At 40.7% G+C, this 144,179-nt stretch overlaps 1 protein-coding gene across 1 annotated transcript; it reads right to left on the bottom strand.

The window, feature by feature from the left end:
* Nucleotides 1–36,552: 36,552 nt before the first annotated feature.
* On the bottom strand, nt 36,553–77,042 carry Grpr (gastrin releasing peptide receptor). The gene is made up of 3 exons (XM_052718914.1): nt 76,226–77,042; nt 45,572–45,923; nt 36,553–43,707 (listed from the first exon to the last, which is right to left on the bottom strand). Exons 1-3 carry the CDS (start codon nt 76,639–76,641, stop codon nt 43,321–43,323), a joined length of 1,155 nt encoding a protein of 384 aa, XP_052574874.1. The 5' UTR covers nt 76,642–77,042; the 3' UTR covers nt 36,553–43,320.
* Nucleotides 77,043–144,179: the final 67,137 nt, after the last annotated feature.

Genomic DNA, 144,179 nt, shown 5'->3' with positions numbered 1-144,179 from the left:
CTATTTAGTTTTTGTCTGGATGACCTGTCCATTGGTGAGAATGGGATATTGAAGTCTCCTATTATTGGTGTGTGATGATCATTATGTGATTTAAACTGTAGATTTAAGCTGTTTCTTTTATGAACTTGGTTGTCCTTGTGTTTGGTACATAGATGTTAATTGCAGTGTCCTTTTGGTGAACCTTTCCTTCGATGAGTAGGTAGTATCCTTTCCTATTTCTTCTATTTAGTTTTGGTTTGAAGTCTAATTTGTCAGATATTAAAATGGATACACTGGCTTGCTTCTTCAGTTTCTTGGAATATCTTTTTTTTTTCCTATTCTTTTCCCTTGAGGTGATGTCTATCCTTGATGTTAAGGTGTGTTTCTTGGATGTAGCAGAAGGATGCCTTCTGTTTTTTTGTCCATTCTGTTAGTTGCTGTTTTTTTTTTCTTTCTTTTTAGGAATTGAAAGCCTTGATGTTATTGATTAGCAATGTTTGTTGATTCCTGTTATTTTGGAGTTATGGTGTGTGTGTCCCTTTTGATTTGCTGATTTGTTATTTATTTCTTGGGTGTGGTTAACCTCTTCAGATTGAAATTTTCCTTATAAAATTTCCTGTAGAGCTAGATTTGTAGATAGATATTACTTAAATTTGGTGTTATTGTGGAATATAATTCATTTTGTTTTGTTTTCTCAATCTATTCTGATTGAAAGTTTTGCTTTCAAAAGTAGGTTGGGCTGACATTTGTGGTCTCTTACAGTTTGTAGAACATCTGTCCAGGCCTTTCTGGCTTTTAGAGTCTCACTTGCAACTTTTAATATTCTTTCTTTGTTCTGTATGCTTAGATTTTTTATTATTATGTGGTAAGGGGCCTTTGTATTCTGGTCCAGTCTATTTGGTGTTCTGTATGCTTCTTGTACCTTTATAGGCATATCCTTCTCTAGGTTAGCTAAATTTCCTTCTTTGGTTTTGTTGAAAATATTCTTTGTGTTTTTGACCTGGGTTTTGTCTCCTCCTCTCCTATTCCTACTATTCTTACATTTGGTCTTTTCATAGTGTTCCAGATTTCCTGGATGTTTTGTGCCAGGAGTTGTTGAGATTTAACATTTCTTTGATTTATCCACTTTTTTTCTGTCTTGTCTTCAGTGCATGAGATTCTCTCTTCTATCTCTTGCATTGTGTTGGTGAGATTTGCTTCTGAGGTCCCTGTTTGAGTTCCTAGAATTTTCATTTCAGATTTCTCTCAGTTTGAGTTTCCTTTATTGAGTTTATTTCCACTTTCAGCTCTTGAATTGTTTTATTCATTTCTTTCCACTGCTTGTTTGTATTTTCATAGCTTTCTTTCAGGGATTTATTAATTTCCTCTTTAAGTACCTCTATCATATTCATAAAAGCTATTTTAAGGTCCTTGTCTTGTGCTTCCGCTACATTTCATTTCTCAGGACCTACTATAGTAAGGTTGCTAGGCTCTAGTGGAGACGTATTGTACTGGCTGTTACTGTTTTTACACTGGTGTCTAGGCATCTTGGATTGGGAAGACTGTAATTCTAGGTGCTAATAGCTGGTCATGTCTTTGTTGGGTGGGTATTTTATTCTCTGGTTTCTGTTGCCCTCTCTGGTTCTTAGGAAGAGTGTGGTGGCTGTGTAGCCTGGTAGAGGATTCTTCTGGGATCCTCAGGTGTGGCCACTGGAGGTTCTCGGTAGAATGTGTTTCTAGGTATTGGAAGCTGTTACTTAGGAATGGAGATGAGCTAGGAAGGAGAGTGAGGGGGTCCACCCTCCGGTGAAAGGAGAAAGCAGGGTGTTCCACCAGGATCTACCTAGTCCCCTGGGAATGTGGCCAGAGAATGAGGAGAGGCCCAAACAGGTGGTCTGCTGCAGATCTGGGGATGAGACTAGGGGATTGAATTTGGAGAGGAGGGAGAGTGGAGATCTGAAGCTTGCTTACCTGCTTTGCTGGCACTTGCTTCTCTGACAGCCTAGAGAGTTCCTAGGGCATGTTGGCTAAAGCCGAGGGAGGGCTGGGGCAATGGGACAAACTGGGAGGAGGATTGGAGGAGATCTATGTGATCCAATGGAGATGGGGGCAGGGAGTGGGCACAGCAGGTGTTCTGCTTCAGAGCTGGGTTGAGACTGGGAGATTGGATTTGGAGGAAAGGAGAGGAAGGTAAAGATCTGCCTTAGCCTACCTGCTTCCTTGGCTGCTGTGTCCTGAAAATAATTTCAATTGCTCATATTGAATTTTAAAATATGTTTTTATAATTATAGCTATACTAAAAATGTTTTTTAAATCTATTTCTCCATACTCCTATAGACATAATATGGAATAAGTCATAATACTGTCATGTGTATGTGTGCATGCATATGATGTTTTGTTTGATCAAGTTAATATGTTTAACTTGATCAATTTATGAAAAATATTATCATGATATTAGACATATTGAAAATCACAGTATAGAAGGTGATGTGGGCATGAAATTCCATCCCTAGCTGAGGAGCTATTGATAGCTACTTGGAAAGGAAAAATTAGTTTTCTTTAAGGGTGTGGTCCCTGGTAGGTCTAATGTGTTCCAGTGGATGGCCAGTACTAATGGGACTTGATGGATTGTTTTTTTAAATGAGGACACAAAGTTGGTGGGCATGGAATGGGGCTATCTTGGAAGATATGGAAAAGGGGATATGACCAAAATACATATATGAAATTCTCAAAGAATTAAAAAGTATAAAAAATACATGTGCAGTATACTATTTCTTATCAAATATTATACCCATAAAAATGCTTATGAGGTATTTGTTAACTAACTAGTCAATTTAGTTTTTCTCCATGCTTACTGCATGTGAAAACAAACAGACAGTTGTAGCATAAATTTCTAGCTATCTACCAGTTAAAAGATAAAATGTATTTATTTATTTTCTTAATGTAGTTTTAAACATTAAAGTGCTTATTGTTTATTTTTACACAAACATGATTTATGAGTTACAATTGTTATGAACCCATTCTCATTCCATAATATATAATATGTTAATCACTAGTATATTTATTATAAATAATTTGGCCCTGTTTATTGTCCTATGATTATGTGTATACAGTTTATCATTGCTTCACAGCTTTCCTTGTAGCTGACAACAACTAATTTCATGTAACACTCATTTTCCAAACTCTTATTTACTTTAGGCTAATACTTTAAAACTTATTGCTGCACAGTACATCTGATATTATGTTGGTGGTCTTTTTCTTGATAAGTCCTTTTTCTTTTGTTAATAGGTAATATGTGCATACATATACAAAAGATTAGAGATGAAACTGTAGGGATGGAGACTCCCTCTGACGTAGGCCTTTCAAACATGATCTTCTTAGAGACAATTATCACCACATGGTATGTTCTGCAGTTTATTTCATGCTAGGTTTTTAAATATGTGTTATGTAGCCCACTCTTTCCAAAACACTGATAAATACAGGTCTGAGGCCTGTAGCCTAAAGTACATCCATCCCAGGTGATCTACACGGGCAAGAATATGATATAAATGCTGACAATATGGAGGGCTTTTAACTTTTAACTTTATTAAAAAATAAATACTTTTTACTTTATGTGAGGGGCCTGGAGTTGGTTCTCAGCCTCCACCTTTATGTAGGTTCTGGGAATTGAACTCAGATAGTAAGACTTGCATCACCTGGTAGCTAATGCCTCCTACCCTTTTACCTCTTGAGTGATTTGCCAGCCCCATATGACAGTTTCTTAAAAAACAAACAAAAAAAGGAGAACTACCATATGATATAACATACCATTCCTGGACAGATACCCAAAGGATTCTTGAGTCCTACAGCACAGACAACTGCATATCTGTATTTATTACTGAACTATTCACAATAGCAGCAATGAAGAACCAGCATAGGTGTCCATCAACAGGTGAATAGATAGGGAAAATCTAGTAAAGGAACAGCAGCAAAGAAAACTGAAATCATGGAATCAGCAAGAAAGTGAATGAAACTGGAGCGCGCGCGCGCGCGCGCGCGCACACACACACACACACACACACACACACACACACACACACTCCATGATAAATAAATAAATGTAGAAGAATTAAAATGATTCTGTTCAGTAGGTGTAGTATCTTTTCTATGCTCTTTTCAAATGCTGTCTTTGTATCCTAGACACTCATGTGCACTTATATCTATTTCTCAAATTTGTCATGTGATCAATTGAACTCTATATTCATGCACTACTTTTAAACTCATAGTTTTGCAATATTTTAATATTTAATAATGCTACAACCTTCCATTTATAACATATCAAATTTATTGGATTGTCTTGTTGGTAAATTTTTCATGTAAACTTTAGATTCAGCTCATATATTTCCCCTCCAAATACATGGAATTTTGAGATTCTATAGGAATTTAATTTAGAGAGAACCAACATTTTTATGATACAGAGCTGTTATATCCAAAGATATAGTATATACTTTGTCCATCAAGACTTTAAAATTTTTCTTTATGCACATTTTTTAGGGTTGGAGAGATGGTTCAGTGGCTAAGAGTGCTTGCTGCTCTTTCAGAAGACTGGAGTTCAGTTCCCAGCACCCATATCAGATGGCTCACAACCTCCTGTGATTTCAACTCCAGGGGATCCAATGCCTTCTTCTGGCCTCAGAGGGCACCTGAAAACACGCCATATACACACACACAGAGACACGCACGCACGCATGCACACACACACACAATAAATAATAAAAATAAGGATAAACCTAAGAAAATTTTCACATTTCTTATTAAGTTTAGTTTTAGGATCTGTTTTCAGAAGTTGTAGATATCATAGGTAACAACTGGTGTTCATGTGTCAGAAAACTCTATTAAATACTTAAGCATGGCTATGATAAATTACTTGTCAGAAACAAAAGAAAAAATCATTCTGGCTCATGGTTTCAAAAGGCTCAGTCAACAATTACTTAGTACCATGTGCCTAGGAAGAGTATCATGGTAGTAGGAGCATGTGGCAGAGGGGAGCTGTTCACTTCATGATGGACCAGGAAGGAGAGAGCAAAACAGGAAATGGTCAGAAATAATATGCTCCATGGATTGTACTTTAGTAACATCCTTTCTCCAGCTAGGTCCCACCTTATAGAGTTTCCACAACCTCTTAAGAAAGGACCACCAGTTAGGAACCATGTATTCAAAACAAGAGCTTTTGGGGGATATTTTATATTCAACACACAACAAAAGTATTTTCTTTATATTGATATTAAGAACAAAAATGTACTAAAATTCTCTATCATTTACAGCAGTATTTGTGCGTTCCTAAACTAAATACTATGTTGGATTTTCTACTTAAAGGTCATTTTATCTATAAATAATGGTAACTTGAGCTTCACAATTTGTATACCTTTTGACTTGTTTCTCAAATTGCTTTGGCTCAAAAATTTTATGTTAAGTAATAACAAAAAATACAATAATAAAAACTACTCATGTCCTGTCTAATTTTAAGGGTGATACACTCATCATTTTATAGTGATGATTTGTTTGTTGTTATATTTTACTATGACAAGGAAATAAATGAACTGATTTTTATTTTGTTAACAATTCATTTAATTTTACTATTTTTTTTGAGACAGGGCCTTGTTAAGTAGCCCTAATTGTCTTGATATTTGGTATATAACCCAGGCTAGCTTTCAGCTCACAGCAATTCTTGAACCTTAGTCTCCTAAGTGCTGAGATGTGCACTACTACCAAAACCTAATGGTTTAATTAAATCTTTAATAGATGTTGAATTTTGGCAAAGGCTTTCTCAAAATCTGTGTAATATGTGATATGTCATTTTTTAAAAAAAATTGCTAACCTTCTAATCTTAACTTGCTTTTCCAAACATATTTTTTTTCAGTCTTTCTTTTATACAGTAGCATCAAACATCTCAGTATCTAAGGAACTGGCATCCAGTCCCTTCCCAGATCTAGCCACAGTTGTAGCTGTGAACTTAAATACCATGGCCATAGTCTGTTCCACAGTTCCCATCCTGTTAGAGAGTTCCTAAGGAGCACTCCCTATACCTTTTTAATCTTCATTTATCATCTGAAATTCTATATTCTGATACCCACAATCCCAATGCTGGTGCAAGCCTCTCATACTTTATTGCTCATAGTTTCTTTATAAACTTTTATTTTATTTTTAAATTATGTGTATATGTGTATATCTGTTATCTGTATATGAATATGTACATGTAAATGTAGATGCCCTCAGAATCCAGAAGAGGGAGGTTAGATCCCTTGATATTGCTCACAATTTTGATGGTGGGAATTTTCATGAGTACTGATTTGTTTTCCATTGGCAAGTAGGATGTTAATGGTAGCTCTGTACTGTGCTTCATGAAGGTCCCTTTCCTGAGTGGTTCCAGGCTAGGATTGGCCAAAAGAGAAAGTGATGTAAGATTTAGAAGGTAGGAGCAAAGAAGCAGCTATGTTGACACTCTGCTATATATAGCATTTCAAGTTGGTTGTGGTTGATTTACAGGCTTGCCATGTTGACACAGAGCAATACTTGGACATATGGCTCTTACAGATTCTGCCAAGTCTCTTCCTTAGGTTTCTCTGGGACTAACATGTGAGTGCCATGGCAATGCACTTCTCCTGAAAGTTACCCATGGCACTAATGTTGGAGGCAGTGAGAAATTCAGAGTTTGGCTTGTGTTTGTTTCTGCCCATACATAGCTCCATTCCAGCTGCTGGTCTGGCTGGTGACATTAGATGCAGAAACAAACAGCATTACATGGACCACTGACTCCCTTTATAGCACCATAAAGTCTACCCTCTGTGAGAAATCCGACACTCCACATCAAGCTTCTCTCACTGAATCCTGTATGATTCAGATATTCTTTTATACTTATTACTGACTTTAGAAAGTATATTGGTATAAAACTTTGGGGTACAGAAATCCTGAAATTTTATATATTTTCTACCACTAATTCAATCTTAAACCCTGACTAGATCACCTTGAGAATCTTTTGGTTTCTCAAATGCTAGAGAATTTTTTTTTGAAGAAAAGTGGTCTCCTGAAATTGTTGGTGATGTATATTGATTAAGTAGCTCTAATAATCTGATTTAAGTTAAATTAGTACATGGCTGTCCACAAAAACCCTTGATCAAACTCCCTCTTGAGGTAGTTTAAATTGTCCTGAATTGCTTTGATTTGTCTTAGCACTTAATATACAATTATCGATCCCCCCCCTTCTTGTGAGAAACAAATGAGACTAAAAAGTGAAACTTTTGGTCTAGTATTTAACGAAGTCACATTGTATGCATATTCCCAGAGACAGTACACACACACACACACACACACACACACACACACACACACACACACACCAATGAATGAAATATGTTCTGTTTAAATATTCCTGTTAAAGGCTTCTCACAGGAAGGGATCAACTGTGAGATCAATTGCATTCAAGCCAATCATGGTGACTCACATCTAGAGTCTTAGTTTCAAAATAGGAGGATTGCCATACTTCAAGGCTAACCTAGGCTACAGAGTCCCTATCTTAAAATCAACAACAACAAATAATAGAATTGCATTTGGTCTCCAATCAAGCCCAAATTTGCAATATTTGAGGGAGTAATCCTCTCATGGAAAACCTTTTTTCATGCTGCTTTGCTCCTACCTATCATTTCCTGGCATATGTCAACCTCAGCATTATAGATGCTTGGAGGCAGGTAATTCTTTGTTGAGGGGCACTGCTTTAGTGGCAGCCAAGATGCCTACCTTTTATATCTCAGTAACTTCCTTACCCCTAGAGTGATATTAAAAAGTTGTCTTCTTGGTCAGGCATATAACTAGTGGTAGAGCATTTACGAAGTGTGGTGGTTTGAATGCGATGCTCCCCATAGTCCCAGGCATTTGAACACTTGATCCCTAGTTGATGGTACAATTTGCGAGGTTTAGGAGGTTTGGCTTTGTTGGAAGAAGTATGTCACTGGAGGTGGGCTTTGAGAGTTTAAAGACTTGCACCATTTCAAATTTTCTCTTTCTTGCTTGTGTTTCAAGATGTAAGTGCTCAGCTTCCAGCTCTAACTACCATGTCTGCTTCTTCCCTACCATCATGGACTCTTATCCCTCGGAACTGTAAGCTCAAATCAACTCTTTCTTCTGTAAGGTGCCTTGGTCATGGTGCTTTTCACAGCAATGGAAAAGGAACTAATACATGAAGCACACTCAAGGTGCTGGGTTCAACCCCCCAGCATTTAAAAAGAAACAAACAAGTCCCTCTCTTTTTGTTTCAAATAATTAAGTCTGTTGACATGGCTACATATGCCCTGAAGGGTGAAGGCTGGACAAAACAACCCCTCGATAAGGACTGTTGTGCATTTCATTTTTGCAGTGAAAGAGCAATGAAGGATTTAGTTATACGTGGCACAGGCTTGAGAGGAGGACAAATATCACAAGCAGAATGCTTAAGTCATGATTGGCACGATCTGAATACTGCTCAATATTCTTTAGGGAAGAGAATAAGCAGACAGCAGAGGCTCTGTAGTATCGGACTAAGTCAGTCCTAGGATCTCCATTAACATCTAGCAAGATGGATCCTGATGGACTAGGCTTTCATCTTTTCTTCCTTTTGCTCCCCTGACAGTCTTTCTACAGTGTTAGCGAACGAACCCAGGGCCTTGAACATGCCAGGCAAGTGCTCTACCAACTAAACTATACCTGCAGGCCCCTCTTTTCTTAAGTACTAGAAACCAGGATTCTCTGTTTCCATTTCAGCTTCTCCAGGGAAGTTTGTTTGAGTCTGAGTGTTGCTAATTATATTCACCTCCTGTAGAATCCACAATTAAAATAGAAAAATAACCAGTTACAAAGTAATTAGATAAAATTACTGCCTTTGCTTTCTACTAATATGGCATGAGAGGTTTTTAACTTGACTCTGCTTCAGAAAACCATTTGAACTACTGGATTGAAAATTACCATATGAGCTAATATGGGTCAAGAAAGGAATGCATAGGTGATAGAATGAGGAATGAGTGGAAATGGAAATGCAGAACAGCAAGCCAGAACAACACAGCACTATTTGACACTGGCAGTTTGGGCCAGACAGGAACCTGAACTTCAGTCCTTGTTGTGTGATATGGATTACGAAGAAGAGTGAATGAGTCCTGCCTGAGGTCTATGTGTAACAACAGCCATGGCAGTGTACTAGTACAAAGCACTGTGTCGTCTCAGGGGATTGCAATGAAAACTGCTCTCAACCTTTCCATGGATATGATAGGGAATTGATGCTCACAGGAAGTTGTGTCTGCAGGCTGGATGTTTAGGGAGTTGGCAGCTCAAATTCACAGTTCTGGAGGATTCGACAAAACCTGATACCAGCAATCTATTGTTTTATACAAGTTTGACAAATGCTCACAGCTAACATAGCTGCAAAAGCTAATTTTCTCCACACTAGCAACAAATCCAAGGGTGTTAGCAAATGATAATTGAAAGTTTAAGGAATACAAACAATAGTAAATGAAACAAAAACACAAGAAGATAAAAGTCCAGGAGTGACAAATAGTAGAAAAAAATAGAACAAGAAGAAACAGACCTACAAAAATTTCATGTTAGTCATGATATAAAATAGCTAATTATTAAATATTTAAAGAAATAATGGATATTTTTCTGAGTTAAAAGTTTTATTCATTCAACATCTCACATTAAAAATATTTAAAAGTATATGTATATTTGTATAGTCATTTGCAAGATATTTAGTAGCATTAATTTACCACTAGCATTTCAACAAGTGAACATTGAATAAAAAGGAACTGTGTTATATAGCTTAAGAGTAGAACATGCAAAAATAGGAACTTACCTTGAAAATGACTTTAATAAAAAGCTAATTATCCTTATTTAAAATGCTAGGATACAACTAAAATCTCCCCATACATGGTAAAAAACCATATGGAAATTCAGCCAAGTAGTACAATTAAATGATGCACTTATAATGTTTCTCTTTTGTATTATAATGTATAATAATATAAACAATACACCAGAAAAAAATAGATTACTAAAAACTAGACGTCCCCTTGCTAAAGGCTTCACTTCCAAAAATTTACAAAAATCTGATGAAATTATAAAACTCATTATACTTAAAATTTTTAAAATATAAAAAAAATCCAGTTGAATACCATATGGTCCCAATTCTTAAATGCTCAAATGCAGTAACTTTAAAATAAGATAATAAAATAAAGCAAATGACCAAAAACCTCTTAAAACTAATCTCAAATTTACGTTAGTAGAAAGATTGGTTTCTGATTCTTTAGAAGCACCAGAAAGAAAGAGGATTACTCTTAACAGTAGAAAATGACATTTTTAAATGTCTGCAATTAAAAATAAAGAATTACACTGCAAAGATCTTTTCAAAGTGTGAGATAAGAATTGCACATAACTGGAGTGAGCTTGCCACAATTCATCACATTCAACTTTGAAATCATCTTTTAACAGAATATTCAAGTCTTCAAAACAAGCGGGGAAATGATCAAGTCTTTCCAACAGCACTCTGGTAAGATGCTAAGTTCATTCAATGTAAGGGAGCTGCTTCCAAAGACTTCCCTGCAAAGAGGTGAATGGAGGAGTGGAAGTCGCTCCCCTGCAGTTGGTCGGTTTTTTCTTTTCTCCTGAACTGCATGATTCTAATTGGGATACTCATTTACCCTTTTCTTCCTTTAATGCTTGGAGGTGACTTGGGTTGTGCTTTGTGCTGCTCCTACTCGGTAAACAGGTGTAATGAATTAACCTGTTTACTGAATAGGAGTAATAACAATTGGGCAAGTAGCTTTGAATAATAACTTTCCCTTTTGTACATGACCTGCTGAATTTCAGTAGAGTGTTTTGTAGTTCACTTGTTTTATCATGCGTGTAATGTATATTTGTTCTTCATTACTTTTGTATATCTTGTTTTTCCAATAGTGAACAGTTTTAGGTACACTTTTCGATGATGGGCTATCTCTTTATGCAATATATCAATTTTTCATATTGCAAAGAGTAGGTTTTTGTACTTTTTTACCGAGAGATCTTCATATATATTTTTTTGAGGCAGGGTTTCTCTGTGTAGTCCTAGCTGTCCTGGAACTCACTCTGTAGACCAGGCTGGCTTTCAACTCAGAGATCCACCTGCCTCTGCCTCCTGAGTGCTGGGATTAAAGTCGTGTGCCTCCACCACTAATATACTTCATTTTCAATATAAATATTTTGATAAATTTTATTTTCTTAAATTCTGCTTTGTGTACATTTCAGTGCTCTGCATATGTTTTTAAATTATGAATGTTGTGCACTGGCAATGCTATTTTAGAGTTTCCTGAGAATAAAAAGCATGGTGCTTAATCATTCTTCCCCAGCACTAGCTATTGATGTACCTATAATTTAAAAAATAGTCTATGCAAAGTCATAAATTAATGAAAAAATTCACATGGAAATGACAAGATAACAGTGTATTTCCTAAAAAATTAAATGAATAGGTATAGGGTAGAAATTTAAAATAACAAAAATTATCTACAGATTCTTATTACGCTTTTAAAATTATTCATAAAATACAGACTTTTTGGTGAATGTCTAGCCATTTTTAATCTTAATTCATTGATATTACATGTTTGATTCAGAGATGTTTGTTCTTTTAAATTCTTTGTAATAAAACAAAATCACCTGCCACAGGGCAAGTCTGTAATGTTAGTATGCATGACTAATGCAACAAATTGATATTCTTCTAATATTTACTTGTGATTGTGTGACAAGCATGTTTACAGATGATTTAGCTCCACTTCTTTCCAGGGCATAAACAATGATTACCTATTACACTGAACTTTGTGATTACATGCCCTTCAGCTTACACTGGATTGTAGTTGGGAGTTACTACATAACTCCAACATAATTAACATGTAATTAGTTCAAAGGTTTTAGGGTATCACTTCAACTTACCAAGCATGTAGTTCTTGTGCACCAACATGGCATCAGCCATGTATTTATAATGTAGTTACAGAATAATTGCATGGTTATTTTAGCAATGCGGAAATAAAATGTTTCTGCTTATTTTCTATGTACATCAACTAAAGGACTTCCCCACCTGGTCTCCTGGTTTGAGATATATCCATACACAGATCTCTGCAGAATACACAATAAAACTTGCAGCAGATGAATTTAGCATTTTATGAGCATGTTCTTAGGGAGACTTGATGATTCACCTCTTCTGTTTTGAAGAGTTGAATCTGTTAAAAAATGTTGTTTTTAACATAGAAACATAAGATTTTCTTAGTATCTAGATAGCCATTCTATGAATAGGAAAACATTTAAATATACTAACTCAGTGAGGTAGAAAAATATTTGAAAGAAATTAGCAATGATTCATAATTTTAAAAATTACTCCCAAAGTCTTAAAACACTGGGATGGAGAGGAACTACTTTGATATGGCTAGAACGTTAAACAAAACCTATGGTATTAAATTAATGCTACATAATTTGACAGTCATTCATTTTTGTATCTGTCAACCTAATATGGAAAGATTACAACAAACATAATGTGTAGGGCCAGCCTGAATATCTTCCCCGTGAGTTCAGTCACAAGGTGAGGGGCTCCCTTATCCCTTTCATTCAACATTGTTCTCATGTCCCGGATTGGACAAGGAAAAGAAACATAATTGTAAAGGAAGACAGAAAACATCATTACTCATAGGGCTTGTGATTAAATTTGTGTAAAAGCCTAAGCCAAGTATATATGAATGAAAAATAATAGGAATGTTTAGTATCGTGTGTGTGTTTTTAAAATACCTAATCAAGTAGTCCTTAAACTTTCTGCCTCTGTCCTTAATTGGTAATTGTTAAAAAGAAATGTAATATATATGCTTCTATATGTGTTATATATTGCTACGTATATATGTCATATATACTACATTGCTTTATATCAATTAACAAATGGGTAAGGCACAGAATTCCTGTATATAATCACATTAGAAATATGCACCTCAAACGCAATCTAATAAACCATGTGGAGTAAATTATAAAATTTTAATGAAAAGACTGAAACAGTAGAGAGGCTTGATAACATTTATGGATTGGACAACTCAGTAACTTTTGAGATTTATAATTTAATTTGTAGGAATGAAACTATGACAACTTTGGAAACTGACAAGCTGATTGGAAATTCTCTGTGGAAGCGTGTAAATGGCTAAGAAGGGAAAAGGGAACTTTTTACAAAAGCAGAGTGGAATGAAGAGCAAATTCTCCCAGATATGGGAGCTTATTTTAAGACTATAGTGATTAAAGGAACACAGCATGGGCTCAGAGATAAACACATAAACCAGTGGAACCACACAGAGCTGGGAAATGCACTCACATGCGGATTCTTAGCACAAAACTGGAGTCTCTGCAAATCACTGGGCAGAGCATAGATTTTTTTTTTAATATCAAGAAACATCTTTCTTTTAAATCAAACTTTAACTCCATTTACTCAAGCTAGAGATATCCAAAGATTTGGGTTAACTCTTCTTATCCAAATTATACAAAAGAAATCAATGTCTAATAACAATCACATTCATGAGACTCTATGACTTATATACCGATGCTTTTTGACTCAATTGCTATCTAAAATGTCCCATAAAAATTAAACAATATTTGTATTTTACTAATTTAAAAACAGTGGACAATACTACAGTGACTCCTTCCAGACTCTCATTTCCATCTCTAACCATTTAAGCATAAGTAAGATAGTTCACAGAGCACAAATAACTATGAATACTGGGGAAACATATAGCCAATCTAATTTTTAAAATATGTAAATCTTTTTATTTAAAAACATGTTTCTGTCATCTGTTACCTCCAATCCATTAGGCTAAACTATGTTCTTAGTGATTTTGTTTTACTTTTAGGTATGGTAATCCTATATATGTCATGTGTAAATGTTATGTCACGTACAGAAGGCATGAAAAAAAAGTCGGGTCTGGGTAATGATGGCTTATAGTTTTGATATGATCCAGGAGTTTCTTTCTTAATAGCCTTTACCAGCTGTCCCTCTCTCCTAAAGACAGCCTTCCTGCCACTACTCAGCCTTATCTACATAAGATGTTAGAATGGAGTTTTCTTAAGTAGAAGAGACCTTATAATATTTAATAAATAATGTATCCCTTATGTGCACAAAATGTTATGCTTGTTCAATGGGGAGGGGAGCTGAGAACAGAGACTTCTGATAAAAATCTGTGTCTAGAGGGGCTGATTGAAGAACTGCAGTGATATGGAGAGGTTGGAATACTGTTGGTCCAGGGCTAATTATCTGATTTGGGGCTAGCTTTAGCATCCTGAATAGCCATTCTTTTCCCAACTCTGTGAGGAAACTAACATCATGTGACTAATAGATAAAAGCTTTTTGGAGTCTATTGACTTAGCAGACCACTGGCTCCAACCAACCCAAAAGCTAAGACTGTCATCAAATACTATCTGAGGCCTATAAGAAAGCCTTCACCATCTGGCTATAACTACCTCTCTGATGTACCCATTAATATATTTTAAACTTGCCTTGATGTATGACTTTCTTCATTCTGTAAAACTACAAAACTTCATGAAACTGCTTCCATGTTGGAACATGGAATTTGGGGTAACCTAAATCTGTGTTTCTGGACCATGTTCATGCAAAATGGCTTCAGAATAAACTATCTTTTATTCCCTTTAAGATGAGAGTTGTGATTTTTGCACTGACAATGTTGAATGGAAATCAAGGGAGATAGATGCTCTCCCTTCCTCCCAAATTGCCTATAGACTCATGGGAATGGAATCAAAGAACTAATGGCCTCTATTGAACTAAGCTTTTTCTTTCCCGTTTGACCAACCTTAGTTTTCAATTTTTGTAAGTGTATTGACTGAATATACTTTCCCTAGCTTTTATAATGACCCTTGCTGTGGAATAATACTTCTGTACACTGTGAATATGTATTACTCACATTGGATAATAAAGAAGCTGATTGGCCTACGGCAAGGCAGGATAAAGCTAGGCAGGACAATCAGACTTGAAGATACTAGAATGAACAGGGGTGGAGTCAGGAGAGATGCCAGTCAGCCACTGAAAAAGCAGGGCATGTAGAAAATGTGGTAACAAACCATGAGTCATGTGGTGAAGTATAGATAAAAATATGGGTCAATTTAAGTGTAAGAGTTAGCTAGTAACAAGCCTGAGCTATCGGCTGAGCATTTACAATTAATATTAAGTTTCTGAGTGATTATTTGGGAAACAGCTGCTGGGACATTAAAACTCCACCTACAGACCCTTTAGTTGATTTAAAGAATATGTGATGAATTCATCTCTCATCAGAAGTGTGAAGACAAGTGTGGGGCGTTTACCCAACCACCCCCACAGTTCCCCAGAGTTTTCTTGAGTGCGAGCAGCAGGAAATATTAGATAGAAGGATTTATTGCGGAGAATCTTGCGGAGATAAACAGATAGAAAATAAAGGATAGCCTCCAGAGGGCCTGGAACCTATTCCAACGGGCCCTGACTGTCTCTGCCCCAGGGTTTTTATAGCGATGCCAGGGGGTGGAGCAAAAGACCTCCTCCCCCAGCACAGCCAAGTGCAGACCATCTCAGACACCTGCACTCAGGCCCGTGGTCCTAATCATCCTCTATGCGGACCTGCTGGGTAAAGCCATGAGGATCCCGAGAACGGGCTCCCACAGACAAGGGGGCTGGGAAGGTGGTTCACTCAGTAAAGCACTTGCTGCACAAGCCCAAGGATCTGAGTTTGGATCCTCAACACGAGCCTGAAAAGCTAAGCATGCATTTGCAATCCTAGTGCAAGGATGAGAAGATGGGAGGTACCTATGACTTACTGGGCAGCTAGTCTAGCCAGCTCTGTGATCTCCAGGTTCATGCAGATCCTATCTCAAAAATAAAATAAAATAAGGTAGAAAATGATTGAGGAAGATACCTGAAATCCATCTCAGGCCTCCACAGGTATGTGTACCTGTTCCTAGTACATGGAAGGATTGGGGGAAGAAATGAATAAGAGGAAGAGGAGGAGAGATGAAAAGACATGTGTGAATTCCCTAGCCCTTTACAGATGCCTTAAAGGATGCCACTCTAGTGTAAACATGAATATGATGTGAACACACTCTCACCAGCCTGAAAGGAACTTTTCCTGTCTGTGCTAGCGATATCTTCCTAAGACCCAGTATGTGAAGCAGTTACAGCAGGAAGTGACACATGAAGTTCTCTAAGGCCACTGAAGAGCATTGTGTGGCCTGGTGTTGCACTTGCCCCAGGAAACACCCTAGCAAACAGAAGAGGAAGAGGACAGGGGCCTTTGGTCCACTGTTGGAATGGTCTGAGCCACTCACAGCTCATCTCATGGTCAGTAGCATTTCTCATGAGCACAGAGCTTATTCTTCTGGCCATTATGAGGCATAATGACTGTGCCCAGGGACAGTAGGCTGGTGTGTGGCAAGAGGACACAGGACATGGGCATGTGGAGGTGAAGGATGGGAGAGTGTTGAATCCCTTTAAACCTGGACAATCCACTGCCTTTGGGTTATTAAAGCCCTTTGCAAGTGTCCTCATGGGCACTGTCCTCCTGTGCCCTGAGGACCTGTACAGGAAATTGGAGTATACTTTAGGGCTGTCAACCCTGCCTAGGTTTGTGGTGACAGAAAAGCTAGTGGTGAGGACCCTTCATCATACCTGACAGGGACTAGTGCCTTTCCCTTTTCTGTGCTCAGGTTGACATCTCAAACTTGCCCTCTATGCCCCTGGTATCCCCTAAAAGAGAAAGAAGAGACACCAGCCCACTATCCCCACTAGGAGGTACCCAGTTTTGATTTCCCAGTGAGGGATATAATCTGTTCTTGAACCATGGGAGGTTCTCTCCTGACATGGTCCCAGAGCCTCTGGGTGAGCCTTTCTCACCTCCCTGACCCAGTAAGGGATATTGTATCAATCTTCACGACCTGGGGTTCCCAGTGATGACAATAGGGATGTTGCCTGCTTCTGGAGAGGTACTCCTTAATTAGAACTTGTATTCCTCTCCTAGACTCTATGTAGGGCACATCTTGGAGCATGGATGGAAAAGGCAAATTATAATGCATAAAATATGACGGGTTAGAGGACAGGGATCATGCAGGCTTTTGAGTCAGCATTCGGGTCAAGGTCCTATTTTCAGCCTAGTCACTTACCATTAGTGTCTACTCACGTTAGCAAACTCTATGAGCATCAAGTTGTCTATTTATGAAGCAGATTAAGTAGGCTCTGTCTTCTAGGGATGATGGGTGTGTGGAATGTATGTCACAGCCCTCACACAATTCCTGGTGAATATGAAGACTGTTTAAAGTGGTGGATATTGCTATGGTTATCTTATCTTCAGGTAAAATTCTGCTCCACAGTGGTGTTTTCTTTTATCCCAGGAGATGTCGGAGAACATGCAATATCTAGGGCAAAGAAAACTGAGTAAACCCAATTCCGCTTAGTTCTTTAACTGATAATTCTCCATTATCAGTCATTCAGTGTGGGTGTGGTGACGGCTTGCTTCCTCAAGTGAATGTACCATGAATGTATTTTGCAAAGGACCAACAACTTTCCTCCATCTTAGCTGTCCTGCATTTTATCTACCTCTTTTTTTCTTTAAATAATCACCAAAAAATTTAGACCTTGCTTAGAGTTTACCATATATACAACATACATATTCTACATTGCCTTTTAATGGGGCAGTCAGGTTCTTCTAGACCAGGGCAAACAAAGACATCCAATGGTGAGTTGAGCACCCCGCTTATAGCAAGTTTTCCCTTCTCAGAACTCCCTAACAGAGTGTGTACATGATACTTTTAGTGTCCCTTATTCACCTGCACAGGGACAGAGAGTCCTTCTGATCCCTCTCCAAGTGGGAGTTCTCTTTGGTTTGCCACATTCCTAAGGAATATTAGGAACAGTTCTCTGATGCAGATGTAATTTCTTCATTCTCAGACCAATCATCCGAGAGTCTGGCCCCTGTACACCAGTCTCTTGTAGCTCCTGTTGCAAGATAGCTTAAATTTCTCTCCCAGGCCTGAGGATATGGCTTAGAGGCACAATTCTTACCTAGCAAGCATGAAATGCTGGCTTAAATCCCCAGTATGGATAAATAAATAAAAATGATAAAATAAAATCCCTTTCCACTGAGACTAGCAGTTTCTCCTTTTGCCCACTTCCTTGTCCCAGAGACTCAGCTGCTTTGATATGGAACCACTTCTCTCCCTGTATCTTCCTGCTACTATCTTTAGGTTTTACAAGGAAGATCACACGTTTCCCATGTGATAGGTACAACTGGCCTCCCAAACGGTATCGGGTGAGATTGGCTTTGCTGTGTCCAAATGTCCATAAAACTAGTGTGAATCTTTCGAGTGAGCAGATGCTTTGGGAAACAAAAGTCAGTGAACACAAGTTCTCATTGGTGACTTAATTTATCACATGTTCTCCAGTCAGTGCGGCAAACCCAGGCATGTAGCTTTGGGTTTTACTGAGAAATGAATGGGAATGAGAAAACCCAGGAAGTAACCACTTTCCATTTTTTTCCTTTCACATTTCATGATCCCAACCATTTCACAATGGGATTCTTTCACATTTTAAAAGTAAAGCCATAGTCTAAGGCTGTGTTTTTCTTGTACTGGATAACAATAAAAGAAGCAAGAACTTTGAATTTGTTAACAAAACAGTACATGTGGTAAGAGGAGATAACTCATCTATGTTACTCATAAACTTAGATTTGGAGTAGAAATAAACTCTTTTTGAAGGAAACACAATGGCAAACAGAAAATTGAAGAAGATATATGCCCAGATTACATTTTTTATTTTTATTTTTATTTTTATTTATTTATTTTTTTTTTTTGGTTTTTGGGACGGGGTTTCTCTGTGTAGCTTTGCACCTTTCCTGGAACTCACTCGGTAGCCCAGGCTGACCTCAAACTCATAGAGATCCGCCTGGCTCTGCCTCCTGAGTGCTGGGATTAAAGGTGTGCGTCACAACTGCCTGGCCCTATCCCTTGGTTACTTGTGAATGAGAAGAACACAGAAAAGTCATATATTGTGGTTTCTCTTACCCCACAATGCTTCCTACTATGGAGAAAATTAATGGCCTTTTTCAATCTCAAAGTGAATACCACATCGTTATGTTCCCTAAATCTGGGACAAAATGTCAAATGTGGCCCTGACATGGGTGGTAGTGCCATTCCTGGTTGCAACATTGGCTCAAACTAACCTTTCTGCATCTCATAGAGCCTCCTCATACTGGAATAGGAAGGCAGTGGGAACAGTACCACTGTTCTTTGCCAACATGCTCCAGGACTTACAGCTTGCTTTTTTTCACATAGGCCTTTGGGCCCAACATGAATATATACTGTGTAGATCAGTGGTTCTCAACCTGTGGGTTGTGACCCCTTCGACAAACTTCTGTCTTGAAAAATATTTACATTATGATTCATAACGGTAGCAAAATTACAATTATGAAGTAGCAACAATTTAATTTTATGGTTGGGGATCACTACAACATGTGATTCCTAATGTATCACAACATTAGGAAGGTTGAGAGCTACTGCTGTACAGGATTAGTGCTGGGCACTGTGTGGTACTTTTAGTACTCTAGGCACACAAAGTCTTCAGTGATGAGCTTCCCAGCATCCCCAAAGAGGAAGCGCTCTTCACCATTATATATTCCCATTATACTCAGGAATTCCTACATTTTTCCCTTGGTGACACTGTCACCATTCATTAAGATCAGACATAGGAGAGGCCATTCCTGGGAAAGTGCCAGTTTTCACTCAGAGTTCCATTATTGGGAAGGTACAGATTGGCAACAAGGCTGTAAGGAGTCACCCTCAGAGTTCAGTTCCTAAAGTTCAAGGCCAAAGACCAGATCTACACATTCAGTTCCTGTTCCAACGTGTTCAAGGCTATTCCCCACTTTCTCTTCTATCTTCTTCAGTGTATCTGGCTTTATGTTGAGGTCTCTGATCCATTTGGATTGAGTTTTGTGCAAGGTGATGGATCTATTGCATTCTTCTACATGCAGGGCCCCAGCTAATATGGGGTGGATGATCCCCACATTGTCCAAGGTCCTTACAGCTGCTCTTGGTCCAACCTGTTAAGCACCTGTACTTATTAGCTTTGACTTTTTCTGAACTTAAAGATGGGTCAATTCTAACAGACTGTGAGTATGCAAACTCACTTGACTCTAAATTCAAGTTGTACAAATGTTTCCTAATGTGTATCTCTTAAATCCTAAAGCAATTTTTGTTCCCCTTTCATAGGGTCACCTAAGACCATTGAAAAACACAGATATTTACATTACAGTTCACAACAGTAGCAAAAGCACAGTTATGAAACAGTAATGAAAATAATTTTATGGTTGGGGTCACCACAACATGAGGAACTGTATTAAAGGGTCACAGCATTAGAAAGGTTGAGAGCCACTGTGTTAAGGACCAAGCATTAGGAAGGTTGAGAGCCACTGTGTTAAGGACCAAGTTACAGGGGCACAGGTGGTGGATGGAGGAGGGCCAAAGGCCAGGTCTTTGAGGACAAGCACTGGTAGGTTATGTGTAGATGATCTGTTCACAATTGTGGTCCTTACCTGACTAGTCTGGAAGTTTTCAAGGCTGGACCAATCATGCTGTCCCTGTTTGAACACATGTGGGCAATCAATTCACATCCAAGGCCCTCAGCTGATAAGTCCTAGAAGTGTTATTGTCTACTGACTGACCCATGGCTAGACAAATCAGATCAAGGCCCTCATCTCTGGAAACCACAGACCTCCATGCCTGCAGAGAGACTCACATTCTGGTCAGGCAGTGTCGAGTTCTCCTAAGGGTCCCAGCAAAGGAGAGGAACCTGTGAAGCTCCTCATATATCAATCTTATCACCAAGATGTTTTCCTTTACTAAAGTAGCACCTTAGACTTCAATGAATCTCTAGAGGGGATGTTTGGAAAAGCCACATCTGGCTTTATCCCTGCCTGGCATTCCTGGGCAGACAGAAGTGGGAGAATTCTGATCAGATGGCATTTTGGAGAAGAGATACATTCACAGTCATTCAGATGCCCCCCAGGACTTCAAGTAAGACCCAAGTCTTCTTCAGTAGAACCAGGGTTGCTACATGTAGTTCAAGGTGTCCCCTTGGGGCTGGACATATGGCTCAGTGGTTCTTTCAGAGGCCCGGGTTCAGTTCCTAGAATCCACATGGTGGCTCACAACTGTCTGTAACTTCAGTTCCAGGGAATCCAGTATCCTCTTCTGGCCACCATGAGCACAAGGGATGCTCATGATGCACATACATACATTCAGGAAAAACACCTATACACATAAAATAAAATAAAATAAAATAAAATAAAATAAAATTTAATATTAAAGTGCCCCCTTTCTGATGGTGTCCATACAGAAGGATGTTCAATAGCTGTGCTGTGTATTTCCTGGCGCTAATACCAGGGCAGGACTTTATGGGGTCCTCTTGGTTATATAAAAAGGCCAAGTGTCTACTAGTCCTTGTTTGCAAGGATCAGTCTTCGAATTCTACTGATTGAAAGTCATGTTTCTCAGAGCAAAAACCTTACCTTCCTCTAACTTCTAAGGCAGAAATTGAGGTGCCAAAACTGTGTGGGGCTGCATGCTGCCAGCAGAAGTAGGATTCTGCTACCTTCCAATTCCAAGTCTAGAATGTCTCTCTTCTAGAGGTAACCAATATCAGTCTTCTCTGCCTCCATAGATAGGTAATTCAGGGTACACTACATCTGGCTACTCCTATCTGGTACTCTGTGTCTTGGTTGCTCCCTTCTTTGAGAATCTCATTCACAGCAGGACTTCATTTAAGACTTAGATTTCTTCCTTCAGTGAAACCAGGGATACTTTCTTTGACAGAGTCATTCCCTTTCTTAGGACCCCAGGCAGCCATAAGGGCATCCTGAGTTGTACTGCGTAGCAGGACTAAGAAAAAGGCACTGCAAGTGTATGGCCCTCTCTGCTGATGGTGGTGGTTCCTTCACATTGCTCAGGATACTGATCTTGACTTTAACTCCTGGGTCTCTACTATCTGCAGTACTAGGGCCAGCACTGCTGGGCCAAAGTCTTCCACTTCTCAACACCTTCCTGGAAAAAATGAGGGTCTCGGTAACCTGACAATTCTAGATATGCCTCTTAGGTTACGAAAGGGATAATTAGGAGCGGGATTGGGGAGTAACTTAGAAGTTTGTGGTGCTTTCTCTGTTCCTGTCTATGTGAGTGTTTTTCTTATTCTTTACTAACATTTCTCAACTCGGCATCTCACTAGTCCTGAGACTCTGCCTTCAGTAGACCCAAGACTATTCCAGATCCAGGTCCTGTCCTGGGATCACAGAGTTGGGGTCAGGATGAGCCAAATCCAGTCATATCCATTCTAGATCTCTGATGTAGCTGGAGAGTTTCTCTCCGGGTCCCACCAACACCCCCCCCCCCCAGTCCCGCAGCCCACTTATAAAATAAACACACAGACACTTACATTATTTAAACTGTTTGGCCTAATGGCTCAGGCTTCTAGCTGATTATTCTTATATCTTATATTAACCCATTTATATTAATCTATAAGTTGCCACGTGGCTCGTGACTTACTGCTATCTTAACATCTTCTCATGGCAGCGGCTGACAGCATCTCTCTGCCTCAGCCTTCCACTTCCTAGACCTCTCCTCTCTCTTTGTCCCGCCTATACTTCCTGTTTGGCTACTGGCCAATCAGCATTTTATTTATCAATCAACCATCCACAGAACTCTGACCTGTTCTGGCATGGTCCTTCTCTTATTCCTCCTCCAGTACCACCACCTCCATAACCATGAGAGCCTCACAGTCTATCCTTTGTTAACTTGAGTTGACCCTCCTCAGAACAAGCCTGTCATGGTCCTGAGTTCTCCAAAGGATGACTGTGGGGTTGCTCAGCCTCACAGATCTGTCTGTAACCATCAAGGCCTGAAGGAAGCCATAGTGGTATCTGTGCAACATTTTATGTTCTGGGATGGGACTCTCCACTCCTTCCACATTGGATTTCATATTTTGACTCCCATTATTTCCTTGACTAGAGGCTTCCTTCCTGGGAAATGCCACCTAAATAGTTCCCCTGCTACAAATCTGCAGAGAATAGTTCCTTGCTCAAGAAGTGATGGGAAATGAAAGAGATGTACCTCAAGGTAGAGGGCTTGGGCAGATGATATACTGTCAACAATAAAGCCAGCCCATCTATCTATTCCTTCTCCTTTTTTTTTTTAGCTAGATATAGTCTTGTATGTGACTTCCATTCTAATAACTTGACTTTCTATAGGAAAGTACCAGGGTCATATGATTTGTGTGCAGTGTGTGTGTGTGTGTGTGTGTGTGTGTGTGTGTGTGTGTAAGTCACAGGACAACTTCTGGGAGTGAATTTTCTCTTTTTACCGTGTAGGTTCTGACTCAGGTTGACAGTTTTGGCAGCAAATACCTTTCCCTAACAAGCTATCTCACCATACCTCCACTTTAGTTTTCAAGACAGGATCTCTCTCTGGACCTAGAGTTTGCCAAGTCAACTAGACTGGCTAGCTAACGAGTTCCAGGGATCCACTTGGCTCCATCATCTTGCCAAGTGCTGGAGTTAAGTTAGGCGTCACAGCAGCTGGTGTTTTGTGTGAGTGTGGGGTATCCTAATCAGTCCCTTATTCTTGCATGACAAGCACTTTACTAACTGAATCATCTCTCCAGTCCAAGATTCACATGCTTTTGTGAGTCCTTTTCTAGTGTCATCGCACGTGTCAATGATCCTCTACTCCTTACTTGTACCTTTCACTTGTTTTGTTATTGCTATGGCTACAGAATCCAAACCAGTAGTTTGTATATGAGGTCTTTCTTGTTATCACCTGACATATAAGTTGCAGAGCAAAGGAATGTAAATGAACACACACAAATGTCTTGAGCTAGGCTGAGTGGGACAATGTAGAAGTGCTTTTATTACAGATGAGCAATACTTGAGGACTATTATCAAGGAAGTCTGTTTTGTTTTGTCATGGGCTTTGTTTGGAATATTTGTCCATAACTAAGATGAATCTCTTTGACAAGTTTGATCACTCATGGTGATGTATATTAAAGAGTTCTCAGAACATTGATCTGTCTTGTGGTTATGGGCAAGAGAGCCCTGTTTTCTTTCCCTCCCATCTTGACTGGCTGTGTGTGTGTGTGTGTGTGTGTGTGTGTGTGTGTGTGTGTGTGTGTGTATGTGTGGTATGCATGCATGTATGTGGGGGTGTTGTATGTGTGTGTGTGTGTGTAGGTGATGTGTGTATGTGGAGGTGTGTGTGTGTGTGTGTGTGTGTGTGTGTGTGTGTGTGTGTGTGTGTATGTATGTGTGGTGTGGTGTATGTGCATGTTTTATAATGATGAGTTATTTAAGCCTTATTAGGTGCTGCCAGTCAGTGTGCTTACCTACAATCTGGTTTTGCAAATTGGACAGCTGCTTCTAACACACTAGCTTTTGTCCAGTCATTTGTATCTCATTAACCTTCTCAAGATACTCAGTAGCCCATAGCATGCTAGATGGGAATCCATGTAGAGCTGTAAAATTCACTCTGGCGTGGGAAGAGGTTTACTGGTGAGGAGTAGGTGCTTGTCAGTTTTATTGCAAATTATTAGGTAGATGCTAGTATTTGCATAAAATGCAGAACTAATGAACTTTGACTCTTTCTGCTTCACTCTGGATACTTGTGCTCTAGGCTAAGGTTGTGAGAAACAGACTAGAGTTCCAGAAAAAAATATGCTTATTATTTCAAACACTTTAATAGACACTAGGGATCAGGGTAGGGTAAAAAAAAAAGAGTAGGTTCATGACCCCCAAGTAGCTGTGTTAGCCTCATGCAGGGATCGGCAAACTAGAAGTTTCAGGTCACATCTTGACTTTGCAAATACTAGTTTATGAGACAAAGCCACACTCATTTATTTCCATTTTATCTAAGACTGCCTTCATTCTGCAATAGTACAGTTGAGTGGTCACCACAAAGGCTGTATGTCCTGTAATGCCTAACATATCAATTATCTGGCACTTTATGGAAAATGTCTTCTAATCCTTGATCTAGTGGGAAAGAGCAGCATTAATGCAAGTAAACATAATTCAAAGCAAGGTATGAAATGGTGGAGCTAACAGACATTATAAACCAAATGGACCTAACAGATATTTACAGAACATTTCACCCAAACTCAAAAGAATATACCTTCTTATCTGCACCTCATGGAACTTTCTCCAAAACTGACCACATACTCAGACACAAAACAAAACTCAACAGTTACAAGAAAATTGAACTAACATCCTGCATCCTATCTGAGAACCACAGATTAAAGCTGGATATCAACAACAACAGAAACAAGAGAAAGCTTACAAACTCATGGAAACTGAACAATTATCCACTGAATGAAAAATTGGTCAAGACAGAAATGAAAGATATTCTAGAATTGAATAAAAATGAATACACAATGTACCCAAATATATGGGACAAAATAAAGACAATTCTAAGAGACAAGTTCATAGCACTAAATGGCTACATAAAAAAAATAATGGAGAACTCACATACGAGCCATTTAACAGTACACTTGAAAACTCTAGGACAAAAAGAAGAAATCACACCCAAAGGGAGTAGATGGCAAGAAATAGTCAATAAAGTAGAAACAATAACAACAAAGACAAAAAAACAACAAAATCAATGAAAAAAGTTTGTTCTTCAAGAAAATCAACAACATAGACAAAACCTTGCTGTGGGATGTTCTGTATGGCAAATGTGTTGCTCTGATTGGTTGGTAAATGAAACACTGATTGGCCAGTAGTCAGGCAGGAGGAAGAATAGGCAGGACAAGGAGGAGAATAAAGCTGGGAAGTGGAAGGCTGAGTCAGAGACACTGCCAGCCGCCACAATGACAAACAGCATGTGAAGATGCTGGTAAGCCACGAGCCACGTGGCAAGGTATAGATTTATAGAAATGGATTAATTTAAGGTGTAAGAACAGTTAGCAAGAAGCCTGCCATGGCCATACAGTTTGTAACCAATATAAGTCTCTGTGTTTACTTGGTCGGGTCTGAGTGGCTGTGGGACTGGTGGGTGAGAGAGATTTGTCCTGACTGTAGGCCAGGCAGGAAAAGTCTAGCTACAAAACCTTATCCAAACTAAATAAAAGGCAGAGTGAGAATATCCAAATTAACAAAATCAGAAATAAAAAGTGGGACATAAAAAACTCAGAAAACCTGTACTTTCCTCAGTTACTGGATGAAGGCTCTGTGATGACAGTTAGGGTATTCACCAATCTGATTACCAGGGCAGGCCAGTTCAGGCACCCTCTCCACTATTGCTAGTAGTCTAATCTGGGGTCATCCTTGTGGATTCCTGGGAATTTCCCTAGCACCAGGTTTCTCCCCATCCCCATAATGTCTTCCTCTATCAAGTGCATGAGATGGCTAACTGGAGTCCATTACCTATGGTGGGATGCCCTGCTCAGCCTTAATGCAGGGGGGGAGGGTCTTGGTCCTGCCTCAACTGAATGTACCAGGCTTTGCTGACTCCCTATTGGGAGCCCCTACCCTTTTGGAGGAGGGGATGGATGGTGGTTGGAGGGGGGAGAAGGCTAGGGGAGCAGGAGGAGGGATGAGAGGAGGATCTGTGGTTGTTATGTAAAATGAATGAAAAATTTCTTAAATAAAAAAACCTGTACTTCATAAAATTTGAAAATCTGAAAGAAATGGATAATTTTCTAGATACATATCCCTAATCCCTATAGTGAAATATAAACAGTCATTGAAAGTCTCCTAACAACAACAACAACAAAAAGCCCAGGCCAGATGGTTTAACAGTAAAATTCTACAAGACTTTCAAAGAAGAGTTAATGCCAATACTCCTCACATTATTTCACAAAATAAAAAGAGAAGTAACATTGCTAAATTGGTTCTATGAGGCCACAGTCACCCTGATACCCAAACCACACACAGACTCAACAAAAAAAGAGAATTACAGACCAATTTCCCTCATGAACATTGATGCAAAAAAACTCAATAAAATACTTGCAAACTGAATCCAAGAACACAACAAAAAAAATCATCCACCATGATCAAGTAAGGCCTCATCCCAGAGATGCAGGGATGGTTTAACATACAAAAATCAGTAAATGTAATCCACCACATAAACAAACTGAAAGAAAAAAAAAAAACACATGATCATCTCATTAGATGCTGAGAAGGATTTTTAACAAATCCAACACGCTTCATGATAAAAACCCTGGAGAGATTAGGGATAGAAGGTACACACCTAAACATAATAAAGGCTGTTTACAGCAAGCCAACAGGAACACACCTAAACATGATAAAAGCATTATACAGCAAGCCAACAGCCAACATCAAATTAAATGAAGAGAAACTCAAAGCAATTCCACTAAAATCAAGAACAAGACAAGCTGTCCATTCTCCCCATACCTATTCAAAATAGTACTTGAAATTCTAGATAGAGCAATAAAAAAACTGAAGGAGATCAAGGGGGTACAAACTGGAAGGGAAGAAGAAAAATATCTTTATTTGCAGGTGATGTAATAGTATAGACAAGTGACCCCAAAAATTCTACCAGGGAACTCCTATAGCTGATAAACACTTCCAGTGAAGTAGCTGAATACAAGATCAACTCACACAGCCCTCCTCCATACAAATGACAAATGGATTGAGCAAGAAATCAGTAAAAACCCTCTTCACAATAGCCACAAATAATATAAAATATCTTGGGGGTAACTCTAACCAAACAAGTGAAAAACTTTTAGGATAAAACCTTCAAGTCTTTGAAGAAAGAAATTGAAGAAGATATCAGAAGATATAAAGAACTCCCATGACAATGGCTTGGTAAGATTAACATAGTAAAAAGGGCCATTCCACCAAAAGCAATCTACATGTTAAATGCAATTCCCATCAAAGTTCCAACACAATTCTTTTTTTCTTTCATTTTTCTTTATTAAGAAATTTTCTACTCACTCCACATACTATCCACAGATGCCCCCTCCTCCCTTCTCCCACCCCCAGCCCTCTTTCCCAAGCCACCCTGCCTCCCCACATCCCCCAAATAGAGGTCTCCCAAGGGGAGTCAGCAGAGCCCAGCACACTGAGCCTAGGCAGGTCCAAGCCCCTTCCCACTGCACTAAGGCTGTGCAAGGTGTCACACCACAGGCACCAGGTTCCAGAAGCCTGCCCATAGACCAGGGACAGATCCCAATCCCCCTGCCTGGGTGTTCCCCAAACAGTTCGAGCCAAACAACTGTCTTCTGTATCTAGAGGGTCTAGTCCAGTCCCATGGGGCTCCACAGCCACCAGTCCACAGTTCATGGGCTTCCACTAGTGTGGTCGGTCATCTCTGCCCGTCCTCCCATCATGATCTCAATATCCCTCGCCTGCAGTATCTCTCCTCTCTCTCATCAATTGGATTCCCGGAGCTCAGCCTGGTGCTTGGCTGTGGATCTCTGTATCTGCCTCCATCAGTCACTGGACAAAGGCTCTATGATGACAGCTAGGTTATTTGCTAGGCTGGTCACTAGAGTAGACCAGTCCAAGCACCCTCTGGACCACTGCCAGCAGACCAAGGTGGGGTCAACCTTGTGGATTCCTGAGAGCCTCCCCAGCACCCTGCCTCTTCCTATTCCCATGATGTCCTCATCTATCATGGTATCTTCCTCCCTGCCCTCCCACTCTGTCCTTGTTCCAGACCTTGACAGGACAATTCTCAACTTCATATGGAAAAATTCCAGGATCAGTAAGACAATCCTGAACAATAAAAGAACTGCTGGTGGATTCACCATTCTGGATTTCAAGTTACACTACAGAGTCACAGTATTTAAAAGCGCATGGTACTGGCATAAAAACAGACACACTGATCAATGGAATTGAATTGAGGACCCAGATATAAATCCACACATATATGGACACCTGATTTCTGATAAAAAAAAAGCCAGAAACACACATTGAAAAATAAGATAGCATCTTCAACAAGTGGTACTGGACAACCTGGATGTCTTTATGGAGAAGAAAGCAAATAGATCCATACTGTTCACCTTGCACAAAACTCAACTCTAAATGGATCAAAGACCTCAACATAAAACCAGATACACTAAGCCTGATAGAAGAGAAAGTGGGGGAATAGCTTTGAATTCATTGGCACAGAAGACAACTTTGAGAAAACAACACTGCTAATGCAGGCACTAAGATCAACAATTAATAAATGGGACCTCATGAAACTGAAAAGCTTCGGCATAGCAAAGGACACTATCATTTGGACAAAGTGGTACCCTATAGAATGGGAAAGGTTTTGTACCAACTACATATCTGATAGAGGACTAATATCCAAAATATATAAATAACTCAAGAAATCAGATACCAAAAACCCAATAATCTAATTAAAAATAGGGTACAGATCTAAGCAGAGAATTCTCAACAGAAAAATCTCAAATGTCAGAGACATACTTAAAGAATTGTTCAACATCCTTAGCTATCAAGGAAATGCAAATCAAAATGACTGTGAGATACCATCTTACAGAATGGCTAAGATAAAAAACACTAATGACAGCTTGTGTTGGAGAGGATGTAGAGCAAGGGGAACACTCCTCCATTGCTGGTGGGAGTGCAAACTTGTACAGCCACTTTGGAAATCAATATGGCAGTTTCTCAGAAATCTGGGAATCAATCTACCTCAAGACTCAGCTAAATCACTCCTAGGAAGCTCAATCATATCACAAGGACACTGACTCAACTATGTTAATAGCAGCTTTATTCATAATAGCCAGAACCTAGAAACAACCTAGATGTCCCTAAATTGAAGAATGGATAAAGAAAATATGTTACGTTTACACAATGGAATATTACTTAGCTGTTAAAAACAATGACATCAATGTAGGCAAATGGATGGAATTAGAAAGGATCATCCTGAGTAAGGTAACCCCAACCCAGAAAGATAAATATGATATGTACTCACTCATAAGTAGATATTAGCCAAAAAATAAATGATAAAACCAATGATGAATGATAAACCAAGCTACAATCCACAGACTCAGAGAGGTCATGTAAAGAAGAGTGGCCTGCAGGGGAGCACATGGATCTCCCTGGGAGGGGGAAATAGAATAGATTTTATAGGTGAACTGGGGGAGGGTTGGGACAGAAGCAATGGGGAGGAGATCAGTGGGGGAGATGGGGTGGAGGGAGAGAGTGTGGTGAGAGATGGCTGGAATTGAGGGGCATTTGGGATGTGTGTGTAAACTTAGTATCATGGGAACTTATTGGAATGTATGAAGATTATCCTAATGAGGACTCTTAATGGGGGATAGTGAGTCCGAACTTGCCATCTGTTGTCACCAGGGGAGGCTTCCAGTGGCAGGATTAGGTTGCATTCAATTGGGTTGTTGGCTAAGGGGTCCCACTGAAATTCCTCAACAACCCAGTCTGTTGCTAAGATAATGGGTTGCTCTCTGCAAACTGACAAGAGGACCCCATTTCTGAGGACAGCACCCACACAACTCATTGAACATGGACAAGCCAGGCTGGTGCCTACACAGAGCCCTCACCCCCACATTCTAGTCTCGTTGGTGTGGGAAGGTACTCTGTAGGCTACCAAATGAGAAACATGGACACCAACACAGCCAAAAAAACTCTGACCTACGATCTGTCTTGTCTGCAATGTATGCTAGGGCAATGGTGGCACAGAACTTGTGGGAGTAGCCAACAAATGTCTAATTTTTTTAAAGGCCTACTCCATAAGGGAAAATCCATGCCTGACATTGCTTGGGTGTCTAAGAATCAGAGACTAAAATGCCCAGAGACCTAGGGTAAAACCAAAGACTACTGGCCTAAAAAAATGTATCAATAAAATGACTCCTAATGATATTCTGCTATACTCATAGACCAATGCCTTATACAGTCATCATCAGAGAGGCTTCCTCTAGCAGCAGATGGGAACAGATGCAGAGACCCAGAGCCAGACATTACCAGAGAGAGAGGGTCTAAATGAGAGGCCTCCATTAAATCCCTCTTCTCAGAACTCAGGAAATCCTGTGGAAGAGGAGGAGGAAACATTGCAAGAGCCAGAGGGATGGAGGACACCAGGACACTGAAACAGCAAGCACAGGGCCCACATGGGTCTGTACCAGGTCCTCTGAGTATACATTATAGCTATTGGCTTAGTATTTTTATGGGACTTCTGACAGCGAGAACGACTGGGTCTCTGACTCTTGTGCCAGCTCTTGGGACTTCTGGGAGGACCTGGGAGGAGTAGAGGGAGGGGAAACATAATTAGAATATACTGTATGAGAAAATAATCTGTTTTCAGTAGAAGGGGAAAAATGAAGAAAAAAGAGAGGAGGGGGGACCATCATTGAGGCAAATCTGGAAAGTATTTCCTCAGAGTCAGCACACAGAAACTGCAGTCCACAGAGGACCAAGGATTTACCTTGTGCTGGCAGCCACACTTGGTAATGTGTAAGAGTCTCTCAGGTGATACAGGTTTAGAAGGTATTAAGGGGTCATGGAAAGCAGATGAGGCTTGGCATCATGAGAGGCCAGGTTGTGGTGAGAAGTTGAGGACTGGCACCAAGTGGCAGGGTTGGAGTCCCTGATGAGAGCCCAGGAGAGACTATTGGTGAAGGTATAGCTCAGCTGTAGCAGAGATCCACCATTTTAGAGACGCTAGTACCATTGCATGATTGCTGGGGACAACAGCAGCTGTGGGTGGAGCTGGCCTGAACCTAGAGATGAACTGTGTGTGCTGACAATGGCAATAGAGCTGGGAAATGATGGCCCTTGAAGCCCAGAAGATTGTGAGATGTCTGACATTGAGCTTTACACTGTTGGACTATAGTTCTGCTTTGATTTGATTCTAATGGTGCCCAGGTTCTTTGCTCTTAAAGTAAGAAATTATGTGACTTATTTTTTTTACTTCACTTTATAGGAGCTCACAATTGTGAGACTTTGGAATTTTAGAGAGACTGAAATTTTAGACAGACTTTGGATATTTAGAAAGACTTGGGAGTTTTACATAGACTGGAATTTTAGAGAAACTTTGAATATTTTAGAAAGACTTTGGAATTTTAGAGAAGCTTTGAACTTCAAAAGAGACTTTGGATATTTTAAAGAGACTGAATTTTAAAGTGTTTGGAGTTTTAAAGACTGTGAGACTTTGGAATGTTTTATAATGTTATATTAATATTTATATAACATCTTGGTAATAAACAAGAAAGGAAGGGTTATGGTTTAACAGTAAAGTATTGATGTGCCAAACTGACAAGAGGTCAGTTGTCTTGGTTGATTTTGTTTGTTTGTTGTTTTTTAAACTTGATACAAGCTATAATTATCCGGGAAAAGGAACTTCAGGTGAGAAAATGCCTCCATCCGATCACCTAAAGGTTCTTCTGCAAGGCATTTTCTCCTTTGGAAAAATGGCACAACAAAGGTTTGCCTGGAATCAGGAATGTGCTTGTGAACAGCAGTAGACCTTTAAACACTCTCCTCTAACAATAAAATTGGGGTGACACTGTCTAATCAGAAAGAAAGTACTTCCTTTGAGGTGGGTTTAATGGACAGGTAGCTCTTATTTCTATGAAAAAAAGTTAATCAATAAGCAGATACAAGAGTTTTATTTTTCAGATTTATTCTATTTTACTTGTGTGGACATTTTGCTTGCATGTATGTATGTGAACCATGCACACACTGGCCCACAGAGGTCGGAAGAGGATGTTGGAGCCCCTGGAACTGGAGTTACAGATGGTTGAGAACAGCTAAAAGGCGAACCATCTCCAACAGAGGTCACTATTGTTTTATACCATGATTGAGAGTGGGGATGAAAAGCCAGAAGTCTATCCATGGGAATCATATTCATGGAGAGAAAGCTCAATCAATCAGGAACTCCATCTGACAACCTCACCTTCCTCAGTTGGTTTCTGCAGGATGTTGCCAGTAACCAATTTGATAATGTTATCTTTATATGGTACTATTCCTTTACTTGGAAACCTCATCTGAGGGGACATTTTATTCTGCCTGGGACTCTTTTTATTGGGAACTCCTGCTGACTGTCTCAATGGGGCTTCTCCAATAAATTTCTACTGGATATTTCTATTCCCTAATTTGGCGATGTTACATTTTGTTTGCCCTCTCATTTGGCCTACTCCAGTTGTCTCTACTAGAAGTTTCATGCACCCATTTAATGCTGTTTTGCTCTCTGATGCTCAGTATTTAGTCTTTTGACTGTTACATACTTCATAACTTCACTCATCCCAAACTTAGAATATAGCTCTCCCAGACCATTCTCTGGGACCACAAAGAACAAAATTGCTTAGTGAGCTATTAAAAAGTCAATTTGGATACAGTAGGTCTAAAGTAGGGTGTGCAAATTTGCCTTTTAACTAGCTCTTAGGTAATGGTTCATGAACCATACACCAGCTGCCATTGTCCTGGGTGAACGCCCCAAAGTAGACTATGCTAGTAAAGGGAACACTGGTTGGAACTATTGCAGCCCATCTGAAGGCCTAGAGGATCTGTGAGGAGATAAAGTTGTTTGGAGCAAGGTGTTTGCCTTTCCTGACTTCAACTCCAGAAAAGGGTTGTACTTTCAGAAATTCATTTTTATAATAGTAAACACATTTCAGTCAATATGCAAAGGATAGGAGTTATGCTTCTGTGTTGTTTCCTTGAGAAATTATCTCATCTTTCTTTTATTAGAAACCATCACTCATCGGTGTTGAGTCTAATGAATAAGCTTGGCGTGTTACAGCATAGTCTGTATAGATTTGCCTTTCCCCTAGCAAAAGGGACCGATGAAACTCTGCCCACTTTATCTACATCATCTCCAAGCCCATTAGTTTTCATTTTTCCAAACTCTGAGGACTAAACGAAGCATAAATTCTGACACTTTTCTTTAACCTCCTCATTTTTAAAATTAGGGGCTATATATGGCATTCTCTGGGGTGTCTTCCAATGCTAATAATCCATGCTTCTGTGAGAGTATTAAAATCTCTATATTACAATCTGTGGATTAGTAAAGTTTTCTTTTCTGACATGGTAGGTAGAATACTTACAAAGAGTTCAGACTTTTGAATAGGAAATATCACTTGGGCTTTACATGAAACTCTGAGCGATTAAACTGAAACAAACTTACATTCAGTTTAGCGTTTTATTGCCTGGATATCCCAAAACTTTGTAGCTCGATTGTCTTCCCGTATAACCCATGAAACCCAGAGACTCAAGCATTACTTTAGGCACAATTATGATGTGGAAGTGTTGACACTTCTGTAAAGCATTTACAACTTAATTGTGGACTGTACACACTTCATATCAAGAAGGTGGAGTGCATGGCAGGGAACGTGGGAGATGAAAGAGCTTTCTTCCATTCAAAGGCCCATCAACTGGAAGCCTCTTGGCACGGTGACCAATGTGTCCTTCAAGAAATTTGCTGACTACATCCGATAGGCACCTCTAGTATTAGCTCTTCTCACCAAGGTACAGAGTTTGGGCGGGCCTTATTTACACCCACTATGACTCTGTCACTCCCTTGTTGTCAACTTCCTTGCATTAGCCTGTGTTCTGTTACCAAGAACATAGATTTATAAGGAAAAATCTTTTTTTCCAGCTCTGCAGGGTCCAGATCAATGTGCTAGGGCTGGTGATTGTCTTTTGTCTGCTTTGCTTACTCATTTAACACTTGTAGTCCTGGCTGGCCTGGAACTCACTAAGTAGCCAAGGCTGGTCTCAAACTTTCAGTGAGCTTCATGCCTCTGACTTCCAAGTGCTAATATTATAGGCATTCTTGTGCCACCAAAGCCAGGATGGCTTTCTTGATGGCATAGCAACTAATATGCTACCATTTCTGTAAATTGAGGATGGAATGTGCAAAAATATTTTATATTTATCTGTATATATGTGTAAACACTGCAGTAAACATAGAAAGAAACTAGTAACAGCACAGCAATGACTACCAACTGCAGGGTTTGGGGATGGATGCTGAGCATTAATGGGACAAGGGGCAGTAATAGTTAAATAACTTTGCACTGGATGCAATTTTTCATGCCTTTAGTTCTGAGACATGTTATTTTAGTTCTTTAGACCATGAGACAGAGGTTAGGGAGATCAGAGCAAACTGGTATCCTCTGACATGACAGGACCACTGCACCCACAAACTCATAGCAGCAGTGGTTGCCTGTACAAGACCCACACAAGACCAAGACAGTCAACATTCTAGCATGGAGAGAGAAGAGGTTTCAAAGCTCCCACCCTTAACTGAAAAACTCTGGCCGCTTGGTGGTTTCTGGGGGAAGGAAAGTTGATTTTCTTTAAGGATGTAGTTCCTGATAGACCAACCATGCTCTACCAGATGGTTCAGGAGTATATGGACAGCACAAATTCAGAGTCATGGAGTTATTTAAATGAAGAAGAAGGAGGAGGAAGAGGAGGAGGAGGAGGAGGGGGAGGAGGGAAGAGGAGGAGGAAGAGGAAGAGGAAGAAGACAACATGAAGTTGTGGGTGCATAGGAAGGTGGGAGTAGGTCTAGGAAGAGTTAGGGGAGGAGTAAGGGATAAATAAGATCAAAATACATTATGTGAAATTCTGAAAGAATTAATAAAGTATATTCATACAGATATAGACACATAAAATCTAAGGAAGTCAAGGAAGAAGGCTCTGTTGATCAAGACTCAGATTCATCCACCATAGTGAAATGTAAAAGTAAGTAGGAAAAACTTCCTGGTTTTCTACTCTTTGTATGTTGTGTTAGTAGTGATTAAGACAGAATGTCAGATGGAGGGAAAAATCTGTTTATTTGTGCAAAGATAGTTTGCATTCCATTTACATGGACATTTAGATGAAAATTCTTTCACATAACAAGTATTTTCATAACACATCAATCTCCCTGTGTGTATTTTATGTTTTATGAATCTATGATCACAAAGCCTTTCCCTACTTTCTCATAATGCATAAAATAGTTTATTTATATATGAAAAACCTAACATTCAAAAGTATGTTAAAAACATCCATATGCTTACTTTTTATTGATTCTTTGGGAATTTCATGTCATTCACCTTGACCTGAATCCTGGAATAGTGAGCTAAAATAAATCCTTTCACCTCAAAATAAATAAATAAATTAAAAAAATAAAAAAGTAAAATACATTTTAAAATGTTAAGTGTATAAGTAAAAAATGTAATAAAACTCTAGTTATAGAGAATTATCTGGAGTGTTTGGTTTTCAGTGCAGAATGTTCCATCTTCATAAAATATTAGAAACTCTACATTTTGCAACAAATCAACCTGATTGATTCTGATGTAGGTCTGAGGAACCAACAATCTAAAGGACAGGACTGGTGAGATGGCTCAGCAATTGAAAGGTGCTTGCCACTAAGCCTGAGAACTGAGTTTGATCCCTAGGGCCCATATGGCAGAAGAAGAAACCGCCTCCCACAAGTTGGTCTCTGATCTCCTGCATGTGTGCCCTGGTGTACATGTCCCCCTAAAATAATAACAATGATGGTAATAGTAGTGATGATGATGATAATAACAGTTATTATTATTAATAAATGGGACACAGAGCCACAGACTGCAGTCACGCAGCAACTATTTTATTGACTATTGGATGCATGCATCTGTACAGTTTATAAATTATGCTTTATTGTGTTAAGAAATAAGAGCAACTACTTATCTTCTACCACTTTGAACATTCAGTTTTCTACACTGGATTCAAGTTACTGTCCCAGAGAGCACACAGGTTGGGACAGTAGCTTTGGAAACATTTCTGAAGACATCCAAATTCAATTACAAAGCACACTTGAACAGAGCAAGTTTCACATGGCCACACAGTAACAAACATGGCAAAGGTAAAAGGATCTGAGTCAGTCATGTTCATACTGTGAACTTCTCCTACATAATTCATTAGTCCAAAGAGTCTAGACAAAACCAAGCTATGACATTATTTACACTGAGTACCACACCTGGAACTCGTTCTGAGTTATTTAACACAGAGTATGTTTTTCAATGCAATAAATATTTATGGCTAATGTTAACAAGTACAATTATAATTTACAAAACATGTGCCTAGTATTTAAAACAGAACATAAAATGACACTAAAGAAGCGTGTGCCATGTAGTTTCACAACTCACTGGAGTGTATCATCTCAAACCCTGTTGTCTCGAATACAAGAAAGATCATGTACAAATCAGTAAAGCTCAGCTTACAGAACAAAATATTTTTTAGGGAAAGCATTTTTACTTTTTTGTTATCATAGTCACTAGTTAAAGCCAATGCAAAGAAAAACTTGAATACACAAGAGGCCCAAATTGTACAATGTGTCTTACATATTGAGGTTCTGAGTTATACCAAAAATTTCAAGTTTGCCTGGGAGTTAATGAAGTCTCGAATGTATGAAGTTTTATCATCCATTAAAATGATTCTCTTAAGAAACCATAAAGTTATGAGAGTCTCTCCATGTTCTATTACTCTGGGAGTGATTTTTGAATTTGGGGAAATATAAATCATATCTCTTAGAAATGTATGAACTCGGGGGAGCGGGGAGGCAAGAGACAGTGGGATCTGGGATTCTAACATTGTATCCAGACTACTGATTCCTTCTTTGAGTTCCTGGCTAAGTGCTTTAGTCCAGGAGTATTTTTTCCTATTAGAGGCCGTTCCTGTAGCCTAGGTCTCCAGGCTCCAGGAAACCATTTATTGCCATATCGTATTTATTTAGTAAGGCAAGTGGAGGGTGAGTGAGTGACTCTGCCTCTTTCCTGATACCCATTCTCCAAGGAATCCTGATTCAAAGAAAGCTTGATTGTTAGGACTTGGGTCCTCTTCTCTGACTTTGTCAATGGTGAGTTATTTGTTGTTGATTTGGTTTTTTGGTTGTTTTGGTTGTTGTTTTAAGACAAAGTGTCACTGTGTAGCCCTGGCTGTCCTGGAACTTGTAGCAGTTCTTGTGCCTCAGCCTCTTTGAATGCAGGGATTACAAGCATGTGTCCCCAAGCAGCCTGTTCAGCAGGCTTTTCAGTTAGTCACAGAACCATGAGACTTAGTAGGTGCTTGCAACTAATGTGTATCTTTGGGTTGGGATGAGGGTACAAGCTAAGGGACTTCCCTGATCAATCAGTTTGTACTGCATCCCAGCCTTGGCCTTCGATGCATCCTTTGCCCAATTGGCTTTAATTCTATCACTAGGTCGGGCCTTTGGGCAACATCTAGAGTGGCAACATGGCTTTGTATTAAGTCTTGGGATCTTCATTTCTCACGCAGCCTGAATTTGGGAAGTAATGCTGGATGAAGGTGTGGAATCAAGAGAAATTCTGCTCTATATTTATGTTCTGCCACTTGACTCTTCCATGTAATCTTAGGATTGTTAAGTAATGGCCTTGAATCATGATTTCATATGCCCAGGAGAGAAGTTCACATTTGAATGCCTGGTGACATTGAGGCCCTTGCCTCCCAGCACTTTCAAAGCCACAGGAATTCATTCAGGTTTTGGATAATTTCATGGCCACTGTTTTTCCCCAAGCATCTTGTCCTGTGTCTCTGCCTTCCACTTCCTTATAACATGGGAAGTTATTCCCACTTCTTTGCAGACAACAATAACCCTGTTAACTCCCTTGTACCAAGGTGAGGAGACTCTTTCTAGGGGCACCAAAATTACCTGGAAACTTGGGAAGCAATGATTGTCATTTTCCCAGAATGAGCCATAAGGAATAAAGCACAGTTAATTCAGATCAGAGCAAAATGAAATCAGATTAAATTGCAGTGGACAAAACAACCTTTTCCTTTTCAAGGTCAAATGTGGTTTGATTTTGACAGCTCATGCTTCAGTCCCATGGTTCCATGGATCTTTTAATTCAGTGCTAGATGGTCACAAGTAAGTGAATTTAATACTTCCAAATTCCCATACTAAAGGATGTCAATGGGCTTTTTGGTCAGTGGGAAAGGTATTGGTTTGATGAGGTAATGAGTGTGAGAATGCTTTATAGACTGTGAACACGAGGTAAATGCAATATTCTTTTGAATTAATCATGGACCATAATCGTCTAACCCACGATTCCTACACTGAATACATGTGCAACCTTGAAATTTTAAGAAAATATTTAAACTCTATTGAGTGCATTTCTAACATGAGGTTTCATGAAAGCAAAGTTTGTTCTTCATGTGCTTTTTGTTGACCGCTCTAGATATATGCTCTCCTGGAGCATGTGTTTGATCTTCCTTTATCTAACAAAGGATGTCTTTAAAGACCCAAATTATAATATTTTAAAATTTCTTTTTATTACCTTTGTTTATCTATGGCAGGGGGAGGGTTGTGTGGAGGGCATGCATGTGCCACAGTGCATGTGCGGAGGTCAGAAGACAACTTTCAGGATAGTTCTTGCCTTCAGCGGCATGGGTTCTGGGGGTGGCATTTAGTTAGTCTGGCTCAGCAGTAAGCGCCTTTACCAGTTGAGCTATCTCACTGGCCATGAAGGCCAGAGTCAGAGTGAGAGTGGAGCAGTGTTAAAGTTGCTGTGTCTGTGTGCTGTGGGAGAGGTGTGGCCGGGAGGAATAGCACTCCAGACACAGAATGAAGGAGAGCTCAGGGTGGTGTGCTTTCACTGATTAGCTCATATGCACATGCACACAGAGAGACAGAGAAGAGAGAGCAGGAGCGAGAGAGATTGGTCCCATAAAAGTAAACACTCTTGCTTCCTCTCAGTTGTTAGTTCATTCCATGAAATGGGGCCAAGGTTAGAGGAATTTTGTAAAATATGCTCTGTTCCTCCCCGAACCTCATGGCTAATTCTATAATCCATTCTCTCACAACCACTCCCTCCCAGTGTGGAGGTGAAGAGATCCAATGGCAAGAAAGTGTGTATCTCCCCGCTTTTACCATGATTTGGTGTACACTGTTCATTCAGTCCTCATACAGCCAGGTCCTCAGGGTAATTGTTTCTATCTGGCTTCTGGGGAAAGTGACTTAGCCACCTTTTAACCCACAGATGAGGATGTCATTCAACACGTCATTCTCCAAACAAAGATAATCCCTTTTACTAGAAGCCATCTGACATATGATGAGGCTGGGCAACCAATAACCAACTGCTCCTCTTGGCGGCAACAAGAACTTTATAACCCAAGTTCCCCCACATCTTACAGTCAAGTTCATTTACTTCTGTTTAGTGTGCACGTTGCTAACAAGATGAGGTTGCTTTGTCTGTAGCAGCTTCCAAATAGTTTCCCTACAGGCTCCCCGTCCTCTAAGCTGAAGAACCAAATTATTAGTGGGGCAAAGAGGCTTTGCTAATGAGACAGAAAGTTAGATTCAGTGGGGAAGTGAGAGCAGCCAGAAGAACTGGGTTGAGCCATCCACATTTATGGGGAATCATAAAATCATCAGCAGGGAGGGACCTTGTCTGCACTAACCAGGGAGGATCATCTTGCTGCCGAATATCACTCCCAATGGCAGCTGTACCTTCCCTGCCAGCAGCAGCCCTTGGTGGGGAGACTGCTTTGTTTATTGCTTAATCTATCACTGTTGAGCTGCCTGCCTTGGGGAGGCTCAATTTAAGAAAGATTGAAAGGTAGTATCTGTCAATTGAATAAACACAGATGGTTTTCCACAGCAAAAATTGATTTTTTTTCCTTCACCAAAGACATAAGTGCTAAACGTGATTATCTTTAGAAGCCAGGCATGAAATGGTTCAGCTCCAACCCCTGTGTGTTCTGCCCTGGCAGAGAAGGGACACTATATGGGTCTCAGGTTTATCATATGATTTTAGGTTCTTGATTTTAAAATAAAACTTAAATTTAGTTAGAGAAGGGATGGACCAATTAAGTCTTTCCTAATAAGAAGGTCCAGCTCAACCCATTATTTAATTCACTCTATGTTTAATCAGTTTGGGTCACCGGCTGCCAAAAACTCCCTCCAACTCTATCATCTACAAGTCACAAGGAAGAAACAAGATTTGCCTTAGGATACCCAGACCTTGATCTTCTCACTGTTTGTCTAGTGGCTAGTAAAGAGATGCTCTGTCTGTGCCCTGATGTTAATTGAAGGAGACAGGAGGCTGAAATCTGTTCTGGAACCATCCCTAGAAGCAGGTATATCAGAGATGCTTAAACTACTATTGCAAATTCCATATGCCAGAATTCTAGACATCCCATCTATGTTAGCAACTATCTAGGCATGGAGCCATTTATGTTCAAGGCTTTTGAAGGGTTGAGGCAAAAGAGCAAAGTTGTGACACAGTATTTCGAGAAAGCTAAAGAAGAGCAAAGAGCAAGAGTTCCTCTTGAATAATGAGAAGCCTGAGCCACACGTTTTCTTACGTATCTTTCAGCTCTAATTCTAAAACAGCACAATCTCATGGACCTTTATCCATGTGAGTGATGTCAAGGAGTCCCTTGGTAGCAGAACGACCTAGCTCCTTTCATCCTGCCCATGTGCACGGGAGCATGGAAGAGTGGGTGCAGGGGTCTCCAATGACTTACGGTTGTAAGAGAAACAGAAGGGTACTAACTGTAAGGAGATGGGCCACACATGCTTTCAAGACATAACTGGAGGAAATGAAGAGACTCGGAGGATCTTAGCACTAGAAAGGACTTAGCTCTGTCATCCCATTTTAAACATGAAAGGGAAGCCTAGGGAGGAAAAATGGATAGCCAAAGTCATACAGCTAGAGATGAAGTTGGGATAGCAAGACGTCTTGGTTCTTTTACCTCCACTGTGTGTCTTGCTTTTCAAACAGTGCAATGTAATTAAGGACTACCAGAAAAGCTGGTGTTTATAGTACATAAAAGCCCAGAGAAAGTGGGAATGAGGAGATTTTGTTCCAGCTGGTACAATTGTAAGCACAGATCCTTACACTGTCTTGGTCCTAATGCCTAAAGCTTCACAGCCAGCCAATACTTCCCTGCATCAACCAACAGAAAGCTTTTTTTATGTGCTATGTGCTTGCTGTTTATATCTCACCCAGGCAGAGAAAGCTGGAACTAAAATTGCCTTAGGATTTAAGGGATACACATTAGGAAACACTTGTACAACTTGGATTTAGAGTCAAGTGAGTCTGCATATTCAGTCTGTCAGAATTGGCCCATCTTTAAGTTCAGAAAAAGTCAAACCAGGATTTCTCAAGTAAGATAGTCCAAACTTTATAAAGTCCTTTCTGTGCATTTAGAGAGATGGAGCTACCAGGCCAGTCTTTTTCTGCATGTGGGCTATTTCATACACGTTATTTTTAAATAGAAACGAAAATGTACCTGTTTTGGTCAGTTCAAAAATTTAAGGTTCCTGTGACTTTTTTTTTTACACACACTCAGACACAAATTCATGTTACTAAAACTGTATCAATTTCCTGCACACACTTTAGGGGAACTATACATCCAATATAAACATGATTTTTTCTCTACAATTATGATCTTTCTCTTCTTGAAACTACTGTTTCACCATAACAAGGAAATTAAGCCTAAGTAAATATACTTGATTTAAAACATGTATACCAAGAATAAATGTCATCCTTTATACATTTATAAATAGTTGCTACTTTGATAAAATGAGCAATTTTTTCCCACAGAAGGATTTCCCCTCCATGGCAGAATGACATTACAATGGCCCAAATTGGGTTAACGAAAATTAGAATTTCTATGAAACAAAAAGTCAGACCATAAGCTGTTGCTCTATATCCATACATGGATCTATGTGTTTGGCTGTATTTTGCCTTAATATTTTATATTGGGTGTTTCTCCTGTGTCCTCAGCAACATCTTTTTAAAAGTCAATATTTAGAGGTTTGTTTTATATTACACTGCTTCCAATGTTATAAATGAAGTCCATTCCTCATACATGGGACTCTTTCTTAAAAGAGCTGGCTTCTCATTTTAGGAATGTAAATTAAAGTTGTCCCTTGGTTTACATATTATAGATATTTCTGGAAAAAAGAGTCAAGCCATGTTTTGAAAGCAATCAGCTTCTGTTTAAATAAAATCTTTCACAGAGTAGATATCCAACGCGTGGTTTCTCTGCTCTCTTTGTTCACATAATTTCTATGACTTAATTGACGATACTTGCATAGCAGGGCTTGGTGCTTTGAATAATAATTTCCAATTTGTTCCTTCTTTTTAACAGGAAGATTTGATCTCCATCAGAAGAAGCCCTCCCAAATTGAGACAGAAAATGAAGCCTGCTGGCTTACTTTGAGATACACTAGTGATTGATGCATTTGGATATCTCTCCTACCCATCTGAACCGCTCAGCCTCCTGAAGGGTCTTTGGAAGGTATAGAGATAACAACCAATGGCAGGGCTCCTGGCCATCCATAAAACAAAATCTGGAGTCCTTTAGGAGGCAAGGTTGAGAGGTTAGTCTAAACATACCCCTCATGACAGATGTTCCCATTGATGAGGCTGAAGGTGGCCGAGGGGTTGGTGCTCTTGAAGGAGGTCATGCAGGTGGTACTTCTGCCAGTGCTGTGGGACCGGTTCATCAGGCCGGGCTGGCAGCAGAGGAGCTGAGTGTTGAACTGCTTCCTGAAGCTCTTGCTCAGCAGATAGAGGGCAAAGGGGTTCACACAGGAGTTGGTGAACGCCAGGAGGCGGGCACAGATGCTGGTGACAAAGTGGAGCATGGAGGTGTCCACCTCAGAGTAGTGGTAGGAGCGGTACAGGTAGATGACATGGTTGGGGAGCCAGCAGAAGGCAAAGAGGCCCACAAACACCAGTACTGTCTTGGCAAGCCGCTTGCGGGATTCAATCTGAGCAGAGAGAGAGGCAGAGGGGGCGCAGTGTTAGATCAATGAAGACAAACAGAAATAGGGAAATGGATGAGGGAGCAGAGCCACAGAAAGAGTTCAATTGTAGATGAAGGTAATGAGAGAGAGGGAGAGAGAGAGGAGAGAGGGGTAAGAGAGGGAGAGAGGGAGAGGGAGAGGGGGAGGGGGAGGGGGAGGGGGAGGGGGAGGGGGAGAGGGAGAGAGAGAGAGAGAGAGAGAGAGAGAGAGAGAGAGAGAGAGAGAGAGAGAGAGAGAGAGAGAGGAAAACAGAATCAGAAACACAGATTGACAAGGCAGGAAGCAGAAACCCATGAGGTAAAATATTTAGAATATGCTGCTGAGAACAGATCTTTAAACCAAGTTGATTACATGCTTGAATGGATCGCACAATGAAATTCTAGTAAGTGCCCTCTTTTCCCTCCAGAGAGTATTGGGGCATTTTTATCAGCCATTCTACTTCATGCCTTTCCTTGCTCTACAGTTAATTATTTCTTATCCCCTCTGATGCTCAAAACAGCAGCCAGCTTTATTCTTCCTCATTGGCCAAGCTGAGATAAGTCTGTATTATTATTTTTTAATCTCTAGCTATTTCTGGACGACACAGTGAGGAAGGTGATTATACAAAGCAGAGTGAACATCTCTTTTTGTGCTTAACTCCCTTTGTGACTTCAAGGGGGAACTTCTTTCTTATTAAACAATTAGGGGTACAGTGGGTATTTGCTTCCTAAAAAGCCTTTCCAATAGGCAGCCAGTTGTACTGACAACTGCCATTTCTCCTTGGTAGGAAAAGAATTTAGGAAGGGAAGCTCTCCAAGGGTATCAGCTATTTACTTCCATGGAGCTGGGGGGTCTTTTTGTTCTACCATTAAATATATCAAAGATCTGCATTTGGGCTAGGAGGCAAAAAGAAGTGACTGGGGCTGGAGAGATGGCTTGCAAAGGACCTGGGTTCAGTTCCCAGCTCACACATGGTGGCTCACAACCATCTATAAGTCTACTCCCATGGGATTTGGTGCCCTCTTTTGACTTCCATGGGTACCAGGCACACTCATGGTGCATATACATTGCAGGCAAACACTCATATACATAAAATGAAATACAAAAATCTTTAAAAAAATTAAAATTACTGACAAAGAAAGGAAAACCAGCGCCCTTGGTCTCTACTTGTCCCTCTAGGATAAAATTTCAGGGGGTTATGGGAGATGGAGTGAGGAGTAATATATGGGGATATCCTACATGCTGGGACTTGTAGCTCTTATTCATGCTCTCATAATTTTCCAATAACCTTCCGAAATAGAAGCTACTACTATTACAACAACGATAAGAAAATTGAGGCCTCAAGAGGGAAAATCAAATCTGGATTTGAACCAGTCATTCTATAAACCTTTTTTCATTGGTATACATTTTATACACAGAGATGGGTTTCAGGAAGACATTGGTGTTCAAGCATGTCATGTCATCTGACTTCAGTCATCCCTCTGGCTGCTCTTAACCAGATTGTCTCTTTTTTCTTCTCCCTCTGCTTCATCTGTGTGGTAATTCTCTTCCTGGTCAATCAGCATGGTTGGAGTTAAAAGAGGCATCTAGAGAAAGCATTGTGGAGTCCTTGAAATTATTTTCTCTTTCACAGTTCTGGTGGACTGAATCCAGGGCCTTGTCCATGCTAGGCAAGTGCCCTACCATGGAAATAACCCAAAGCCCTTAAAGAGGCATCACTCACTTTATCTCAAGAATCTCAAAATCAAGTGATGTGGTCACTTATATACCATACTTGTCACTAACATCCAAAATTAATGCAAGAGGCCACATGCCTAAGGCAGAAAATGAATGGACACTAAGCACCCACCTGCTTCTTGACATGTATATTGCCTTCCACGGGGAGATTGTAGGCACTCTGAATCAGATTTCGGGCAATGAAGTAGTAGTAGACAGAGATGATTGACAGTGGGATAATGTAGAAAACCAGAAAGGAAGCCATAGAGTGAATTTTAGGGTGCAGCTCATTAGAGTGTGGGTAGGGGGCACAGCTAATGAAGGTTTGGTTGGTATCTTTCACATGGAAGGGATGGAGGTCAGAAAACACAGCCTCTGGGATGGCCAACAGCATAGAGACGATCCAGATCAAGGCAGCTTTGAGACAGATCTTCATCAGGGCGTGTGATGCCTGGATATCCATTGGCCGCACAATGGCTTTGTACCTGGGGCAGCAAAAAGGGAATGGTTCTATGTAAGTTGTTCAAAATCATTATGGATGATACCACAGCCAGGACCAGGGTGAGGCAAGTTAGGCTGCTGAGGGACAGAGTTTAAGGAGGTACTCACCATTAAGCTCATGAAAACGTTTACTCTGAATTCTCATGAACCCAAAAGTGAGTGCCTTCTGAAATTTGGCACCCTGAGCATGCACCTTGCCTCACTCTAGCTGGTCTATAATAGATTCCTTGAGAAGTAACATTCTGTTCTCTCTCTCTCTCTCTCTCTCTCTCTCTCTCTCTCTCTCTCTCTCTCCTTTTCTGTATTTTTAGTTTAGAGGTTTAAACAATTTTATGTACATTTTCCTATCTTCTTTGTTTAAATTATTATATAATACAATTACATAATTTTCTCTCTTCCTTTTCCTCCCTTTAAAGCCTCCCATCTCTCTCTCTCTCTCTCTCTCTCTCTCTCTCTCTCTCTCTCTCTCTCTCTCTCTCTCACACACACACACACACACACACACACACACACACACACACACACATACACACACATGCCTAAATATATAATACAGTGTGCTCAGTCCATTTAGTGTTACTTGTATGTGTATAATTTCTGGGCTGACCATTTGGTATTGAATAACCTATTAGGTGAAGTCTTCTCTGGAGAAAACTATTTCCCCCTCTCAGCATTCCTTAGATGCCAGGAGTTGTTTGTCTAGGTATGGACTCCCATGCAATTTCCCATTTAAAAATTATATATATTTATTTATTGTGTACAATATTATGTTTCAAAATATGTACACATTATAGAAAGGCTTGAGCTAGTTAGCATATGTATTATCTCATGTAGTTATCTGTTTTTTTTCTATGAAGCCAATTAAAATTGACTGTGTTTTTCAAGCATATAATACATTGTTAATAACTGTAGTCACTGTGCAGCACTGTTCACTGTGTCTCTTGATTTTAAGAGTGCTTCTCAGAAAAGCTGATGTTCCTTTCAGTTTTCTTAATAAATTGCAGAAATGAATAACAAAGCAAATTGCTACCTAAAGAGAGACAAGGAGCTTATTTTTATTTTGTAAAATCTTCATTTTGAATATTCACGTTCATTTCCAGGAACCTGAAGTCCTTGAGGACTTCCAGTGTTTCTTCCTTCTGCCCTGTCTTCTTACTGTTTTGTGAGGTACCTGGGTTAAGGACTCTGGGAAGCAGACACCAGCCTGAAGTCAAGGGTACAAAGGTTTATTGGGGGTGGATACCTGAGCTGAACCAGCTAATGAACTGTTTACTCTGTTACTGAAGAGTTTCTCTTTCTCTTAAACATCTAACCAGAAAATATAGCTAGTTAATGATTGATACTGAAAAGATTTTTGATGTGAAAGAAGTGATCATAGCAGCCATGTTTTAACTTTGGAGAGGTTAAATAAACAGAATAGATGGACTGGAAGAAAAAGAGAATGAAGCAGACATGAGGGGAAACAGAGACAATGTGGTCCTAAGTCATAGAGGGTCCTTGTTTTCCGACCTACGAGCTACTTTTGAACATTCAGCCTCATGTTATAATTGGAATATTCTCTCATTGCCTTTTCTCTTTTCTCTTGAATTGCTTTAAGTGGCTTCCTTTTTTTTTTAACCAAAAGAGCCTTATAGGAAACAGTCAATCACAATGGTCATTTGAAGTTACTACCATATTTATTCCCAGGATCATTTCCTCTTCTAGTTAGGGTTTCTATTGCTGTGAAAAGACACCATGACCATGGAAATTCTTACAAAGAAAACATTTAATTGGGGTGGCTCACTTATGGTTTCAGAGGTTCAGTCTATTATCATCATGACAGGGAGCATGGAGGCATGCAGGCAGATGTGGTATTGGAGTAGTAGCTGAGAGTCCTACATCTTGCAGGCAACAGGAAGTTGACTGACACACTGGACAGTATCTTCAGCATACCTCAAATCCTGTCCCCACTGTGACACACTTCCTCTAGCAAGGCCATACCTCCTCCAACAAAGCCACACCTCCTAATAGTGCCACTCCCTGTGTGATTATGGGGGCCAATTACCTTTAAACTACCACATTTCCCAGGGGTCATTTCCGGCCCTTAAAAGAATAATCTGTCTCTTTGCACTTAAGGGATAGATATGGAAATGCTTAAATCTCCATTACATCTCTGCTTTCCTCTTCTGTTCATGCTCAATCCCAGAGTCTGCATGCATCTGAATCCAGTCCTTCCCAATTCCAGTTTAAGTGTCATCTTGAAGGTTTTGCAAACTAATTGATGCCTCAAACATTCCCATTCTTTCCCCTAACTTGTCTGAATTTTTTGATAGAGTTATGAGCTCTTCTCATTTTACACTTACTATGCACTGTCTTTAGTTATTTATTTATGGTACTGAGGATCTAACCAAGACCTTGCTCATGCAAGCTAGGCAAGCCCTCTCTATAGCCCCATATTTGTTTTTCACTTTTCATTTTGAGACAGTCCTTATAAATTGCCTAGGTTTATCCTGAACATACTCTATAGCCCAGGTAGGTCTCGAACTTGCAATTCTCCTGCCTCTGTTTCCTGAGTAACTTGAATTATGGGATGCACCACCTGGTCCAACATTAATGTATTGTTTTCTAGGGTTTTTTTTATGGGTATGTCTTTTTTACCTGACTTTTTCATCAGTTTCCTCTGGTCTGAAGATTCTGGCTTCTTCTCTCCATTTCTCTCTATATCATGCAAAATGTCCCAAGTCCCTTGTTCTACATATGTTTAAGTAGGAGCTCAGCAAACACTTGCTATTGGTTGTAAATATGTAACTTGCAGAAGAGTCTCTTATTCCCAAGTTCTCACAAATGAGAGAGAGGGGCTTCACTATTACATACTTAGTAATACTCATTCTTTGGAGATGGGCAAATTCACTCCACTGATATGAGACTCAAGGGTTTCCATTTCTAAAAACATCTGTGCTTCATTTTTCTTGTGTCAACATTGGAAAGGGTGAATGATCTTCACAAAATTAATACGTCAAAGACTCAAACTAATTGGCTCTTGTGTCCAATATTGGAAACCTTTGTCCACAGAAAGGCATGACTCAGATGATAACTCAGATGATAGTTTTATTTTATTCAAATATTTCAGCCCTTACTTGTCTATAATTATCTACTGTAGTCAGTAGAAATTGTTGAACATCAACCCTTTAAAACTCTCAGTACAAGCCAAATGCTCATTATACAAAGAAGATTGGTCCAGAAGAATAAGACAAAATAGTCTCTGAGGTAACTGACATGTTTCCTGAATTTAAATTAGAATCCTTCAGGTAAACTTTGACAAAACTACAAAACCCTGGATTTATTTTCCCTCAAGAATAGCACCTACAATCCTCCTTGAAGAAATGTGAGGTTCTTATAAGCTGGTTGTAAGATGCCTATAACCCAGAGCACAGAGCAGTGGAATCTTTTTTTAAAAAAGGTATGGGGGTTCATAGGATATATTCTGATCATGCATTTTCCTCACTGATCCTCTTTACTCTCCCCTACCCCCATCCCTCTGAGCTATATCTCAGCAAGCACATTAGTGATCGCTGTAGAAGATCCAACCGTTCTCTTTCAAATATGTGACATATTACAGTCATCCTTTTCTGATTTTTCTCCAGGTTAATAGCTCCAGTGCTCTTTTCATCCTGTCTTAATATATTCTAGTTTCTCCTGACTTGTAACATAGACTTGTGACCAAAGCAGAATCCCCAGGGAAATGACTGGATGGAGGGAAGGGTTGAGAAAAAAGAAAAAGACATAAAGGGAGGAAATTGGAGAAGAATAGAGAAGGAAGCAGGAAATAGGAGGAGATGTTAGGTAAATGGAGATGACAGAAGGAATAAGGAGAAGAAAGGTCTAAACGTTGTCTGCCTCTTCAATGCCACTCTGTTGTTGTGTCATGCCCTCGTCAATGTATTTACCTAGACTTTGTCAATGTAGCTGACTGTCCCAAGGAAGCTAATGTAAGAGCAGTGGGTAGTTTAGGGGGAATTGGACACCTAGGGAAAAGTCTTTTTTTTCAAGAATAGGCAGGGCTGTCATAAAGTGGTAACTCTCACAGTGAAACACAACTCTGCCATGTGAAATGCATGCCCCCCCAAGCATGAGGGGTGGCATAGGTACTAGTATTACAAGGCTGAAGATCCTCAAAATTTGCAGAGTTGATATAGCTGTAGACCTTGTTTCCCTATCCAAGGCTTAGTGGAAGTGATATGAACAAATAAAAGTTGGGCATAGAGTTGAATTCAATCTTTCTTTCCTGTTGCAAATGTATCAAAAAAGACTTTCATTCACTTTAAATGAAGGATAATAAACTAAATGACACAAGGAGTTACTCGGTTTCAAATACAGGATAAAAGCACCCCTCATTGGGCTTGTTGGGAATACCACTCAATAAAGAATAAATAGACATGCACATTTAATATTCTTGTTTTTGTTTATAAATAATACATATACCCTAAGAAAATATTCTAATGTTATTACTCACTAAAAGAAAATGGAAGCTCTTGGGCAAATGTTTAATTGTATATCTGAAGTAGGAAATGTATCAGATGAACTTCAAATACATTATGGTGCCAGACAGAAAGGAAGTGCTTACAGTATGAGAGATTTATAGTAATGAACATAGAAAACTTACTGAAGAGTCTTCTTAGGACAATTTTAGCAATAAAATTAGAGCAGTGGTAATAGATAACTCAGTGAATTTAAACCTATTCATAAATCTATGTTGTTATTATTTTTTATTTTATGTGTATGTGTGTGCCCCTGCTTGAGTTTATGTTCACCATGTACATGCAGGTACCTCTGGAGGCCAGAAGAGGGAGTCAGATTCCCTGGAGTTGCAGTTACAGGCAGTTATAAGCTAACCAACATGAGAACCAACTTGGGTCCTCTGTAAAAGCATTACTTGCTCTTAACCGCTGAGCCATCTTTCCAGCCCTTTGTTTAAAATTAAAGAACAAAAGAAAAAGTCCAACCAACAAATAAGAAGAAATATGTTTAGATGATGTCCATTTGTAACCTTCTATATAATCATTGATTCAGGTAAAAACAATAAAACCATTGAGGCTAGAGGTTTGGGAATAATAAGATATTCACACAATGTTCTCACTAAAGATCACTACCTGGTTACAAATGGAAAAATATACCTTTATGATAGAAGGATCTAGAAGCTACCCCTTAACATATCAAATGCAAGGGTAAGTTTTTCTTTAAACAGTGTAGGTACATGACCCAGTGCTTAAGGCATTATTGGAGGTACAGGAAAAATGCTTTGACTTACCAAAAATAGCAATGTCCATTGCAACTGTAACTAGATAGTAGGAACCTATTGCTAAAGATACCACATATTTTGGTTGCAGGACATAGAGAAATCAAGTTATTACCTGATCTGGAAATTTCCTCCCCACTGGCCAGTTTTCTAGTGCCAGAAGCTGATACAAAGGCCACTTTGGGGGTGGGGTGGGTAAAGCCATAAGTAGAATTACCCAGGAGTGAACCCTGCATGCTACAGTACTAATCAGCAGGCAAGATGTACCCACCCTACCTGTGCAATAGTGGAATAACTGTTTTAGGGGAAACCAAACTTTTATGACTGAATTGAGGCCTGAGCCACAAGAAGGATTCATGTACTACAAACCTGGTCAACAGTTCATGGTTGGGGAGGTCATGGATCCTAGAGCACTTACTACTGTTGTTTTGCTAAATTGATGGATCAAACTACCTTCTAAATATTTGTGTTTGAGGCTGGAGAGATGGCTCTGCAATTAAGAGCACTTGCTGCTCTTGCAGAGGACCAGGTCTGTTTGCAAGTACTCACAGTGCAGTTTATAACTGTCTGTGACTCCAGTTCCAGGAGATCCAGTGCCCTCCTCTTTTGGCCTCCATGGGCACTTAGCACACATGCAGTGCACATACACATATGCAGACAAAATACTCATCTACACAAAATAAAAATAACAATCTTTAAACACATATTTATGTTTATATCCATAGATTAGTGATGCTCTCAACCTTGGTCAGCGAAGCTTCCTTTTTTAGTGGGTAGCAGTTCATGCAGAGACTCGTAACTGGTCGGTGTGCTAATAATAAGTAACTGTTGGATGCTCAGTTCTAAATGGGTCATCTATATCAACCCCATGTCCAAATCTCAAGGGATATCTCAGAACAGAAGATAGAAAGAGTATAAGAACCAGATGATGGGATAGAGTGTTGTGAAATGCTGTCTTCTGGATATGAGATTGCTTTTGCTTTCATGAACTCATAGCAGTGGTGGTAACCTGCACAAGATCAAACCAGTAAACATTCCAGCATGGTTGCAGGAGGAGATAATGAAGCTCCACCCTAGCTGCAGAGCTATTGCCTGTTGGTGGCTGCTGGGAGAGGGAGTCATTTTTATTGGATGTGTGGCTACTGGTAGGTTGCTCATTCTTCATTGGAGAGTCTTAGGAACATGCATATACAGGAATCACTTATTTGACTTAGTTGGGTTATTTTTAAAAAAGAAGATGTGACATGAGGTGGGAGGGAGATGTTTTGGAAAGGGCCCAAAGGGAGTTAAGGGGAAAGCTGGGGGTGGATACAATCAAGATGCACTGTATACATGTATGGAATTGCCAAATAACAAATACAAAGTATTCTTAAAATATCAATGATGTTGTTATTAAAGAAATTGAGACTAAAGGAAATGGAGAGTTGAAGGTGACGAAAGAGGTATAATGCATGTAATGATTTTTATTTGATCCGTAATTATTAAAAAAAAGAAGTTATAAAAGACTTTAGGGGACAATAAGGGAAATATGATTATAGGTTAAATATTAGATATTGTTAAAATTATTGTTAATTTCTCTCAATATGATAATGATATTAAGTACACAGAATAGTGTGCTGGCTGGTCTTATGTCAACTTGACATAAGCTAGAGTTATCTGAAAGAAGGGAGCCTCAATTGAGAAATTACTTCCATAAGATCCAGGGTTAAGGCATTTTCTTAATTAGTGATTAATGGGGGTGGGACAAGCCCATCATGGATGTTGCCATCCCTGGGCTGGTGGTCCTAGATTCTATAAGAAAGCAGGCTGAGCAAGTCAAAGAAAGCAAGCCAGTAAACAGCACCACTCCTTGGTCTCTGCATCAGCTCCTGCCTCCAGGATCTTGCCTTTCTTGAGTTCCTGTTTTGGCTTCCTTCAATGATGGACTACAATGTGGAAGTGTAAGTCAAATAAACCCTTTCCTCCCCAACTAGCTTTTGGTCATAGTATTTCACAGCAATAGAAACCCTAACTAAGACAAAGAGTGTCCTTGTTCTGAGGAAAAACACTCAAATACATAGGGGTTTACTTTTCAAAGTTCAACACAGAACACAGCAAGCAAACATAAACGCAAATACTTACACTCAAACATACTACATTGTAAGGGCAAAACTGAGGAAATTTTTTTTTGGATGTAAGTGGATATTCTAAATATATATTTTAAAAAATAAGCTAACAGTACAAAAAAAAAGGTAAAACAATGTGTGGTAATTTGAATGAGGATGGTCCCCATAGGCTTTCATATTTTAATGCTTGTTCTCCAATTGGAACTGTTTTGAAAGGATTAGGAGGTATGGCTGTTTTGAGGAGGTATGTCACTGGGGGCAAGCTTTGAGGTTTCAAAAGCCCATACTATTCTTAATTAGTTCTCTCTGTCTGTCTGTCTCTGTCTCTGTCTCTTCATCCCTCCTTCCTTCTCTTCCCTCTCTATCCCCCTCTCTCCTTACTGTGGTTATTGTCCTAACATGTAAGCTCTCAGCTACTGCTCCAGCCCCAGGCAGGCCTGCCTAGCTGTTGTCATGCTCCCTGCCATGATGTTCAAAGACTCATCCTCTGAAACTCTAAACCCAGTAACTGTTTCTTCTATAAGTTGCCTTGGCCATTGTGTTTCTTCTCAGTGATAGAAAAGTAACTAAGACATAATGTCATCTATCTTACTTTTTGTCATTAAAGGTTAAAAGCCTTTGCCACATGAACAACATTATTAAATTATAATTGAAATATGACTGAATGTATCTTATCAGCTCAGGATCTACACCAAGAGCAAGGGATGTATCTTCCTATCTATAGTCACATTGTTCTCTTGGGTTTGTGATTTTAATATCATTTACAACCTATGAGGTTTTGTTGTGTTCTCTTTTGTTTCGTCAGGACTATTTTTAAGCCACTTGTTCATTTAGGGAGGCTTGTTTAATTAAAACTGGATTACATACAAATACACATCAGTCCACAGTGGCTGGATATGAGCTGAGAGATTAGGGAAGAGTGGGGCTGCCATTGTGGATGGGGGCACTGCTTCTGCTGCCTGATGGGCATCTGGTAATGGGTCCTGTGATAGAGTGGGCAGGGAGTGAGCCTCAGTTTGGACCCTAATGTTTAATTCATCCTTACATTTAAATAGAAGCCGATACAAATAGAAGGTTTTATACTTTTCCTCTCTTTCCCATTAGATAGGTCTCAACTCTCTCTCCAGGTGAGTGATCTCCGCTTTGGGGGGCTATTGTCCCACAGGAAGGTTTCCAGACGATGTAGCTAAGGTTTTAGTGGACTTTCTAGGAGTCTTCAACAGAGATTTTCCTTCTTTAGGAAGAAGTAAGCTTTAAACCTAGACCAAGGGAGTGAGTCATGATCCATGCTGTGAAATGTAATTGGACTTTAGGTTTTCCTCAAAGAGACCACGAAGCAAATAGTGTGTGTAGATTGAGTCTTTCCACACCCAATACAATCCTAACGTTTACCTGGGGGCTGAAATTTCTCCATCATCTCCTCTCCTGGAGAGCATAGCGGGGTTTGGGGAGGAGAGAAGCTGTCACTTATTTGCTCTGAAGTACACTGAAAGTCATTGTGCTCACCCTCCACTATGGAAAGAAGGCTAGTTCCCAGTGAAGGAGTTTTAAATTCCTCCACCAAGTCAAGGGCTTCAGGTAGCAATATTTCCACATATTTCCTTTCTTCTTCAAAGTCTTGCTTTGCAGTCACCATGTGGGACTTTCTTTTGTGTGTCTCTGTGTTTCTATGTGTATCTGTATTTGCATGCATATCCTTGTGTATGTGTGTGTATGTTGATCTGTGTATGCACCAGGTGGACCCAGAGATAGATGTACGTGTCTTCCTCAATTGCTCTCCACCTTCTTTTTTGAGATAGGATCTCTCACTAGACCTGGAGCTCACTAACTGAGAAAGTGACTGAAAGCCCTCGGGCTCCTCCTGTCTTTGCTTCCCTAAGGGCTGGAATTATAGGTACAGGACACTGTGCTTGGCTTCTTACATGACTGTGCTTGGCTTCTTCCATGTGGGTGCTGGGGATTTGACTCAGACTGAGCTATCTCCCCAGCTCCCAGGAATTTCTCTTTTGTGCAGATTTCCAAAGACTAAAGCATGTGTACGTGGGTTTCAATCAGCTTGACTCAGTAAAGAATCACCACCACCATAATAGCTGAAGCTCAGGTATTTGTGCTCTCACTGACTGTGCTGTTTTGATTGAATGATAATGCTTTGGACTCACAGCAATCCTGGAGGGCAGACACCAATAAAGCTGTTCTTTAACAGATGAGTAAACTGAGTTTCATTAACTTATCCAGGACCACCAACGTTAAACATTAGCAACCAAGTTTGGGTCTATTCATCATCATGATAGCTTCCTAATCTGATGGTCCTGTGGTTGATTGTGAAACCTGGGATTCCTGATACAATAAACCACAACACATACACACACACACACACACACACACACACACACACACACACACACACACACACAAACACACGCACACGCAGAGAGAGAGAGAGAGAGAGAGAGAGAGAGAGAGAGAGAGAGAGAGAGAGATCTGCATGGCCTGAGGCTTAGAGTGAATTCTGAGCTTTTTTCTATATTCAGAGACCCCGGGGCCCCAAAGGGTCATCTGAGGGAGACCTTGGAGCTGAAGTTTAAAAAGAAAAAAAGTATTGGCAACAATGAAGAACCAGAAGCCTGCAGGCTAGAATGCATCTGGGACGATGCCAGGAATGTTTCAGACATAAAGATAGTGATTCTAGGAGGTGAGATTGGCGTGTAGCTCAGTTGTGTAGCACTTGCCCAGCATGCACAGGGTTTTGAGTTCAATCCTCAATACTACAAAACAACAGTAACACAGCCCTCTGATTCTAGGACATGAGGGCTGAAAATTCTTAGGGATATGATGGGAAGAGAGAGGTAATCAGTTGTTGGACATCTTAAAATGCTTTCTCATAAGGAATTGGGCACCAACTGAACCCTGGGCCAAAAACGAGTTTCATCAGGATGATCTAATTCCAGAGTTCAATGCTAATCTTATAAGGAAGCCTTTCAGAAGGGGTAGAAGCAGGCTGAAATATTGCCCTTGCCCTTGGGTATGTTTAAAGTGACAAAGGAAAGCGGTAACCCAGTTAAACTCCAGTAGGTATGCAAGGATCCTGGCACAAGCTGTTCATAGACCATTCTTCAAAAACTTTATGGAGGGAAGAGCATATATTTAGGTCTCGTTACACCTTTTCAACAGTTTATGAGCCTCAAAGCTGGAAGAACATTTCCAGATTCCATTTGCACACTGAAGTCAGACATAGTGAAATCACTCTACCTTGCAGCCTAGAAAATACACAGAAAATCAGGAGCTGAGACAAGCCCCAAAGACAAAGTTCACTCATGTTCTGGGATAGAATGTATCATTGACTGGGGGGGGGGGGGGTCATAGATTGTCCTCAAAGCTAGTCGTTCACCCCAAACAGACTCAGAGGTGACGATTTAAATCAAGTAAGGGCAAGTTAGCAGAAAGTCCAGGACAGTGTGGAAAGCAAGACGAAGAAGAGGCTGGGGGAACAAGGGAACCCTTGAGAGACTCAGGAGCATGTTGTAGAACTGTGCCAGCCAAGGACAAAGTGACAGCATTGACCCACCTGTCACTAGCCCTCTTCGGCTGAGACTTGTCATAGGTTGTTAATTTTGGAATGGCCTCTGCCTGCTCCAAACCTTCATTGGGCACGATGTTTGCCCTTGCTCTGAGAAAGGAAGCCGAGTCTCCCAGGGCACACCAGGGCATACAGCTACCACCTACAGCATACATTCTTTACCTGGTCCATTTAGTTTATCAAACATATATGTAAACTTTGAAATATAGGAGACAGTGTTTAGTTTTAAGTATATTTCACATTACTGGGGCTAAAAATAGAATTTCTAAATTACCTTAATAAAGTATGTTATAATTTTTTTCCAAAACAAGATGCATTGAAATTTAAAAATACCATCGTGGCATATGACTCATTTGTGTCAAATTATAAAAGTTCAACAGCAGTATATTAAATAAACTTTGAGGAGAAGTTTGAAAAGTAGTAAGAGTGTGACTCAGCTCTGTAACTTATTGGGTCCTCCAGCTTAGGTTGATGTTGGCTGTGTTGGAGAGGTCTTATTGTATAAGGAGGAAGACTGAGGTGAGGAGAGAGACTGGGTGAGGTCTGGGAACTCACATGAGACTCTACTTTCATCATTAGCAATTTATCACTATTTTCTTTTGACTGTTTTGTTATTTAATGAAAACTCACATTGCACGTACTGTGTGCCTGGCACAGTTCTCAATGGGTTCCAAGAATTAACTTAAAAAAAGAGATAGATTGACACTAAATGATAAAAAGGTCTCCAATTTGAATTTTACTATGTTAAGAGATGGATAGCTCTTGAAATGTTTTCTGTCATTACATTCTAAATCTAACTTTAATGCAGTTATGCCTGTACCTATTAGCATCCTCGTCAAATGCCTTTGGAACTCATGCTTGAGAAAGAAAGAGCATAATATTCTATGAAATACTTTTCAATAGTTACTCTTACCTTTAAAAATGCTTATTACAATAGAAGGTTGTCAGTACTATTTATCATATCTCTCTCTCTCTCTCTCTCTCTCTCTCTCTCTCTCTCTCTCTCTCCCTTCGTTTCTCTCACCCTCTTGCCTTCTCACTCCTCATTCTCTCTTACGTTCTTACAAATGAAAGAACTGACAGAATGGCTACATTTCCCAAGGCCACATAAACAAACGGCAAAGCCGGAATCTGAATAGAGGCCATCTGCTCCTGAGTCCAGGCTTATATCGTAAGATTTGAGAGGCTCCATGCTCTTCATCTGTGAAGCCTTGGGTTCCATCCCCAATCTCTGTCTCTCTGTCTCTGTCTCTGTCTCTCTCTCTCTCTCTCTCTCTCTCTCTCTCTTTCCCTCTCAGAATTCTACAAACAAAACAAGAATCACTGAGTAGTCTTACACATGTTTTGATATAATTCTTCCCATTTACTTTTTCTGGTCTTCTTTACAAGATTAAAATTAGAATTTTTTGTGTCTTTTAACATCAGTCTCTCATGTAAACATTTCGTGATATCACACAGATGCCCCTCCAGACATCAGGCCAGAACCTGCCAATGCTAGCAAGCCTCTTTGGCCACTATGTCTTTTCAAGGAAGTCTGGTGATCTCTAGGGAACAGAGTCTCTACTTTCTCATGTGCCTCTACCAATTAGCTCAAATGAAGCGAAGCACCCCCAACCACCCAGAAAGCAGGACATCTGGTAACACACAAGCATATCTTAAGTATCTACTTTTGCAGGGTCCTATACTAGGAACTAGCTAATGCAAATGAATCCATAAGCCTGGACACTTAGTTTTTTTTTTTGTTGTTTGTTTTTTGTTTTTGTTTTTGTTTTTTTTTTTTTTTTTTGCACACTCATTCTGGAGATTAAGGACGATGACTCAGGCTGGGAAGATGACTCAGTGGTTAAGAGTACATGCTGCTCTTCCAGAGATCCTGAGTTCTGCTCCCAGCACCCATGTTAGGAGGCTCACACCATATGCAACTCGAGAAAAGGAAACAGGTTTGAGATGTTCAAAGTGACCCATTCCTCTCCTGCCATACGTTTAGCTCAATGGTCCTCTCAAGGCCTTATACAACATTGCTCTGAACACCTTACACAGTCCAAATGCTTCCCAATTCTCTGGACATTTCAAGTCTTCAAAATTCACAAGGAATGTCGGGCGTTGGTGGTGCACGCCTTTAATCCCAGCACTCGGGAGGCAGAGGCAGACGGATCTCTGTGAGTTCGAGGCCAGCCTGGTCTACAAAGCGAGTTCCAGGAAAGGCACAAAGCTACACAGAGAAACTCTGTCTGGAAAAACCATAAAACAAGACAAAACAAAAAATTCACAAGGAATAACTGAGGAAGTAATCCTGCCAGGCCTAGTTCCTCCTCCTCCCCACTTTATTTTTCATACCTTGTTGAAATTGTTCAACGAAAAGCCCCCAGAGGAAGCAGTTCCGTGCACAGTGGTGCAGCACCAAGTGGGAGGCAAGAGGCACAATGTGTGTCGGAATACAACTAAACTTTCTCTTCAAAGGCATTTCCTTTTCTGGATTGAAACTGTTTGCATCAGACAACTGAGGGCTTGCAGGAAGAAAGAGCTGGCTGAAAGCCCTTGGCTTTGCTCTCGATTTTACTGTTTTCTGACCATGTGCGGTAGAACCCCACTTTACCATTTTAAAAACATAGATGATAGTGGTTCTGGATGCTCTAAAAAGCTACGGTGTATGCTATGGCAGGAGATTCGAACCACTACAATACAATACAGAGAGATGTAGGACTCTGTGTGTGTGGTCATGTGTATGACAGGAGGCCAGAAGACAGTGTTGGGAGTTCCTCCTCAACTATTGTCCACTTTGCTTTTTTGAGACAGAGTCTCTCACTGCTCTGGAGCTCATAATGTAGGCTATGGCACCTGGCTAATGAGCCCCAGGGTCACTCTTGTCTTTGACTTCCTAGAGCTGCCATTACAATTGTGCACCACCATTCTAATGGGCAGCTTTTTCACATGTGTTGTGGGGATCAAACACATACTTGCAAGGTAAGTGCTTGACCAATTGAGCTATCTCCCCCCAAGCCAAGATTTAGGGTTTTTATGTATAATATTCCCTAGCACCTGTGTCCTAGATAACTGGAAAGGGATCATGGATTCTCTTAGGCCCACTCCATTTAAACAGGAAACTCTCACTGTTAAATGATTGACCAAGAAAGTGTGCACTCAAGTCTGAATCATGGACAGAAAACTATATGGGACACATTTCTCAAATCGGGCCTTCTGCCTCTTTTGGTATGGCTATGAGATAGTAATGTTTTTTTACATTGTAAGTGGCTGGGAAAAAATCCAAAGAAGAATAATATTTATGGGATGTGTGAAAGTTACATAGAATTCAAAGTTCAGCATCCATAAATAAAGTTTTATTGGCACATGGCCATGCCCATTTGTTTATGCATTATCTATAGCTGTTTTCATGCTACAAAAGCAGAATTTAGTGGTTGCAATGGAGACCCTGTGGTCTTCAAATCCTCAAATGTTTATCATCTGGCCCTTTACATAAATGTTTGCCAAGCTGTGGCCTATGTGCACTGAATATGGGAACAAGGCTAATGTTCCTATGTTCTCTGCTTGGGCCCCTCAAAGCTGTTTATTCCATCTTTAAATAGAAGTAAGCCTGCCTTCCATCACACACAACACTGCTTATTAGCCTTATTAATTCATGATAATAAAGACAATAGGCCACTGAGCCCTGCCATTGGGCTTCTAGTACTAAGCCCTCGCTGCTCAGCATACTTAGTGGATTTATCAGCACACTGAAGTACTAAATTGGTATTTCAGGCTCTGCTTGGCACTATGAATGTAAAAGTTTCTGGCCAATGAGGATTGAAAGTCTAGCTGGAAAAGCAAGATATGCCCAGAAAAAGCCCTTAATGAACATGACAATGATTTCTACATAGATCTTTGTGAAGAGCTCTTAGAGCTGATGGCAATAGATCAATATGTGAAGTACTGCTACCACAATAGAGATAAATGCACACATCCTTCTAATTACAAATCTCTTCTGTGGAGCGATAGGCCTGAAAACAAGAAGCCATCAAGTATCATTTCTTTTGCTTGAAGAAGATACCAAAGCCAAGAGAAGTCCCATCGCCAGTTGCCTGAGAACCTCGCAGAGCCTAAGGCTCTAGATGCTCAATCAGTGATGATTTCCCATACTTACCATTTTTTTAAACTTTCATGTTATTTTTGCATTATAATATAATTACATTTCTCCCTTGCCTTTCCTCCTTGCAAACTCTCCCATACGCCTCCTCCACTCTTCTTCAAATCCATGGCCTTTTTTCATTAGTTGTAATTGCATATATATATCAGTCCATATAATGTTATTTGTATGTATGTTGTCAGGGCTAACCATTTGGCACTGAATAGCCAATTGATATGCTTTTCCCTGGGGTAGACCTCTCCAATTTCCAGGTTTTCTTAGTTCTTTGTGTAGGGTTGAGACCTCTTAGACTTTCCCCTTTCCACTTTGACATGCCCATTGGTGTCATCCTTGTTTAGCTCATACTTGGACAGTCATGTTGGTACAATTTTATTGGTGTAGCTTCTGATACTACTAGGAGACACAATCTCATAGCAAACTCCCTGATCCTCTGGCTCTTACAATCTTTCAGCTCCCTCTTCCACAGTGTTCCTTGAGCCTTAGGTGTGGTAGTGTTTTGGGGCTGAGATCCACAGCTCTGCAGTTTGATTGGTTGTAGTTTTCTGTAGTGGTTTCTATCTGTTGCAAAGACAAGCGTCCTTGATGAGGGTTCAAGACTATACTAATCTGTGGGTATAAGGACCAATGTTTATAGATTGTTTTTAGGGATTGTGTTAGTATAGTAAATTGGTGATTCTCCTCCAATAACCATGATTTCAGTAGCACTGAGTAGTTAGCTGGGTTTCTAGTACCAGGCATGGTTTCCCTCTTGTCCTAAGTCCAATTAGAGAGCTGTTGATTATTGCCAAGATATGTATATCATTACTGCACCCTTAGAGTTATTGTGCCATGCTGGTCATTGGCATGGTTCATAACATCCTAGCTGAGTAGGACTCTTAGCTGCCTCCCTCCTTTAGATGCTTGCATGGTACCTTCTGTTACCATGAAAGCTAGTTCTCAGAGATGGAGCAAGACCATTGCTCTTTAGACTCTCATGTCTTCCCTTGAAGCACAAGGAAAAAATGCTTAAGAATAAATACTGACTGTATTTATGTGCATCCTGTGGTACATGCCTTCTTCACACTATCAATTTAATTTTCAATTCCACTTTTGTTGACAATCTAGGAAAAAATTGTGCTCCAATTCTTCTGTAATGTGTTTGATCATCTAATGTAAGAACAGGCAAAATATAATTAGCTAATCATCCAATAATGAGAGTCTTTTAAATTTTAGTTTGCATCATCATAATATGATGCATTTCCAGGGCTGGAGAGATGGCTTAGTGGTTAAGTGCTCTTGCTGCTCTTGTAGAGGACCTGGGTTCAGTTTCCAGCACCCGTACAGTGACTCACAGTCATCTGGAAATACAGTTCTATGGGACCCCACGCCCTCTTCTGGCCCCTGAAGCAATCAGCCATGCAAATGGTTCATAGACATAAATACAGACAAAACATTCATACTCATAAAATAAAAAAAATCAAAGAATTTTTAAAAAACAGCATTGCTCATAGGTTTTCGTGGGGAAAACTACTGTTGTTTTATTGTAACATAATTTTCTATTGTTTTGAAAATTGTGTTTAAAGTAGTTTTCATAACAGACATTTGACCCAGATGTGACATAGCCTAACTCAACAGAACACAACAGAACAAGACAAAATTAGCAAAGGGCAAAAGGAAAAGTTGAAAAGCTTCCCAGTGACCTATGGTTCTATTTATATGTAAACAGTATAAAGACACAAATGAGTCACCTAGACATGTCACAGTAAGTCCTTCAGCTTGAAAATAAGCTTCCTTATGTGCCAAATTTTGCATTCTCCCCATTTCTTTAATATAATCTTCGGTAGTTTTCACTGGCCAATTAGCCCGAGTAGACTACAAAAGAAAGAGACAGAGATGATAGAAGCAAAGAGGAGGAAGGCAAGGAAGAGAGGAAAACAATAAAGAAATAAAACTAAAAATAGACTTCCATAGAAGCCAGCTATGCCCCTCCCAGGTGTTGACCCAAAGGACTGCAAGCTAATAGATCACAGAGCTATTTGCACATCCGTGTTTATTGCAGCACTATTCATAATAGCTAAGTGAGGGAACTAAGCCAAGCGGCCAGCCACAGAGGAAGGGGCAAAGAAAAAGTGATACATATTGGAATTTTTTTCAGTCATAAAAAAGAGCAAAGTCATATCATTTGCAGGAAAGTAGGTCTTAGTTTCTTTTCCTGTTGCTGTAGTGAAATGCACAAAAACAGCTTAAGGTGGGGGGAACTTATTTTGGCTCACAGTTCTAGGTTATAGTCCCTTATGGTGGGGAAGTCGCAGCAATGAGAGCTTGAAGCAACTAGTCACATTAAGTCCACAGGCAGAAGGGTCCGATAAACACATGTGTGCTGCTCCTCAGCTCCCTTTCTTATACAGCCAAGGACCCCCTGGCACTACCTTTCCACCTCCATTAATGTAATAAGATAATCCCTCACAGACCTTCTCAGAGGCCCTTCTCTCAAGTGATTCAGATTGTGTTGACAATGAAAACTAACTGTCACACGTATTAGGCAAAGTAAGCCAGTGTTACAAAGATATCATATGCTTTCTCTTGTAAATGGTTCCTAGATTTTATATTAGATACATAAAAGCATGCATGTATATAGAATATGAAAGTAGAATAAAAATCATCTGGGAAACCAAAAAGGACTAAGGAGAAGAAATGAGAGGGGAGAAAAGGGGAAGAGTAGAGTAGTGTGGGGCATTTGCTCAGCATACGATTTATATTTGTATGAAAATGTTTTAATGTAACCCACCACTGTGTACAATATACCGATACATAATGATTTTAAAACTCAAACTCAAACTGGTCAAGGAGTAGAGAAAAAAGTGGCCATATGGCGACCAGCCTCAGTCAGTACATCAACCCCATACACAGCGCAGGCTCAGGGGGACATTTTGGAAGAGGAGGTGGAAAGATTGCAAGAGCCACAGGACCAGGACACCACTGTGAGATAAGGACATAAGGAGTTTCTGATAGAAAAAAATATCAGTCTTCTCCAGGGACAAGCCCCTGACAGGTTATCCAATCCCAAGGGGTCAGCTCTAAACACATGTACATATGGGCAACACTAATTCCACTCAGTAGGACGTGTGTGTGTGTGTGTGTGTGTGTGTGTGTATGTGTGTGTGTGTGTGTGTGTGTACCTATATCATATGCCTGTATGCCCAGGCATATGACAATAAAAATTACAGAAAAAGAGATTATGAATTTGAGAGGGAACAGGGAACATAGGAGAAACTAGAGGAGATAGAGGGAGGTGTGGAAACGATATAAATACAGCACTCATGTATGAAACCCTCAAAAAATATTAAATACTGAAATTTAAAGAAACATATCTTAGGGACACTCTGGCTCTTTTCTGTCCATGAAATTTCAACTGTTACAAACGCATTGTGTAACTAAATGTCAGCTCCAACTTCTGCTCACTGGGCTGAGAGTCCCGGCCTAGTTTCAGGATCCCTGAGGCTTTGATGTGCCTGCACCCTCAGCAGTAGGTACTGCTGCAGACCTCTGCTGAGATTTCTGACTGACTCACTTTGAAGTGAGCCAGAACTCAGTTCTCCGACGCTAAATTGCTGAGAGTGTTGGAGACTCTGAACGCTGACCTCACAGGCCCAAATGGGTAGCTGAGTGCCCCTTTAAGGGCAGCTTAGAAGGTCTTTCAGAGAGGTAGGGTAGGCTTTTCCACTCCCGATCACGGAAAACTAGCTGGTGGCTGGGCAGAGCTTCAGAAACAAAATGTTAGGAAAAAAAATGTCTTTGAAACCTGTCAGAGGCAAACCAAGGTGATAATAATTCGAGAAGCTTGAATCCTGGAGAGAAATGAAGTGCAGACAGGAGGCTGGCATTCAGCATCATTTTCCCTTGAGGCCCTTTACAAATCTCAAGCAGCTTTTGGGTGAAGATGGGCAATAAGTGGAGTCCAGGGGCTATTGAAGAAGGGAGTTCCAGGTTAATAGCCTGGAGGTTAAGCTGAGATTCCCAGAGGGGTAAACTTCAGCAGAAGAGGAAAACTGGAAATGGACCAGGTTACAATTTGGATATGAAGTATTCCCAAATACAGACTAAGTCTCACAGAGGCCAAAAAGCTCAGTTTCCAATTTGCTCAGTTCCAGTTAAGTCTGATTCAATACTACCTTCCAGCGGCCAGCAAGAGCAAAGGCTGTATTTTCTGGACTATAATAAGTACCCAGAGCCTCACCTTACCTACCGGTTTTCATACACAAATGTAGGCATTCAAGCAAAAATTGCTTGGTCTACCAGGAGACAAAATAAGTGGCCATAAAACAAGGAGGAAGAAAGTTACAATAGAAATAGATGTATAGGTATTCCAGAGGTTAGAGTTTTTACAAGATTTACTTATTTATTTACATAAGTAAGTACCTGCATGTGTATCTGCATGAATTGATGTGCACCATGTGCATGCAGGAGCACCAGGAAGTCAAAAGAGGGTGTCAAATTCCCTGGAACTGAGGTTATAGACAATTGTGAGCCACCATGTGGGTTCTGAGAACTGAACATGGGTACTATTCAAGAGCAGCCAGTGCTCTTAACAACTGAGCCATCTCTCCAACCCCCACGAATTTTTAAAAAATATATTGTGAATCTATTTGGGAGCCAAACACAAATTAGAATCAACATAGAGAAATGGGAGAAGCACATCTATAAGCCGTGACAAAATTGTGACATTAAAATGTGTTTAAAACAGATTTTATCTCTGGCACCCCCGAATAAATTTAAAACAAACAATGAAATGAAATTTTTTTTTAGTAACAGAGCTGTTATGAAATTGCTAGCCTTAATAATAGTGAAAGGGGCAGACTTTAAAACATAAAGTTTGTTTGTAGTTATTCTGTACATATGTAGAAAAATAAGAAAGAGAGAAGGGAATAGAATTTATGTTTAAAGTTGTAATGATTACAAACTTCCCCAAGCTGACTCAAATCTTCAGGCCACAGATTGAAGAAACACGATGGACCCCAATCATGGGAACAAACAAACAAACAAACTACATCTGTGTGCATCACAGTAACACCACTTAAAGTAAAAAAAAAAAAAAAGACAGAAAATGCTAAATCAGAAAAAACCCACAATATTGTTAAAGGAACTATAATAAAACTGTGACTTCACAGAAGAATTCAGATGATGCTGAATGGTTAGGTAACTGCAAAGTGCCAAGAGATATGAACCCTCCTCCCAGAATTGTGAAAATATTCTCCAAAATTAAACACAAAATAAGGCAGTATCAAGCAGAAGCTGAGAGGAGGTGTCACTATTGGACTTAGTACTAAACGGAATGCTATAGGGAGTTCTTTGGACAAGAGGAAAATGATCTCTGGTGAAAAGCCACAGAGATACACAGAGGAATGGAGAATGCAGGAAAAACAAATATAAAGATAAAGAAAAAAATCTAAATTTAAATCTTAAAATAAGTATGTGAGTAAACAAAGTATGTACAAACAACACAAATGGTATGGTGTAGGTTATAAAAATATAGAGAGAATTAAAATATAGAACAGATGGGGGCTGGCAAGATGGCTCAGTATTTAAAGGAGCTTTGTAGCCAAGCCCAGTGACCAGAGTTCAATACCTGAAACTCATAGAAAGGAAAAAGATGAGGACCACATACATACCATTGCACACAATATCCCCCAGATACACACAAATAAATAAAATGTAAAATATAGCATAAAAAGCAAAGAGGCAAGAAGGAATTTTAAATGAAGTTGAAGTGTCCTCAAAGCCCTGTATTATGAGGAAATTCTAATTTATAGTAGACACTAATAAGTCAAGGACACATATTGTAAACTTTAGGGATGTACCTAAATGAATATTGAAAAGGGTTTCTATAATTAACAAATCCATGGGGGAGTGAAATGGAACAATTAAAATATTAAGTTAACTTAAAATTTCTCTTAGTTTGGGTTACTATGGCTGTGATGAAACACATGACCAAAAGCAACTTGGGAAAGAAAGGGTTTATTTTATTCACAGTTCCACGTAACAGTTTATCATCATAAGCAATGAGCATGGGAATTCAAGCAGGGCAGGAACCTGGGAGCAGGAGCTGATGCAGAGGCCATGGAGAGGTGCTGCTTATTGGCTTACTTCCCCTGGCTTGCTCAGCCTGCCTTCTTATAGCACCCAGGACCAACCAGCCCAGGGATGGCCCCACCCACAATGGGCTGGACCCTCCCCCATCAATCACTAATTAAGAGAATGCCCCCAGGCTTGCCTGTAGCCTGATCTTATGCAGGCATTTTTTTTTTCATTGCGGCTCCCTCCTCCCTGATATCTTGTATCAAGTTGACATAAAACTAGCCAGCACACACAGAAGGTAAGAAAAGAGAGATAAATTGTCTATCAGGTTAAAAAAAATCAAGTAATAAGGTAAGATATTTGATTTAGATATATAAGTAGAACTGAATTTACCAGTGTATGTTTGTAAAGCAGAAGCCTGTGACCAAATTACAAGTATCAAGTGTATTGTTTCAATTTGCTTGTGTTATGCATAATCACAAAAATGCCAAGCCTGGTGAAGATAGCAAAGAGCTCATAGTAGGTGCCGTTCATCAAATGAGTACTTACGATTACTCAAGACACAAGAAAATGGAATTACTGTCAATTTTAGCAGCCTATATAGGAAACAAAACTTGGTAGTGGTTGCAGCAGTTTGAATGTCCTCCCTCCATCTAAAAAACTTAGGGTTGAAGTGTGGTTGTCATTCAAGCACCACAGTGTTAATCAGGGGGACCTTTAGGGAGTGGTCAGATTATGAGGTCTCTGCCCTTAGGAATGGATTAATGCCATTATTGCAGGAATGCATTAATTTCACCAACAGTGAATGACTACTTTTTACTTGTTTTCATTTATTGAATTTATTTTTATTATGATGTTTTTGCATGGATGTATCATTGTGCTTTGCTCATATTCAGCCCTCTGCTATCCCTCCCATTGTTAATTTTTCTCCTCCCCAATAGTCCTCCTTCCATTTTCTGTCATATATATAAAACAAAGAAATTCTCAAGAAAATAATTGTGGATTGTTTGTACTCAGAAGAATAGAAGGCATATATCCATGCTAAAACTGTAAATGAGCATTTATGCTAGATTCATTCATCACCATCCCAAGCTGAAAACACTCCTACTGATCATGAACTGGAAGACAGATAAATAAAACATGGCACATCAACATTACGAATACTACACAGCAAAACAGGAGTGGGTTACTTACATATGTAATACAGTGTGTTAAAAGAAACCAGGCTGTATGCTACCATTCATGGAACACGCTGGAAAAGATCAAGGTTTCCGGGACCTGAGATGGAGGGAGGAGGTACACCAAGGGGATAGGACAGAACTTTGGGAGATGATGAAAGAGTAACTATCTATTTTTTTCAGATATGTCTTTCTCTCCTCCCTCTCCTGCCCCACTACCTGCTCTGGTTCCCCTTCTTCTCAGTAAATTGTTACAAAATTTCAGGTTGCTGTATATCTCCCACACATTTTCTTTCCTTCATGCAGTGTCACAGTGTGGCAGTGAGACCCTCACCACCCCCTAGCGCTTCTTGGAAGTCACAGACTCCAGAACCATGAGCTAAATACATTTCTATTGTTTACAATTTACTCAGTCTGTAGTATTCTATTGTAGCAAGAGAGAAACAAGGTCAAGACAACAGTTTTCTAAAACTTTATAATTTTACATGTTTGTATACGACAGGCTCCATAATGAGCTGTGAAACTGGATGGAAACTTTTCTAACCTCTAATAAAAAGCTGATTTTAATCATCCATGATAGAACACAGCTGCATCCTTCTAATTTCTTTTAAAAATTTTTCTCCTCATTTTAATGCCAAATTTTCATTTTTTTAAGGAAATAGTAATTGCAAGCCATGGTATGCTATTTTTATATTTTGAGAGTTTCACACATAGGTATTGTATTTATATCATTTCCATTCCTACCTCTCCCCCTTCAACTCCTCCTACATTTCCCCCAGTTCTTCTCAGATCTATGACCTCCTCTCCTAAATTATAATTTACATATATAATATACATATTATGTACAAATAAAGCCTTCAGAGTCCATTTAGTGTTGCTCTTATGTACATGTGTTTAGTGTTGACCACAATGGATAAGCTACCAGGGAGCTCATCTTTGGGAAAGACTGATTCTAATTTCTTATAGAAATGAATGTTATCAATAGTAGGAGTGTGGCTCAGCTGTAGAGTGCATGTTTAGCATGCATTCATGCATAAGGTCTGCAGTTCAGTCCCCAGAACTTAAAAAGAAAGCAAGCAAAGGAAATAAATATGTCCAGATGATTATTTTAGGAGGAGACAGATAAGGATGGAGTCAAAATATTTAAGAAAACAAGCATGGTCAACTCAGGAAGCTAGTTAGTAGGTATTATCATACTTTCCTGAATTTTGTAATGACTATACAATTTATTAACTCATTTAATTTGTAATTCATTTGATTACCAACTCCATTGTATAAGTTCTAAGTGACTTTAAATGTTTGCCTTCTGTTCAAAATTTTGTTTGGTTTTCCTTTTTAAAAAGCACTCCTCAGTTTCCACAAAATCTAGCTCCTGTCATCTGTGGCTGGAGCCATTGTTGTTCTAGTGAATCATCAGAGGAAATGAACATGATTTGCAGATCATAATCAAGTATTCTAGGTTCATCCGGTATGAGCCATCTGAATTCATTCATTCTTTTATTCCTTCTTTCATGAATCTTTCATTTAATCTATTCAACAAAGATATCTTGAGCACTCAGTACAGGCTATAAACCGGTCTAGTATCAGAGAATACATTAATGAGTAAGATAGATCCCTCCTTTACATGTGTATGTATTCAAGTGTGTACCCACCCTGTGTGCACATGTGTATGGAGGTCGGTAGTTGACATCATTGCTCTTTATCTTATATTTTAAGACAAGGACTCTCACTGAACCCAGAAGTTTACAATTCAGATTAAATGGCTGGCCAGCAAGCCCCTAGTATCTCTCTTTCTCTGGCTCCCCAGCACTGGGATTATAGGCATGTTCTGGGGCTCTAACTCACATCCTCATGTTAGCCTGACAAGCACTTGGCCAACTGAGCCATCTACCCAGGCCACTAGATCCCATTTTCTGTGCTTATATCATTACAGTATGACAAAAACCAAACAAACAAAGAAATTCTCAAGAAAAATAATCGTAGATTATATGTACTCAGGAGAATATATATCCATTCCAAAACTGTAAATGAGCATTTATGGCCAGATTTATTCATAATCATCCCAAACTGAAAACACTCCTACTTACTGATCATGAACTGGAGGACAGATAAATAAGCCATGGCACACCAATGCTGTGAATACTACACAGCAAAATAGGAGTGGGTTAGTTACACATGCAATACAGTGTGTAAAAAGGAACCAGGCTGTATGCCACCATTCATGGGACATCCTGGAAAAGATCAAGGTTTCCAGGAGCTGAGGTGGAAGAAGGGGCACACTCCAAAGGGACAAGAAAGTATTTGAGGAGGTGATAGAAATGATATTTATTTGGACTGTGTTGGTGGAGGTGATATGGTGAGGGTGGGAGTGTCAAGGTTCATAGACGTGCCCCTCTAAGAACTTACTATATACAACTTACATTCCAATAAACCTGAAAAAGAAATCAATTGGTTGATAGGATGGCGTCGGCCAATCTGTTACACTGAGTAGCCAAGGAAGGTCTCTTAGAGAAGGTGGCTAATGTGTAAAAGAAATCTCTTAGATGTCCCTCTTTGCTTTGACTCAGAGGTGAAAAAGAGGAAAATTTCCATTTTCCATTTTATTCTGAAAGCGTGTGTTTTAATTAAGAGACAATTTATGCAACCCCACACACCAGGAAGATTTATAAGTGCAAGAATGCAAATTTGGTCTATTTTTAAAGGATGTTATTGACAGGCACAGTTCAAAAAAACCTCACCAGGGAGCCCTTTCGTGAGACGCTGCGTGTTTCATGATGAAGTTTGTGCTTTTTTTTTTTGCCTTCATGCATATTAAGTTGCCAGAAATGATACTTAATTAATCGCATAAAAGCCTGACACTTGAAAAGATAATGTGTGAGAGACAAGATGAAGGTTTTTGTTGCCCTCCTCTCTCTCCTCTTCCACCTCATTCCAGTTGAGTGAGAGCCTGGCTGGGAAAGCCCGCTTCTGCAGCACCTGGCCTCTGCTCATTCCGGAACCTGCTGGCTACAGTGCTGGTTCTCTGTGGCTGTGGGCAGACACAAGTTATACTTCCTTCCAGAGGGGCAGCGTGTGCCTCTGAAAAGCCAAACTATACAGAACTTAGAACTGGCAGCCCACCCAACCTCCTCTAACTGAGGGACTTTTTTGGAAGGATGCTTTATAAGAAACTAAATTGAGTCTTTTGTGAGAAAAAGATCAGTCTCCTCAGAATCCAGAAAGCTAGGCATAATAGCTGGAGACCCGTTGAAGTGACCAGGGAGAAGAGCCCCTTCTGCCTTAGATCACTCAGCACCGTCTTTTAGAACAGCCCAATGTTGAGCCTGTAGCTCCCAATGTCAGGAGAAGGGAAATGGAATCAGACTGTGTTTTGATTGTTGCTAAAGAAAGTGTCAAGGTTTGCTAAAGAATTTGTGGCTTGTGGTTTCACTTTCCTCCAAGTTTGTCCTGAAGGTTAAATCCCACCACGTGTTTTTGGTTTCTGTGTCAAACAAGGGTAAATTCCTGCTTCTACTCCTAGCTGCTTGATTGGATTATGTGCTCACTGTTCAAATATCAACCAAACTGTAGTTCCTCAACTCTTATAAGTAGAATGGGCCCTGGGTGTTATAGAGAATATGGACTTTATGGAGCTTCCCAGTCCTGAGAAGGCCGAGAGACAGGTAGATCCCTGGGGCTTGTTGGCCAAGCAGCCTAGCTTTCTTGGTGAATTCTAAGCCAGTGAGAGACTCTGGCTCAAAAAAGAAAAGATAGACAGCTCCTGAGAGATGACAGCTGAGGCTAACCATTGGCCTCCACACACACATGCATGTGCACACAACACTCTCCTCTCCCCCCACCCCCAACAAGATAATCTAGCTCAATTCTGCCATTTTACTATGTCGTTTTACAGGTAATTAAACCCAAGCCAGAGAGTTAGTTAAATAACTTGGCCCAACTCCCCCATATGGATAGTAGTAGCAGATAAATGTCTAAAATGCAGGCCTGTTGATGCTCACCCAAGCCTATGCCATGGGGAAGAGGAGTGGAACCATATACTCGTGAAAGGAGAAGCACTTTGAAGAGTGGATTCAACAAGAATGGGACCATGTAATACCATGTATGAGGACATTACTGAATGTGTGAAGGCAAATAGTGCAAATGGAGAGAGAAGACAGGGACCAAAATTGAAGGGGCTTGAATGTGAACTCCTGCTCAGTACTACTCTTCGTCCCACTCACATGTTGGAAACCTTGTTTCAGTAGCTTTGGGTGAGGCCTAGGCTTCCATAGGGTTGTGTGTGTGTGTGTGTGTGTGTGTGTGTGTGTGTGTGTGTGTGTGTGTATACATATATATATAATTTTTTATTAAAAAATTTTCTTTCCTTTTACATACCAACCCATCCCCCCTCCCTCCTCTTCTCCCGCTCCCCCTCCAGTTACCCCTATCTCACCCCCTCCCCTCCTCATAGAGGGTAAAGCCTCCCTTGGGTAGTCAACACAGGCTGTTATACCATGTTGGGGCTAGACCTAGCCTTTCCCCTCCTGCATCAAGGCTGAGTAAGGCATTGCAGCATAAGGAATGGGGTCTAAAAAGCCAGTTTGTGTACCCAGGGTAAGTCCTGCTCCCATTGCCAGAGGACCCACAAACACATTCAGAGGGACTAGTTTGGTCCCATGAAGGCTCCCCAACTGTCAGTCCAGAGTCCATGAGCTCCCATTAGCTTGGGTCAGATATCTCTGTGGTTTCTCCCATCATGATTCTGACTCCCCTTGCTCTCAGAATCCTTCCTTCCTCTTTTCAACTGAACTCCAGGATCTTGGCCAAGTGCTTGGCTGTGGGTCTCTATATCTGCTTCCATCAGTCACTGGATGTAGGTTCTATGATGACAATTAGGGTAGTCATCAATCTGAGTGCATAGAAAGGCTAGTTCAAGAACCCGCTCCACCATTGCTATGAGTCTTAGCTGGGGACAATCTTGTGAGTTCCTGGGGTTTTCCCTAGTTGCAGATTTCTCCCCATCCCCTTAATGGTACACTCTGTCAAGATATCTCTTTTATTGCTCTCCATAGGGTTTCAAAGCCCCCTTTTGGCTATGATGGTCATCCACATTGGAGGGTTTCATTGGCCTTTTACCAAGCTATCAAATATGGAGGCTCACTTGGAGACTGCCAATATTTACTAAATATAAGCACTCATAACTTAGCATTTCAGACATGAACATATGCTTAAAAGAAACAAATTCTTATGCTAATCAAGAGATACAAAGTCCTACCTCTAAGCAAGAAGCTATCTGTAATTGATAGCTGTTGAGAGAGGAAGTATCAGTTTTCTTCAACAGAGTGACACTTGGTATATCAACCATACTCCAGCGCAGGGCCCATTCTCAGGAACAGTTGGCCAACACAAAATAGACCTCATGCTTGTTTATTTGTGTGTGTGTGTGTGTGCTTTTGCTATTTGGTTTGTTCATTTTTTAAAGAGAAGAACATGAAGTTGGGTGGGTAGGGAGGTGTTAGGATCTGGGAGGACTTGGGGAAGGGCATGTAATATGATCAAAATATATTGTATGAAATTCTCAAAAAAAATTAGAATACTCAGAAAAGGTTCTCAGCCCCAAATAAGAAATACATCAGTGTTCATCAGGATAACTGAGGTCTTTTCTTTCAATGGGACCCTGCACACAGTAAAAACAAATAACAACAACAACAAAAACACTGCTAAACACATCAACATGGATGAATAACACAGAACTATGCCAAGCATAAGTTCTTTTTAGGCAGACAAGCTGTATGATTCCATATGAATGCAACAAGTAATACTGGGTGAATGAAATCAAAGTAATAATTGCCTCTCTGTAGGAATATTAACTAGAAATGGGCAAGGTACTGGAAATCCTTAATATCTCAACTGGGTAGTGGCTACACAGTTACATAGACATCATGTAAAATACTGAGCTGTTAACTTACTCTCTTTACTGTGTACATAGATGACACATTGAAAAGTATAGAATTCACATTTACATTGGCAAGCCCATAAGGCTGCTGTAAGAATCTCGTTGCTTTCAAACATAAGATAAATAGAAATGTACAGTCTTGTGTTACCAAACTGGCAGACCACCTATTCTTGTTGAAGTCAGTGTGGTGCGGCACCTGTAATTCCAGTGACCCATCAGCCTTTGCAAGGCACAGCCAAATACAAAAAGTTAGTGAGGACAGACTGCAGCTGCGGTGGCATCCAACTCAGCTTTGCACAGAGCTTTTCCTGACTGCTGATGGCGAGTTCAGTCTGTGCTGAAACTCCGGGAAGAGGGTCCCTGCAGCTGCAGTTTTCCATTCCATGCCCTCCCTTTCCACTCTGTTCGCCTCCCCGAGGAGACAGTAAACACCATCTGGACCACTGCATTCACCAGCCCGGAAACCCAAATCTCTTCTTCCCATCAAGAAAATTATGCTCAGCCTGACGTGCCCTCCACCAGTGGGAACCAGCCATGGAGCTTCTGCCAGCTCTGAAGTTTGCTGGCCCTGAACAAACACAGAAAAGTATCTGTGGTCATTAGTACCTGAAGGGCAAAAAGGCAGGGTGCGAGCAAGATGAGGGTGAGTGGAGAAACCCTGTCTGGTCCACACAATAGCCTCATTTCTGGATCATTACTTTTCAGTCTCTGAGAATATCATCTGTACTGAGCAGTGTAGTTTAAGTAGCTTAGGAGAAACACATGGCCACAAATACTGATAACACTATCTTTATTTGTCCATTACTTACCAAGGCCAGCTCACCTGAGGACGGTTTGTTCCTTTAGAAAAAGACTCCAGCACCAGATGTATTAAGATGTAGGCCATATTCTTCAGATTCTAAACTTTTAAGAACTGTGCCTGTGCTCTTCCCAGTATACACTCTGGTCCTATGTATCTTTAACATACACCATCGAGTTGACTTAAGATAACTTATAATCTCTGGTCCACTGGACCTGTTTTTCTTAATTTAGCCATTTAGCATATGCTGTATCTGATAGTCTAATCATTTCTGTGTTCAATCTTCAGAACCTAAGATATGGTCAGCAATGTGTGTGAATATCCTACAAATATTTCTTTACTTGCTTGTTCAAACATGGGCTTTATTTTTTAACACAGTAGATAGTTGATAAGTGCATGAGAACAGGTTTTAAAATTCTCTCTCTCTCTCTCTCTCTCTCTCTCTCTCTCTCTATATATATATATATATATATATATATATATATATATATAAATATATACAATGAAGTTCACAAAGATGTGTATTTTCCAGAATAAAAGTGGATACCCACCACCACCAAGCTCCAAAGACATTGAACACAGAAGGACATTAATAAAGCTATGACAACTAGAAGTTAACCTTGAACAACATTTCCTTAGCCAGGCCAAAGAGAGCAATTGTGTTTAAGTTCATTGAAGGAAAACTTACAAAAATCGACACAATTTTTCTGTACAGTCACACTCGAATATCAGCTGTAAGAAAAGTTAACACTGTCCAAGGAAGACAAAGTTCCAAGAAACGGAGCCTATTTTTTCTTTCTCAAAGGTTTTATAGAGGGGCAGTGGGAACTTCTCTGTTTTCTGAAAGGGTCTGACTTGCTTCTAAGAAACATTAGCCTGAGGTTGAAACTATGGGGTGTGATTGTCCTTTTCACTGCTCAATTAATTTTTCAGGGAGGGAGAAGACAGGCTAGGCAATGATTTTTCTTCAGAAAAAATGCCCCTTGGTCTCAGGCTTAGAGATTTAATTCTCATTTGTCTCCTCCTGTCTCCACCATTCACTCATTTTTCTTTTCTTAAACTAATATGCCAAACTCCAGGAGTAATTTCCAGAACAAAACCATGCCTGGAAGGGAGTTTGAATTTGAGTAAAACTTCCCTTTCATGAAAACAGCTCTCCTGTGTCGTTCACTGAGTAGTCCACCACCCCAAGAGAGGATATTAACTTCCAGTCAGTACTTACCTGTCTGCGGACAACGCTGTAAGTGTGAAGACAGACACCCCCACTGAGGTAAGCTGTATGAAGGGGATCAGTTTGCAGCCAATCCTGCCAAATAGCCATCTGTCAGCCAGGTACTTGCTGGCATCCACAGGGGCACAGGTTACCAGTAGCAGCAGGTCTCCCAAAGCCAGGCTAGAGATGAACAGGTTTGGCACGTTTCGCATGGACTTGACTGTGCAGAAGATCTTGATCAGGGTGATGTTGCCAATGAGGCCTATCACGATGATAACCCCATAAACTGCGGGGATGACGTAAATGATTCCTGGGTAGAACCAGTTGTCCATCTTGGGGGGATTCAGACTTTGATTGACGGTGTTGTTGCAGTACAGGAAAGGGTCCACTTCCAGGTTCAGGTGGGAACAATTATTCAGAGCCATCTCAAGACTTCTCTCTAGAAAAGTTCCTTTAAGATGCTGCTTCTTAACTTCTGGTTTTGCAGTTAGGTGATGAAGGTAAGATCTGTGCTAGGCTCTTGATCTCCTTTAATAAAAACACTCTGAATGCACACACACTGGTATTCCAAACTCTAGCTCAGTACGTTGATGTTGGTTCTGCCCCAGCCTCCACACCACCAGTGAGTGATACATCTATCTGTAAATGCCCTAAATTAACAAGCAACAGAAACTCAGCCCAAAGAAAAGCTTAGGATTAAGCCCACTCTGTCCCAGTTCTTCCTACCTCCATTCTAGTCTGAGTCCCTCTGGCTGCAGTTTGCTAAGAACTTTTGGATTGCTATTTTCACACAGCATTTCCCGTCTTTCCTGATATGTAGAACCTGAAGGTTTAAAGTGGGTAGAAAAAAACTGCACCAAGAAAGCCTCCAATCCTATAGGCAGGATGCTTTGCACGTCACTGGCTTTCCCAGCAAACGGCAGCTCTCCTGAGCTGAGGCTTTGAAGAGGAGCCAGGGCCACGTATAGACAGCGAATGCCAGCCCCCTGCTGGACACTTCAATCACTGCCCAGCTGCCCGCTTTCTCCAAATGAGAATCAGCCAGCAGATTGCAACTCCTGTGGCTTAACAGATACCTTGCCTTTTCATTTAAGCCAGCAGCACCCATAGTCGGTATTTAATAAATGCTGCTCTCTGCAAAGACTAGGGCTATCTCTGATACTATCTCCATGAGTTCCTATGTGACTCATGACCCTCCCCATTTCTAATCTACACTAATGCATTAGAATGGTACCTCTGGGTCTCTGTGTGTGAGCTGTCCTACTTAGTCCCTTTGGAATAGGGACTGTTACTGAGAATTGCATGTACAGGATTCATACCTTAAATCTCCAGCAACAGACTTCAGGAAAACCAGAAGCACAATACACACGTGCTCTTTCCTGAGAATTTCCCAAGCCCCTGTGTTCCTTAACTATGGAGCCAGCTGCTGCGTGCTTAACATTCAAAGATCAATAATCTTTTCCAGAAAAAAATATGCCCTTTTTCTTCTGATCTAAAAACTGCCTTTTTAGTGTAGCTTTTGCATTATTTGGCAAGCTTTCAATTTCCTGTGAACTATACAACCGTTGTGGATTCTCCCAAGAAATGGGGGGAGGGACAAACTGGTGAAAGAAATAAGTTATGGCCGAAGGAATGCTGAGAAAGACTCTATTAAAAATACTATCAGAATCAGGCTTGACCTTTAGCTGGCACTAATAAATACATTATAAGGCTGTACCTTCAAGATGTCTGTGGAGCTGGCCCTTCCTGAAAGTTAGCTAATAACAGACGCTAGCAAAAGGCTCATTTTTCAGGACCCATAAGGAATAAAGAAGCGAGTGCTTGTTACCATGTCAGGGCCCATCAAGGAAGCTTCCAAGTGTGTTGTCATGGACACTTGTGGCATTTGATACCCAGGTGGCTGCTGTACCCTTTTTGTAATATGAAAGGCTCCTTACAGGCAGCATGCAGAAGACTGATGCTACATGCTTGTAGGTGGAAGGGTTTCTTAGTGGAGTCCAGCCTCGACAGTAATGAGTCAATAACCATGAGCCTAGTAGTGTCAATCAGTTGCTAGCAGTACAACTTACTGATGCAAGACATGAGTTTCAGTCCTGACTGACCCTCTCATTTATTACCTTGGCACATTGCCTGGGCAAATTACTTACATGTCTTCAGGTTCAAGTTCGTTATCTGTGGAGCGGGGATAATTTATGAAGGTTAATAAAAAATAATCCCTGGTAAGACCATATAGTATTTATTCCATTTGATTAATTTTAGCTACTTATCACTATTACCATAATTACCATTTGGGGATTGAAGGGAAAAGATTTGCTTTGGGACAGCTCAGAAGACTGATTGATCTCAAATCAATAGACAAGAGTTCCACTCACACCGGTGAATCACCAACGCCTCTATTTACATGAGGGAAATTTACAGCTTCTAGGTACTACACATGTAAGAGGCTAGACAGTGGTGCTGAGCAAGGGGACCACGTTTTAGACACTACCACTTTTCTAGAATGAAGCAACCACCCTTTCTTCAGAAAATGTGATACTTGATGCTGAAGGTTTGCTAAGTATGTGCTAGGGCTTTCTGAACAGATACAAAGCGGCATGTGATTAGTGGCACAAAGGAGGGTTGGCACTGAGCAAGAGAACCACTCTAAGCCCCGTTATAAAGGTCACTCAAAGTAGAAGAGGAGACCGGCAAGGGGAGTGCAGCATGAGACACAGCTGGAGGCAAGCTGGTGAGACAGTGTTGAATCCGATGTTGTTGCTCCGAAGTTCTGCCTACAGAGTTTGGGTGCACAAAGGGGACTTGTGGGCATAATTTCTCGTTATTCGTCAGATGCCTCCATGTGCTGAGTCAGTCTGACTTCTTAAATCCACTTAGGCTATTAGTGTTTCTTCCCATGTAAGCGGATGTGGGCAGGTGTTGCTTTCTCAAAGCTGTCGCTAACATTATGCCTTCCACAGCAGAGCAGTATAGACTGTTCTAAAGGTATTTTAAGATTGAAGGTGTATTGAGGATTGATATCTACTATTTTCTAGATTCAAGGATGTTAAAAAAAAAGCTAATCATGGAATTCGGAAGCCACTTCAACTAATTATCTATAAGGACTCTGTCCATCTCTAGTGTTGTGTCGTCTTCTAGGCAAACACTGAACATATTCAGACCTTTCCTTAGCTTGTTGTTTAGTGACGAGTACGAGATGTGTGTGACTTAGGAGAATGACATGGAACAAATATAAACAGAGTCCCTGGCCTCGAGGAAGCCAGTGTCTCAATAGGATTGGAATGTGACAAACGTCTTTTCCTGTGTGTTGACAGAAGGATGTCCCTTGTGCTTCCATTGCGGTCAACAGAATCACATTTTCTACTCTTCCAAAAGAGCTGCTCTTCTGGGGAACTTTAATATGAGAGGGGCAAAGATCTGTTGAAATTTAGGAGGGTAGCTGGATTCCATAGAATCAAAGAGAAGAGAGAAAGTTTCTTCCAATGGTATGTGCTGGTATTATGTTTTCCACCAACTAAAATTCTTGATAAGGCAATAATATATATACACAATTAAGGTGAATTAGTTACAGTGTGAGTGTGTCCAGAACAGAGAAGGGGGAGTGCAAAATAAAATAAAGGATATTAGATCTGTTGGGGGAAGACTTTTCAGTGAAGATTTCAGGCTGGACATTAGCCTATAAGATGCAAGTCTTAAAAAACAAACAAACAAACATGTGGGCCTGGAAAGATGGCTCAGTAGTTCAGAGTGTATACTACTCTTTCTGAGGACCTGATTTCAGGTCCCAGCACTCACATCTCACAAATTCCAGCTCTAAGGGGACTCCATGCATTTAGCCTCTGCAAGAACCCACACCAACATGCATGTACTCCCACACAGATACACATACATACATAATTAACAAAAAAATTTAATCAGCAAGATTGTCAGGGGTGCATTGTTAAAATACAACTTCTGAGCCCTACCCTATATGTGCTCATTTTAAATCTTCAATGCCAGAACCCAACAGTCACTATTTTTCATTTGAATGTGCAGAGGAGTCCAGATCTTTGCTGTCCTGGGGGCTGATGAGACAAACAGCATAGGCCCTAGAGATCATGTCATCATGACAGTACTTATTGTGTCCCTTCTGCTGAGGGAGTAAGAAAGGGAACATAGTTAAGAGCTTACATTGTTGTTATGGGTTCTTGCTACCCAAGAGTAAATCCTTACGCCTGCAGCATATGCATGACCTCAGGGCTAGGGGCATGGCTCAAATGGTTGAGGCGTTTGCTTAGGCCTAGCAGCCTAACTTCAATCCCTGAACCCCACAAGGTGGCAGGAGAGAACTGACTCCAGAGAGTTGTCCTCTGACCTCCATACTGTGTGGCACATTAATGCCTGTGCATGCTCAAATAAATTAAAAAATACAATTTTAGAACTGCAGAATCCTAGGCACTACCCCCAGCCCTCCTGAAGAGCTACATTTAAAAGAAATAATCTTCACGGTAACACGATGCATGTTAAAGTCTGTGGAACATGGATGTAGCACCAGGAATATCTGGGAGCAATGGTTGAGAAACCAGGATAGGAACAGGAAATGGGCATGAGGCTGAAGGCTTGCTCAAGTTCAGCATGGAACCAGGAACTGAACCACCTCAAAATTCAACTAAGAACCACTTCAACCCTGCAGCTCAGGGTGGTAATGCATGCCTATAGTCCTAACACATGGGAGTCTGAGGCAGGAGGATTAAGAGTTCCACATTAGAAAACAAGTAGATAAAAAAATAAAACATTGTATTGGGGTTTCTTCACATCACTGATAATGGCTGTGGAGTTCCCCCAGATTCCTGATAATGGCTGAGAGTTGTCCCAGTGTCTTACACTACATCACTACATCCAGGAGTAAGGCTCCAATCACGGAAATCCACCTGCCTCTGCCTTCTGAGTTTTGAGATTCAGGGTATGTGCCATTGACCCAGCCATAGGATTGATTTCCTTCCCCTTTGTTTTCGGAATATCACTCTGAGAATAAAAAAGCAAGGACAAGACGGCAGTCAGTCTAGAGGGAAATTCTGAACCTGGTCTTGTGACAACTGAATTCACTATAGGAATGAAGGAAGGTGAGTGAGTCAATGGAAAAGAAAGATGAAGACAGAGAGGTGAACGCTGAAGAGAACCGAGAACAAGAATGCTAAAGGCCCAATAGTCCAAACACACAGCAAAAGAGGCAAGAGTAGAGTGGCATTTGGTTTGGATGAGAAGGTGATGTGCTGAAGGTCGGTGAGCACTGGGCATGGTTTGAATGTGAGCTCGGTGACAGCAGCTGTGCCGAGAACTGCAGCAACTCTGGCTTGAAAAGAATCTGAAATGTCAAATTTTAGTGCAGCAGCAGGAACAGACAAGGCAGATGACTCTATCCAGACCCTACAAAACTGGGATTGTTTCAAGTTCCCTTTTCTGTTCTCAACACTCTGGGACTTTTCATGGGCTGGGAAACTTCCGTGAAAGATGAAGGGTGTGTTCCCAAAGAGTGAGTGTTGGCTTGAGCCTTAGGAAGCTGCAGAAATAAATGCAGATGGCCAGAGAAAGCCGGGAGAGGAAGCCCACATTCTTAGCTCACATCAAAGCTAAAGGAACAGGCAATGTTGTGGTTTTTAAGTCTGCCTGTTCTTGATGTGTGTGCTAGATGACCTTGATTGTCAACTTGATGAACTTAGAATCACCTTGGGAACAAATCCCTGAGCTTATCTAGGAGGGAGTTCCTTGATAGGGTTAATTGAGATAGGAAGGCCAACCCTAAATGTGGACAGTACCAGTCTATGCTTTGGGGTCCTGAATTGGATATAAAGAATGCAAGGTAGTCACAGGAATTCATGGCTCCCTGTTTCCTGACTGCTGATACAGTGTGCCCAGCTGCCTCAAGCTCCTTCCACAGGAACTTCCCCTACATGATGGACTGTACCCAGGAACCAGGAGCCAAAATAAATGCCTCTTTCTTTAAGCTTCTTTTGTTAGTATTTGGTCACAACAATGAGACAAGTAACCAACATAGAATGTGTCTCCTTAGGAAACTAGGATTAATTTTCTTTCTCTTGGATGTGAGCTGTACTTAGTATCTTGATTCTAACAAGCAAAATGTTGAAGCAGGAATAGTGTACAACTTCCAAGACTAGATGAGAAAAAGCATCACAGCCTCTTCTTTGGGGTCATTGGAGGAAGCCAGCTGCCATGTCATGAGGACACTTGCTATGGTTCGAACGTGAAATGTCTCCCCACAGGTCCATGCATTTGAACACTTGGCCAGAGTTGGTGGTGCTGTTTTGGGGGAGGTTATGGAACCTTTGGGACATGGGACCTAGCTAGACGATCTAGTCTGACAGAGGAGGGCCTTGAAGGATGCCCTGCCTCTAGTTCTGATCCTCCTCAAGGTCCCACAGCCCCAGACCAAGGCACCATGCCTTCCCCCATCACGATGGAATGTAGTACCCTCTAAATCATAAGCCAGACAAACCTCTTTTCCTTGAAGTTGTTTCTATCAGACATTGTCACAGGTCCTAAGAAAGTAACCAGCAAAAAAACATTAAAATGGCCTTACTGATAGGCCTACTTGATGAAGAACTGAGATAGCTGTGGGTCATTTTAGGAGTGGGGCCCCTAGAGACAACTGTGCCTTCAGATTCCTGAAGCCTTAGCCAATACCTGACAGCTTCATGACAGCCCCTGACTCAGGACACCCAGCCAGACCACTCCCAAATTTCTGACCACCAGAGACTAAGTTGAAAAATGTTTGTTACTGTTAAACCACTGCTTGATGGGCATTTGTTATACCACAATGGATTCCACTTGGTAAGTGGGATGGATGGACAGGAGAAAGAAAGACAAACCACTAAAAAAGACAAAAGAAAAAAAAAGACCACAAGAGGCAACTTGAACCTTGAATGTTTAGACAGGGTGTTCAATGAAGGGAAAGTCTGGTCAAGTCTGGAGAAGTTATGCCAACTGCAATCCATTTGTCGTCTAAGAACACCAAAGTTTCTTATCTGGATAAGATGTATGTATTTTGGAAATAGTATAAATGAGCTGAACTTAGCTGCTCAGCCACCATATATCTGGAAATGAGACAATTTATATGCCATCTCTGTATCTGCTCAGTGAGCTTGGGCAAGTCAAATCAATTCAATGAACATTATTTGTAGCTGAAGTGTTCTGCGCTGTGGTTTTCCAGCTGTGAAATACAGGGACACTTTCCCCTTGCCTATGCCCCAGGACAATAAGAGGTACCAGTCCTGACCAGTAACAGTTACAACATGCAGGGTAGGCACCATCCTAAGATCAGTCATTTCTTCCCAGTCTTTTCCCCCTTCCCCCTGAAGAGTAATAAATGCCCTGAAAAGCATCAAGTTATTTCTGCCTATCCATAATAGATGTCTGACATGACAACATGTTGTCAGGATGAATCCCTTTTTAAATATTTTACTTTGAAATAATTTTAGGTTTACAGAAAAGTTGCAAAGACAGAGCAAAGATTCCAGATATATCCATCACCCAACTTCCCGTGGTGTTAATATCTTACAAAGCTAAGAGATTCATATTGGAATAATGCTATTGTCCAAATGATAGACTTTATTCAGACTTATAGTCCTTCTACTGTCATCTTCTATTCCAAGATCTAATCCAAGATGCTTCATGGTAGTTAATCATTATGATTCTTTAGACTAGTGCCGTATTGGTGACAGTTTCTCAGACTTTCCTTGTTTTCATTCTCTCTCTCTCTCTCTCTCTCTCTCTCTCTCTCTCTCTCTCCATTATTGAGGATTGAACGCAGTTTTTCTTTTTCTGTACTTTAAAGAAGTTTTTGACAGGCTGCCCTTGACCTCACTCTGTAGCTCACACAGGCCTCAAGTGTGTGGTCCTTCTGCCTCGTCCTCCTGAGTATCTTTCATTTCAGACCTGTGCTACCAGACCTAGTTTGATCTAAACAATATTTTAGAGAGTACAGGTCAGGCATTTTGTAGAATATCCTTCAATTTTGGTTTTCCTGACACTTTATTATTAGACTTGGGAAATGAATTCTTGGGGAAAAATCCACAGAAGCAGGGTCCTTTCTCATCAAATCTTATCAGGGAGTGTGTGTTAATTGCTTCTATAACCAATTAGCATCATTGATGGCACAAAAGAAGAAGAATGTGTTCTCTCAATTCTGTGTCCTAGAATTCTGAAATGAACCTTTAAGACTAAATTCAAATTGTTGTTCAAGCAGGTTCCTTCTGGAGGCTCTAGTACAGTGAGTGGTTTTCATAGGGGTAGCATATCAGATACCCTGCATAACAGATATTTACATTATGATACATAACAGTAACAAAATTACAGTTATGAAGTAGCAACAAAAATAATGGTTGGGAGTCACCACATCATGAAGAACTGTATTAAAGGATCACAGCATTAGGAAGTTGAGAACTACTGCTCCAGGGAGAATTGGACCCAGTATTCCTCAGCTTATGGCTATATTACTCAGTTCCCTGTTTCCATCATCACATTGCCTTTTCTTATATAATCGAGCTTTCCTCTGCCTCCAACTTATAAGGACCCTTGTGATACACTGGCCCCACTCAGATAATCCAGCATAATCTCCACATCTTAAAATTCTTAATAAAAATGTTCTTTTGTCATGTAAGGGGGTATATTCATGCTGGGTCTAGGACCAGGGCTTGGATACTGCTGGGAGCCATTATTCAGTCCACAACAGGGTATTTGCTATTCCATGTCATTCCTCAGTGGCAATATTAAACTTGACTGCTTGGTTAAGGTGATGCCTGCTAGGATTCTCCATTGTGAAGTGATATTTTGGGTAACAGGTTCCTCTTAATTACTAGAGATGTGATTTTACTTATGTATAGATAAAGAATGGTGTTGACATTATGTAGCTATTCAGTGCCATATACAAGAAACGCCATTCCCTGCCAGACCTTGTTCTAGGTCCTAGAAATACAAAAATTATCAAGCAGTGGGCTCTGTTTCTGAGGATCTAATTGACTTCTGAGGAAAACATTTTAAGTTTCTTTAAGGAAAATTATCTCATAGTTCAGTATAAATAAGCATTCCTTTTACACCTGAAATTTACTTCAGTAATGTTCTTTGGTTGTTTGATGGGTTTTGGGCTCTATAAGGGGCCAGAGAGATGGTACAGTGGTTAAGAATGTGTAATACTCTTGCAGAGGACTGGAATTCAGTTCCCAGCACCCACATTGGATGGCTCATAACCGTCCATAATGCCAGGTCTAGGGGATTTATGCTCTCTTCTGGCCTTTTTGGGAACTGCATTGATATATGGGAACAAAACTGGGTGTGGTGTCACAGACTTTTAATCTCAGCACTTGTAAGGCAAGAGGATCAGGTACTTGAGGCTATCCTGGGCTACATAATAAGAACCTGTCACAAAATGATGAATAAGTAAATAAAGATTAAAGTAAAATGTTGTTCTTATACTTTCTAAAGTATTATTGAACTTACTGTATTTCTCATTTTTATATGCTCTCTTGGATTCTCTTCTCAAGTATAGAGTATTATTTCCCAGAAAAACACTTAAAGATTGCATTGGGTTTCTCCTAAGAAAATATAGTTTTTATTTTGTTTGTAGCAGGTTTTACGGAACAAATGAGCCAGGCTGAGCTTCCAGACTCTAGGTGCTCATGGAACTAAAGAGAGTCCAAACCTTGTATTTCATCCCTCACCCCAGTCTGTAAAATAACACCCCATGTTCTTCTTGAAGGAGGGTGCTAGGAAAGGCTTACCCATAGATTTTTTCCTCCAAATGCCAGTATGGCACTTCAAACTCCGAAGTGGTTCCATGGGAACTCTCACTCAATATAAAACTGCTGTTATTTTTGCTGCTTGAAGGAGTCTCACCTTAAATTAACTCCAAGTCATGTCTGAAATATATTTCCCATGCCAGCTTCTTCAAGTCAAATACTCTTGACGTGGAGAGGCTACAAAACTCACAGGGAATTGACCAGTCATAGACTACAGGATTCATGGTTCCCTGTGCTCCATCATATGCAGCAGAGATATTCTACTCAAATTGTTTTTTAGCTACCTGCCTTTGATTATGTCATTTTAAAATAATATTTTTACTAATCCTTTGAGAATTTCATACCATGTATTTTGATCATATTCACCCCAACTCCCTCTGGACCCTCTCTACCCTCATCTCCCTTTCTAATTTTGAGTTTTCTTCTTGAAAAAATTTTTTTTAATGCTTGGAGTCCAATTTATGTTGCTCAGCTACTCTCGGAAGTTCGGCCTGCCCTAGAATGTGGTTGACATAGTAGGTGTCACACTATTAAGACAACTAATTCCTTCTCCCAGCAGCTATCAAATGCCAACAGGTCTTCAGCTAGTGGTAGTGTTTCATGCCCACCTCTCCTCCATCTGGGGATTTTATCTGGCTGGAACTCGGGGAGGTCTTGTCAAGGTGTCACAATCCCTGTGAGTTCATCTGTGCACCTGCCCTGTCGTGACCAGAAAATAATGATTCCGAGAAGCTGTCCACCATCTCTGCCTTGCTTTCTGTCCCATCTTCTTTGAAGATCCCTGAGCCTTGTGGGGTGGAGTACTATAGAAAACCCATTGAATTCTGAGCATACCACAGTTCCTTATTCTCTTCACATTGATCAGTTGAGGGTCATTTTATAAAACTCTTTAGGCTTCCATGTTTTTATATACAAAGGGAATTTAAAGAATGTGATGATTTGATTTTCTTTCCATCCTTCTCATTGCAAGATTCAAAGGCAATAACAAATAACAAAGAATTTGACAACCTATAAATTCCTAAACAATTTCAAGTGACTATGTAGTCAATTATTATCGCATTTGAGACATGATGGTGATCTAGATTGTCTTTTAAAGTCATTATTTTTATTGTTTAATTAATTAATATTTTTCAATAATTTTTGTCTAAAGCAGAGTTCAGTAGACTTTTTGTTAGGGGGCAAAATGATAAATACTTTGGATTTTGTGAAGATTTAAGGCTGACTCAGGGAAGACCCAAGAGACAGTAGGAAAATGAATGAGTGTGTTTGTGTTCCAGGAAACTTTATTTATAAGATGATACGCTGACTCACAGAAACTTTTGGGAATAGTTATGGCTGAAATGGTGTGAGAATCAGGACTTGCTTCAACATCATCAGGGAAGTGGAGAACTGTGCAGAGGCAAAATCAAGACAAGACTGGGTTGACAGTTGCTTAAGACTGGTTGTATGTGGAACGCATGCTCTTTATGTGTTTCTGTATGTGCTTGAAACTCTCCATGATAAACAGGCTTTTCCAGAGTCAAATTTAATTCATCATGAACATGGCTCATGGTGTCATCCATGGAACTCCTCTCCTAACTGGAAGACCTCTGATGAGTAGGAAGAGTGGAAATTCTACAGAAGGGTAAGCCATCAGTCCACCCGACCAGTGTCCATTGCCAGTGCTCTACATCAGTCATTCTCGAGGTCCTAGAATGAAGTGGCATGGGCAGCAGGTGATTTCAAAGTGGCTGCTGACTTGTCTGTCTGGGGAAATGCCTCATAGATGCACTGGAAATGTTCTGTTTTTACTGCCTTCCTACTAAACCCTTTCTCATTTCATTCTTTGGACATTATATTTTGTTTCTGAGACATGTTCCTGCTATATATCACTTGACTGGCCTAGTTCTGCCTTTGTAGCCCAGGCTGACCTTGAACTCATGGTGATCCTACTTCATCCTCCAAGAATGCTGAGGTTAGAGGCCTTCTATTACCACACCTGGTTCTACATTAATGTATTGCAGACTTGGTTGTGGTCCATACAAGCCAAGCTAGACAGAGAGATAATGACTAGTGCAAGACCTGTGGAAAGAGCTAAGGACCGAGGACACAGTCACAGAAAGAACCATGGGGCAAGGCTGTCTGTACCTCCTTCCAAGAGAGAAGATGTGCTGATATTGTGTTCCCCAATATATCGTGCACCCTAATAAACTTATCTGGGGTCAGAGAACAGGACAGTCACTAGACAGACATAGAGGCCAGAAAATGGTGGCACACACTCCTTTAATCCTAGCATTCCAAAGGAGAGATCCGTCTGGATTTCTGTGAGTTCAAGGCCACACTGGAAACAGCCAGGCATGGTGACACACACCTTTAATCCCAGGAAGTGATGGCAGGAAGCAGAAAGGTATCTAAGGCGTGAGGACCAGGAACTAGAGCCTGGTTAAGCTTTTAGGCTTTTGAGCAGCAGTTCAGCTGAGATCCATTCGGGTGAGGAAACAGGATCAGCTGAGGAACTGGCAAGTGAGGTTAGCTGTGGCTGGTTCTGTTTCTCTGATCTTTCAGCGTTCACCCCAATACCTGGCTCCGGGTTTGTTTTTATTAATAAGACCTTTTAGGAATCCTGCTACAAGAAGATGGGGGAGGAGAAGCAGTATGGCTGCATTTACACAGCTAATAACTCGGTTTGGAAAATTGGGAGCTCAGCCACAAGTTTCTACTTCTTTTCAGGGTAAGGAGTTAGAAATAGAGAGATAGCCATGATTCAGAGTTCTCCTGGGAAGCCACCTGGACAAAAAGAAATAAAGAGAAAAGAGACACGCTGAGACACAAATGAGTAGAAACTGTGGATAAAGAATTCGAGAACCGAAAATGTAGCCAAGAAAGAGAGGGGAGCGAAAGGAAAGATGGAGAATCCAGCAGCTGTAGCTTCCACTTCTTCTTCGGCAAAAACGCATTTTTGCTTTGTTTCTCTTTTTGTGGGGTTTTTAACCTCTGGGGAAATAAACACGATGCTCATTTCCTATCTCCTGTCTACAGTCACATTTCTTTAATATCAAAGTAATTTAAGATAAAGAGTAGAAAGGCACAGAAGCTCGCAGATTCCCAACGGTGACAGGACTGCAGTTGTGTTCCCTTTGCAATAAACAAGGTGAGACATCCTCCCAGAAACATGCAGCAAATTATGCTTCATTTTGAGGGAAATGCTGCTTGGTTTCCGAATGACTCATGGCAACACCGACCATGCGGCTACTTCCCATCTCATGACAAAGAGGCTTCTCCCAAGACTAGAGAGAGACTAGGTACCCTTGCTGTCCATTTTCCTCTACTACACCCTCTCCCTGTCCTGACCCAACTCCTGCTTCCTCTCATCAATAGCGAGAAGCCATCTTTTTAAAAGGAGCGGCAATCTGCTGTGATGGGCTTGTAGCTATTCAGCCGCACCCATTCTGGCCCTTAGCTCAACGGTGGCGGCGTGCTTGCCTGGTACATCCAAGCCCTCTGAACCAAAACTGTGAGCTTTCCTTCTTTTCTAAACTCTCTTTTTCTCATGATTAATGAGCCATGGGAGTCTTCTTTGAGTTTCGTACCACTGGACCAATTATCAAAGCACATTCTCTTCCTTAATCAGGGTCTGAAAATGTGGGAATCTTGGATTTTAAAAAAGAGATCTGTGAGACTCCTCCCCCCAACGCGAGCTAGAAGGCCAACTTAAGAGCAGGTCTCTTTTTGTCTATAACAAAAGAGACTGGTTGCCAAGCACACAAGCCTAACAGAAGAAAGTGAGTAACTGTACAGGTTTCAGCAGATGATAATGTTTGTGTGCTTCCCCGGCATTTTGTTTAAGACTTGGTGACTTCGAATGACTTGGGGAGTAAAACAAAATTAATTTTTGTAAACATTCAATTGAAAAAAATTGTTGAGCTGAAAACAATCAGGTCAGAAAAAGAACAAGAAGAGGCTTTTGTTACTAGGCAATCCAGAAACAACACAAACTGTACTCTGGAAGAAAAATGCCTTTTACCCCTTCCCAGAAACCAGGGCACTCAGCTTCCTCCTGGATATTCAGCTGATCAGATGAAAGCAGGCATTCTCACCTCTTTTTAAAGTTGTGTGTGTGTGTGTGTGTGTGTGTGTGTGTGTGTGTGTGTGAGAGAGAGAGAGAGAGAGAGAGAGAGAGAGAGAGAGACAGAGAGAGACAGAGAGACAGAGACAGAGAGACAGAGACAGAGAGACAGAGACAGACAGACAGACACACACACAGAGGGGAGTGATTGGGGGTGGGGCTAGAAGAGATCATTGAGCCCCCTAGAGCTGAAGTTACAGGTGGTTGTTAGTTACCTGATATGGGTGCTGGGAACCAAACTTGGGTCCTCTGCAAGGGCATCAAGCGCTCTTAACTTCTGAGCCATTACTTTGGCTTCTACTTACCTGCCTGCCTGCCTGCTGCATACTTGCCTGCCTGCCTGCCTGCCTGCTGCCTGTGCACCTGCCTGCTGCCTGTGTGCCTGCCTGCCTGCCTGGCTGCTGCCTGCCTGCCGCCTGCCTGCCTGCCTGCTGTATACTTGCCTGCCTGCCTGCCTGCTGCCTGCCTGTCTGCCTGCTGCCTGCCTGTCTGCCTGCTCCCTGCCTGCTGCCTGCCTGCCTGCTGCCTGCTCCCTGCCTGCTGCCTGCCTGCCTGCTGCCTGCCTGTGTCTGCTGCCTGCCTGCTGCCTGCCTGCTGCCTGCCTGTCTGCCTGCTGCCTGCCTGTCTGCCTGCTGCCTGCCTGCTCCCTGCCTGCTCCCTGCCTGCTTGTCTGCCTGCTGCCTGCCTGCTCCCTGCCTGCTGCCTGCCTGCCTGCTGCCTGCCTGTGTCTGCTGCCTGCCTGCTGCCTGCCTGCCTGCCTGCTGCCTGCCTGTCTGCCTGCTGCCTGCCTGTCTGCCTGCTGCCTGCCTGCTCCCTGCCTGCTGCCTGCCTGTCTGCCTGCTGCCTGCCTGCTCCCTGCCTGCCTGCTGCCTGCCTGTCTGCCTGCTGCCTGCCTGCCTGCCTGCCTGCTGCCTGCCTGTCTGCCTGTCTGCCTGTCTGCCTGTCTGCCTGCTGCCTGCCTGCTGCCTGCCTGCTGCCTGCCTGTCTGCCTGCTGCATGCCTGCTCCCTGCCTGCTGCCTGCCTGCCTGCTCCCTGCCTGCTTGTCTGCCTGCTGCCTGCCTGCTCCCTGCCTGCTGCCTGCCTGCCTGCTGCCTGCCTGTGTCTGCTGCCTGCCTGCTGCCTGCCTGCTGCCTGCCTGCCTGCCTGCCTGTGTCTGCTGCCTGCCTGCTGCCTGCCTGTCTGCCTGCTGCCTGCCTACTGCATACTTGCCTGCCTGTCTACCTGTCTGCCTGCTGCCTGCCTACTGTATACTTGCCTGCCTGTCTGCCTGTCTGCCTGCTGCCTGCCTGCTTGCCTCCCTCCCTCCCTCTCCATGTAGTGACTTAGGTGACTTCAGATTCTCCTGCCTAGCTCCTACATTAACCTCCTAAATTCTCACTCCAAGCTCTGCGTCTAGTCTAGAATATTTGTAAGTTGGAGCATGATAGCCAAGGAAGGTAGAAGCTACAACTAACACGCTCTGGATTTTGAACCTTCTGAAACAGACACCATCCTTGGTCTCATTTTAAAAATGAAGAAACAGAAGTTCAGAGGTTTTTCATAGTTCACTTGGGATCACACAGTTTGTCAGTACTAAAGCCTGGTTTCTAACTTAGGCTCTCTGACCCAAAGTTCATATTCTTCCATTTTTTTTTAACTTTATCATTTAAAACAACTTGCAAATAAAATAAACACCACATACCAAAATTAACCAGACCCCAAATCCGTACATCTCAATGACTTTCTATACAGTTAGAATAGTCATTCTTTCACTATTAAATACATTTTATGCACTGATCCACCACCAAAAATGAAAAATCCATGACAGAATTAGAAGTAGAAAAGCAATTATCTTTGTGTCCTCCGTCATAACTTGTGCCCATTACCTGCATTCAGTCCTTCGGCATCCCCTACACTTAGCATTTCTTGTTCTCTTTCTTCATGTTACACTGTACCCACATATACGTGTGTTTACATATATACATATAATATTGGCTAGATTTCACATATAAGGAAATCGTCTGTGTTTTTCTTTTTGAGATTGTGTGGCCTTACTTAATAGTTTACATTCTAAGACCATCTGTTTTTCCTGAAAATTTTGTAATTTCATTTTTCTTTAATGATGAACAATATTCCATCATATATGATATATATCAAATAAATCTCATTATCCATTCATCTGTTTGTGCAATCATGTCAATGCCTATTCTTTGCTATAGTGAATAAAGTAGCAATAAACATTGGAGTGCAAATATCTCTATGGTAGGATACAAAGTTCTTTAGGCATATAACCAGGAATGGGAACTCTAGGTCATATGGTATTCTTATTTTTAATTTTTTGAGAAATCTCCAAACTGGTTTCCACAATGATTATACTAAGTAGTACCTTCCCCAATGGTCGATAAGGGTTCCTTTCTCTACACATTGTGTTCTTAATAGTTATTCTGGTTCCATGGACTTCAGCTTAAGAATTCTTGCAGCCAGAATCAGATATTTTTAAAATTTCAAATAGACCCTAACTCCTTCACAACTGAGAAAACTGAAAGCTAGAGAGATTAAGGGACCATCACAATCAATGAATGTTGTTTAGATTAAAAAAAAATGAGGCTTTTGTGAGCTTAGCTGTGTTTCTTCTTCCACCTCCCATCAGGATGCCGTTTTATTTTGTTTTGTTCTGTTTTGTTTTGTTTTGTTTTGTTGAGACAGAATTTCTCTTGGCTGTCTCTTTGTAGTCTTGGCTGTCCTGGAACTCACTCTGTAGACAAGGCTGGCCTCGAACTCACAGAGATCCATCTGCCTCTGCCTCCTGAGTGCTGAGATTAAAGTTGTGCGCCACCACCTGGCTCCGGGATGCTCTCTTTAGAGTCATTTCATTAGAGGAACCTTGACACCATCAAAGCTGCATCACTCAGATTGTATGTCAAGACAAAAATGTGTTGTCCAGCTGAGAATCTGCAGCTGTTAAGTACTTTCAAGATCTACCTCTGCTTTCTAGTGGGAGGGCTCTTACTTTTCTTAGGAAGCTATCAGTCAAAGACTCAACATGGCAGGCATACCAAAACCTGGTCATTTCTGCCCAGTGCAGGACTCTCCTAATGGCCAATATTTGTGACAGAGCTCCCATTGGCTTGGGGGAGTCTGTCCGAAACTGCTTTATGGTCCCAAGCTCTCCACAGTCCATTCTGCTTCATTTCCCTCTTACTTCTTGCAGGTTTTACTGGTGCAAGGTCTCTCTCAAGTAATTTCTGGGACAGGAATCGTGTGTGTGTGTGTGTGTGTGTGTGTGTGTGTGTGTGTGTGTGTGTGACATACACTAGCATGTGAGGATTCGCCTGACTATGCATTTGCTTGTGGAAGCCAAAGACTGACATTGGGTGGCTTCTCCTATCCCATCCCACCTTCTGTTTTTGAAACAGAAACTCTTGCTGAACCTGGACCCCAAAATTTTGGCTATACTACATGGCCTCTGGGATCCTGATATCTCTGCCTCTCCAGCATTAGGATTACAGACATGTATGCTTTCCCCACCACACTTGTGTGAGTGCTGGGGAGCTGAACTTAGGAGCTGATGCTTGAACAACATGCATTTTAGCCACTAAGCTGTCTCCCCTCAGGCAAACTCTTTTGGTGTTTCTAACATTGAACATAGAAGAAAATAATCCAATTTAGAGACCAATCATTTGAACAATACTTTTACTCCTTTCCTTTGTCTGACATGTGTGAATTCTCTTAGTATTGATATATAATTTTGAATTTTTAAAAGTTTCCTTCATGAAAGTAAGTCTCAAATTAACATTAAGAAATTCTTGCCGGGCGGTGGTGGCGCACGCCTTTAATCCCAGCACTCGGGAGGCAGAGCCAGGTGGATCTCTGTGAGTTCGAGGCCAGCCTGGGCTACCAAGTGAGTCCCAGGAAAGGCGCAAAGCTACACAGAGAAACCCTGTCTCGAAAAACCAAAAAAAAAAAAAAAAAAAAAAAAAAAAAAAAAAAAAAAAAAAAAAAGAAAGAAAAAAAGAAATTCTTACAATCAGAGACTAAACAGTACTAGAACCCAGTAAGTGCCCTTTTCTGGCCCCCTCAGACACTGTATGCAATGAGGTGCATATAAACTCATACAAGCAAGCACACACACACACACACACACACACACACACAAATAATAATAAATAAATAGTAATTACTTTTTAAAAATGAATTATTTAGAAGACATTTTATATTTAGTGGTGTGTGTGTGTATGAGAAAGAGAGAGAGAGAGAGAGAGAGAGAGAGAGAGAGAGAGAGAGAGAGAGAGAGAAGGTGCCCATAGGCTAGAGGCATCTGTTATTTATTTATTTATTTATTTATTTATTTATTTATTTATTTATTTGGTTTTTTGAGACAGGGTTTCACTGTGTAGCTTTGGGCCTTTCCTGGAACTCTCTCTGTAGCACAGGCTGGCCTCGAACTCACAGAGATCCACCTGCCTCTGCCTCCTGAGTGCTGGGATTAAAGGCGTGCGCCACCACCGCCCAGCAGCTAGAGGCATCTGATCCTCTGGAGCTGGAGTTACAGGCAGCTGTGACCTTCCTGACATGGGTGCTGGGACCCAAATTTGGATGCTCTGAAAGTACAACAAGTATTTTTAACTGTTGAGCCACCTCTCCAGCCCAAAATTGTTACAATAATTAAAATACAGCACATTTAACTACATGGAACTGTATGTTTTGTTCCTTTGTTGATGAGATGGTTGAGGGATTTTTTTTAGGCTCTTTCAGAAGTGCCCTGTAATTTTTCTCAGTGCTGCTTGCAATGTCCTAAGGATCTTTTGCCTTCTCCTCTATCCAGCAAATCTCTTATTGTTTTACTCCATGTTCAAGTGTCACTAGTCTCCCAAAGCTTCCTGGAGTCCTCTGGGAAAACTTGTCCTATAACATCACTATCAGCACTACCACTATCACATCACCATCACCACCACCATCACTTAACCACTGTTGACAGCTCTTGGCTCCGACTCAATTTTTATAAGCATGCAAGAGCATAGATATTACTGCTGCATCCATTTCATGGGTGAGGAGCCAGAGGCACAGAGAGGTTTGAAGCCACGTACCAAGAAAGGAAAGCAAGAGCCCGACTTCTAAAGACTATGTGATAAAGTTACAACTGTGAACATCAGGCCCTGTTCTTTGCTTTCCCTAGACACCTAGTCTTAAGAGATGAATGACTTGCAAAGAATGATCAATAGTCAGCAGGTCTGCCTGGAGGGAGAAAGAGTGAGAGAGAGGAGACTCATTAGTTCTGCTGTGGATAAGGTTAATCCTGTGGATAAACTTGATCCTGGCGAGTTTTCAAGTGCTTCTTGTTTTCCACTCCCTTTGTTGACCTCCCTCTCTTTTCTCTATTCTCCAATTCCTTAAAATGCAAAGCACAAAAACTGAATCCAGGGGTTTAATTCAGAAACAATGTAATTACTGTTATGTTATGCCATTTTGAGCCATAGTTGACACTCCCATAAAAGACAGACTGATAAGAACAAACCATAATATTAATTTATTCAAAGTTTTAGTGGCACAGGAGGCATTAGAAATAACCCAGAGAAAATTATTCTTGTGATAAAGTTCCACACCTTCCAAAAAAGGACAGTTATGTAGATGTGTGATTGTACTTAATAGTAACTGGTTGAGAGGAAGCTCAGCAAAGCCAATCTGTTCATATTCTTCTTGGCCTTTCTTTGGGGTAATCCCTTCTTCATAGGCTCTGGGCAGTATCTCTCTGGAATGAGAGTCTTATGATCTAGTGCCAAACAAGGTAGTTCAGAGAATTTCTTGACGGCAAGGTCATATGGTTAAATATGGGAGGAGGACCAGAGCCATTTTTTAGGATTTTTGGCTGCCTTGGGAAGACAAGATCTGCCTGGGGGAGAGGAATTCCAATTTCTATAGCCTGTCTCAGGAAAGAACAGGGGACAGGAGAAAGCAGGGTGGGCTGTGAGCATTCAATGATGCAGAGCAATACTCAATAAACAGTGGTTTGTTTTCCTAAGAATATTGCCAAATTTTCCATGTAATATTTAAAGTCATCTCCATTACTATCTCTTGAACCAAATTCCTGCAAAATTAGCCTATCTTTTATGGATGGATTTTGTTTTTTTCTGTGATTGCACTGTGTTTATGTGACTAATAATACAAAGTTTGTTATATAAGGAAATTATTTATCATAATACTTTTTAAGGAGGCAAATAAAGTCATTTGATAAGGAGACTGATGTGTGAAATGTACCGGAAGAAACAAACGTCATTGGCAAGTAGGAGAAACTTTTAATTCATGATATGATGAGGAGATGTTAGAGTACTAATAAGGCATGAAAGGATAAAATTATTATTAGTTGGAATGTGACCTTCGGGTAATTGATGTCTATGCCTGTGAAGGATTGAAGTATTAGGGGAAATGACTTTTTAAACAGGGATTACATTTATCCACACCTTCACTCACTTATCTGTGCACCTCTTCATCTACCCATCCATTTGTTATTTACTCATCTTCTATCTGTGCATCTATCTTTTTCACTCATCTATCAAATTACTATCCAGCCATTCATCTATCCACATCCTTCCAGTCATCTGTCCCTCTCACTGACTCATTTCCAGAAATAACATGTTCTTATCATGTGGGTACTTGCCCTTGAATAAGAAAGAAAATAAAATCGTCTGGATAGATGGTTCTGCAGTTAAGAGCACTGGCTGCTTCTTCCAGAGGAACCAGGTTCAATTTCCAGAACCCACATAGCAGCTGTGATGGCTAGTTTTACGTCAACTTGACACAACCTATAGACATCTATCTGAGAGGAGGGAACCTGAATTAAGAAAATGCCTCCAGAGGACCAGGCTGTAGGCAGACAAGCCTGTAGAGTAGTTTCTTAATTAGTGATTGATAGGGGAGGGCCCAGTCAATTGTGAATGGTGCCGTTCCTGAGCTGATGGACCTAGGTTCTATAAGAAATCGGGATGAGCAAGCTAGGATGAGCAAGCCAGTAAGCACTACTTTTCTACAGTCTCTGCATCAGCTCCCGCCTCCAGGTTCCAGCCCTATTTGACCTCCTTCGATGATGAACAGTGATATGAAACTGTAAGGTAAAATAAACCCCTTTCCTTCCCAAGCTGCTTTGGTCATGGTGTTTCATCATAACAATAACTCTAACTAAGACAGAAATTGGTACTAGGATAATGGGGCATTGCTGTGACAGACCTGACCATGTTGTTTTGCAGAGGATTGTGGAAGGACTTTGGAACACTGGGCAAGAAATGCCATTGAGTGTTCAAAGTTTGGTGAGCTGTTCTATGGGAGCTTAGAAGAGAGCTCAGAAAAATGCAGATGATGAAGGCCTGGCTTGTGAAGTTCTAGAGGGAAGTTTGAGAGTCACTTAAACACTATTGGGGCTATTGCATATTTACTATTTTGAACTGTGATATGGAAGTGTAAGCCAAGTAAACCCTTTCCTCCCCAAGTTGCTTTGGTCATGATGTTTCATCACAAGAATAGTACCCCTAACTACTACAGAAGCTCACAACCATCTACAACTCCTGTTCCAGGGAATTTGATGTTCTCTTCTGGCCTTTTAGGGCACCAGATATGCACATGATGCACAGACATATATTCAGTTAAAATACACATATACAGAAAATAAATACTTTTTTTAAAGAAAAAAAGGTATGAGATAAATGTGCTTGAGTTGTGAAAGTCTTCATAGTTTCTAAGTGTGAGAATTCATATCTGACAGAAAAAAAACATGCCAAGTTCCTGGCTATAACAGGGATAACATTTACTCTGCCATTGAAAGATCCTTGAAAAATTGGCAAGTTGCCAAGAATGGAAAAGGCATCATATGTAGACCATAATGCTAGGAGAGAAAGCAAGTTGTACTCTTTAGATGGTGACTATTTCGGTTTAATAAGATGATGGCAGATTAAGTGTGAAATATATATTAAGAAAGATCATGGGAGATGTATAACCATATATAACTATGGGCTGGAAATGTTGGTGTCTTCTTGGCAGGCGCAAAAAGATACCAAGAGTTTTCTAAGTAGTAGGCAGCTACAACTCAGCATGAAACAAATACTTTTAATTAATTTCAATTTTTAATTGGCTACTTAATAGCTAAAATATACAAGGAACTCTGAAATCTTTTTAGATCATAGCCTCCTGTGTGTTTATAATTTGTTCATGGCATCCTGAGACCAAAAGAAAACCTTAACAATTTCGTTTATTAAGTTCAAACAACTTGTTAAATATTTATTTGTATCCAAACAACTTAGTAGTATTTGAAACAATAACATGAACATGTTTTAAATTTTGGCAAAAAAGTTCATTGTTGAATAATTATGACTAATTCTCCAGTGGGATATGTGTGTCTGTTTGTAGCTGAAGGTTTCCTGTGCCCCAGCCTGCCAGCAGTTGGGACAAATCTCTCCCACTCGAGTCCCCCAAGTAAACATACAGAGGTTTATATAATTATAACTGCTGGGCCATTAGCCTAGGCCCATTACTGACCAGCTCTTACACTTAAACTCAGCCCATTTCTGTTCATCTATATGTCGCCACATGTTCTGTAGCTTTACCTGTGTACCATTACATGCTGCTCCCTGGACAGTGGGCTGGTGTCTCCTGACTCAGCCTTCCTCTTCCCAGAATTCTCCTTGTCTGCTTATCCCACCTATACTTCCTGCCTGGCTACTGGCCAATGAGCGTTTTATTAAACCAGTGTACAAAAGCATTATTCCACAGCATCTGTTGGATACTCAGAATTTCTCCAACCTTTTTTTTTTAAGTTGGCCCTCTGTCTGAGGGTTTACTATTGCTATGGTAAAACACCATGAGCAAAGAAACCTGGAGAGGAAAGGGTTTATTGAACTTACACTTCCACATCACAGTTCATCATCAAAGGAAGTCAGGAAAGGAACTCAACAGGGCAGGAACCTGGAGGCAGGAGCTGATGCAGAGGCCATGGAGGGGTAGTGCTTACAGGCTTGCTCCTCATGGCTTGCTCAGCCTGCTTTCTAATAGAATCTAGAACCACCAGCCAAGGGATGGCATCACCCACAATGAGCTGGGGGCTGGGCCCTCTCCCATCAATCACTAAATGAGAAAATGCCTTACAGCTGGATCTTCTAGAGGCATTTTCTCAACTGAGGTTCCCTCCCTTCAGATGACTATAGCTTGTGTCAAGTTGACACAAAACTAGCCAGGGCACCCCCACACCTTCACTTTCTGTTCCACACTGCTTTTTACTTGATTTTTCTGTCTTACCATAGCAAATGCTGAAATCCCAATCTCACAAAGACATCATGTTAGCAAAAGTAATGTCAGCAGACCTTGTGTAAAAACTGCAAGTTACATTAAGGCAGGAGTTTGCATAGCATCCAAAAGATAGTGTGAATCCCTGTGTTTCCTTCAAAACTGTAGAATGGACTGCTGTGAGAATTTAGTATTAAGCTGTTACCATTCACCAGATATTATCTTAAGCACTTTATATATGTTGTGTGGGGGTGATTCTTATATTATTCTTAATTTTCAGATGATGAAATTGAGGTCATAGAGCTGGAAGCTGATGGAATTGTCCGTAAACTCTATGTATACCATGTCTATTGATTCACGTCAAAGGACATTATATTCTCATGCTTTGGTCAATCAGTAGATTCTAAACAATTCTAGGAGTAGAAATCAACACTCAATGGGTTTTGTATGTCATGTCAAGAGTATCCTACTTGTGTAACTGTTAGAGGGAAAGCTAGCTTTCTTGACTTCAGTAAGTTGCGTCTTCCTCATGTCATTCTTGAGACATGAATCTGAAAACATTCGTTTGTTGAGGCTGGTGGTGTTGCTTACTATGTCCAAAACACAAGGTTCATGCCATAGCGTCACCAAAACAGTTGTACTAATTTACACATGAGATAATTCAGTAAGTTCTAGAAGTTGAATGGGGTGGTGTATCAGGGAAAGAAAAGAGCCAGTGAAAGTAAGATTAATAATCCAGTTTCCCCTGTAGGCAGGTTAAACTCAATCACATAAAGCAATGCTGGGAACCAGAACAGAAGACACCTGGTAATTGTTCTTCTGAACAGGCAACAGAGTGGTGATATTCTTAACTAACACTGTTCACACATGGAAGGACTGCTCCCAGAGAGATATTCATTTTCAGCACCTTTCACCTGCCATGTGTGTTCATGGAGAGGGCTTCAATTGCCACAGAAAATTCCCAGGAAGGCAGCTATACTCAATGAGATTTTTGGCAGCTAGGAATTAAATCTATCTCCTAAAATTGTAAGACAAAATAGATATGGGCAAGGTCGAAACAATAATTGCGTTTCTAGCAGAATATCAAAAGATAGCACTTATGAAAATGATCAGGGCAGCACTGGGTGGTGGTGGCCTTTAATCTCAGCATTCAGGACACAGAGGCAGACAGATCTCTGTGCTCAAGGCCAGGCTGGTCTACAGAGTGAGTTCCAGGAGAGCCAGGACTGTTACACAAAGAAACCTTGTCTCAAAAAAAGCAAAACAAACAAACAAAAATGATCAGGGCAGTGCTTTTCTATAAGGATGGGTCAGAATACCTGGAAAGCACGGATAATTTGGGAAAATGTATTTAATAGAGTATAATTTTGTATTCATGGGGTAAAAACACACTTTTATTTCTTCGGTTGGTAAGTATAGAGAGATGATGGTAGCTTTCAGGAGAGTGGAACATGAAAACACAGCATCTCTGGCTAGAGGAACCTCAGAAGGAGATACTTATGTCTGCTGGGGCTGGGCCTTGGTGATAATAGAATGCTTGCTCAGCATGTGTGAGCCCCCCCCCCCCCATTGAGTTTGAGAAAGGCTAAGCCACCTTGGTGCAAAATGGTACCAAAGGAGGAAAATATATGCTGAAGTGGCTTTCCTGTTTCATTTTTCTGGCTAAAATAACAACAAAAAAAAAGAAGTCAGACCTCTAAACTGAGAAAGGAAAGTTGAAACATGGGTCCCCATTGCATCTATTAATACATGTTCAGAGCCATATTAAAAGTGCATTTGAGCAGGAGAAAATGGCCTTTGGGGATACGTGGGAGCATGGAGGAGAGGCTGCAGTTTCTAAATGCATTCTCAACAAAATTAAATGGATTTGCCATATTCTAATTCAACTTAGTTATGCCTCATGAAATTGAGAAGTTCCTATAAATTACATTGTAGAAATCATTAAACAAATTCTCAAGCAATACTTTCCAAGGAGGAAAATATGAGAACTGGCAGACAAGTCACAAAAATGCGCTATCCACCATTAATTTCTCTTTCCTTATGCAAATGACTGACTGCCTTGATGAATCCAATTGGGGGATGTTGTTTCTGTCGATCTAAGAGTTCATCCTTCAAACAAACTATATATATCAATAAGACCTTAGTTTAGGCCTGAACTCTGAAAATCTCTCACGCGAATTTATGTCCATAAACATTTCTATAGGCACCCTTGGTGGAAGCAAGAAAAAATTTGCCCCAGCTCACAGAGAAGAATCATGAGTGTTCTGTCTATAGCTGCCAGTCTCCATCTCCCTGTGCAAGCTCTCTGGAGAGATGGACCACACAGTAAAATCTAAGACATCATTGTCATGAAAAATTCCAAAGATACAGGTCAGAAGCAGTGCTGTACTGCCATCCTGCTGAAAACTGTGAATTAGGCTGTAGGGAACATGATGTCCCCTTGATGACTTGAGGATTCAGAGGTCTGAGACATCAAAACCCCCAGGTGTGATAGAAAGCACCATGTGGCAAGAGGAAGATGATGACAAGGTTTCTCTTGAGACAACAGCAGAAAGAGAATTTGCAAAGCCAGTGAAATGTGCCTCTCTTATTCTGTCTGTTTGTCTCTCTGTCTGTCTCTCTCTGTCTCTGTCTCTGTCTGTCTTTCTGTCTCTGTCTCTCTCTGTCTCTCTTCTGTTTCTCTCTCTGTCTCTCTGTCTCTGTCTCTGTCTCTGTCTCTCTCTGTCTCTCTGTCTCTCTCTCTCTCTCTCTCTCTCTCTCTCTCTCTCTCTCTCTCTCCTTATATTCGTGTGGTGTGTGTATGTCTGTATATGCTGATACATGCATGTGTCTGTAGAGGCCAGAGGACAAACTCAGATGTCATTTCTCAGGCAGTGTCCACCTTCTTCTTTTTTCTCTTTTCCCTCCCTCCCTCCCTCCCTCCCTCCCTCCCTCCCTCCTTTCCTTCCTTCCTCTTTCCTTCCTTCCTTCCTTCCTTCCTTCCTTCCTTCCTTCCTTCCTTCCTTCCTTCCTTCCTTTATTTTTGAAACAGGGTCTAAATACTGTTTATTCCCACTGGCCTAGAACTCAATGTGTAGACCAGGCTGTCCTTGTACTCACAAAGATCCACCTCTCAAGTGCTAGGATAAAAGGACTGTGCCACCCACACTTGGCTTATTTTTATTTTTTAATTTTTTTGTGTGTGGTTAGATAGAGAGGAAAGAGAGATAGAGAGACAGAGACACACACAGAAATACAGAGAGAGAAGGGGAGAGACAGAGACTGCGATTGTTGTATTGTGTATGTAGTTGCCCCTGGAGGCCAGCAGAGGGCAGATATGGGTGCTGGGAACTGAACTCTGGTCTTTTGCAAGAGCACTAGGGACTCTTTACAGGTAGGGTGAGTTTCTCCCCCTCCCTCCGTTCCTCCCTCCCCCTCCTCCTGTCCTCTCCTCCCACAACTGGCTTTTTTAAAATGTCACTTTTAGGGATCAAACCCAAGTCCTTATGCTTACAAAGCAGAGCTTACTTTACCAACCAATCCATCTCCCTGGATAGGGGAGTTAGGAGCCCTTGACTGGAACATTATATAGTTCTTTGACCTTAAGCAAATTACGTGTGGATAATTAAGTGACTGCCCCTTAAATGACTGCCCCTACCTTTTCACCTGTCTTTCAATCTGTACCTTTAGATGGGCCTCATTGCAGGCCCCTTGACTTCAGGCTTGGCCATGTGCCTTACTTTGGGCAGTGTCATGTGGGTGGATGCATTTTCTTCGGTTTCCTGTGTAGGTTTTTAAAAGGCCATGTATAGTTCCACTTGTTCTCTTGAGCCTTCTTTATCATGATAAGAAAATCTACTTCTGTTATCACCCTGAACTAACCAAAAACATAAACCGGAACTTCTGTGATGACAAAACACCTAGCCGTTCTAGAGCTCTATTAGGTGAACACATGCTCTCAATAAACAGCGAGGACTCTGTGGTTGTTTATTGTGCAGCATTACCTGACATCTTACTGTGTAAAAGCTGTCAGGTTCCTCATCTCTGAACTGACTCCAAACTAAGTTGAGAACTCTGCTATTTTATCACACTTTTTCCAAAAAGACACCCCAAAACCAAAAGCAAAAACAAGAAAATAAACCTCTTACTTTATATGTAGCTGATTTTTTAAAAAAGTAGATCTTATATTTCTAAAACACACTGATTTCTGAAAGTGTTGCTCTTCTGAGTGTGTGTCAGTTTATGTATGTAATGTTACCCAGGAGACAGTATGAAGTCAACCAATCAAGGCTGAAGACCCACATAAAATGTGCTAGTGGTTGGGCCTCAGATAGACAGTCTACATTGACTTTCTGTCCTTCAAAGTAAGCTTTCCTGAACAAGACCCTAGTTATTTAATTGCTTAAAAACAGGTAGGTATCTTGGAGAAAGAGGGGTAGAAAATGGGAAATCAGCATCTCCTGAGATTCAGAGAGAGTTTAGAGTTTGGAATTACATAATGCTAGCCCAAAGTATCCAACCAATATTTGCCCATTGAGGATCAGCCAGTTAAGGATCTAGAGACAAAGGAATTCTTTGGGATTATCAGCATGGCCACCAGATGCAGTCCCGTATCCTTGTCAGAGAGAGGCAGAGGGAGATTTGACGGAAGAGGAGACGCATGTGAACACAGAGGTAGAGGTCGGAGTGACCGGAACCCACCATCCATGCAAGTGACCTCCAGAAGCCAGGGGAGACAAAGATGAGCCCGCTGCCTCGTGCCTCTGAAGGGAGCCCAGCTCTGCTGACGCTGGTTTTACTTTGATGATACTGTCAGGAGCCTTAAGTCAGTCACATCTGTTGTAAAGCTCCATTTCACAAGACGGTACCCTACCCCCATCATCTCCTCTTCTCCACTGTCCAAGTAGATGTCAAACTGAACAGTACTGAGCATGGCTTCCTCTACTTGCAGACACCCTAGTCTCAGGAACAATTTCATTCCTCCCCTGCCAGCCCTTCCCAGGGTTTCCCATGTGGAAGACAGAAAATCACTTTATAGTTATTTCTTAATCACATTTTCTAAAATAAGATTAAGAATATAGGCATATATAATTCATCAAGTAGTGAAACTTGCAATGAAAAGATACATTTTACTTTTTTTCTTTTTTTTCCTGAAGAAGCATCACCCACGCTCTAGCCTAGAGACATTCAGAAGGTCTGGTCCAATTCACTGTTTCCCCCATCTCAAGCTTTGAACATTGCCCAGAAGCCAATTCAGTTCTGCATGGTTTGTTCAAGGACGATTAGAGTTCAGGCTGATCTTCTTTTCCTAATTGTTGAAGCGAACAAGGAGTCCTGAGGCTGTCCCCAGATCGGGGGGCGGTCTGCTTAATAATCACTCCTCGTTGGCTTCTGAACACTGTGGAAGGAGATGGGTCCCTGGCAGAAGCAGTTGGGGTATAGATTCTCTATCTTAAGCCCCTCTGAGTGCTCAAATAAACGTCAGATGCAAAGACTTGTCAAGGTTTAGAGAAAAGCTCTCCAAGCTACACGTTGTCGATAAGATGCTATTGAATTCACCTTCTCATTCTTCTGCTTGTCTTTAAAATACCAGATTGGTTCTTAGAGATTTCACCATGTCATGCAGGTAATGTCATTTTGAGTTGTTGTCAGGGAGTTCTTAATGAAATCTCAATAAAGTGGGGCTGCTTTTGCAAATCAGCAAATGCTTCACATAGAAGAGAAACCTATTCACCCCTACCATACTTCTGGGGATGTGTGTGTGTGTGTGTGTGTGTGTGTGTGTGTGTGTGTGTGTGTGTGTTTCACAACCAGACTCAAGTCTCCTGCCCACTCCCTTCAGCCTGTGCACCTGCAATTTGATCTTGCACTGTAATAGCTCAGTTTTGCTTAATCTGATTATACTTGACTGAAAATGAAAAGCAGTGTTTATATGATATATTGAAGGCTTTGCAAGGGAAACCAACCGTCTAGCAGACTCTAACAGTTTAATGCAGGGGTTCTCAGCAGTATCACTATTGACATTCAGGCTGAATGATTCACACTTGTAAGAGGAATGCCCTGTGTGTTGCAGATGCTGAGCATCATCCCTGGCCTCTTCCATCTAGGTGCACATGTATGTCAGTAGCCCACCCCTCATCATGTGGGACAAGCAAAATGTCTGTAAATATTGCCAAACTAAATCCATTTTTAAAAATTTGCTTGGAGAGTCAGAGGTAGAGTGTATTTTTAAAAAAGCCTTGTATTAGAGGGCTGGAGGGAGTAAGGGCTCAGCCAGTAAGGTGCTTGCTATGCAAGACTGAGGATCTGAATTTGATCCCCAAGACCCATGTTTAAAAAAAGAAAAGCCAGATGTGATAGCATCTGCCTGTAATTCCAGTGTTGAAGAGACAGTGACAAGAGAACCCCTGGGGCTCACAGGCCAGATATTTTAGCTGAATTGGTGAGCTCCAGGTTTAACAAGAGGACTCTGTCTCAAAAAATAAAAATAAAAGAGTGAAGGGAAATCGAGGAAGACACATGTTGTTGACTCTAGCCTCCATAAGCTCGTCCATCGCACCTACATGTGCATTCCTCTCTCTCTCTTCTCTCATCTCTCTCTCTCTCTCTCTCTCTCTCTCCTCTCTCTCTCTCTCTCCCTCTCCCTCTCTCTCTCTCTCTCTCTCTCTCTCTCTCTCTCTCTCTCTCTCTCTCTCTCTCACACACACACACACACACCACACACACACACACACACACACACATGCAATGCATATTAGAACGTTAGAATGTTTGGTAGTCAGTCTCAAGATGGATTCTCAATGACCTGGTTCCTGGAACTCATGCTCTTCTGCAGTCCTCTTGCATACTGAATAGAGCTAATCCATGCAGTTAAATGGGAGATTATGAGACTAACAAGAGCATGACTTTTGTTGTTGTTTTGTTTTGTCTGTCTGTTTATTTGTTTTGAGGTAGATCATATGAAACATTGCTTTTTCAAATTCCCTGCCCCGAGGGAAATTAGTTGTCATATAAGGATTTTCAGCAAGCCCACGGAGATATCTGTGTTCCAATACTAGCCCTTGTTAAAATACTTTGTAATGCATTTACATGTGCAATCAATACACTAATACAATCGTCATAGTATTTGTTCATTGCTTATATGTTTCTTAAAGGTGTTGGAACTTGTCATCTTGCATAGAAAGCTGACCTATAAAATTTCCTTGATACTAAATTTTCTTTGCCTACTAAATGATGCCCAGTATGTGAGCTGAAGTTCTCTGTTCTACAGTTTGGTCACTCTATTCAAAAACAGCAAGGAACTACCATACCTCACTACTGTGAAGTTTCCAGGGTAAGATGAGGCTCACACTCCAGGGCCTTAGCTCAACTTTCCTTTAGACTTGCTACATCCTCTTGGGAATGTTCCAAAAGACTGCCTAGGGGGTAGGAGCAGTCTTTCTTGTACCTCTGTTTCACTGCCTTCTCAAAATAAGAACAAACACTTTTCTTCTGGATTTGAAGATTTAATACTACTTGGATGGAAAAATAGGTTGAGAGCACCAAACATTGGAAAATTCCAAAGCCATATCAATGGGTATGGTCATGGCATAGCTTCTTTCCCTAGCTTTCCTCTGAGATGGTAACCCACACTCCCTTAGAACCTCCTCTACTTTTATTGTTAAAGGCAGGACACCAAACCTCCTCACTCTCCTTGGAATGTATCTTCCCAGCTCTCCAAAGTCAAAATCTGTGTGGACTTCTCTTTATATCAAGGATGTTCTTCATAGCCTATAGGAATCAGGAAAGAATGATTTTTGTCAGTTCAGATTAGAGTTTTAGTGTGACCAGCATAGTTAGGTAAGACTATCTTCTGCTACTGAGATACCTCTTCCCATGGCACTCTGCTGTCAGTGTTGTGTATAAGCTATCTATTCACATACTAATGCTATACAGCATAGCACTCTAAGACTCATTGATATATAATAATATTTATTTCTCAGTCACGTGTCCTGGGTTCATCTGGACTGTGGTTGAGCCCAAGTTTAGTCATCCTCCTTAGACCAGTGGCTTACATGCAAATGCTCTTACAGTGGGGGTGGTGGGAGTACAGGGGCATAGAAGCAAGCACATTTATCTTTTAGGACTGATTTCTGAGACGATCTTACTTTTAGCCACATCCTACTCTCCAAAGGAAGTCATATGGCCAAGACAAAAATCAATGGAAAAGGGAAATATACTTTCCCCATTGAGTTTTGGGGAGATGAGGTGGGAAGGAAGGAATATATGATGAAAATAGTCAAATCTATGGGGCTTTTCCTTTTATTTTTCTTTCCCTAAATTTATCATTACAAAGTTGTTATAACCAAATTGAAACTTGCATTTTACAATTTGTTAGCATAATCTTTGGTTTACAGTTTACAACATTGATTTCATGGATTACAGGGCTTCGCTTGCTATCATTTTTCTAGTAGGTACACATTTTTCCCTTTGGTTAAAACATTACAGAATTGTTCATGGGGCTGGAGAGATGACCCAGTGGTTAAGAGCACTTGCTGCTCTTGCAGAGGACCTGAGTTCAGTTCCCAGCACCCACATGGTCGCTTACACCTATCCTTATCCCCAGTTCCAGGGGACCCAACACCTTCTTCTGATCTCCCTGTGTACTAGGCATGCACACAGTACACATACTTAGAGGCAAAACACTCGTGCACATAAAATAAAAATAAACAGATATTACAAAAGAAAAAAAGAAATCACAATGGGGCTGTTGAGACGGCTCAAAGGGTAAAGACACTTCTTGCCAAGCCTGATGACCTGAGTTCAATCCCTAAGACCCACATGGGGAGAGGAGAGAACTGACTCTCATAGGTTGTCCTCTGACTTCTAAACATGTCCCATGATAGTGCACCTACATAACAGACATATGAAATAAATAAGTAAATAAAACACTATGAAGGTAGGGAGAAGATTGAAAGTGTATCCATTGGGAATGCACTCAATAGTAAATAACATGAAACTCAACTAACTTTTTTTTAAATAAATGGAAATTTATTTGTTCTTGCCTGACAAGCAGTTCAAACGCAAGGAATATTGAGTTGGCAATATTATTATTTTCTCTCTCTGACTCATGGTTATTAATGCACTGATCCATGATCATTAGTGCCTTGTTTTTTTTTTTTTATGCAAGGTGATGTCCTGTGAAGTATCAAGTCTATGTTCAAGGTAAGGAGATAGGGTGTGGGACCACGTAGCTAACATACTCTTTCCACTATGTTCAGAAGACAAAACTTTTCTATAAACTTGTACATTTGTATCTCAATAGAAAATTATATTTTGAGCTTCATAGGAAAATATACAAGGGTGAAAGCTATTGGGAAGGAATTCTAAGAAAACTGAGAACATCTACTATAAGAGGACATGCATGATCCTTTGCTCTCAGTCATTCCTCCTTCTGGGTAGTCCTTACATCAAGTATCCACTTACAACAAGTACAATGCCTCTGTTCCACTAAGGGCTGTGTCTATTTGCATTTTATATCACGCTACATAGAAACTGATCGTGAGTTTTGTAAGTTGATTGATGGTTTTCATATCCTCAAGCAAAATACTGTAATGTTTTATGAGTGGACTAATACTATAAAAGGTCTGTGGTAGTTTGAAAGAAAATGGCACTCAAAGGGAGTGGCACTACTAAGAGGTGTGGCCTTGTTGGAGGAAGTATATCACTATGGGGGTGGGCTTTGAGGTCTCTTTTGCTTAAGCTTTCCTCAGTGTGACAGTCAGTCAAGTTCCTGTTGCCTCTGAGTCAAGATGTAGGCTCTCAGCTCCAGCATCGTGTCTGTCTGCATGCCACCATGCTCCCCATCATGATAATGGACTGAACCTCTGAACCTGTAATTGAGCCCCCTCAATTAAATGTTATCATTTATAAGAGTTGCCATGGTCATGGTGTCTCTTCATAGCAATAAAAACCTAACTAAGACAAGGTCTTATTTTGATATGGTGTCCTTGGGCAACATTTTAAACTCATCTGGGCTTCAGTTTCAATTACTAAAATATACACTTATTAAAAAAAATCAACTAGCTAAGTATTATGGATTCAGTATTGTACTGGTTAGTTTTTGACAACTTGACACAGCTAGAATTATCTGGGAAGAAGGAACCTCAAATGAGAAAATTCCCTATCAGATTGGCCTATAGACAAGTCTATGGCACGTTTTTAATGATTATATGAGAGGACTCAGCCTACTATGGGTGGTGCCACCCTTGGACAAGTTCCTGGGCTGTATAACAAAGCAAACTGAGCAAGCCACAGGAAGCAAGCCAATAAGCAGCATTCCTCCATGGCTTCTGCATCAGTCCTTGCCTTAGCTTTTCCTTGATGATGTACTATAAGGTGTAAGAATAAGTAAGCCTGCACTCTGGCCAGGTAAGCAGGTAGGCTAATTGCATATCTTCACCTCTCCTTCTGCCCCTCCAAATCCAATCCCCCAGTCTCATCCCTACCTCTGTGGCAGTCTCACTTCCCCAACCTCTAACTCCAGTGGATCTCACAGATCTTCCCTCCAAACTTCCTTTCCCCCTACCCATTGCTTTGTCTCAGCCCCCAATTCCAGAAGGCACTTCCTGGGAACACACAGGTCACTCTGACCAGGGAAGCAAGTAGGCTAACTGCAGATCTTCACCTCTCTCTCCATTCCTCCAAGTCCAATACCCCACTCACATCCCTATCTCTGTATCAGACCTTCTGCTATGGCCTGTCCACACACCCTGCCCCCATTACCAGGGGACTAACTAAGCAGATCCTAGTGGAACACACCCTGCTTTCCTTCCTCGGGTGAATACCTTCTATGAACTCCTAACCCACTTTCTAAGTGTCAGCTTCCAATACTCAGAAACACATTTTACCTAGAACCTCCAGTAGTCACACCCCAGAAGACTTCCTGCCAGGCAGAAATCAACAATCATTGGTCATTGATAGTTCACAATATCAGTAGTCTCAATTCCCCAATAAAAAGACACAGACTGACAGAATGGATGTGAAAACAGGATCCATCCTTCTGCTGCACCCAAGAAACACACTTTAATATCAAAGACAGATATCATCTCAGGATAAAGGGTTGGAAAAAGATACTCCAAGAAAATGGACCTAAAAAGCAAGCAGGTATAACCATTTTAATATCTGTCAAAATAGACTTGAAACTAAAACTAATGAGAAGAGATAGAGAAGGATATTATATACTCATCCAAAGAAAGATCCACCAAGAGGTCATTTCAATTCTTTACATCTATGCGCCAAACACAAGGACATTCAAGTTTATAGAAGAAACACTACTAAAGCTTAATCACACACTGACCATGACACACTGATAGTGGGAGACTTCAGTATTCCACTCTCACAAATGGACAGGTAGTCCAGAAAAAAAACTAAACAGAGAAATGCTGGAATTAACTGATGCTATAAACCAAGTGTACTGTAGCTAGAGTTTTCCTGTCTGGCCCACAGTCAGGACAAATCTCTCTCACCTGCCAGTCCCACAGTCACTCAGACCTGACCAAGTAAACACAGAGACTTATATTGGTTACAAACTGTATGGTCGTGGCAGGCTTCTTGCTAACTGTTCTTACAGCTTAAATTAATCCATTTCTATAAATCTTGCCACATGGCTTGTGGCTTACCGGCATCTTCACATGCTGTTTCTCATCATGGCGGCTGGCAGTGTCTCTCTGACTCAGCCTTCCACTTCCCAGCTTTATTCTCCTCCTTGTCCCGCCTATACTTCCTGCCTAGCCAATGGCCAATCAGTGTTTTATTTATTGACTAATCAGCAACACATTTGCCATACAGACCATCCCACAGCAGTGTACCTATCCGATATTTACAGAATATTTTATTCAAACACAAAAGAATATACCTTCTCTGTGCTTCATGGAACTTTCTCCAAAACTGACCACATACTTGAATACAAAGCAAGTTTCAATAGATGCAAGAAAATTGAAATAACACCCTGCATCCTGTCTGACCACCATGGATTACAGCTGGTTATCAGTAATAACAGAAACAACAGAAAGCTTACAAACTCATGGAAATTAAACAGTTCTCCACTGAATGAAAAATGGGTCATGATATAAATGAAAGACTTTCTATAATTGAATGAAAATTAAGACACAATGCACCCAAATGTATAGGACACAATAAAGGTGATTCAAAGAGGCAAGTTCACAGCACTAAGATAAGCACTAAGTGACTATCAACTTAACAGCAGACCCGAAAGCTCTAGAACATAAAGAAGAAATTACACCCAAAAGAAGTAGAAAAGGAAAAAATTATGAAACACAGGGATGAAATCAATGAAATAGAAATAAACAAGGAAAAAATACAAAGAATCAATGAAACAAACAGTTGGTTCTTTGGGAAAATCAATAAAATTGACACACTCTTACTTAAATTAATTAAAAGGCAGGAAGAGAATAGCCAAATCAACAAAATTAGAAATGGAAAGGAGACGTAACAATAGACACTGTGGAAATCCAGAGAATCATAAGGACATATTTTAAAAATCTGTACTCCACCAAATTGGAAAATCTAAAAGAAATGGATAATTTTCTCAATAGGTAACACTTACCAAAGTTAAGTCACAATCAGATAAGCAATTTAAACAGACTTATAAACCTAGTGAAAAAGAAGTCGTCATTAAAAATTTGATAAACACTTTCAGCAAAATAACTGGATACATAATTAATTAAAAACAAACAAACAAACAAAAAACAACCCAGTAGCCCACCTATATACAAATGACAAACTAGACTGAGCAAGAAGATATCAGAAGATGGAAAAATTCTCATGGTCATGTATCTGTAGGATTAATATAGTGAAAATGGTCCTTTTACCAAAAGCAATCTATAGACTCAATGCAATCCAGAATTCCAACACAATTTTTCACAGATCTTGAAAGGATAATTTTTAGCTTCATATAGAAACACAAAAGGCCCAGGATAGTTTAAAAAATCCTGAATAATAAAAGATCTGCTGAAGGTTTCACCATTCCTGATTTTAAGTTGTACTACAATGCTATAGTAATAAAAACAGGATGTTATTGGCACAAAAAGACATGTTGATCAATGGAATTGAATTGAAGACCGAGACATAAATCCATATACCAATAGATACTGATGTTTGACAAAGAAGCCATACATTTCCACTGGAAAAAAGACAGCACCTTCAAAACTGTGCTGGTCAAACTGGATGTCTATATGTAGAAGATTCCAAATAGATCCTTATCCATCACCCTGTACAAAACTCAACTCCAAAAGGATCCAAGACCTCACCATAAAACCAGATACACTGAACTTGATAGAAGAGAAAGTGGGGCATAGCCTTGAATGCATTGGTACGGGAGACAATTTCCTGAACAAAACACCAATAGTGCAGGCACTAAGATTGACAATTAATAAATGTGACCTCATGAAACTGAAAAGCTTCTGTACGGCAAAGGACAAAGAGGCAACCTACAGAATGGGAAAAGATTTTTACCAACTACACATCTGATAGAGGGATGATATATAGAATATATAAGGAACTAGATAACAAGAAAACAAATAAACACAAGTAAAAAATTGGGGATATGGATCTAAACAGAGAATTCTCAATAGAAGAAACTCAAATTGCTGAGAAACACTTAAAGAAATGTTCAATATCCTTAGCCGCTAGAGAAATGCAAACCAAAACTACTTTGAGATTTCATCAGTCAAAATGGCTAAAATTAATAACACAAGAGATAGCTCATGCTGGTGAGGATGTGAGATAAGGAGAAAACTCCATTGCTCGTGGGAGTGCAAACTTGTGCATCCACTATGGAAATCAGGTGGTAGTTCCTCAGGAAGATGGGAATTGATCTTCCTCAAGATCCAGCTATACCACTCTTGGGCATATACCCAAAGGATGCTTCATCCTACCACAAGGACACTTGGTCAACCATGTTCATTGCTGCTCTATTCATAATAGCTAAAAACTGGGAACAACCTAGATATCCCTCAACAGAAGAGTAGATAAAGAAAATGTGGTACATTTACACAATGGAGTATTATTCAGTAATTAAAAAAATGACACCATGAAATGTATTGGCAAATGGATGGAACTAGAAAAAAAATCATCCTAAGTGAGGTATCCTAGATCAAGAAAGACAAATACAGTATGCCTTCACTTATATGTAGATATTAGTTGTTAAGTCAGTGAGAACCTGTAGAACCACAGAGGTTAGGTATGAGTAAGGGACTAGAGGAAACAGATTGCATTGGGAAAGGGAAATAGAAGAGTTGATTATGTGTGCATTGGAGAGAGCTGGAATGAGAGGATCACAAGGGGAAGGGGAGGAGTGGGAGAAGAGAAGGTTGAGTGAGGGAATATGGAAAGAGACAACTAAAATTAAGGGACATTTGAGGATTAGTATAGAAACAATATAGTAGAAACTTGATCTAAATGAAATTGTCAAATAATGGGTGAGACAGAGTCCCATCTGGCCACCTCTTGTCATCAAAGGAAGCTTCCAGTACTGGGATTGGGTTACATCTAACTGAGTTGTTGGCCAAAGGGGTCCCATGGAAATCCCCAAACAACTTAGGATAATGCCAAGAGAATAGATTGCTCTCCACAAATTGACAGCAAGGCCCCAGAGCTGAAGACAATACCTACCAAACTCATTGAACATGGAGAAGTTGAGCTGGTGCCTGCATAAGCCTTCACCACTACAAACTAGTGGCTTTGGTAAAAGAAGGTATTCTGCAGGCAACCAAAATAGAAATGTAAGCACCAACCCAGCCACAAAACCTTTGATCTACAGTGCTGTCCTGCCTGCAAAATATGGTAGGACAATGGTGGCCCAAAGCTTGTGCGAATGATCAACCAATGTCTGATTTGACTTAAGGCCCACTCCATGAGGTGGAACCCAAACCCAACACTGCTTGGGTGACCAAGAACCAGGGACTAGACAGTCCAGAGACCTAGGGTGAAATACTACTATTCAAAAATAAATGAGTAAAATGTAGTGATAAAATGACACCTAATGATATTCTGCTATACTCATAGATCAGTGCCTTATTCAGCCATCATCAGGGAAATTTCCTCTTGCAGCAGACGGGAACAGATGAAGACTCACAGCCAGACATTACACAGAGAGTGAGAGATCTTGGAACACTCAGCCCTAAATGAAATGTCTTCATCAATTTTATGCGCTCAGAGCTCAGGGAATTCCATAGAAGAGGAGGTGGAAAGAGTGTAAGAGCCAGAGGGGATGGAAGACATCAACAAACAAACAAACAAACAAACAAGGCCCTCTAAATCAGCATGCACAAAGCTCATAAGAACTCACAGACTAAAGCAGAATTCACAGGGCCTGCACAGGTTTGCACCAGGCCCTGTGTGCATATATTATGTTTTTATGGGACTCCTGATTGTGCGAATGAGTGGGTCTCTGATTCTTGTGCCTTCTTTTGGGTTCTTTTCCTTCTGTTGGGTTGTCCTGTCCAACTAAAGTTGTGATGGTTTTCATTTTATCTTACTATTTCTTATTTTGTTATATTACAATATTATCTTTCAGGAGTCTGTTCTTTTCTAATGAGAGGCAAAAGGAGTAGACCCAGATGGGAGGGAAGGTGGAGAGAACCTGGGAGAATAGAGGGAGGGAAAACAATAATCAGGAGATATTATGTGAGAAAATAATGTCCAACAAAAAGAAAGAACAAAGAAAAAGGAATAAATAAACCTTTTCCCACCCTCAAGATGCTTTTGGCTATGGTGTCTTTCACAGCAACAGAAAGCAAACTAGAACAAGTATGAAATGCACCCCCACGGGCTCTTGTGTTGAATGTTTGGTCCCCAGCTGCCAGCACTATTTTGGGAGGTGGCATCTTTAGGACATGGAGCTTACGTGGGAGAATTCAGTTGTGAGGGAAATGGGATATGCCTTTGGGGGTTATACTTGACTGCCTTGTCCCTTCCTCCCTCTCTGCTTCCCATCTGTCATGAGCCAAACAGACCCCTTATCCACATATTCCTGCTACCATGATGTTCGGACTCACCATGGGCCCAGAAACACTGAGTTAAGTAATGACGGATGGAACCCTCTGAAATATAAGCTGAGACAAATCTCTCCTTCTTTTAAGTTCTTTATGGCAGGCATTTTATCACAGTGAACTAATTAACACACTGGGTATGGTGGCACATGCCTAGAATTCTAGCATACAGGAAGCTACAGTAGGAGCAATAGTGAGACCTTGTCTCATAACAATAACACTATGTATAAGAAGATGGTGTATTCAATATTCATTAGTGCTCACTACCTTCCATGAAGTTTCAGTGCAGTACACTGATGAACCAAAGGGATAAGGTATACCTGTCAAAAGCGACTACCCCATGGATCTTTATAATCACTATCATTATTGTTTCAGAGTGCATCAATACATTCTGATTAGACAGGCCATCATCCCGTGCTTTGCTTTGTTTCAGATCATCAGGCCATCAACAATGTCTAGAATCTGAATCACCATTGCTTTTGTTCAGCTGCTACATCATCATCACCACTAATTATTAGCCTTCTAGGATAGTCAGAAAAAAAGGATGGATGGTAAGTATTTTTTAATATAAAGTGGAAATAAAGAGGAATATAAAAGCATCTTGCATAATCTCTGGGCCAGGCAGAAATTGTCCTTCTCTTCCCTGCCTGTCCCCCCATCATTGCCAAAGCACCTCTATATTCTTTTTTAAGAGAGTGATGGGGTTAGAAGGAAACAAAATAGTTTCTGCCTATACTACCTCCTTCTAAAGATAAAGGCATTTGCTTCTTTTCTTTCCTTTAATCTCCCTGAAATTCACTGACACTTATAATTTGTTATTGTCTACTCATTGTTCTAATTGGGATTCAGGTCCAAATACTCAGCTGAAAAGTTAACTAGATCAAAAAACAATTAGACCATTTAATCAGCAATTATTCTTGCTGTGCACCTAGATAATAGACACATGGACTGTTTCAAACATTTTGGGAAGTTAGGTGTTTGTATAGGGTTTCTCTCAACTTGGCACACCAGAAGCAATCACAGGTTCTCTCCTTTCCTCTATAAATATTAATCCAGGTACTTTGGGGAAGGGTATGAAGACAAAGCAACCATAAAAGCCATTAAAACAAATTATTTCTTCCTATTGCTAGGATTATTGATTGTTTTAGATGTGAGAGAGTTTAATTCCAATAATTTGTGTATGTGTCTGTGTATATGTGAGAGGGGTTGTGGGAACCCAACTGGGAGACCAGCCCCCACATTTTACCCCAGGGTACTCTTGAGGAGTGAGGGATAAGAGATTTAGATAGAAATATAGAGGGGAGAGAAACAGATGGAAACACATGATAGCCTCAGGAGGGCCTGGATCCTAATCCACCGGCCCCTTCTGGCTCTTCTAAAGGGCTATTTATAGGAATGCCAAGGGGTGGAGCAAAAGACCTCCCCCTAGCTCAACCAAGTACAGACCCTTTCCAATTACCTGATAACCACACATGTGGTCAATAAATCCTCTAATGCAGCTCTGCTGGGTAAAGCAAGCTCGGCTCTCACTAGGAAACCTTTGTGGGCCTCCACAGAGGGGTATGTATAAGTGCCCACACAGGTCAATACAGGGCATCAGATACCCTGAAGCTGCAGTTAGAGGCAGTTGTGAGCTACCCAGTGTGAGTGCTGGGAATTAAACTTGGATCCTCTCCAAGAGCAGCAAGTACTCTTAACCACCTAGCCATCTCTCCAGCCCCCTAAAAGAAGGTCTTAAATCAGAGTTGTCTTTAATTTTTTTTCATTCCTCTCCCATGGTAACATTAATTTTGTAATCTCCATAAGTGACTATGTGATTTATTCTCTCAACCACTGACAGGTATGAAGAAAATAGTGGTAAGTGTGATGATAGTGTCTTCTAAGTGTCATTGTCCCTAGAAGGGAAGACAATTCTGACACTTCAGCAAAGTTGACCTAGTACTTAGTTATTTGCTTCAATCATCATAGAACACTGAGCTTGATCTTGTATTGATAATCATTCCCTCACTGTATGGCCAGTGTTTGTCTCTTTGATGTTTGTGTATATACATGCATCAGATGGCAAGCACTCCTATGTGTATAGCTATGTCAATAGGTCTGATGCACCAAGGATGTCTACATGGAGATTTGAAAGAATCAGTCCTAAAAAGTAGACATGAACACTGTGTCCCATTGCACTAACTTATCAATGTTAAGTTCTCTATAAAACATAAAGAGGACCTGACATGGTGGTGTACAACTTTAACCCCAACATTCAAGAGGCAGAGGCAGATGGATCTTTGTCAGTTCCAGGCCGGGCCTGTTCTACATAGTGAATTCCAGGCCAGACAGAGCTATACAGTAAGACCTTGTCTAAAAACAAAACAAACAAAAAACACCCCCCCCCAAAAAAATATAAGAACACTATGTGTGACAGATAATTTTAAAAACTTATTTTATTTTCAATTCTGTGTATTCATATATGTCTCTGTGTGGGTATGTGCATATGAATCCACAAGAAGGTGTCAGATCTTCTTGAGCTGGAGTGACAGGTTGTAAGCCATCTGACATGGATGCAGGGAACTATACTTAGGTCCTTTGTAAGAGCGATGTGTGCTCTTAACTGCTGAGTCATCTTTCCAGTTCTGGTTAATCGTAAGTGTCAACTTAACCAAATTTGAAATTGCCTGGGAGATACACCTCTGGGCATGTCTGAGAGGCTGTTTCAGAGAGGTTTAATTGAAGAGAGAAGGCCTGAGCTGAATGTGAGTGACATCATTCCATGAATTGAACAAAAAGTAAAAAAGGAGAAAGCAAGTTGATCAATAGTATTTATCACTCTCTGTTTTCTGATTGTGAACTCCATAAAACCAAGTATGTCACACTCTTGCCACCACACCTTCTCTGACATAGTGAACTATACCTTTACATTGTAAACCAAAATAAAGCCTTCTTTCTTTAATTTGTTTCTTGTCAGGCATCTTGGCACAGCAATGAGAAACATGACTAATCCATAATACAAATGTATAACATAAAATCTTTTCCTGGGGTTGTGGGATACAGTTCAGTGGTAGTGTTGCTGGAGTTTCAGGTCTGGAAGTCCCAAAAGCCTAGGCTTGGCCACCAGTCTCAATACATCAATTAAGGAGATGAGTAGTAGTAAAAGGCAGAAAAAGGAGAGAAAACTAATGTGGACATGTTGAAAATAGAAACATATGAAGGGATTTAGGGAGCTCAAGTCCATCTTCAGGGCTCTGACATGAACATTAGGCTTAAACAGTAAAACAAATTGGGGCAAGAGACATGTATAACTTATCAAATTTGGTTAAGACATGGTCTAGTTGATTATTATCTCAGTTCTTGTTCTGAAAGGAGTTTCAACGAAGGCCTACTGCTTGAGGAACAATCTGGTTCTCATGAGGTGACTGCTCTTCCATTGGACTGCACTCTTGATGGGACAATCTATCTGCAACGCTCTGCTGTCCCTGAAACCCATGGTGACCACAAGTTTAGTACCATGAATAGAGACTTCCAGGCACCTTTTAGGGATTCTGCTATAGGACAATATAAAAGCTGATAAGAAGATGCCTCAAGTGGTCTGCTAGAGTGGTGAGTGACAAGCCTAGTTTGAATCAACTCTTAAGGGAGGGGACAATAGTATGCAACATTCTAATCTTGGGGGCAGATTAGAATGTTATATCCCACTCAGGGCCAGAGGTAGAAAAGTCTTTTTTTTTCTGATCAGAAGGAAGCAGATTTCTTTAATATGGCTTTGTTAAGGTGGTTCTTGTTTAGAATGGTAAGTGATAAGTGGGGTTGAAGCCTGATTATGAGGGATGTGTCTATCTTCAATAGCTTCCAAAGCCTGGCTGGCTGCCTAACACACTCTTGAGAGCAAAAGGGGATGCCAGGACAAATATAAACAGGAGCTATCCCCGGCAAAATCCACAGCTTCCTTACCTAAGTGTTGTGTGGAGAGCCAGCAAGGTGACTCAGTAGGTTAAGGTGCTTGCTGCCAAGCCTGATGACCTGAGTTTCATCTCCAGATTCCATGTGATTAAAGGAGAGAACTGACTCCCCCAAGCTGTTCTCTGACCTTCACATACTCTCTGAGGCATGGGTGCACACACACACACACACACACACACACACACACACACACACACATACACTGTAGCTTAAGTTTTCCTGCATGGCCCACAGTCAGGACAAATCTCTCTCACCTGCCAGTCACACAGCCGCTCAGACCCAACCAAGTAAACACAGAGACTTATATTGCTTATAAACTGTATGGCTGTGGCAGGCTTCTTGCTAACTGTTCTTCTATCTTAAGTTAATCCATTTCTATAAATCTATACCTTGCCACGTGGCTTGTGGCTTACCAGCATCTTCACATGCGGCTTGTCATGGCGGCGGCTGGCAGTGTCTCCCTCACCCAGTTTCCTGTTCTCTCAATTCTCCTCTCTGTTAGTCCTGCCTATACTTCCTGCCTGGCCACTGGCCAATCAGTGATTTATTCATTGACCAATCAGCAACACATGACATACAGACCATCCCACAGCACTTCCCCTTTTCTTTTCTTAAAAAGGAAGGTTTTAACCTTTACACATCTCCAAAGTCAGCTTGGTATATTTGGGAATTTGGGCGTAGCTTCTCTTACTACTTCCTGCTGGAGGGGGGCGCTGTATCTTATGGGGACACAAAGAATATTTTAGGATTATGGAGTAGTCCATGAGGGTGTATCATCTGAGCCAGTTGCCTTGAAACGGTTCTGGATGTTGGATCATCTGGGCCATGGTGTCATCGGAGACCTTTCAGGTGGTCTTGGCTGGTCAAACCTGATGTATCTTAATCTGGAACAAATCCATAGCCTCTGGCTTTCTGTGGAAACAAAAGAGACTCTTTTCCAAAGCAACATATCCTTATATCCAAATTTTGAAGTCAAGGTATCTTTAAAATATACATTTTGGCATAACTCAACAGCTTTTACAATCAAATGTTTTTCTGCAGTTAAAAATCCCAAAGACAACACAATCCAGATTCTCTGTGTAATATTCATCTTCACGTGGCTTATTTTTTATACTATCTTTACTGTCTCTTTAAAGACTTTATTTTTTAAAACTATGTATTTGTTTCTATAACTGTATATATCACCTTTTTTGTCTCTTTCAAGCCTACTATCTTTTACACACATTGTAAACTATTACATCTGAATCTGTCTTATTGTGAATCTATTGCCTTAAATTGCAGCAGCTGTGGCTGCTGGCTCCACCCACCTCAGCTTCCCAACATGGTGGTGTTACCTTTTCCACCAGCTCTGGGAGCTATCGTGGGTCTATGCTTTTAGCCAAGCAGCGTGTAGTCCAGAAACCTCTTTTTTTGGTTTTGTACTAGCAAAGTCTAAATCCACCATGAAGCTTAATGTGCCACTTGCAGAGGCCTCATTCCCGCTATACTGCAGGTTGAGCGCACACGCTAGGAACCCACAAGTAGCTCAAACTGGCAGCTGCCGCTCATTTGAGAGAGACAATTAGGAACTGTTTTTAGCTCCGTTTTAGAATCTTTTTTCTCAGGTTTTAGGTGGAAACTCTTGCCACCACGTTGGACGCCATTTGTAGCTTAAGTTTTCCTGCCTGGCCCACAGTCAGGACAAATCTCTCTCACCTGCCAGTCACACAGCCGCTCAGACCCAACCAAGTAAACACAGAGACTTATATTGCTTATAAACTGTATGGCTGTGGCAGGCTTCTTGCTAACTGTTCTTCTATCTTAAGTTAATCCATTTCTATAAATCTATACCTTGCCACGTGGCTTGTGACTTACCAGCATCTTCACATGCGGCTTGTCATGGCGGCGGCTGGCAGTGTCTCCCTCACCCAGCTTCCTGTTCTCTCAATTCTCCTCTCTGTTAGTCCTGCCTATACTTCCTGCCTGGCCACTGGCCAATCAGTGATTTATTCATTGACCAATCAGCAACACATTTGACATACAGACCATCCCACAGCACACACACACACACACACACACACACACACACACACACACACACACACACTACAGAGAGAGACAGACAGACAGAGACAGAGAAGAGATTAAACAAATAAATGTAATCTTAAAAATTATAAACAACATCTTCATCTGTAAAATAAGAGGATGGGTCAGATTAGCTCCCAGCATTCTGACTTTTTTTAGTCCTTTATGCCACCTCTGTTAGTCCATATGCTCAGAGTAGGTCTCAATCTATTCATTTCTCTCCCTCTCTGACTCTCTTAACAGAAACACTGCAGAATCACTGCTTGCTGAATCTGATTTCTGACAGCAAATCTACAACTTCCCCTATCCACAAAGTGTTAACATGAAATATTTTAAAACCAAATGAACAATGCAAGGGGAGCTTGATTTCCCCCTTTTGACTTATTACTTCCATGGCTGTGTAATTTATCTTTTCATCTGGGTCACTTTTGAGAGCAAAAGTGTTATTAATAACTACATGAGGGCAACAGGAATGAACTTGGAGGTTTGAGCACCATTAGAATTCAAGCTCTCCACTGAAGAGATATGTGTAGCTAGTAGATATTTTATGCCCACCTCTTAGAATTGCTGACCCCAATTATATGACTTCTTTGAAGATGAAATGTAAGTAGTTCCTTTTCTCCATATTAGATAGCTTTTAAAATTTTCTATTATTTTTGCAAAGCCCAAAGCTCCCCTTTCCCTATACTTACTCCATGTTAGACTAGCTGACTTTGCAAAGCAAATAGGAAAAGTGTAGGAGTCCATTTACATGAATCCCACTGTGCTTTATCCCATTTCACAGAAATCATATCCTTAAGGAATTCAGGGGTCCTTCATGACTCACCTGGGCAGGTGAAAGGAGCAGAGGTCTGATTCTAGATTCTTCTTTCTGATGGAACAGGCTGTAAGATAAAAACAGCCTCCTCCTGCTCATATGCACTCTTACTGACCTGTTTCCGATCTTCAAAAATGGTCTTAGAAACAGCCTTTTCCTTTTTATCTCAAGATCTTGCACTAAGGAAGTTCTTCTGTTACTTATTTTTGTTCTCTATTTTGAGATTTATTTATGTGTGTATTTGTGTGTGTGTGTGTGTGTGTGTGTGTGTGTGTGTGTGTGTGTGTGTGTATGTGTAGGTGTATGCGTACACAGTTGCATGTGCTTGTGTGTATGGAAGGAGGCCCTAATAGGGTATCAGCTGTCCTCCTCTACCATTGTTTTCCTCTTCCTATATGATAAGGTCTCTTTCTGAATCCTAGGCTCATATTTCTTGGGCTATATTGGAAGCCAGCAGGCTCCAGAGTTCCTCCAATATCTACTCCCCCAAAGCTGGGGTCAGGCATGGATAGGCTACCTGACTTATGAGTATTCTGATTTGAACTCTAGTCCTCATGATTTCTCATCAAGAGCTTCTAATCACTGGAGCCATCTCTCCATCTCTTATTTTGGGGATCTGTTTGTGAGACAAGAGCTTACTTATTATGAGTCACAGGATAGCCTGAAATTCACTATGCATCCATCCCAGTATGGTGGTTTGAATGAGAATGACTCCATAGGCTCATATATTTGAATACTTAATAGTCAGTTGGTAGAAATGTTTGGGAAGGATTAGGAGGTGTGGCCTTGTTGGAGAAGATGTGTCACTGGGGGGAGGGGAGGTTGAGGTTTTAAAAGCCCACACCATTCCCGGTTAGCTTTCTGTCTCATGTTTGCGGATCAGATTAAGATGCGACTTCTCAGCTACCGTTTTAGCACCATGTCTTCCTCCCTGTTGCCATACTTTCCACAGTGGTGGTCACAGACTCTTAACTCTCTGTAGTGGTGAGTCCCAAAATAAACACTTTCTTTTATGAGTTGGTTTGGTCATGGTCTTTCATCACAGCAACTGGAAAGTTAACTAAGATATCAAAGCTGGCTTTGACCTCAGAGCCATCCTCCTTTCTCAGGCTCCTGAGTACTAAGATTACAGGTGTGTACCGCCACACTCAGGTACAAACAGGTTACTTAAAAAATGAATGCTTAATGAATAACCAGATAGATCCTCTAAAGGGAACAACACCCACTTGGACCTAGAAATTGATGACCTTATTGAAGTTTCGGATATGTGACTCCCCATACCTATGAGAGATCAGAATTGTGCCTCAAAACAGACTTCCTTGGTATATTTTGAGCTGGTTATTCGGAGAAGCTGCAAACACTAGAGAAAATTGTCCTTTTGTGAAGGGAATTTACATCTGTAAAGAGAAATCTGCTTAACTGCTCCAGACAGCTAGCATTGCCTTGAAATTTTTGTCTGAATAACAAACCAGTTTTTGTTCACCAAGTATTTCTTCCTCTCACCCTTCCATAATTTGTGTGCTCACTACCACCCAGAAAGAGTAAGCCCCTACTCCTTTCTGAAGTTCAGGATACTATGTAAACTTCAGTCATCTGCCCCTTCAGTTCCGTATCTTGTGGGAATTCCATGTATATGCATGTAGATAAACTGGCTTTGTTCCTACTTGTCTGTCTTATGTCAAGTTAATCTGCAGTCCAGCCAAAGAATCTAGGAGATGAAAGGAAGTCATTTTCCTGCCCTTACAATCCCATGTTGCATGCATCCCAACAGCCTCCTCTATTCTCTCATCCCTTGCCCTTACCACCTTGAACATATTTTGTGGCCTTGCTCAAGCTGTGTAGTATTCTCACACTTTGCTGTTTGTCTAAAGCACAGACATCAAAGACTCAATGACAGTCCCTAGCCAGCAGAAGCAAAAAATGTACATGTTGCACTCCCCACTCACGATTAGGATGACCTGGTGTCTGTAGAGAAGATTCTAAACTACAAAGCACCATGATCCCAACAATTACCACTGCTGAAAGTATTTCAGGTAGTGCGTGTCTGGTGACTATTTTCGAGTGTTATTTTCTGAACTTAGGAAGTGAGACCAGCTGCTCCGAAGGTCCTGTGCACTAGGCTTACTGATGCATGAAGTCTTCTTCAGCTCTGAGCCCTTTGTGCACAGCCTGTCACAGTGTGTCACTTGCCTTGCATCTTCAAAGGTTGGTAGAGAACTCTGAATAGTCAGGGCACTGTGCCATGTATAAGGATTAAAAGGTGACTAATGTAACAAGTCATAGTCTTCAGAATTGAGCTGCCATGTCACTTAAAAGAAGTTTGAGGAGCCAGATAACTTCTCTGTCCATTTTTAAGTTGGCATCTTAATTTTTTCAATGTAAACTTAAATAATAATGTTGATAGAACTACAAATATACTATCAATCTACACATTTAAAAATGAAACCTGTATATTACTTACTTAAATGTGCCCAGTAGCATCACATTACCATTTTGATACCTACCATTACCCATTTTAAAAATATATAGGAAGATATTTTACATTACTTTTTATTTTGTATTATTTAATTTAAAAGTTATTCTTTGAGAATTTCATACATGTACGTAGTGAATATGACCATATATAGTATAACACACACACACACACACACACACACACACACACGCCCCCCTTCCAACTCCTCCTGGGTCCTCCCAACATATCCCCTTCTCAATTTCATGTCCTTTAAAAAAAATAACCCACTAAGTCCAATCAATACTGCCTATATGTACATAGCTGTGGAAGCATTCACTGAAGCCCGGGTAACCTACCACTGGCCACACACTCAAAGAATGATTTGCCCTCTCCCAGAAGCTATCAGCTGCAAATAGCTTCTGAGTAAGAGGTGGGATCTTGAGAGCTCCTCCCCTATCTGTGCTGGCATTTTGGCTAGCTTGTTCTTGTGTAGGTCTTGCACAGTCACAGCTGCTATAAGTTCATAAGTATAGTGATCATGTCATGTTCAAAAGCAGCATTTCATAGCACTCCTCCTTATCCTGTGAAATTTTACATGCCCTTTGTCTCCTCTTTCTCAATACTCCCTGAGCCTTGGCAGGGAGGTTGATACAGATGTTCCATTTAGGACTGTGAACTCACAATCACTTGTTCTCAGCACTGTACCAGTTATGAGTCTGTATATTAACTGCTACCCACTGATCAGAGAGAAATATTAATATATAATTATCTACATGTATAAATTCTCCAAGAATAATTTTTAATCAAATAATGCAAAATAAAAATAAGTACTGTAAAATTTCTTCCTATATATTTGGATGGCCAGAGAAGGTTCTCTGACCAAGGTTGAGTGCATCATGAATCTAAGGATTCAATACATCCTAAATACTTAAATACTTAGAAAGTAATTTGACAAAAAATTCATGTAGCAAAATAACAGCAGCAGGGTCTACTCCAGAGCCTATGACCTCCCTAGCCAGTGGCTTTTGGCAAGGTGTAATATCAGAAATGGAATTCCCTCCCATGGAGCAGACCTAAAATTCCATCAAAAAAAAATGACCCCATAAGAGTCATGCCACAATTGTATCAGTGAGCACTTCTTTTCCAGGGGGGGTTATGACATCCTATGGCACAATGAAAACTGGCCATCAGGGAGGAAGTTTCCCAGTTAGCTTGAGATCGATTGCTCTATGTCCTGCAGCCAAAGTGTTGGTGTCTTCAGTAATTGGGTCTCCCTATATATTTATGTGTATAACCAAGGATAATGGCTAGAGCAATTGAAGTTCCCTCCTCTTGGAAGACTCTAGCTTGTGTCAAATTGACATCAAACTAGCCAGCACAGTTTTCATGAGGCTTTTCCATAAATCCTTAGTTTAAGTTAGCCCCCACACAATCCCTTCTTCTTCCCCATTCCTGTACTCATCTTCTCTTAATCCTTTAACTCACCAGTATATTTCTTTTACAGCATTTCTTTGTAGCTAGAGTTTTCCTGCCTGGCCCACAGTCAGGACAAATCTTTGTCACCCGCCAGTCCCACAGCGGCTCAGACCCAACAAAGTAAACACAGAGACTTATATTGCTTACAAATTGTATGGTCATGGCAGGCTATTGCTAATTGTTCTTATATCTTAAATTAATCAATTTCTATGAATCTATACCTTGCCACATGGCTCGTGGCTTACCAGCATCTTCACATGCCCCATGTCATGGCGGCGGCTGGCAGTGTCTCCCTCACTCAGCCTTCCACTTCCCAGAATTCTCCTCTCTCCTTCTCCCACCTATACTTCCTGCCTGGCCACTGGCCAATCAGTGTTTTATTTATACAGAACGATATCCACAGCATTTCTTTTTCTCTGTAATCTTGTATTCCTATCCCACTTCTTCCACAGAATTTTATTCTAATGGGATTAAGACTTACTGGTAAACTCATAACATGTACACACACACACACACACACACACACACACACACACACACACACACACACATTTTCCATGTGGCCACTCAATTCAACTTTCTTAGTGAAGTGTAGCTTACCTATTGGGTTCATGGTCTAGCTAACTGTGTAATAGTTATGTCTTTGGGTAACTTATTTTAGCCTCTATGAATTTTACTTCCCTCTTTCATGACATTATGAAATTAATATTGTGATTTTCTAAGTTGTTACAAAGATCAAGTTAATTGATATATGAAAATGTTTAGCCCACTGTCTAAGATATAGTAAACATTTACTGAATGATAACAGATTATTTAGTTACCACGTAAAATACCTCCTCACTGGCAGCAGAAAAGAACTATCATTCACAAAATCTCTCCTTATATCTACTAGATCTATAATAGCTTGGCTAATTTTTTTTAATTCCTAGAGCTCCCTTAAGAGACACCACAAGTTTGCCAAGGATTCATTTTCCAAAAGTATCTCAAAATTTGATATATGAGCAAATTATTGCTTTCCCTCTGCCTACCTTCTTATTGCCAAGACAAATCACCAATGTTCTGCATGTAAAAATACTAAAAATGGGAGTTTTCTGGCTATTCTAAAGAGCTATGAAAATATGGCAAACAGGTGTAAACATGCATCCCCTTGCATTTATTCATAAATCATACCATAGTTCCATGTTTCTTTAAGATGCTTTGTAGCTAAGACTTACTAAAAAAAAAAATAACACCTCTGATGTGATTCATGCTGTTTTCTGGGAACTCTCCCATCTTACCGTAACATTTCAAGCACATCTTTGCTAGTAACAGTGAGCATCTCCTTGGTTTCCTTGGGAACACATCCAGAGGAAATGGACACACTATGAAAAGAAAAACAGAGTCATCAGGGTAGAGAGCACCTGAGACTCTTATACAATGTTAGTGAGAGTTGAAAATGCTACAATTACTCTGGACAACCTTTGACTGCTTCTAAGTACCCTATAGCACAGCAATTATATTCCTAGGTTTCTACCCAAGAGAAACAAAATCATGTCTGCCTAAAGACTCATACAAGAACATTTATTCTGCCCTATTCATAGTATAGTCAGGCATTCATTAAGAGAAAAATGGAGCCGGGTGGTGGTAGCACACGCCTTTTAATCCCAGCACTCCGAAAGCAGAGTCAGGTGGATCTCTGTGAGTTTGAGGCCAGCCTGGTCTACAGAGCGAGATCCAGGACAGGCACCAAAACTACACAGGGAAATCCTGTCTCAAAATAACCAAAAGAGAGAGGGGGGGGGGAGAGAGAGAGAGAGAGAGAGAGAGAGAGAGAGAGAGAGAGAGAGAGAGAGAGAGAGAGAGAGAGAGAGAAATGGAAAAATGAATTTTGCTATGATGAAGTATATCTCAGTGATAAGCCAAGATAAAGCATGATGCACACAGCAATGTGTAAGAATCTCAAAACCATGATAAGTGAAAGAAGCCAGATTTACATGAAGTTCTGTATGTATGTATTAGTTTCTTTTCTTGTCTCTGAGATCAAATATCTGACCAAAAATAACCTAAGGGAAGAACTTGTTTGAGCTCACAGTCCATGGAAATGCAGTCCATCATGGAGGGAAAGGAAAAGCACTTGCTGTTGGGTTCACAGTGCCAACCAGGAAGTAGAAGGCAGGGAATGCTAGCCCTGGGCTGGTTTCCCCCTCCCCTGCCGCCCTTTCTATCTAGACTGGGACTCTCTCCCATGGGATGATACCATTCACATTCAGGATAGGTCTTTCCTCCTCAATTAAGTCTCTGGAAATACCCTTCTTTTAAGTTCTCACAGAGGTATGCCACCCTCTCCCCCACCCCAGTGACTCCAAATCCTGTCAATTTGGCAAGCAAGTTAACCAACAGAGGGCTGAAGAAATGGCACAGTGGGTAAAGAGCTTGATGCACAAGTTGGAATACCCGAGTTCAGATTTCTAACACATCAAGCACTATGTTTTATAACTTTACATTTTGTTAAGGTTAAAGTATAATTTATTTTTAAAAGACATCAGAGGAAATAAAAAAAACAGCAGCATTCAAACTTATAGTTGTAAGGGACCCCAAAAATCATTTCATCTTAATGTCTTCTTTTTTAACACACACACACACACACACACACACACACACACACACACACACACACACACACACACAAATCCATACAAAAGCCCTAGTGGATAACTACTAAACTCCAACCTGATGGAGATATGGCTACAGCTCAGTTAATAAAGTGCCTGCCTGGCTTGCACAACCTTCTCAACCCTGAGTATCATGTTGAGTGTGCATGTGGTTGATATTTTCACTAAACATAAACACTAAATAAAATATACAGAAGTATCCAAACTTAAAGCTATAATGGAATTCTTTAGAATTTCCCCTCCATGTTCCATTCACAGCCTCTAGGGCTGTCACGTAAGTAGATCATTTTGGCTAACTTTAGGAAATTTAGCAGTAAATTTGTCCAGGATTCTTTGAAAGGTTAGTCTCATATAAACATGTTCTATGAGTATGCCAGGAAAGAACTTAGTTATAATGCAGGAGACCCACACTAGGAGAAGAAGATCTCAGTTGCCTAAATAACTTGTGTAGGAAGCCTTATAATTATGCTGTCATACTTGATCAAACCAGGGTTGGGAACACAGCTCAAACTGTGACTCAAATGGATTTTTTTTCTTTTTCTCCTCCTGTCATGCAGTGTTGGTTCCAGCATTAGGTTATACCAGCTCACTACTGCGAGAATGAAGAAAGAGCAGTGACCTCCTCTCTGTGGCTGAGTTTGAAAAGTTCAATCTCATCCCCACAAGGATAGGGAGGACATTGCTTACCTACAAAGAAGAAAATAAGAATATGCTTGTGGGATGGAATTCAAGTTAAACTACTTCCTTTGGAAGTCCAACATGTTTGACTTTTCTGATTTGAGGGGTCTCATTTTATTTGTCTCTTCAGAAATGATAGGGTAATAATTTCACTGTATAAACACAAATGCATACTTGAATCCTATTAGTGTCTCAATATGGCCTTATCAAGTAGATAAAAAAGACATCCAAAAGGTGAGCCATGAACAACATAGGAAATATTTGGATGGTTACGTGTTCTCTAGTCAAAAAATAATAGTACTTTGTGCTGGTTAGTTTAAACTGTCAACCTAGAATACTCTGAAAAGAGATTCTTAATGAAGAATGAATTATCTAGATAGGGTTGGCCTGTGGGAATGTCTGTGGGAGATTATATTGATTATTAATCGCTGTAAGGAGACTTAGCCCATTGTGGGCAGCACCACTACTGGGGAATTCCTCTACTGTATCCAAGTGGAGAAACTTAACTGAGAGCAATAAAGGCTTTAAGTGTTTGTTCCCTCTTTGTCTTAGCTGTGGATATGATGTAACTAGATGCTTGATTTCTCCTTGATAACGGACTTTAACATGGAATTGTAACGCAAATAAACCCTTTCTTCCCAACTTTGCCTTTTGTCTCTCTGTCTCTGTCTCTCTGTCTCAGTCTCTGTCTCACCCTGTCTCTCTGTCTCGCTCTCTCTCACACACACACACACACACACATACACACACACACAACACCCCCACCCCATCCCACCCCATCCCCACACATGAGCAAAAGATTCATACTAATATGAAAGGATTGCATATCACTAGCATTTAATTTATTAATAAAAGTAATACAGTTTGGATAAGTGGTCCATGTATGAAAGGGAGGCTGTGAAACCCTTAAGAGGTTAGGCCTCCTTGGAAGTGTTTCAGTGAACTTGAAAAGGGGTGTCAGGACTCTGCCTTCTCCTCTCACCTTTCTTCCCAGCTTCCCTTAGGCAAGACACTTCCTGTTCCGCCCACTCTCTCTCCAGAGGATGGACTGCCTCACACAGACCTAATTAGCAATGGATCAAACAGCTATGGACCAGAACTTCTGAAATTGTCAACAAAAGCAAATATCTGTTTGTTGTAAATTGATTAAGTTTTTTGTCACAGTGAAAGAAAACTAACAGAAACAGCACAACAGAAAGTGGATTCAGAGGAGACTCTGAGAGACTGAGGATATATGGTTATTGACAGAAGTAATAAATCTACTAAATTCAATACAAAAACAGCTATCATCTATGAAACAGCAAAAATGTAATCTTTGGTACTATTTACCAAGACAGAAATTATTTCTCAGCCAAAATTACCTGGTTCTCCCCTTCCAAAGAATAGTTCTAGTTATATAATCTCTCAGAAAATGTGTCCTGTTTTGAAAAGTCCCTGGGGTCACTGAAAGAATATGTGGAGATCTATTTCTTATTTCCAAGCTCCAGGTAATTTTCCCTCGCACTTTTTCTCTGTATAAAGTGTCAGAGTCTTAGGATCTGCTTCCCCTGATAAAGTGTTTGCATAGCATGAGCCAAGCCCCAGCTTGAATTCTTAGCACTGTGACAACACGGTGTTCCTCTTCACCCGTAAGTGGGCTCATATGGCTCAGAAATACTTCACTGTCGATGCCACACTTGATTTGGTTCTTGGTAATATGTTGAAAACATTGAGGTTATTCAATACTCCCAGCACTCAGGAGGTAGAAGCAGGAGGTCAGAAGTACAAGGTCATCCTCAACCCTCAGCTTCATAGGGAGTTCCAGACCAGCTGGGTTACATGATACTCTATATTAAATATATGATATGATGTAATATATATATATATATATATATAAAACACATGTCAGCAGTAGGCTGGAGTCCCACAATTTTATAATCTTCCAACTTCTCATGAGCAAAAACACACTGCCTAGAATGGACTTTTATGATTCTAAGCCTTCAGCTTGACCCCCTAGTAGTCATCTTATTCTGAATGGTATCACAGGTAAATGCTCTCCAATTCAGCATCCCTGTCAGCAAATTTGGAGTTATCAACCCAATCCCAGACTATTTCCAAGATCCTTCCTCTGTCTTTCTAACACACCTATCTTAAATCCTAAAGGTCACTGTGACGAACTCCAGCCAGACGTCTTCTCATCTGCCTGGAAATAGACTCAGCTCAGTTACCTTGAATTCCTCTAGGTCCACTGATGTCTTTTCATCAGTTCTTTCTATCTGGAAGGATGATTGATCTCAGGGCCTCTGGAGAATTGAACATCCAGTTCCCATGCATAAAAGGCTGCCTGGTGAGCTCATATAGCTCAGAAATACTTTATAGAATACCCCACCCTTGATTGACTCTTTGAAAATACAGAAAGGAAAGCTGAGTGTATTCAATGCAGAAATAATAAGGTAAATAAAGGCACAGAGAGTGACAACACAGTAACCATAGCTAGACTACAATGAAGGCTTAGGGATAGGAGAAATCAGTGACACGTGGGAGCTATAGGCTATTCAAGGTAAGATCACATTTGTTGAGTACCTGCTACTTAACCCATGCTGAGACCCATTTGGGCTGATTTAAAATAGTATTCCTTACCACCCAACTCAACATGCTGGGGAGCGAGTCACTTCACAGTTCAAATCTAGAAGCACAGCACTCCTTGTTCTACAACTTCACACCTCCCACCTGTCTCATCAACGCACTAACAGTACATGTCAGTTTCCCTAGACAGATTGGCCTGAGAGGGGCCTTAGGTAAAACACGAACAAAGCCTATGCTCTAACACCTGGGTCCTACATGACTAACCACACTTAAACTTGATACAGCAAGTGTAATAATCAAAATCTTAGCTCATATTTACTAAGCAGTTGTTATGTGCCTGGTATCTTCTAAGCACTTTGTATATGTTTTCTCCCCTAATATCCATGGCAACCTCATATGACAGGCACAGATTAATTGCCATTTTGTAGGCAAGGACTTTGTAAAACAAAGAAGTAATATGTGAAAGGTTAACAGAGTGGTAGCATAATGGGGAACCAGATATTAAGATGCTCCTAGGGAAATGCCATGCTAAGGGTAAAGATGGGCCACCACAAAGTCTTGGCATCAGAGCTAAGTCTTTACCTGTCATAAGAAAGATCATCTATATATGTGTATTTCCTGGTTTTTATTTTACCTTTTCCATAAATTGTGACTACTCTGTGAACAATATGGAGTCAAATTGAGAAATTATCTCCCCCTAATTTGATCCCAAAATGTAAATGCATATATTTTCTCTATTTCTTTTTATATTATATTCTTTTCTATTAATGCAGATGAACATCTAGAATCAGAGTCAAGTCTTATGGCTAAGCATTCTGGTCACAGTAGCACTGGAATTGGATGGACTCCAAGCCTTTGACTGGATTCATTGACATGTATGAGAGGGAATCTGCTTCAGTGACTCTTGTCCAGAAAATGCTTTGTTCACAACCTAGAGTGTATGAAGAATAACAATCGGTGTGACTTGGGAAGAGGCACAGTCAACTTCCTTTGATTTGAGAGAACAGTAGTGATGTGTATCATAGTGCATCTTTCAGGCCCCCTCAAGAGAAGTTTCTGAAGAAATTTTTGTGAAGAGAGTTGAGTATCCCTTTAATGCCATTCAAATTTCCTAGTGAATTATCCATCCATTGTTTAAACTGAAAAGAGCCAGCCCTATAAGTTATTTTCCAAGAGTAGGGATTGTCCCTATCTGAATAACACTCCAGCCAAACTTGTGGCAGGAATCATAATATCACAGGTTATACATAACTCATTAAGTGAATATAGAAACAAGACTGGTGGGCAGCCATATATGATGACAGAGACCTGTGATCCCATCACTTAGAAGACTGAAGCAGGAGGCCTGGGCTAGGTAGAGTACTAGTCTAGCCTGGACTGCTTAGTGACACCATGTCTCTAAACAACCAACTAACCAAACAAACAAATAAAAACCTCAGGACAAGTGTACTGAGGCTGCCCCCCTTAGCCTGATCCTCCTTTTATTTCTTCCGAAGCTTTCTGCTCTGCTCCCCAGCTAGATTCTTCCCTTTCCCTTTTCCGGCCCATGCTTCATAAACCTCACAATGGTATCATTTTATCCAACAATAGGATTAATGAAATGTAATGGTTTTTCAAAGCCTGATGCTCAGTTGAGTCCTCAACTATATGTATTATGAAAGTGCTTGTTCACAGTAACCCTGTAGAATGTAGGCAGACTTTCTTTGTACCGCCTGCTCCCAAATAATGACACAGAAACTTCCTGTTAATTATGAAAGCTTCGCTTTAGCTTAGGCTTGTTCCCAATTAGGTCTTCTACCTTAAACTAACCCATTTGTATTAATCTACTTTCTGCCCCATGGCTCATTACCTCTCCTCCATACTGTATGTCCGACTTCCTCCACATCTTGCTGGCGAATTCCCTCTTCTCTGATTCCTTCCCAAAGTTCCTATCAATGTCCAGAAGTCCTGCCTATCCTCTCTTGCCTAACTATTCAGCTCTTTATTAAGCCAACCAGAAGGTTCTTGGCAAAGCCACATCTTCATGGTGTCCAAAAAGGGTATCCCCCAACAGTAGAAGAGTTGCATTGCTCTGCGGCCATAGTTGTCACTTCTATTGGTAGCAATCTGGGACTCTGCAAACAACAGTCCTGTGCTTTAACACGCTGACCTGAAGAGGCAGCCATCTACCTTCCTCCATCCCTCTCCCCACAACAGCCCTCCTTCACCCTTCCCTCCCATCCTTTCCTGCAACTTTCTTTCTCTTTGGAAGCACAAGAAGGAGCTTTCCTGGAGACAGCCTTACCTACCAGAAGACCTATGAGGACCTAGCACTGAGGAGTAGCTCTACTGTCTTCAGTTTACTCATTGGTAATGAAGAAAGATGAAAGTCCAACCACAGAAGAAAGACTGAAAATCACTGGACACCAAACCTAGAGCACACAGGACCTGTGTCCCACTGTCTATTCTTTTGGGCCCAAACATCTCTCCTACAACTCGCTTGACTCCTTTTGTGAATTGCCTGGAGTCTGCATTGCCATCTGCTCGCTGAAAAGGAGAGCTAAGCCTTCACCACCCGACACTTCACTGAGTTTCATAGTTTGTCTCCTCCCTGTGCTTTCACGCATTAACAAATCTGTGCCCTTCTCCCGGTAATCTGTCATTTGTCAGCTGTCAGGGGGTTTCAGCAAATGCAATTACCAACCTTCGGAGGAAAAGCTGGAGCATCCCTAAAAAACCAAATCAATCTTCGCTTCCATGAGGTTTATCTAGTTTTCCAGCTAAACTGTAATTATCATGCCAAGCAAGAAAATCATTCTTGTGAAAGTTGAAGTTGATAGAAATATTAGCAGAATTTTATCACATTGTTACTGTATCCTAAAACATTTTGCTATTTAAAATGTTTTGTATATCATTCAATATGATACTTTGATATCTTAAGAACTTTTAGATATCTTGTTCGTTCGTTTACACAGAATGTCATTCTGTAGCCCAGGCTTGCCTAGAATTCACTTTTCATCCCATGCTAGTCTAGAATTCAGTATGGATCCCCATCTGGCCTTGAACTTACAGCATTCCTGCAGCCTCAGCCTCTCAAGTACTGGGATTACAACCATGAATCACCATACCCAGATAATATGCCTTAATTTAAAATTTTTGTATCAATTGACAAATAAGACATTCATTTCAAACTGATTACCCTTAGAAACATGACTGTAGCTGCACTAGGAATTACAGTGATGCCTGGCTTTCTTTCTCCTTTCTCCTGTAGTTAGAGTGCTTTGGGCTTTTGTTTTTTTCATTTGTTTTATTTTGTTGTTTTCTCTTTTGGGGGGGTTTTCAGGACAAGGTTTCTCCGTGTAGCCTTGGCTGTCCTAGAACTCGCTCTGTAGAGCAGGCTGCCCTCAATCTCACAGAGATCTGCCTGCCCCTGCCTCCCAAGTACTGGGATTAAAGGTGTACGTCACCACTTTCTAGCCAATTAGAGTATTTCTATAGAAAAATCTCTCCTCTGGGTCTTCAAGATGGGGTCCTGAGTTCAATCCCTAGGTCCTACATGATGGAGAGAACTGACTCCCACAAGTTGTACTCTGACCTCCACAGATGCACTGTGGCAATCATGTCTCTCAAACAAATAAATGTAATAAAAATGTTTAGGAAACAATTCCTCTTATATAGATACATAAGCACACACACACACACACACATACACACACACACACACACACACACACATCATGTGAAAGTAATAGTAACACTGGGGACTAATGAGATGTGGAGGGTTGAGAAAATAGGAGACGGAGGGTTTGGGAAGGACTATGCTCAACATACCAATACCCATAAGAAAACTTTCAAAAGAAATAGTTTTTTTAAAAAGAAAACATCTCCTGCTATCAAGACACAGGGATCTATGTAGAAGAGGGTGCAGAAAGATTGTAAGAGCCGGAGATGGTGGACAACTTCAAGAAGATAGCATTTTTCAAGACACAATAAGGCAGATGCACAGATGGATTCACAAAGACCGCAGAATGCATAAGCCCAAGTCAGAAAAAAAAATCCCAGCACCAAGGAGGGAAAGTCCCTCCCCTAACCAAGAGGTTATCCCTAAATGATAGCTGCTGAGAGAGAGAAAATCAGTTTGTTTGAATGGAGGGACAATGAGCATGTCACTCACACTCTGAGAAAGGCCCCATGGTCAGGGGGAGTTGACCAACACAAAACGAACTCAGTATTTTTGTAGCTTTTATTTGTTTGTTTGCTTGTTTGATTTGTGTTTGACTTTGTTTCTTTTGGTGTTTCAAGACAGGGGCTCACTATATAGCCCCTGCTGTCCTGGAACTTGCTCTGTAGACCAGGCTGGCCTCAAACTCACAGAGAGCCACCTGCCTCTGCCTCCCAAGTGCTGGGATCAAAGGTGTGCACCATCAGGCCCCATCTGGTTTTGTTTTTCAGAGTAAGAACATAAAGTGTGGTGAATAGGAAGGTGGGAAGGATCTAGAATGAGTTGGGGGAGAGGAAAGAATATGGACAAAATGTATTGTATGAAATTCCCAAAGAATAAATAGAAACAAAAAAGAAGCCAAAAAAGAACAAAAGTTAAAACAGAAACATCTTACTTCTATGTGTCACACATAAACCACAAAATATCTAAAACCAGTCCTCATTCACTCTGACAATAAGCCAAGAATTCCAACCAAAATGCTGTAAATGATTTCATGTAAAGACCGATAAACACCAGGTGCAGCTTGTCTTTTGTCAAGGACCTGTTTGGATTGCCTATTTTCCCAAGAGTATCCACTGTGAGTTTATTTCATTTCTTCTCAGTATTACGTCACAAATATCCAAGGCAGCTGAGTACAGCTCCTTCAGAAGTCAGTGCTTTGGCTTTTATGATCTCTTTTTGCCCTCAACACAAGTGTGGCTATTGTGTAGATCTTAACAACTCTTTGGTGACCTTTGTGACAAAGGCACACAGCTGTGCCTGTTTCTTGACTAAAAAGAGAGAAGCAAATGGTGCTGTTTTACTGTCTTTAAGAAAAGCCTAATGGGGCGGGAGAGATGGCTCTGTGGTTAGGAGCTCGTACTGTTATGGCAGAGGACCTGAGTTTGATTCCCAGCACCCACATGGTGCCTCACAATCACCCATAATTCCAGTTCCAGTGGATCCGATGCCTTCTTCTGACCTGTAAGGGCACCAGGTATGCAAGTGGATACTTGTAGGCAAAAGACCCAAACACATAAAATAAAGTAAATAAACCTAAAAAGAGAGAAAAAAAGAAAAAGAAAGAAAATGAAATATGCTTTGTTTCAACCTAAACTTGCTTGTGTGTGTTCATTTTGAAGGTAGTGGTATTTATTAAGACGATGAAAATCTGGAAAACATTAAATGTTAGTAAAAAAAAAAAGCCTGTTTTTATGTATTATAAACTGATAGTAATTTATTAAAGGCTTGGTATGCTGAAAAGTAAACTGAAAGAAAAAGCAACAAACCGTACATACATGTATAAAATTGCATGTTGAAAGTTCTAATCCCTTTCTGTCCACAGCATTCTTTTTTTTTTTTAAGTAATGGTCTTTTTTAAAAAATTAAATTTATTGTCATCAGTACCTGTGTGTTCATGAAGTATGGCATGCACATGGAAGTGAGTTCTATCCTTCCACCTTTCACCTTTACGTGGGCTCAGGGGGCTGAACTTGGGTCTTCAGGCTTGCTCGGGGGTGGGGTGGGGTGGGGTGGGGTGGGAGGGTGGAGAGGTTGGGGGTGGGGGGTTGAACTCAGGTCTTCAGGCCATCTCTGTGGCTCAGTCTCCCCTGTTCTATAGGTCAGCACATGGTTGGTGTTACACCAACAAAATGAACTGAATGGATCTAGTCATGTGGGCCGTTGTCCAAATATAATTGAGACTAGGGAAAAAAATGTTCATTTTATAAGTTATGTTTTATTTAATATTTTAAAATGAATTTTTGTATTAACATATAAAGTAACACTTTTCACTATGGTATCTTCTTATGTGTGTGTTATTATACCTTGAGAAAAACATTTGAAAATATTAAATAACATTCTAAATGCTATCTGTCTGGAGCAGACAGACCTGGTGAGTATCCCTCAGTATCTATGTGACACGAACAGTAACTTGTCTTATCTTGAAATTGTCCTTACATTTAGCCAGACCTGGTGAGTATCCCTCAGTATCTATGTGACACGAACAGTAACTTGTCTTATCTTGAAATTGTCCTTACATTTAGACAGACCTGGTGAGTATCCCTCAGTATCTATGTGACACGAACAGTAACTTGTCTTATCTTGAAATTGTCCTTACATTTAGCCAGAGATGTAAAAGGCCAAAATTGAAATAGTCTCTTTTGATCCTATGCAATATCATACCCCCCAAAGCTTACTTATCTAAGGCTAAAATATGTAATGAAAAAGCTCATAGATGAAATGGAGCTGTTATGGCATCCTTGCCTCTTGGTTTCTACATATATATAAAAAGCATAGTCTAAGAAGAACCTGGCTTTCATGGAATTTGGTTTTTTTTTTCAAGATTTCATTACACTAATTCTCCCCCCCCCCCCCCGCCCCCCCCGGTGCTGTTTTGTTGAATAGGAGAAGAAAACCTTCTTTGTTGTTGTCTTTGAGACAGTCTCAGGTATTCCAGACTGCCTTCATATTGGCAAGGTCGCTGTTGTGGGTCTTCAATTCCTGATTTTCCTGCCTCTACTTCCTGAGTGCTGTAATCACAGGCATTTGCAACCACTATTGGTTTTTGAAGGGCTGGGGATTGAACTCAAGGCTCCCTACATGCTAGGCAAGCCTCTGTCAACTGAGTTACATCCTCAGTCCTAAAAGCGTTTTTTGCAAGACAAAAATTATTGGCATTCTCAACCACCAAATGAAGGTGACGAAGTTTTCATTAGCTCAATGTTTTGAAAATGCTCAGCTATTTGTGTAAGAATGCGATAATTACACAGCCAGCAGAGAAGCTCAGCAGGGCTTAATCACAGACTCCCGAGCAGCTCGGTATGTGATTCAGGCCTCACATGTCCAAACAATAACCAGAAGATGATGATGTGTCCAATTAAAAATGGACACGCACAGTCTATCTCTCTCTGCTCTGCGTTCTGGGCTGGGAAGAATTGACCTTATCTACAGAATATAACAGAATATGCTGCAGCCAGACTTCAATTTCCCCCCTTTTTCTTTTTATTTATTCTTCTCTCACAGACTTCGGTTTGTAGTAGTCCTGACAGTAGCTACTGTTTTCTCTCTAAGAAGTGCTACCACCTTTAGCCCCACCACATGAAGAAGGAGCTTTGTGAACCCCTGGACACCAGATATGCAAGTGAAAACATCTTGAAAAGGATTTCACCCTCCAACTTCAACCCCACAGTGCCTTTTCTGTCCTAGCCAAGAACAGGGCAGGAAGGAGCAGTTCAATTAGATTCATAAAACCATGACCTAATAAAGTGGCTGTTGTGTTTTCATTCTCTCTCTCTTTCTCTGTCTCTCTCTCTCTCCCTCCCTCCCTCCTTCTCTTTCTTGTGCACATGCACAAAGGTCAATCTAAGGTGTCATTGTCAGGCACTGTCCATTTTTTTTTTTGAGACAGGGTCTCTCACTGGGACTTGCAGCTCACCAACTAGGCCAGGCTGAGAGGCCAGTGAGTCCGAGGATTTCACTGTCTCTGCCTACCAGGTGCTGGGATTATGAGCATGTTTCCACAAAACCTGGATTTTTGGCATGGGTTCTGGGCCTTGAACTCAAATCCTCAGATTTGCAAGGCTGGGGTCAATTTACAAGGCAAACACCTTGCCAACAGAGCAGTCTCCCTAGCCCCTAAAACTGTTGCTCTAAAGCTCCAAGTTTTAAGGTGGTTTGCAGAAACAAATGGATAAACTAAGAGATGAGTCATTTTCTACCTTTGAAAGCTCAGCTTTGAAATGACTTTGGAGATGACAGTAAATGAAGCACAAATTGCATTTCCCCTGAAAACTAGTAAATGAATGCCAGGAGAATTATTACCCTGTTAGCTAAACTCGACTTTTCTTTTCTAGCCTAATCTAGTAAATGAATACATCAGCTTCTAGCCTCTAGCAGAGAACATATTGTTGATGCTCTGATGCAAGCTCTGTTAACAGCCTCTGCCCTGGAAAGAAAATCTGAATCCCCAAGATCCCTTACCAGGAAGTTTTATTTGAGGAAACAAAGCTAGTCACATGGTATAGCATACCAGTATACTTCTACTGGGTCGCCTTGTCCAGCTTTGGTATGAGGGCCTATGCCTAGTCTTATTGCATCTTGTTATGCCATGTTCAGATGATATCACTGGGAGGGCTGCTCTTTTCTGAGGGGAAACAGAGGAGCAGTGGATCTGGGGGAGAAGGAAGACTGGGGGGTGCAGGGAGGAGTGGAAGGAAGGGAGGCTGCAGTCGGGATGTATTGTATAAGAGAAGAATAAAGAAAAAAAGAAAGCATGCTCATAATTCCAGAATTATGTCGTTTCAGAGACTGCCTGTGAGAGAAGTGGTCAGTGGAAGACTTAAATAATGGAACCAGTGATGTTTTGAAACAGCATTTGTTGAACATTAGATTTTAATAGAAATCTAGGGACATAGAAGGAAAAGTACTCATACTTGCCTTCAGGGAGTCGATCTGCTAGGTGAGAATATGGGCAGGTAGATAATTGTATTACCATGTGATCAATTTAAAAAGCAGAATGTGGCCAGTGAGGTGACTCGTTGAGTAAAGGCACTTGACAACCAAGCCTGACAACCTGAGTTCAGTTCCGGAACGCCACATTAAATCAATAAGGAACGAAATTAATGAATGAATAAGCAAAATGTAAGACCAATGAGGCAGGGTCAAAAGAACGAAAGGGCCTGCTGTCAGTTTCATTAGACTGAAAAATACCGTTGCCAGTGTTTGATTGATTTCAGTCCATAGACTTGGCCGTTCTTCGTGGTTTGACCAAATGCTCTTGCGTGTCTATTTATGAACAGAGAGAATGTCAGGCGGTGAGGTGAGGGAGAAAAAGAGTCATTTCAGATTCTAAACCCAAACTTGAAACCAAGGTTCCTCGAAGGCCCAACTAATGAGACTGCTGTTTATGTTGAAGAAGAAAAAAATGTTACAACTGTTGTCTAAAAATATTTTATTATTTTATTCACTATTGTGTGTGTAAGCTGTGTGAATAAGAACAGATACAGACACGCTACAGCTTGAATGTGGAGGTCAGATGACAACCTTTGAGAGCCACTTCTTTCTCTTATATGGGTCCTAGGAATCAAACTTGGGTGTTTACTAAGTGTTTTTTTTACCACTGAACCATCTCACCATCCCTGTTACATCTTACAGAGATTTGATTTTTATATTTAATTATACGTATATGAGTCTGTCTGTTGTGGGCTTGTGCACATGCCTGCAGAGGCTAAAAGAGGGTGTCAGAGTCCCTGGAGCTAGAGTTACAGGAGGTTGTAAGCTACCTAACATGGGTTCAGGGGAACATAACTGCAGGCATCCGCAAGAGCAGTATGCAGTCCCCATTACTGAGCCACCTCTCCAGCTACCCCTCCCCATTACATCTCTTAAGCAGATGATTAATACTAGAAGACCTTCATCTTGAAAAGACCACATTTTACTATGGCTCATTTCAAACAAAAAAGACCCTTCACAGTTTAGACATACACTCTGAAATAGTTTTTGGATAAATCATTCAATCATGATTTTGTGCAATTATACAACAATCATCTGTGATTAGCTTCAAAATAAGACAGAAAATGGGGGTGCTGGTGGAAGTAGAATGAGAGGAGGTTCACAGTGCATCGATAATTGCTGTGTCTGGGGCAATGGGTGCACATACATGGAGGTCTGTTAACATTTTTCTCTTTTTGGTGTGTAGTTTTAATTTGTCATAATTTTAAAAATGCAAAAATATGCACAAAGCAATACATAATGAAAGGGAAAGATGAAAAAGAGAGGAAAAGAAGGAAGGAAGGAAGGAAGGAAGGAAGGAAGGAAGGAAGGAAGGAAGGGAGGGAGGGAGAGAGGGAGGAAGGAAAGGAGGGAGGGAGGCAGGAAGGAAGGAAGAAAGGGTGGGTGGTGGTGGAGTACTGTGGATCAATTTTCTGTATGTTGGGAGATGTCTTCACTTGCTATAACAAACTTATCCAAAGTTGTGGATTAAAACATGACAAACACATTTCCATACTGGAGGCCAAAAGTCTAAACCAAGATGTCAACTTTGAAAGGAGCTCTAGAGAGAAATTCTTTCCTTGCCTCTGCTAGTGTATAGTAGCTCCTAGCATTCTGTGATATGACTTTTTTGTGTCTGCTTCCCATTATCTCTTCCTCTCTGTTTCTAGGTGCTTCTTTTGTTGTTGATGTTGCTGTCATTGGCTTTTTTAGAATACAGGATTTCCTGTAGCCCAGGTTGTCCTCAAACTCACTATGTAGCTGAAGATGAACTTTGAACTTCTGATCTTCCCATCTCCTTCACCTAAGTGTTGAGATTATAGACCTATATATACTATCACACCCAGTTCTATGTCCTCTTCAAATACAGTAGTCATTGGGTTTCAAATCCCCCCTAAACCCAGCATGATATCATCCTAATATCCTTATACACTTACATCTGCAGAAATCCTATTTCTAAACAAAGTCACATTTTGAGGTTCCAGGTGGACATGAATTTGAGGGACAGTAATTAACTCACTATAGGGCATGGATTAAGAGTGAATATTGAAAGTGAACATAGGGAAGACAATGAAAAAAGTTAAGAAACTGTAGGGGGAAAACTAAGACATTCTTCCTGGGGATCCAGTTGAGCTTGAATGCAGATGCATTCACCACAGCTGCTGCTTGAGGTAGTGAATGAATGAGTGCAGTGGGCCAGGAAACAGCCGGTAAATGGAACTCTAGAGTGAGCTGGAGGTAAGGGTTGGCTGGAGAAGGTTTCTAAGGGATCATCAAGTGTCGACAGGCAAAGAAGGAGTAGGAAAGCATTCCCCTCCAGAGAACAGTTAGAAAGAACACATAAAAATGAAAACCATCGCAACAGGATGAGAAGAAAACAACTGACAATGGCACTGTTAGAGCATGTAACATAAGGGGAAGCGGAAGCAGACACTCAAGAAGGATGCAGGAGCCACATCAAGGATGCCCATGGAAGCCATGTCACTGGCCTGAGCCTTACCTGCTGTTTGTGTGGAGATACTTAGGGTTTGAAGCAGCAGTTTCATTCACTTTTACCAGTGAGATGTGAACAAATGTCTATTCATTTCAGATAGGGAAGGCACCATTGACTGACCAAAGAAACAATTCCACAGCTTGGAGAACCAGTGACTTTAATTGGACTTGCTTACAGAAGCATGAGCAATTTATGGGCAGCTGCATCTCCAAAGAAAACATCTCTTCCTGCAACAACCTTTAACTGTTTATATATCCTTGGGGAGAGGAGGGCATCAGTGAGCACTCCCTGCACTGCCTTGGGAGTTGCCCCTGTGTTGAGCCCCCTCAGGACTTGCTTGAGCACTTACCTGTGTTAACGGGCCCCATCTTGTAAGGGTCAAGGGCAGGTAGTCACAGCTACCCTAATTTCAAGATGACAAGAGCCATGTCACACCTGGAAACCAGTTTTACAACAGCAGAGGTGCAGGCTGGCCACGTTTTTCTCATAGCTTTAAGGGTTTAATTGGAGACAGGTAGGTCAGTTAAGATGCATTTTGGATCCAGACAAGAAATGAGTGACAGTAGCCACCATGATTCAGAGAGGAAGGTATAGAATCAAGAATAAAAGCAACAAGATGTGGTGGTAAAATGCTGAGGGAAGATGGGTACAGAGCTACAGGGATTATTGTGCACTGGTGGTTGGGATCATCTAGTGCATCCATTCTGTGTGGAACCCTACAGAGTTTAGATGAATTATAAAACTCAGTCACCTTGTATAATACAGCTCGACATTCATAATGTGACTACTATTTGACCCGCGTGTTCTGTTGTTGGTTTTTTTTTTTAAACTCTTTAGGGGCCTGCCACCCAGCTCCCAAATAAATACAAGGAGACTTATTCTTACTTATGACTGTCTGGCCTTAGCTTAGCTTGTTTTTAGCCAGCTTTTCTAACTTAAATTATCCCGTTTCTCTTTAACTACTTTTTGCTTC

Source organism: Peromyscus californicus, unplaced genomic scaffold (genome assembly GCF_007827085.1).
Source record: "Peromyscus californicus insignis strain IS unplaced genomic scaffold, ASM782708v3 Scaffold_10__1_contigs__length_136768540, whole genome shotgun sequence".
NCBI classification, from domain to species: domain Eukaryota; kingdom Metazoa; phylum Chordata; class Mammalia; order Rodentia; family Cricetidae; genus Peromyscus; species Peromyscus californicus.
Note: the sequence above shows the minus strand (reverse complement) of the source record. Positions and strands in the feature narration are given on the sequence as shown.

Coding starts and splice junctions, on each gene's coding strand:
- Grpr (XM_052718914.1), bottom strand. CDS start 76,641: ATGGCTCTGAATAATTGTTCCCACCTGAACCTGGAAGTGGACCCTTTC. Junction 45,924..76,225: donor ACAGCGTTGTCCGCAGACAG/GTAAGTACTGAC, acceptor TTGCTGCCCCAG/GTACAAAGCCATTGTGCGGC. Junction 43,708..45,571: donor ATATACATGTCAAGAAGCAG/GTGGGTGCTTAG, acceptor CTCTCTGCTCAG/ATTGAATCCCGCAAGCGGCT.